This window comes from Schistocerca cancellata, unplaced genomic scaffold (genome assembly GCF_023864275.1).
Source record: "Schistocerca cancellata isolate TAMUIC-IGC-003103 unplaced genomic scaffold, iqSchCanc2.1 HiC_scaffold_426, whole genome shotgun sequence".
In the NCBI taxonomy this organism is placed as follows: domain Eukaryota; kingdom Metazoa; phylum Arthropoda; class Insecta; order Orthoptera; family Acrididae; genus Schistocerca; species Schistocerca cancellata.
In genome coordinates this window covers 2,143,379-2,287,557 of record NW_026046443.1, presented here as the reverse complement: position 1 = coordinate 2,287,557, position 144,179 = coordinate 2,143,379, and the positions used below count along the sequence as shown (strand labels likewise).

At 42.5% G+C, this 144,179-nt stretch overlaps 1 protein-coding gene across 1 annotated transcript; it reads left to right on the top strand.

The window, feature by feature from the left end:
* Positions 1–31,246: 31,246 nt before the first annotated feature.
* Positions 31,247–137,127, top strand: LOC126124761 (heparan-alpha-glucosaminide N-acetyltransferase-like). Its single transcript, XM_049915110.1, has 11 exons — positions 31,247–31,554; positions 54,471–54,583; positions 54,678–54,781; positions 54,942–55,069; positions 70,482–70,588; positions 95,903–96,010; positions 105,850–106,119; positions 112,457–112,743; positions 117,128–117,252; positions 119,491–119,674; positions 136,629–137,127. Exons 1-11 carry the CDS (start codon positions 31,417–31,419, stop codon positions 136,805–136,807), a joined length of 1,743 nt encoding a protein of 580 aa, XP_049771067.1. The 5' UTR covers positions 31,247–31,416; the 3' UTR covers positions 136,808–137,127.
* Positions 137,128–144,179: the final 7,052 nt, after the last annotated feature.

Below are 144,179 nucleotides of genomic sequence, written 5' to 3'. Positions count from 1 at the left end.
CCTAAAAAGGACAAGAAATGTTGTGACTTGGTTGGTGCCCGTGAGGGTACTTGTTTTGGTACAGCCGTGCTGCCTCTCAGCACAGCGACAACCAACCTGTGCTGTTTTCATTCCACATACTTAACAACGTACGCACCATCTGCCCTCTTGCTGATGACCGGAACTGGGAACTAGGACTGTGTTCGGTGTTTGGCTTCATTTCTCATAGCAATATGATAGTCCTGGGCGTTATTTACGGACTTGCAATATTTCACAGTGCTCGTTCTTTGTGACACTCAGAAAGGGCATCTGACACTGCAGAGTTAAACAGAATAAATTTGCCAAATTATGAGTCAGTCGATGCCACACTAGACAGGGTTAACGCAAAGAAGAAGAAGAAGAAGAAAAAGATTCTTTGCGTCAATGCAGCGCGCCATAATAGTGTATCGTGTGCCGAACACTCAGTCTAGATCGAGCTTTTAGCTAGCTTTTTTGTTCAAATAAAGCGAATGGAAGCACTGTCCCATCAGTAGCAACGAGGTTCTGCATACGCGCAGCCTTGTAGAAGGGAACCTAGGTCTTGGAATTTCACAAATCTGAGGAGAAACGACGCCAGTAACAGCTGAAATTGCACGAAGAACGACACTGTGCAATGACAAGACATTACGTTGATACAGCAACAGCTAACAGCATGTCCAGCGTCGACCTCAGCGGCAAGGGCAGTTCGGACATATGCTGCTGATTGCTATGCCACATCCTCTCAGCGTTTCAGCTTAGCGATCCAGAATTCGAAAGGCGGCGCTCTTTCCGTCCTTGTCCTCTCAAGATGTTTTATGATTACTTCGTAGTCTCCACACTTTAGGTGATTCACGTAGACTGTTGTTCGTAGAGTGTGTAAACTGTTAGATTACTGAATACACAGCCAGGGATAGAACGCATTGCCACCTTGGTGTCTCCAGAGGCCCAAAGCGATTTTAAGCATTGACGCGGTACAAGAAAACTTGTACTCCAGATTACCTTTTTACAACTTTGTTTCCTTCCATTTTAAGTACGTACCACAGTTGTACCATTGTTTATACAGCTGGGTCCCAGCAAGAGAATGTCCTTGATTGTTCGCTGTTTTCCATGATAGGGTTTTCAAAGTGTGTCTTCTCGAACTATCTACAAATTATGATGCGGAGTTATATGCCATTGTGATGACACTGGATAGGATTCCCAGACATCACCATACAAGGTTTCTTGTCTGTTCCGACTCGCTTAGTGCACTACAAGCACTTCACCAGATGTATCCAGTAGACTGATTGATTCAGCTCTTCCATGACTTCTTACAACGGCTCCAACATCATGGCAGGTAGATCATCTCTTGATCTGCAACTGACCACATTGAGATACAGGGAAACGACATGGCCGACAAAGCGGCCAAGGAAGCATTTCGGGATGGCGTTGTCCATCAGTGTTCCAACCTGTTACATTTCGTCATCTCATTTTCTGACAGGCGCATATGCGTCAGTGGGAGACTGAATGGTTGAAGGTCGATCAAATCGATCACACAGGTATGGCGGACTTCATGTCAGCCTCACCGCTGGAAGGAGGCTCTGCTTATACATATCCCTTTAATACATGGCTTCCTCTTCCGGTGGGAGGATCCACTACTCTGTAAGATTTGTGGTGTGCTACTTTCAATTCAGCATATTTTGGCAACATTGTGTTATATACTGATGTCCGGGCAGCCCTCAGTTTCGATAAAGATGTGACCTCCATCCTCGATAATACTGCTTCCAGTGTTACAAGAGTGGTTACAATTTGTAAACTGTCAGATCTCATCCCTAAATTGGTGGGGAAGGGAGGCAAACTTTACTCCATTATAAACTACTCAGCATGTGGGGACAGCCTTCGTCCCCACGCATGAGACTGGCATGCTGACATTTCCTCAGGGCGCTAATGACTATGATGTTGAGTACCTCTCACCCAAAACCATCTCACCGTCTGTTAGATTATTATACTCACAAGGTGCATACAGTGTATCCTAGGCTTGGTGTTTTTTTAGTGTTACAAATCGTCTTACATATCGTAGATAGAAAGTCAAGGTTTATGTCAGCATTTTACTTCATAAGTATGAATAAATCATGTAATTTATTTAGGCCGGCTTATTTATTTATTGCTTATTTAGTCTGATCAGATTAGGTTCTAGGGCCCTCTCTCACAATGAACATGGAGCAACACGTACACTATGTGATCAAAAGTATCCGGACACCTGGCTGAAAATGACTTACAAATTCGTGGCGCCCTCCATCGGTAATGCTGGAATTCAGTATGGTGTTGGCCCTGCTTAGCCTTGATGGCAGCTTCCACTCTCGCAGACATACGTTCAGTCAGGTGCTGGAAGCTTTCTTGAGGAATAGCAGCTCATTCTTCACGGAGTGCTGCGCTGAGGAGAGGTATCGACGTCGGTCGGCGAGGCCTGGCACGAAATCGGCATTCCAAAACATCCCAAAGGTGTTCTATAAGATTCAGATCAGGACTCCGTGCAGGCCAGTCCATTACAGGGATGTTACTGTCGTGTAACCACTCCGCCACGACCCTTGCATTATGAGCAGGTGCTCGATCGTGTTGGAAGATGCAATCGCCATCCCCGAATTGCTCTTCAACAGTGGGAAGCAGTAAAGTGCTTAAAACATCAACGTAAGCCTGTGCCGTGATAGTGTTACGCAAAAGAACAAGGGGAGCAAGCCCCCTCCATGAAAAACACGACCACACCATAACACGGCCGCCTCCGAATTTTACCGTGGGCACTACACACGCTGGCAGATGAAGTTCACCGGGCATTCGCCATACCCACACCCAGCCATCGGAACGCCACATTGTGTACCGTGATTCGTCACTCCACACAACGTTTTTTCCACTGTCCAATTGTCCAATGTTTACGCTCCTTATACCAAGCGAGTCGTAGTTTGGCATTTAACGGTGTGATGTGTGGCTTATGACCAGTCGCTCGACCAACTAATCCAAGTTTGGAATTCCTGTGTGATGGTATGAATAGATGTCTGCCTATTACACATTAAGATCCTCTTCAACTGTCGGCGGTCTCTGTCAGTCAACAGACGAGGTCGGCCTGTAAGCTTTTGCGCTGTACGTGTCCCTTCACGTTTCTACTTCACTATCACATCGGAAACAGTGGACCTAGTGATGATTAGGAGTGTGGCAACCTCGTCTACTGAGTATGACACAAGTGACATACAATCGCCTGACCACTTTCGAAGTCCGTGAGTTCCGCGTAGCTCCCCATTCTGCTCTGTCACAGTGTCGAATGACTACTGAGTCGCTGATACGGTGTACCTGGTAGTAGGTGGCAGCACAATTCACCCAATATGAAAAACGTTTGTTTTGGGGGGGTTTCCGGATACTTTTGATCACATAGTGTACCAAAGATATTACAATATATTCACAGGCTTAATAATAATAATAGTAATAGTAATAATAATAATTGACAATAATAATAATAATGAAAATAGTAGTTGGTATTAATAATGGCGGTAATAATTCTAAAGGGCATTGTGAACGATATAGATTAATGTTGCACATTTGAATACATGTTTAGTGTTATACATGTGGAAGGGATAAAGAAAGAGTAGAAGAGTGAAATGACAGAGACTGTGGCCGTTGGTAAAGGACAGAATTTAGATAAAGAACTCCTCCAGTATAGCGAAAACCCTTATTCCTTTACTGAGTCCTTGTCACTGAAGTTTGTTTTGGGTACTCGTCTGTAACTTTCTTTACCTTTCAGTCTGTGTCACTTTTATTACTACAATTTTCTGCAACTTAATAATTTATTATTGTTTATTCATATTTTGTTATACTCAGCACCTTACCACTTCCAGATCTATTCTCCCTCCTTGTTCACCCCATTTTGTATTGGCATTTTGTATTGCATGAAGGCTTTAATATACAACACGACCACTTCGAACAACAAGTGACGATACCTGTCCCGTCGAGTTCGTGATGTAGCCATTTAGTCTTTCTTAGGTACGATTAAAAATTATGGAAAAATTATAGTAAATGTAGTGCCCCTGCACAACCCCTCAGTGCCCTTAAAAAGATGTGTGCTGAGTTCGTTTAATCACCCACACGCTACATTACGTTCCGCACCCTCGAACAGGTCTTTCAAAAGTCTCCTTGTGTGGTGCCCCACTCTCACAAGAAACCCTCGATTTTCGTCATAGATGCTTCCCAGCATGATACCAGCGCCATCCTTTTACACTGAGAAGTAGACAGCTCAGAACACCCAGTAACTTTAAACCGTTAAATGAGGGCCAACAAAATTATGCCCAGACTGAGAAACAGGGGTTCACGAACATCTATACAGTGTGGAAAGTTCACATATGACTCAATTGTGCGAAATGCCACGTAGTTGCAGATGACACGCAATTCTTCGCTCGTCATTGCCCAACAAAACGGGAAAGTTCTTATGGCAATGTGCTCTCTATCTATCAGCGTATCAGTATTCCATTATATACAGACCAACAGCACCAACGCTCCTTCCTAGCTCCACCGATTTGACAACAGCAGGCTCCAAGCAAGAATTTGACCAACAGCAGGTAGTTTACTTTCACACTGACTCAGAGGCCATTTATGCTTAAAACAATTTTGCAGTCATAGCAACAGTAACAAGGAAGGCCCCATGTTGCTCCTAGTTTTTAGTAGATGAAGGCAGACTGGTCAATCCATCTCTTTCCGAGGTCAGACCCAACATTATGATGCTACTTTTCTTTGAGTCATTGGCTGTCAGCTCAAGATAGGGTCCATCTTCTTGCTGTGGAGAACAAGTCCTATTGAGCGGTGTCTGCACCCTCACTCCACTCTCACGTCCTCATCTTGCTTCATGTAGGTCATTCAGGCGTCATGCGGATAATGGCTTTGCCCCACTGTCATGCATACAGGGAATCCGTCAACAACTACATTGATGTGCGTGCCTGTTTATGTGCCCCCCAGCATGCCTGTTTATGTGCTCCCCAGCAGGCATCACCTCCAAAAGTGTTTTCATCCCTGTCGCCACATGCTGCTCCTTGGGACCTATTTCATGCAGTCTTTGTGAGTCCTTTTTCTCAGTGGTTTATAATCGTAGATTCTTTCTCAAAGTTTCCATATGTCACCAGGATATAATCCATCGACAATGACACAAGGTGTTCATGCTAGAAGGCCTATGGTGACTCCTAGTGGCCTCAGTTCGCCTCTGTCCCTTTTGGAGAATTTTCCTGCCAACATGGCATATAGCATCTCTTCACTCCTCCTTTTCATCCTCAGTCAAACGATGTGGAGTGGACAGTTTGCACTTTTAAGGTAAAGGTGAAGGTGACGGTTCAGTCTTCTAGAGAAGACGCTCTAACCATATTTCTGACTTTGTACAAGGGCACACCCGTCATGGGTAAGATGTCAGCGGGGACTGCGCATGGCATACAACCTTGAGCCGTTATCCACCCTCCTATGGTAGCAACAAAACCAGCAGCATCTACTACGCCACTGTAGGTTCCATAGGGAAGACTTTGTAGGTTCCATAGGGAAGACAGCATCCAGGGCAGGCGCCTGCTATTATCAGAGGCACTCAGGACCGCCACCTTTGCAGGATGGACACTAACGTACTTCACTAGCGACACCTCCTAAACTAGCTACTCAAAGACTCGCCTGGTCTGACCTCCCCTATGACTTGCGGCCGAGACCATCGATGTGGCAGTCGATGCCTCCTCCTCTTCCTCCTCCGTCGCCACCAGCGTAGCCGCAACGGCCACCACGGGACAACTGTAGTTACCGCAGCCACTCAGCACGGGCAATGAAGTGGCCCCCCACTTCTACCATACAGATGGTTCCCGCGCCTCTTGATAGCGCTCCTCATATCCTAGCTGTCTTGATGGATCACGATGTCACCCTCGATCTGTTCAGGATTTCAAGAGGGATACCCTGCTGGAGATGCCAGCCCAGTCGCCTGTTGAGGACAGCAAGATGAACACCCTGCCGGAGATGCCAGCCCTACCTCCTTGCCGGAGTCGGCATTTCTGTGTCGGCGTCGACTCTGTGTGCTGTCTCATAAAAAGATTTGGGTGGATGCTGTAGCAGACGACTCAGGTAGTGGGATTATTTACTCTGTTCCACAATTAACTGTGTAGCCATACGACGGGAGTGGGCTTTATTGACAGACTTACAGCATTTCACAATGCTCATTGTACACTCCAAAAAGAGGAGAGTACGTCGCAGGACGACGACCGCATCGCCGAGGAAGCCTGACGAAGAAGGCTTCATCGCGCCCTCCCGGCGCCACACAGCGAGAGCCAGGTCGTTTGGACCGGTGACGCCGGAACAGGTCAAGGCTGCAAACCGGTTTGAAGAACTGCCGGAAGTAGCCGAGACCGACGGGGACGGGACCACACCGACTACGGCGACGAAACCGCCCCGCCGTCCGCCGCTGATTACCATCCAGTGGAGTGAGGGCTATAGCGAGCTCAGAGAGAAGCTCTATTCCGTTGCAAAACCTCGGAAGTCGATCGCGGGGACCGACACTTACAAGGTCAGAGCAGAGTGCATAGAGGACCATGCGAAACTCGTGCAACTCTGTGAGACCGAGAAGTGGAACTGCTTCACGCAGATCACGGAGCAGCTGAAGCAGCTGAAGGTCGTCTTTCGTCACCTGCTGCTGAAGATGGAACCGGCGTTCCTTCTGCGGCAGCTGGAGGAACTCGGCTTCCAGACCCGCCACGTCGGCCTGATGAGGTCGCCCAGACCTGCAGGGACATGCCCTTGTTCCTTGTGGCTTTAGTCGACAATGTCGACAACCGGAAAAATTTTGAGGTTGAAAACATTGCCGACTTCGACGTGAAAGTCGAGCCACTCCGCGCGAAAGGCAGACGAGCTCAGTGCTTCAACTGCCAGCGCATGGACCACGTGGCAAAGTTTTGCAGGATGCCTGTGCGCTGCTGCAAGTGCGCCGAGGAGCACCCGTCGCGGGACTGCCCCAAGAAGAAGGAAGACCGACCGACGTGCCGCAACTGTAACGGGGACTGTGGTGTCACCGCCAGACACCACACTTGCTAGGTGGTAGCCTTTAAATCGGCCGCGGTCCGCTAGTATACGTCGGACCCGCGTGTCGCCACTGTCAGTGATTGCAGACCGAGCGCCGCCACACGTCAGGTCTAGAGAGACGTCCTAGCACTCGCCCCAGTTGTACAGCCGACTTTGCTAGAGATGGAACTGACAAATTACGCTCTCATTTGCCGAGACGATAGTTAGCATAGCCTTGAGCTACGTCAATTGCTACGACCTAGCAAGGCGCCATTTATCCTTTGCTATGTATCGTGTGAAGCATGTACCATCAGACCGATGTACACCAATTATGGATTAAAGTTAAGTATTCCAGCAGCAACGTACCTTATTGGCTATATTAATTACATTGTCCTGTTCCAGACCTCACGCCCACCTGCGTGACCTTAAACGCGTGCCTTTCGGCATCCTCGCATAGTGACTTGGCTGTCTTGCCAAGTCACAACAGGAACCACGTCGCCTGTTACCGGGGATGCGCCGCATTCGAGAGCGGGAAACGCGCCAGCCGCGTAAACGTGAGCCGCAGCTTCGCGGACGTCGCCAAGGGGAAGCCGAGAGGCCACGGCCGCTCGCAGGGGAGGCCGCACCGGCACCGCAGCCGTCGCAGCTGCCCTCTCCCGCGGCACCGCCTGCAGTCGGGGAGGTTGGCCTGCCGGCGCCCGCGGCTGTAGGGAGGGTTGCCGCCCGCGCAGGGCGTTCCCGGCACGCCGCTCCGCTGCCGACTGCGGGAAACGTCGCGAAGGAGTCAAACCTTCCCGAAACGGCGAAGGAAGACGCCACCGAGCTGGCCGCGCTTCTGCAGTCGCTCAACCAGCTGATGACTAGGCTACCGGTCCTCGTGGGAGCAGTGACGGCGGCCCTCCAGGCCACCGCCGGGAGAAGCCAGCCTTAAAATGGATAACGACCGTATTTATGGGTTAACCATTTGCACGTTCGACGCTCGGGGTCTCCACCCCCAGCAGGGCGAATTTCGCCAATTCCTACGGGACGAGGCGGTCGACATCTACCTTGTGCAGGAGACCTTCCTCAAAGCCGAGGTCGACGTGCGAGCAGCAAATTTTTGCTGCTACCGAGATGACAGAACCACCCACGGGGGCGGCACTGCCATCTACGTGAAGAAGTCACTGCGCCACCACCGGGTTCAACTGCCGGCGCTCAACGCGCTGGAAGCGACAGGAGTGGCCGTCAGCACCACCTCCGGGAAGATTCTTTTCGTGTCGGTGTATCGGTAGGCTAGCAGACCGCTAGACGAAGCCGACTTCCACGCCCTGCTGTCGCTGGAGGGGCGAGCTTTCATTGCCGGGGATTTCAATGCGAAACACACCGAATGGAACTCGCGAACTGTTAGCCGCAGCGGGCGCCGCCTCTCCCGCACCGAGCGAGGTTGCGCAGTGGTTAGACACTGGACTCGCATTCGGGAGGACTACGGTTCAATCCCGCGTCCGGGCATCCTGATTCAGGTTTTCCGTGATTTCCCTAAATCGCTCCAGGCAAATGCCAGGATGGTTCCTTTGAAAGGGCACGGCCGACTTCCTTCCCCGTCCTTCCCTAATCCGATGAGACCGATGACCTCGCTGTCTGGTCTCTGTCCCCAAAGAACCCGACCCCAACCCCTCTCCCGCGTTGTTCACCGCAACGGCGCGATCACCGTGGGGCCGTTTCACTCCACGAACTTCCCTGCACGGGGACAACCGGAAGTGCTCGATATTGCTCTTCTGAAGGGCATCGGGCATTTCGCGACCACCGAAACGCGTAACGTCCTCTCCTCCGACCACGTACCGGTCATTTTTGATCTCGATGCGGCCGGAGCTTCTCTTCCAGAGAGCCGTCCGAGCTATCGCAGACTCGACGCCGAGCGCTTTCAGACGAAAGCCCTCGAACTGCTCGAGGTCGCGCCAAACCCCGCCGTGGTAGGGGCAGACGCCGCCCTAGCATTCTTCACCCGAAGAATACTCCGAGCAGCGGAGGAAACCACGCCGAGACGTCGCCAAGGACCACGAGGCTTCTCGCGACAGCTACCGCGCCCTATTCTGGACGCGATCACCGAGAAGAACCGACTGTTTCGTGAATGGCAGCTCACTCGCCAACCAGACACGAAGAGCCGCTTAAACCGCATGAGACGGGAAATTAAGGCATCAGTCGAGCAACACCGGAACCAGGAATGGGAAGACCTTGTGTCTACCCTCAATCCTGAGGATGGCAGTGCACGGAGGGTGGTAAAGTCCTTCCTACGCCGGCGACAGCGAATACCGCCTTTACAGATCGGGAACGACTTCGCCAGCGACCCCGACGCGAAAGAAAGCGTCCTGGCTGACGCATTTGCAGCGAACTTCACACCAGTGGCCGACGTCATCGACGACGACCACATACGGCGGGTCCACGAGCAACTACCAACCTTCCACGCCGCAAGGGAGGAAGGCGACGTTATCGAGCCGATAACGGAGGAGGAAGTTGCTGTGCAGCTTCGCTCGCTGAACCCCGATGGCGTCACAAACCTCCTGCTGAAGAACCTTCCGCCGGGCTTACACCGGCAACTTGCCGATGTTTTCAACGAGATTCTCCGATCAGGTGTCTACCCCTCTGCGTGGAAACACGCGGAGGTCGTGGCCATTCTGAAATCCGGCAAGGACCCATGCCAGGCATCGAGCTACCGACCTATCAGCCTACTCCCGACGCTCTGTAAAGTTTTCGAGAGGCTGCACGCGAGAAGACTGATGCGACACGTCACCCAGGAGGGCATCATCCCGGACGAGCAGTTCGGGTTCCGAGAAGAACATGCCACTTCCCACCAGCTCTTGCGGGTGGTAGAACCGGCGATGAAGGCACTGGAGACAAGGGAATTCCTTGGAGCAGTGTTCCTCGACGTCTCCCGAGCGTTTGACTCGGTGTGGCACGACGGACTTTATGAACAAGGGATACCGACGTCCCACATAACGCTGCTGCGGTCGTACCTGTCTGAACGAACCTTCCACGTGAGGGCTGACGACGGTACGTCCACAGACCGGCAGATACGTGCAGGGGTGCCGCAGGGGTCGGTTCTCGGCCCCTCGCTGTACTCCCTGTGCACTGCTGACGCGCCGAAAGTGGCAGGAGTCGAACTGGCGCTGTATGCTGATGATACAGCCCTGTTCACTCGCAGCATGAACGCCCAAGTGCTGGGAGACCGCCTCCAATGCGGGTACGACGCCTTTGGCTCGTGGGCAACAAAGTGGCGGCTGAAATTCACGCCACAAAGAGCCAGGCAGTCGTCTTCACCCGAAGACTTCTGCCGCCAGGGCTTACGCCGGTCGAAATCCTGGGAGAACCTATCCCATGGAGTGGGACGGCGAAATACCTAGGGGTTACCCTAGACCGCAGGCTCACCTGGAAGCATCACATCCGTGATGTGAAAGGGAGAGCAATAGGACGCCTTCGCGCCCTGTATCCGCTGCTAAACCCGCAGTCATCATTGCCACCGCAACACGGCATCACGCTTTACCCAACATCGGTTCGCCCGCTGTTAGAGTATGCGGCCGTGGTCTGGGGGAAAGCTGCAGATGCTCACATTGTGACTCTGCAGCGGATACAGAACCGCGCCCTGAAGGCTGCTATGCATCTTCCGAGGCGCTTCTCGACGCTCCAACTCCACGAGGTCACCGGGATCCTGCCTCTCTGAGACAGGTTCCGCGCCATCGCCAGGAAGTTCTACGAGAAGACGGGACGCTCCCGCAACCGGCTCATCCGTGGACTGGGCCAACAACCTCATCACAGGCCAACCACGCGTTGTCCTGACCTGCTGAGGGATTAAGTTTTACTAATCCCTCAACAGAGTGTGTCTTTCTCTTTTTCAGGTTACACCAGCTAGGACCAATCAACAAGAGTGGTAATATATCTTTCTCTCTTTTACAGGAACCGCAGGAATGACAAATTTTGTCTAAACTGCACCACCTCGAGCCAAGGATGGGCTCGTCTTTTCAGCGTCAGCGTAAACTGCGGCGACACTCAGACATCTCGCAGGTCGTTTCGCCCTACATACAATAGGCGAAACTCGACCAACGTCAGTCGTTACGCCTATTGTACGAACCCCTCAGAGTTCAGGGAAGTGCAGCCGCCAGCCTGAAGTGCCGTGTACCGCGTTCTAAAATGCTTGTCTCCCACAGGCCACCCAGGGAAGTAACCCAACATGTTTAGCAATCAAGTGAAAAGTATTTTTTTGAGCTCTCAGTACAAATACTCTCATTACAATAAACTTATTTGGCCTTTTACTACCGTGCAATGGCATAGAAGATAAATAAAATTGATGGAAATGAGAGGAGACATGCAAAAGAGGGCAAGGAACCTCTCATGTTCACAAGTGTATAGAAAACAGAAAGCGGCCACCTTCTTGTAGCGCTCTTAGTTGAATATTTCCTCACCATTTGACCTATCGTGTCAACGCCACCTTTAGTACCACTGTGATATAAATTTGTAGTTTTTTTTTTTTCTTAGTGTCAGTAGGTGAACCAATTGCAGCGTTATAATGTTGAGATGATAAAAACAGCAGGTTTATTTTGGGTTTTTCACGGGGGATATAAGAAACAATTGTGATTGGATTATTTTCAGTACTTGTATTACTGAAAGTAAATTTACTAGAATATAATTCTCGTCTTAAGATATTTTTCAGTTCTTGACGTATATGTTTCCTATTAGTTTGTATGTTCCCACGAGACTTAGCTTGTGATTCCTCCATAGATTTGCGGCCAAATCAATTGAAGCGTAATATCTGTCGGTGGTGAGATTTCGCCCTGAATTATGTATAGGAACCACCAGGCGTTTGATCACAGCTGCAGCGGAATTTGATTGTTGTGTACCATCGTTTCTTTTCCCAGCATAAGGCTGATGACATATCTGGCTTTAGTGTCTGTGAGCTACCGTATTTACCAGGTTTTTGCTTCATGAAGACCTTGAAGGGGCACCTGCCTCGGAACAGTGACAACATTTCATCAATAACAGCATGCATCCCAATAGAATAATATTTTGGCAGTAATTCATTCATTTTAAAAAACTTATCGTATTGCAACAAACTTTCACGTTTACTGCGATCGCTTCACGACTCTCTGTCATCAAATCTTACTATTTTACTAAGTGTTTGGAATCTGGTTCGGCTCATGGGAGGCAGTATAAACAAACCTTCCTGAAGTATAGGACCATAAATCTGTAACAGATGGCTTACTGCCGTTTTGCTTCCCCATAATAATAAGTAGACCTGTATATGCCAAGAATTCAAATCTGTTGTCTTTGGTATTTTCTGCCTCAGTGCCTCTTCATTGGTATGCTTTAGTACTATGTTGACAATTTCTGGAGACAAAAACTTTTCAAATGATTCTCTTATTGTTCCTACTTTACCTTTGTCTCCTATGCCTTCTCTTTCTGTCACTATGTTTCGCGCTACTCGTCTTATAATTTGAGGAGGTTTGGAGCTATAAATTTTTTCCAGTGCTTGTAACATACAGGATATTTCAAAATGAACATACCGGTTTTAAGGCGTGGTAACATTTATTACGTTCAACTTACTGTAAATAATACACCAAATGAAACAGCAACTGAAACAGTTTTGTTTGTATACCTGTGCGCAATGGGAAGAGATTGGCATGACAGAGTGACTGAAAAACGTGTTGAATGAGTGCGAGTCTTTCACACTTAGCCCAGAGAAATATTCCCGCAGAAAGTTTATGGGCCTTTCTTTTTCGGTGAATCAACTGTAACTGGTGTTTCTTATCTTGATGAGCTACAGCTATGGCCCGTGCCTCAATGGGAAGAAGCTGAACAACACATATTTATTTGGGAGCAAGATAGTGCGGGCTCACTGGCATAAATCAGTACGCGACTGGTTAAACGACGTTGTATCCGACTGGTGGATTGGGTGCAAGGTGCGGGTTGACACAGCATTTTATGCACGACCTCCACGTTCACACACGATCTGACACGATCATGTGTATGTGTCTCCGATACCAGCTGATCTATCCGACTTTAGAAACAGTGTTATTTGCAGCAGTTACTCCTCATACATTGATCAAGGTTTCGGAACAACTCGCCTATCGACTTGATGTGTGATCGGTGTTCGCACTGAATAATTTGTAAGAAAACTTTTTGTTTCTCTTTCGTTTAGTGTATTATTTATAACTGTAAGGTGAGCTTAATATGTGCTACAAAGCCTTAAAACCCGCATACTCATTTTGAAACACCCTGTACTTGTCGCTAACCTCGCAAGCTGCGTCGTCATCAGTTTCAGGTGCCCATAGTTCATCTTTAGCGTCTGTAGGTACTCTATCACGGTCCACGTCCTCGTGCACAACACATTCCTTTTCACGTTCACTCACTACATCGTCAGTTTCATCAAATTCAATTTGAAAATCTGTAGATTCTTCCAAAATGTATGATATATCTCTGTCAATAAGTGACTGTCGACACATTTTCAATCACAGCTGTGTCTAACACTGGACTAAGTGCCACTGAACAGAAAACAATAAAGAAGCAAAGGGAAATGAATCATTGTTGAGGCCATTGTTGCTGTCAACTCAGAGAAATATAATGTCCATGTGTTCTAAAGTCACGTAATGCTATTATTTGTGGAGTAAGACGACCGTTGTGGGAAGTCGCATCTAATATCGGTGGAGGGGGGGGGGGGGGGGACGGACACACTTTATAACCATCTCCCTTAAACTTAAATTTTCCAATTAAGCTTAAAGGAAAAATGTAAAACAATCATAGAATCCACAAAAAGAGTTCGTTAAAGAAAATAAATATTTTTTACAACATTTAAAAAAATTAAAGTACCTGAGTAGATTTCAATATTTTCAGAAGGTGGGCATAAAGAACCCCCCCCCTGGTATTGCGAGAGTTCCTTGTTGTTGTGGTCTTCAGTCCTGAGACTGGTTTGATGCAGCTCTCCATGCTAATCTATCCTGTGCAAGCTTCTTCATCTCCCAATATGTACTGCAGCCTACATCCTTCTGAATCTGTTTAGTGTATTCATCTCTTGGTCTCCCTCTATGATTTTTACCCTCCACGTTGCCCTCCAATACTAAATTGGTGATCCCTTGATGCCTCAGAACATGTCCTACCAACCGATCCTTTCTTCTTGTCAAGTTGTGCCACAAACTCCTCTTCTCCCCAATCCTATTCAATACTTCCTCATTAGTTATGTGATCTACCCATCTAATCTTCAGCATTCTTCTGTAGCACCACATTTCGAAGGCCTCTATTCTCTTCTTGTCCAAACTATTTATCGTCCATGTTTCACTTCCATACATGGCTACACTCCATACAAATACTTTCAGAAACGACTTCCTGACATTTAAATCTATACTTGATGTTAACAAATTTCTCTTCTTCAGAAACGCTTTCCTTGCCATTGCTAGTCTCCATTTTATATCCTCTCTACTTCGACCATCATCAGTTATTTTTCTCCCCAAATAGCAAAACTCCTTTACTACTTTAAGTGTTTCATTTTCTAATCTAATTCCCTCAGCATCACCTGACTTAATTCGACTACATTCCATTATCCTTGTTTTGCTTTTGTTGATGTTCATCTTATATCCTCCCTTCAAGACCCTGTCCATTCCGTTCAACTGGTCTTCCAAGTCCTTTGCTGTCTCTGCCAGAATTACAATGTCATCGGCGAACCTCAAGGTTTTTATTTCTTCTCCATGGATTTTAATACCTACTCCGATTTTTTCTTTTGTTTCCTTTACTGCTTGCTCAATATACAGATTGAATAACAAGGGGGAGAGGCTACAACCCTGTCTCACTCCCTTTCCAACCACTGCTTCCCTTTCATGTCCCTCGACTCTTATAACTGCCATCTGGTTTCTGTACAAATTGTAAATGGGCATTCGCTCCCTATATTTTACCCCTGCCACCTTTAGAATTTGAAAGAGATTATTCCAGTCAACATTGTCAATAGCTTTCTCCAAGTCTACAAATGCTAGAAACGTAGGTTTGCCTTTTCTTAATCTAGCTTCTAAGATAAGTTGTAGGGTCAGTATTGCCTCACGTGTTCCCATATTTCTACGGAATCCAAACTGATCTTCCCCGAGGTCGGCTTCTACCAGTTTTTCCATTCTTCTGTACAGAATTCGCGTTAGTATTTTGCAGCCGTGACTTATTAAACTGATAGTTCGGTAATTTTCACATTTGTCAACACCTGCTTCCTTTGGGATTGGAATTATTATATTCTTCTTGAAGTCTGAGGGTATTTCGCCTGTCTCATACATCTTGCTCACCAGATGGTAGAGTTTTATCAGGACTGGCTCTCCCAAGGCTGTCAGTAGTTCTAATGGAATGTTGTCTACTCCTGGGGTCTTGTTTCGACTTAGGTCTTTCAGTGCTCTATCAAATTCTTCACGCAGTATCATATCTCCCATTTCATCTTCATCTACATCCTCCTCCATTTCTATAATATTGTCCTCAAGAACATCGCCCTTGTATAGTCCCTCTATATACTCCTTCCACCTTTCTGCTTTCCCTTCTTTGCTTAGAACTGGGTTTCCATCTGAGCCCTTGATATTCATACAAGTGGTTCTCTTTTCTCCAAAGGTCTCTTTAATTTTCCTGTAGGCAGTATCTATCTGACCCCTAGTGAGGTAAGCCTCTACATCCTTACATTTGCCCTCTAACCATGCCTGCTTAGCCATTTTGCACTTCCTGTCAATCTCATTTTTGAGACGTTTGTATTCCTTTTTGCCTGCTTCATTTACTGCATTTTTATATTTTCTCCTTTCATCAATTAAATTCAGTATTTCTCCTGTCACCCAAGGATTTCTACTAGCCCTCGTCTTTTTACCTACTTGATCCTTTGCTGCCTTCACCACTTCATCCCTCAAAGCTATCCATTCTTCTTCTACTGTATTTCTTTCCCCCATTCTTGTCAATTGTTCCTTTATGCTCTTCCTGAAACTCTCTACAACCTCTGGTTCTTTCAGTTTATCCAGGTCCCATCTCCTCAAAATCCCACCTTTTTGCAGTTTCTTCAGTTTTAATCTACAGTTCATAACCAATAGATTGTGGTCAGAGTCCACATCTGCCCCTGGAAATGTCTTACAATTTAAAACCTGGTTCCTAAATCTCTGTCTTACCATTATATAATCTATCTGATATCTTCTAGTATCTCCAGGGTTCTTCCATGTATACAACCTTCTTTCATGATTCTTGAAGCAAGTGTTAGCTATGATTAAGTTATGCTCTGCCAAAATTCTACCAGGCGGCTTCCTCTTTCATTTCTTAGCCCCAATCCATATTCACCTACTATGCTACCTTCTCTTCCATTTCCTACTCTCGAATTCCAATCACCCATGATTATTAAATTTTCGTCTCCCTTCACTACCTGAATAATTTCTTTTATCTCATCATACATTTCATCAATTTCTTCGTCATCTGCAGATCTAGTGGGCATATAAACTTGTACAATTGTTGTAGGCGTGGGCTTCGTGTCTATCTTGGCCACAATAATGCGTTCACTATGTTGTTTGTAGTAGCTTACCCGAACTCCTATTTTTTTATTCATTATTAAACCTACTCCTGCATTACCCCTATTTGATTTTGTATTTATAACCCTGTATTCACCTGACCAAAAGTCTTGTTCCTCCTGCCACCGAACTTCCCTAATTCCCACTATATCTAACTTTAACCTATCCATTTTCTTTTTTAAATTTTCTAATCTACCTGCCCGATTAAGGGATCTGACATTCCACGCTCCGATCCGTAGAACGCCAGTTTTCTTTCTCCTGATAACGACGTCCTCCTGAGTAGTCCCCGCCCGGACTAACCCTCCCTTAATCGCTCGAATATTCGTGACATAGTCACTCGCGCGGATGACTAGTGTCATCCACAAACAAGCGGTCTACTTGTACACTTTGAACTGTCTTTATGACTGGTTTTATTATTTTTATTAAATCTAAATGCAATACATTTAATATTTGTACACAGTATAGTATATTCTAACGTTTGAAATAATTTGACCATTCGAAGAACAATATATTCAGCTGAATTATTGGCATTACATGGTCCCTCTTGTTGCTTACCGACGTACGGTTCTAAATTCAAAGTGTAAGCTGTTTTTACATCATCCGAAGCAAACACTTTTAACCCATACTTTGCTAGGAATATATTGCCCGAACGGGCAGTTTTCTCTAAATGCCAAAAGCTATTCGTCATTAGTAAGATATTCACTAGGTGAAAAATATTTTTGGCAATTGTTCGTGAATAGTTCAAGTACCTCTGTGATAGCTATGGTAGCAGCCAACTTGTCAATCTCTCTGCAAACACCTTTATCACGGATATTATCAAACCACCGACATCTTAACAGAAATCTGACACGGTATTCACATATGCATAAATAACATGATTTCTATTACATTATTCACAGCTTTTTCAGGGTTTTCATATTAACTTTTGAAATGTGGGCTTTTTAAAACTGCCATTTTGTGAAAATCTGTAGCAGAATTGTTTCTGAAGATTCCTAGTGCTTTTTGTATTTGCAAAGTGGACGAGTGACTAAAGATCTTAGAACCACAAACACTTGCCTCCATTATCTGGACCAGAAAATAGCACGCAACGCAAACAATATGCACTGTTCTGTTGTTGGCTACAGACTAGCCTAGAGTATTCCTTTAGCCAATCAGAACGAAACTTTCTTTTTTGTCCATCTTCTGTCTGCTCCGGATATTCATAATTACGAGGCTGTTCTGAAGACTCCATCAGATGTTTATACTTTTCCTCATCATTGAGTACTTTTCCTACCACATAACTAATATCCAAAGATTTTTCAGCGCAAGCAGTTGATGTACAAGCCACTTCCACTGACACAGGTTCCGGTTCTGTAACAACAGCAAACAAAAACTACAACTTGTACGCGAGTCATATATATATATATATATATATATATATATATATACTATAATTAAACAGATTAACTTGTACTATGGACATATAATTAATTAAACTATTGGCATGTTTGATTTTTATAGATTTTTGCAGCGAATAAATTGTTTTTTCGCGTTTAATTCACAAATCCCGTAAACTGTGAGGCAGTGGCGTCGTGAACTTACGTCTGGTATCCTTGGTTAGATTCGTCTTCTTCCGCCATAAGTATTTATCTCTTGACCGTCTGTATGACACATTAGTTCTTTATCGGACTTCCTCTTCCGATGTACGCCGCTTGTTGACGTGACACTGAGATAATGCGCGGAAGAAAGGAAAACTTTCGTGGTTTTTCACAAAAACGAACTTTCAGACTTAGTATATTCATAGGATTATTATTCAGACAACACATTGATTCACAAGAAAAACGTCTTCTCGCCACGAGAACTACAGACAGAGCCCCTCTAATGAATGACAAAAAAAAAAAAAACTGAATGGAATTTTTAGCATTTGTTATTCGCCTTCCGGCGTAGCAAAATGTATGTTTATCGACGCTTACAACGGCCGCGCTAATGATTATTATCATTGGTTTTAAATTTTTGTCGTAGCTTGTTGGGGTTTTTCCTTATGTACGTATACATAGGCCAGTATCATTTAAGGGTTTAAAATAAAACTCATTAATACGAAGCTTTTCTTCTATTATGGGACAAACTTGAAATCAGCTAGTCCCTGTAACAGTTACATGCAAACTAATCTATTCGACCAAATGTATGAAACAGCTGATTTTTTGCTATTTTGAAGTTGGTCCCACAGTAAAAGTTGTTCTTATTGATGAGTGCATTAACCCATTAAAAGATTATTTACCGATTTCGGTGAATAACGCGGTATAAAAGTATGAAATTCACGGCAACACCGGCATGCGCACGAAGAAAGCTAGTTTGAAAATAACATGTTCTTGTTCTGAGTATAACTAAGATTTTCTCAATTCATTAATCTTATTTTCGAACTAATATCCTAGATATGTTTTGGGATCTAAGTGATTAATTTTCTTTGTATAGCATATGTAGGGGCAAACACTTTTTATTAATGATTCTGTTAGCACAACTTAGTTATTTAACAGCTTACGCGGATCCTCTGTTTTGGGTTCAAAATGTTATTAACCAGATGCAAATTTGAAAGAATCATCTTGGAAAATATTTAAATACGCCTAACTGGATTAATCAGAAAACACTGAATAAAGCATTTCTGCAGTGTAGCAGTTGTCTTTGATTCGCGTTATTTCAATGTGCGTTCCAAGCTCTAACCGCTGGTCTGTAGGTCTTGTTACCGCAGGTTCTACGGAGAGGCATCGCGTATCACATGAGCGTGGAATTTTAAGGGGTTCTGCTCCTTTGACAGCGCATTCTATTGTGTCTGATTCGACAAACCATACGACAATTCACTGTGTGTACGGCAATGCGGCGCGCGCAGTCGCAAACCGCACACTCTTATCGGGCGGGCGAGTGGCGTTTTGTTGGGGTTGTTTGGGGGAAGAGACCAGACTGTGAGGTCATCGGTCTCATTGTATTAGGGAAGGACGGGGAAGGAAATCGGCCGTGCCCTTTCAAAGGAACCATCCCGGCATTTGCCTGGAGCGATTTAGGGAAATCACGGAAAACCTAAATCAGGATGGCCGGACGCGGGATTGAACCGTCGTCCTCCAGAATGCGAGTCCAGTGTGCTAACCACTGAGGGCGGTGGCGGTGGCAGTGGTGTGCGTGTATGTATCTGCATACCGAATGGGTGGCGCGCGATTTGATTTAAAAACTAGCCACATAAGCACCTTCGTAGAGAAATGTAGAATTTGAAAACATACTACACCTACTTATAATGGATTACTTAACAAGAGGTGAAAATTGTCTGTAGATAGTATAGAACTAAGACAGTAGGATAATATCAAGTTTAATTTGACATTTATCACGGGTGCAACCAGATGATTCTGAGGGGGGGGGGGGGAGACTTGATCCTCTTACCACCCCCCAGTCCTGAATCCACTGCTGTGCACGTGTATGTGAGTGTAACTCTTAAACAGCTTCTGAATCGATTGGTCGATCGAAATGGGACTCACAGCATTTGAAAGGTATTCACTAAACTTAGGTTTCTTGAAAATTTCAAACAAATCGATGGAGTAAGTTTTGAAAAAATACAAAAATGAAAATTAAAAGAATAATTTTTTTAAATATCTTTCAAACGGCTCAGCTGATTGACTCCAAAATTAAATCAGCACTTAATGCCCCTAATCAGATCAAAATCGGTTGATTCGGTCAAACGTTATCGCCCTTCAAGAATTTTTAAAAAAGTGGTTTTTCGAAGTAAATTTAAGATATCCTGAACAACTGACGTTTTTTTTGGAAACGGACACTATTTATAGTACTAAATATACCGCGCCGAACGCCGTCAAAATCGGTTAATTCAGTTAGAAGATATTGCTACAAAGGTTTTCACAAAAGTGCCTCTTCAAAATAGCTTTCAAGTATATTTTTGAGGAGACATTACTTTTTTGTACGAAGAAAACATCGACTGCCACAATTCAGTTAATCGATCGGTAAATATTGTTTTTTAAAAAATTAAAAAGCGGTATTATTATTTTCCGACCTCAAAGAGCTCGAAAACGAACAAAAAATTTCCAATTTTTAAGCTCGAAAATAGCGGGAAGCTTCAGAGGTGGCCTCAGAGTCAACAGTTTTTCAATTTTTTCTGTTTCATTTCTCTCTATGAACTATTTTACATGCAGGTCGTAAACCAAGGAATAGTAGGTAGAGCGTCCGCACAGGCTAGGGCGCGGCTGGCAAACGCCATCTCGGCTACATGGGCAGTCCGATCCTGTATAAAGTTACTTGTTGCACTGGAGAGCCAAAGAAACTGGTACATCTGCCTAATAACGTGTAGGGCCCCAGCGAGCGAGCGAAAGTGCCGCAACATGACGTGCATGGACTCGACTAATGTCTGAAGCAGTGCTGGAGGGAACTGACACCACGAATCCTGCAGGGCCGTTCATAAATCCGTAAGAGTACGAGGGGGTGGAGATCTCTTCTGAGCAGCACGTTGCAAGGCATCCCAGATATGCTCAATAATGTTCATGTCTGGGGAGTCTGGTGGCTAGCGGAAGTGTTTAAACTCAGAAGAGTGTTCCTGGAGCCACTCTGTAGCAATTCTGGACGTGTGGGGTGTCGCATTGTCCTGCAGGAATTGTCCAAGTCCGCCGGAATGCACAATGGACATGAGTGGATCCAGGTGATTAGACAGGATGCTTATGTACGTGTCACCTGTCAGAGTCGTATCTGGACATATAAGGGGTCCAATATCACTCCAACTGACCATGCTCCACACCATTATAGAGCCACAACCAGCTTGAACATTCCGCTGCTGATGGTCCATGGATTCATGAGCTTGTCTCCACACCCATACACGTCCATCCGCCGGATGCAATTTGAAACGAGACTCCAGTCATCACACTCCAATGTCGGTGCTGACGAGCCCAGGCGAGGCGTAAAGCTTTGTGTCGTGCAGTCATCAAAGGTAAACGAGTAGGCCCTTGGCTCCGAAAGTCCGTATTGATGATGTTTCGTTAAATGGTTCACACGCTGAAACTTGTTGATGGCCCAGCATTGAAATCTGCAGCAATTTGCGGCAAGGTTGTACTTCTGTCACGTTGAATGATTCTCTTCAGTCTTCGTTGGTTCGTTCTTACAGGATCTTTTTCCGGTTGCAACGATGTCGGAGATTTTATGTTTTATCGGATTCCTGATATTCTCACTTGTGAAATTGTCGTACAGTTTTTTAGCGCTGTAAACTGAAATTTTTCTGTTTTGAGTTCGCTGTGAGAGGTTAGCTTCAACGCTTAATCGCAGTCGTGAGTACTTCTCACTTAAGTACAGTCGTCCGGTCCCGTGAACTGCGTTTGGGAGGCGGGAAAAACACGAAAAAACCATTATCTAGCTCTAGTTTCTGCATTTAGTACTACATATTTACTCTTCAGTTATACAGAAATGGTAATATATGTACAAAATATTGTTTTGGTGCTGTGGAAAAGGCCTATTCATATTGCACTCGAAATTCTGATCAAAATTTACAGTGGCACATATCGAAATACACTGAAGAGCCAAGGAAAATGGTACACCTACCTAACATCGTGTAGGTCCCCCGCGAGCATGGATTCATGAGCTTGTCTCCATACCCATACATGTCCATCAGCCGGATGCAATTTGAAACTAGACTCGTCCGACCAGGCATGTTTCCAGTCACAACAGTCTGATGGTTCAAATGGCTCTGAGCACTATGGGGCTTAACATCAGTCCCCCAGAACTTAGAACTACTTAACAACAGTCTGATGTGGGGGAATCTTTTGACACATCGAAATTAAACACATATCAAGTTTGTATTTGCCACACACTTCTTTATTTCAAACATATTGCTCTTATCAAATTAACTGTAGCAACTATTAGAGAAAGTTCCAAAATTTGCTTAACCAACTTTCATTAAATAAAACAATATTTATAAAATTATTATTAATAAAATATAACTGCCATAACTAAACCTCACATACTGTTTTTCGTGTAATTCACAACATTACTCTAAAACTACTTCCATAACAAATGGGGTGCATTAAGTCCAACAAATACAGAGCTTTCAAAATTTGCCTAGCCAACTTTCACATAATTAAAACAATACTCATAAAACCACAATTAATCAAATCACAAACATGCTTCACTTAACATAGAAACTGGTTTTCATGTAACTCAGGACCCAGCAAAGAACATTAATCCAATTAAGTCCAATAAGCTCAGATCTTTCCAAAATTGGTCTTAAAATTTCTGACAATTTAACAATATTATAATACATTCAATATAATAATAACATATGAAATCGTCTTAACATGGGACCATCCCAAGTTTATGATAAATTGGTTATGGAAGCGATCAAACCGAAAGGTTCTAACAGATGCAGGAGATGCACGGACCAGAAGGTGAAATAAAAATATAGTCAACTTTGATCAACAAGTAAGCTTGCGGAAAACCACAATGCTCCACCGGCAAGATGAAATTGCCGCACGTTAACAAAATAACTATAGACACCGACCCAGGTCCTTAATTTTCACTCTTCCACCGTGATACCCTGATCGGAGCTTGCGCGCGTCGACCACCGCCAATTATCTGAAACATAAACACGTCAGTGGCAGACAACATTCTGACACAACAGATGCACAAGGATATTAACCCAACAGTTATCAATAAACTTTAATTCTACGTGGCAGAAATGAACCTTAAGCAGACTTAACATATGTGACAGTGGCTCTTAAGATTTGATTAGGCAACCTCTAAAACAACAAATAAAATAATAAAATAGAAAAGGAATTAGGGAAAATATTTCGGCCCGCTTCTGAACGCCAGGCACAAACTTACGTACTACTTGGTATGCATTAAATACGGCTTCATGCCTATTGATTGTGCGCCACTAGCACTCCCTTTAACTACCGTCAACATATCAGGCAGCAAGATCAAGGGTAACTGAAACAGCCAAGTTAGTTTTCAGTGCACAGGGGTATCCAATTATCATAAACAGAGCCCACGGATGAACACTTCAACGGCTCCATTTCATTGACTTTGAATCACATGCAGGAGACAAGAAGGAAATGTGTCTTTCACATATCCAAGAAACCCCAATCACCGCCTGCACCTCTGTCACATTGAATGATTCTCTTCAGGCATCGTTGACCCTGTTCTTTCAGGATCTTTTACCAGTCACGGCGATGTCGGAGATTTGATGTTTTACGAGTTTCCCGATATTCACGGTACACTCGTGAAATTGTCGCACGCGAAAATCCCCACTTCATCGCTACCTCGGAGAAGCTGTGTCCCATCGCTCTTGCGCCGACTGTAACACCACGTTCATGTTCACTTAAAACTTGATAACCTGCCATTGACCGGCCGAGGTGGCCGAGCGATTCTAGGCGCTACATTCTGGAACCGTGCGACCGCTACGGTCGCAGGTTCGAATCCTGCCTCAGGCATGGATGTTTGTGATGTCCTTAGGTTAGCTAGTTTTCAGTAGTTCTAAGTTCTAGGGGACTGATGACCTCAGAAGTCCCATAGTGCTCAGAGCCATTTGAACCATAACCTGCCATTTTAGCAGCAGTAACCGATCTAACAACTGCGGCGCCAGGCACTTGTATGATACAGGTGTTGCCGACCACAGGGCCGTATTCTGCCCATTTACATATCTCTGTATTTGAATACGCATGCCTATACCAGTTTCTTTGGCGCTTCAGTGTATTTAAGTGTAGTTCCTTACTTGGTTGTTGAAGGTTACTGATGAACAGGTACTATCAGTGTTAAAATTAATGAGTATTCTCGACAGTGAATTACACAGAAAAAAATCTGCAAAACTGAAAGAGGCCACATTTTGCGTCACCTCTCACACTCTGCAGACACACCTTACTTGAACGTTCCAAACATATTGGGACCGTGCACTTGCGAAACAAACAGCTTGTCTTACTCTTACTTTTTGGTGGACAAATGCGACATATCTTCCTTCCATCCAAGCAAGTTTGTTGTTTCATTTCCTAGACTCAACCAACAGAAAATCTCAGCTCTAGTGGAAGGTGTTTGTTCTCTATTCTTTCGCGCAGTGAAGGTTTGATCAGTTCTTTCGCCAGAGCTGTATAAAGTTCATTCTAATAAGTACAGTTCTTTCCTTGCAAGACTATGAAAAATATATGCCTTGTTAGCACTCATAACAAGAACACGGAAAAACACAGTCATGCGCCAGCGTCGTGTACGGTAGCTTGAACAATATTTACCACTCTTTTCAATCTACAGTATCAACACTGCCCTTTGTGTTGTCATAGGGGGCTATAGTTACAGATTTTTCATTTTCCCCATCATCTTCTACGGAGTGATCCAGTGTTGATATTATAATTACTGATCTTCCTTTTCTTAGATGCGTGGGAAATCAGCGTGATGTGTTTGGTAAATGCGTACAGCATTGTTCCAACTTAACATCCACGGGAAGGCAACAAAGACGCCGAAATTCTCTTACGGTCCTTTCAGATTGTTCCAAGTATGGTTAAACCATTTTTTCGTAGCACGTCTGCAAGTTCTATTGACACATACCATGTATCTGCGTTAATTTTTCGATTGCTATGTGCTATTGGCTTGCACAGTCAGAGGACAGCCTGAGTGGGAACGGCGTATTTGTTCTCGTCTGGCGTTAAGTCCTGGTCCATCGGAACCTTTTCCTAAGTAGAGACAGGTGTCGAAGACATAATTACTCTTACAACCGGCGAGGCATTGAAGCTTCGGGTCGTACTTCGCCTGTTTAGATGGAATATAAATTCTGAACTTACAGCGTCCTCTAAAGCTGATTCGCATTTCATCAATTGTAGCATTAGCCCCAAGAATATAGAACTGCTGTGAATTTTTATTGAAAATATATAGAATGTTTGTTATACACTACTGGCCATTAAAAGGAGATGACGTGCTACAGACGCTAAATTTAACTGATAAGAAGAAGATGCTGTGATATGCAAATGATTAGCTTTTCAGAGCATTCACACAAGGTTGGCGCCTGTGGCGACACCTACAACGTGCTGACATGAGGAAAGTTTCCAACCGATTTCTCATACACAAACAGCAGTTGACCGGCGTTGCCTGGTGAAACGTTGCTGTGATGCCTCGTGTAAGGAGGAGAAATGCGTACCATCACGTTTCCGACTTTGATAAAGGTCGGATTGTAGCCTATCGCGATTGCGGTTTATCGTATCGCGACATTGCTGCTCGCGTTGGACGAGATCCAATGACTGTTAGCAGAATATGGAATCGGTGGGTTCAGAAGGGTAATACGGGACGCCGTGCTGGATCCCAACGGCCTCGTGTCACTTGCAGTCGAGATAACAGGCATCTTATCCGCATGGCTGTAACGGATCGTGCAGCCACGTCTCGATCCCTGAGTCAAAAGATGGGAACGTTTGCAAGACTACAACCATCTGCACGAACAGTTCGACGACGTTTGCAGCAGCATGGACTATCAGCTCGGAGACCATGACTGCGGTTACCCTTGACGCTGCCGGCCGGAGTAGCCGAGCGGTCCTAGGCGCTACAGTCTGGAACCGCACGACCGCTACGATCGCAGGTTCGAATCCTGCCTCTGGCATGGATGTGTGTGCTGTCCTTAGGTTAGTTAGGTTTAAGTAGTTCTAAGTTCTAGGGGACTGATGACCTCAGAAGTTAAGTCCCATAATGCTCAGAGCCATCTGAACCCTTGACGCTGCATCACAGACAGGAGCGCCTGCGATGGTGCACTGAACGACGAACCTGGGTGCACGAATGGCAAAACGTCACTTTTTCGGATGAATCCAGGTTATGTTTACAGCATCATGATGGTCGCATCCATGTTTGGCGACACCGCGATGAACGCACATTGGAAGCGTGTATTCGTTATCGCCATACTGGCGTATCACCCGGCGTGATGGTATGGGGTGCCATTGGTTACACGTCTCGGTCACCTCTTGTTCGCATTGACGGCACTTGGAACAGTGGACGCTACATTTCAGATGTGTTACGATCTGTGGCTCTTCCCTTCATTCGATACCTGCGAAACCCTGCATTTCAGCAGGATAATGCATGACCGCATGTTGCAGGTTCTGTATGGGCCTTTCTGGATACAGAAAATGTTCGACTGCTGCCCTGGCCAGCACATTCTCCAGATCTCTCACCAATTGAAAACGTCTGGTCAGTGGTGGCCGAGGAACTGGCTCGTCACAATGGGCCAGTCACTACTCTTGATGAACTGTGGTATCGTGTTGAAGCTGCATGGGCAGCTGTATGTGTACACGCCATCCAAGCTCTGTTTGACTCAATGCGCAGGCGTATCAAGGCCGTTGTTACGGCCGGAGGTGGTTGTTCTGGGTATTGATTTTTCAGGATCCATGCACCCAAATTGCGTGAAAATGTAATCACATGTCAGTTCTAGTATAATATATTTGTCCAATGAATACCCGTTTATCACCTGCACTTCTTCTTGGTGTAGAAATTTTAATGGCCAGTAGCGTAGCAACTGCAGGATCAGAAAGCTTACGTAACTCCTTTCAACATATTTCAACATATGCAGCAAACAATCAGTCAGTTAGGTACACCCAATGATAGGTTACGTCGCAAAATGTCATCTTTACAGCATGAAGTCACAGAAATGGAAAACGTTTCAGCCGCTAACATCTCACAGCATACGCCACATGCTGGCCATTTGTCACACTCCCATAGCCAACACAACTTAGGTAGATTGAAGAGAGTAAGTGACTTAGATTCCGAACAGATGCTGACAAACACAATCTTATACAACCTTGATCTTGCTCAAACATTTAGGGACGATAACTTTGACTACAAACACTTTTTATCCGTTAGGAAATTTAAGATATTTGAGAACGACAGAACACAAATTCAACCCTTGGACTGGATACAACAACTTTCTTTTCCATTTCCACCAACCCGCCCTGTAATGCACAAGCTAGAATTTGTTTGCAGCTTTTTAGAAGGCGAACCGGCAACTCGAATGAGATCGATCGCTAGAGAATGTTACTCACTCGAAGAATTTCAAAATGCTTTTCAGTAAGTGTAGTGGTCGAAAACGACGCAACGCAGTATTAAGGATCAGTTAATCAGCCTACCGAATTTTGAAAACTCAAATTTCCCCACTACCATGCAATTCTTTGAACATATGGTACAGCAAAGTCAATATTTATGCGAACCATACAGCGAGTCAGCACTAATCCAGCTATGTACACTCCTGGAAATTGAAATAAGAACACCGTGAATTCATTGTCCCAGGAAGGGGAAACTTTATTGACACATTCCTGGGGTCAGATACATCACATGATCACACTGACAGAACCACAGGCACATAGACACAGGCAACAGAGCATGCACAATGTCGGCACTAGTACAGTGTATATCCACCTTTCGCAGCAATGCAGGCTGCTATCCTCCCATGGAGACGATCGTAGAGATGCTGGATGTAGTCCTGTGGAACGGCTTGCCATGCCATTTCCACCTGGCGCCTCAGTTGGACCAGCGTTCGTGCTGGACGTGCAGACCGCGTGAGACGACGCTTCATCCAGTCCAAAACATTCTCAATGGGGGACAGATCCGGAGATCTTGCTGGCCAGGGTAGTTGACTTACACCTTCTAGAGCACGTTGGGTAGCACGGGATACATGCGGACGTGCATTGTCCTGTTGGAACAGCAAGTTCCCTTGCCGGTCTAGGAATGGTAGAACGATGGGTTCGATGACGGTTTGGATGTACCGTGCACTATTCAGTGTCCCCTCGACGATCACCAGTGGTGTACGGCCAGTGTAGGAGATCGCTCCCCACACCACGATGCCGGGTGTTGGCCCTGTGTGCCTCGGTCGTATGCAGTCCTGATTGTGGCGCTCACCTGCACGGCGCCAAACACGCATACGACCATCATTGGCACCAAGGCAGAAGCGACTCTCATCGCTGAAGACGACACGTCTCCATTCGTCCCTCCATTCACGCCTGTCGCGACACCACTGGAGGCGGGCTGCACGATGTTGGGGCGTGAGCGGAAGACGGCCTAACGGTGTGCGGGACCGTAGCCCAGCTTCATGGAGACGGTTGCGAATGGTCCTCGCCGATACCCCAGGAGCAACAGTGTCCCTAATTTGCTGGGAAGTGGCGGTGCGGTCCCCTACGGCACTGCGTAGGATCCTACGGTCTTGGTGTGCATCCGTGCGTCGCTGCGGTCCGGTCCCAGGTCGACGGGCACGTGCACCTTCCGCCGACCACTGGCGACAACATCGATGTACTGTGGAGACCTCACGCCCCACGTGTTGAGCAATTCGGCGGTACGTCCACCCGGCCTCCCGCATGCCCACTATACGCCCTCGCTCAAAGTCCGTCAACTGCACATACGGTTCACGTCCACGCTGTCGCGGCATGCTGCGATGGAGCTCCGTATGCCACGGCAAACTGACTGACACTGACGGCGGCGGTGCACAAATGCTGCGCAGCTAGCGCCATTCGACGGCCAACACCGCGGTTCCTGGTGTGTCCGCTGTGCCGTGCGTGTGATCATTGCTTGTACAGCCCTCTCGCAGTGTCCGGAGCAAGTATGGTGGGTCTGACACACCGGTGTCAATGTGTTCTTTTTTCCATTTCCAGGAGTGTAGTATCGAAGTGTTGGTATCATCAATATATTACGAGCTGCAATTCTGATGTTTCTGTTTCGTTCTACTACCGACCACCTGGACCTTGCTATAGAAGTATTTCTAGCACGTTCTTCATCTTCTCGCTTTCTGATTCTCCTTCAACCGTTTCCTCGACACTTTCACGCTCGCCAGACACGCTGGATTCCGTGTCATGTTCACTGTGAATAAAATCACCATCCACTACGGCAGAAAATTCAAAGCCGGGTATGTCACTCCCTACTTCATCGATAATTCTTGAAAGCCTTTCTTTAAATTACGGATCGTCTGCTCTCACATACGATGGACCAGGTTTACCTGACACACTTCCAGAGTTATTGTCACCCACAATGCGAAGAACTAAGCAAACAAACAAACTCAACGAACAAGAAAAATATTGTCCGTCATCGACTTACGCCAAGACAGTCGTGCGGTTCCCTGAACGTCGTTCGAGCGAAACGAGAGCAAAAATGGCACTTTCGATAATGGCTACCAGTGCAACAAGCAGCAGACTGCTAGTATGGAAGCTGCTGGGCTTCTCGGATACGTTGTGCATCACGAGACTGCACATCGTTCAGTCATTGGGCACTTAAAATCGCTGTAGGCAGAGAATCTCGCATTACAGTCATACCTCGCGGTGGCCGCTTCCAGGATTGCTCCGCATTACACATGGACAAACAGTACTTGTGAAGTGGCTCTCCGTGTTCATGTGTTATCTTCAACCGAGCTGTAGCTGGCGGCCGACGTAGCAACGCTCTTGCGGGGACAGAAGTCAACTATCAAGTAATTTTAATCGGACTATAGCGTTTTTGTTCGAATACGGAGAACGGAAGCACCGTTCCAGCTCACGTTATTTGTTACGACAATTCGAGGCACTTCCATTTCTTTATAAATTGGAATTTTGATTTGTTGGTTCAAAACTTGGATGTCGAGGAGAGAGACTTAATTGTGTGTAGTTTGTACGACCTTGTTTTAGATTAGATTAGATTAGATTTATTTTCATTCCAATTGATCCGTAGTGAGGAGGTCCTCCAGGATGTGGAACATGTCAGAAAAACAACAACACATGACAAATATTTACAACTAAAACAAATAAGCTAATGTGCCATTCCACAGGTCCCAAGTGGAATGATCGTCATTTTTTAATGAACACTAAGAGTCATTTTACAAATACTAATGCACTGAATTTAAAATAAAAAAGTTTTTTATTTATTTATAAGGTAATAAACATGTAATACAACTACTGTAATACTTATTTACAATGAACACATTACTGCACTGAAATGGTGCAGAAGTTAGATTATACTTACACACACACACACACGCACACACACACACACACACAAATTTTCAGTGAACACATTACTGCACTGAAATTGTGCAGAAGTTATGTTGTACTTATATACAAATCAGTTGGTTTTACTAAGAAATTCATCAATAGAGTAGAAGGAGTTGGCCACCAATAAATCCTTTAGGCTTCTTTTAAACTGAATTTCATTAGTTGTTAAGCTTTTCTCTTGTCTATTACAGCCATAAAGTGCTAGGTAAGGCTTCTCGATTCGATTGTAATTGTCTTTAATTGTATGTTTATTTGTACTTCAAGCGTTTTTCTTCATTTAGTGTCGCAATTCTCTATCCTACATGATTTTACAATGAAAAGTGCATACTTAAATGCATATCGCATTTTCTGTTTCTCCACTTTTCTTTCCAATTATCAGTTATTCCCTATTATTTCCCTTACTTTCTTTTGTGCGCAAAGGGACACCGGGACATTTCTCTAATCTGAATAGTTAGCCACTCGTGCAGTATAAGGTCGTAAAAACAGTTGGAGAACTCACATGTTATTGTATCCGTGCATTCTGAATCTAATGACCGAATCTTGATTAGAGAGATAACACTTCGAACATAGAAAAACCCGTATAGATAAATATTATTTTCTTCCGTGAAACTGAAGGTAGCGAGACTTTAAAAGAAATGCGTAGTTCATTGCAACTGACACTATAGAAAATCTCAAAAATTTCGAGCAGCTGACGCTAATGTTGGCCAGCCTGGTACACTCTGCTTGGTACAGTCACTGTGGCGTTGTGATGACAGTTGTGTCATGTGAAGTATTAATGATGGGTGACGCATAGATTTGTTTGTGTTGTTTGCACAGTAGCCTGTGATGTTCTTACATGTGATTTTGTGAGTGTTTACTATTACTTTATGACGTGCAGTTGAAATTCTCTGTTAAGAATGGCGCAATTAAATATTTTAAACAGCGTTATAAACTGCAATACTTCTGTGCTGAACATTGATGAAGCATGCCTCGTCGTGAATTCTGCAGCGGAGAACAATATTCAGCTTTGGGCTCAATCTGAAGAATGTATTTCGGTAAGATAAAAGTATTAAACAACATTACTTCACATATACAGCTCTTGAACGATAGAAAACCGTTCGAGTTAAATTACAAAATTGTTCGCTGCATGCTGTGGATGCCACATTGTGCCTTTATTAAACTGTTGCTGAGTCATCACCACCTCGTAAATAATGCTATGAAGAACAACAGTGGCAACTGCGCAGTGAAAGACAAACGGTCTTTTGTTTACTATTTGACAAAACAAACACAAACGAATATTTATCTTGTGCAGCACAAGAAAAACAAAAGTGTCAGGTTCTAACTATCACTGTTATAATTTCGAAGTACCTTACCCACTCAAGAAAAACGAAAGCTTAAAAGAATAATATTATTTCATTTCAAGTATAGCTAACTGTCAGCTATCCAGAAATACAATATTGTAAATATGCTATTATTTGATGCTTAAAAAAATGTGTCAATAGAACTTAAAATTATCGAAGAATCAAATAGCTCAAATGCCTCAATTAAAATGAAAACTTTTGGGATACTGGTATAGGAGAGAACTTATTAAACTTGCACAGAAGATTGTAATATAAATAATTGTAAAATAGAGAGAAACTAATTATGACATGGTTACAGATGTTTTTATCAACCCAAAGGTTGATCTCTACACCACTGTGCCTTACTGGACATGGCTCTATTGGGGGTAGTATATCTCACCTTCCTCTGACCTTTAAACTGACTTATTCACCCAGTTATAGAGATATTTCCAGTTTAATGTGGATTCCAGAACACTGTGCAATTCGCCAGTTTCCACATAACAACCACTGCTAGCAGTGATAAAAATAACAAGTGACTGATTAAAATTCTACAGGGATTGAATTCATGACCCTCAGATTTGTAGTTTGGCACAAAATCACTGTTACCCTGAGACTGACTGGAAGTACTTGTCCATCAATAAGAGAGATATTCTGTTTATGTTGGTAGTTGAGAAGACAATTGATATTAAAGGATTCCTATTCAATTATATATTCCTGTGGATTATAAACAAGTTCTCTGCCAGAGCATTGTCCACTTATGACAACATATTGTTGTACCTACATGAGATGTAGAAGAAGGCACAAGCATGTAAACTTTATTAGGTAATGAAAAATGCTGCTGCCCAGTTAGGTATTTGAATATTGATGGCTTCACTTTTATATCATTTGTTTACATTAGCCAGTAGGGTGATTGGTATTACAAGGCTGGGTGAGAACTGGTTGTTAAGTCAGCCATCCTACATGTTTTGTGTGTATCACCAATCAGAGTTTCAATACCTACATCATTAGATTTGATATTTGTTTCCTGTATGATGTGTCAGGGTTGCTAATACAAAATTTAATCTGTCATTTAACACTACTAAACTATAAGTCAGGTTGGGGCTGCAAAAAATGAATCTTCTAAGAACTAGCACACAAGCGTCAGTTTCACATTTGTGACAATCGAGGAGATCAACCAGGGAAGATTCCGTATCCAGTCCTGACATTTGCATCATGTTGTTGTTAATAGCCATAAGAAAAATATTTTGTCGAGTCACATAGAGGAGAAAAAAATATGGATAGCTGCTCTCTGAGCCAAATTGCATGCAGTATTCTGAGTCACTTTGCTTCCTTCTTGACTAAATGTATTATGGGTAAGCCAGAGATTGTTGTTGTTGTTGTTTTGGTGATGGTGTGGTGGTGGTGTGGTCTTCAGTACAAAGACTAGTTTGATACATCTCTCAATGGTAATCTGTCCAATTTTAAACCTCACTGCATAACTACCACCACCTACATTCATTTGAACTTGCTTACTGTATTCAAGTCTTGTTCCCCCTCTGCAGTTTGCACCACCACACACTTCGGTGCATTACCAAACTCTGTATATCTTGATGCCTTAGGATGTGCACCATTATTCAGTCACTTTTTTTAGTCATGTTGTGCCGTAAATTTCCCTTTTCCCCATTCTGGTTCAGTATCTCATCATTTGTTTTTCGATATACCCATTTAATCTTCATCATTTATTTGTAGCACCACATTTCAAAAGCTTCTATCTTCTACTTGCCTGAATTGTCCATTGTCTGCATTTCTCTTCCATATGAGGGTACACTCCAGACAAATGCCTTCAGGAAAGACTTCCTAATACTTAAATGTACATTAGATGTTAACAAATTCCTGATCTGCAGAAGTGCTTTTCGTGCTATTGTCAGTCTGCATTCTGTATCTGACTGCTTTAGCTATCATCAGTTACTTTGCTGTCAAAATAGCAAAACTCGTCTGTTACTTTTTGTGTCTCATTTCCTAATCCAATTCCCTCACCATCACCCAACTTACTTCTGCTACATGTCATTATTCTTGTTTTAATTTTATTGATCTTCATCTTATTCTCTCTTTTCAGGACACTGTCTGTTCCATTCAAGTGCCCTCCCAAGTTCGTCACCATCTCTTAACTCTACTGACTCTACGATTTGATGATAGGTTAGTGAAGTTGAAAGAGGAATAAAATGAAATTATGTGGGATATAGTAGGGTTATCAGAAGTGAGCCTAAGAATTAAGGCCAATAGAATTAAAGTTGGGGCTTTTTTTTATTGGAGAGGGACAGAGCATGGAGGAAATTTACTTGTTTATTAAAAAACAAGGAATTTAAAAATAGTACTACAGATATTGAAGAAAGTTCAGATCAACTAGCAAGTATTTTGTTAACAATAAACAACAGTTTCTGTGTAAATCATTCAGGTCTGCTCCAATATGTTTTGTGATAGGGAAGTAGAAGACCTCAATAAAGAGTTGAAGAAACATATAAATGGCAGAAAATCCTATTATGTAATGATGATGTAGAATTTTTTTTCTATAATAGGATTAATACTCATGACCAGCTCTTCAGTGAGAAAAATCAGTTGTGTTATCAAAACTGACAGGGGTCATTAGTAGAGTGTACAGCAACATGCAGGCTATGTTCTAAACATATTTTCCCAGATGAAACCACACTGAAAGTGGTCATGACCGGGACTAAAAATGGAACTGACTATATTTTATCAAAAAATAAAGCAATTATATGTGATGTGGCAGTCCTTCGCCACTGTAGAATTTCAATTGATTATAGCACAGAAATGTGCGTAGTGAAAACAGATACAAAGCTGGGAACAACCTAACTTTGCAGACAGGAAATTTCAAATTATTTTTATAGGAATTTATTTAGCAAGATTGAGATACGCAAGATACGTATGATAGCATATTCATGATCTCATACACACTCATATGAAAGGGGTTATTATTTATTGGAAGTAGCAAAATTTGTTACAGGAAAACAGAAGAACAAAAATGTCAGCTAAAAAAGGTAGGTATTGAAGAGGGCAAGAGTTTAAAGGGAAAAATAATAGGAAATTGGTAAAATGTACTGGATAACCAAATTGTCTTTGAGGGAATGTGAGAATATACAACAAAAATTTGGCAAAACAAACATATGAAAACTTGTGTTGCCTTGACAGAATATATTAACGGTTAACACTTATGTTTATGCCTGGAGGTGGGGATCTATAAAACTAATGCCTAATAAACCTTAAACGGAGTCCACAATTTAAATAAACCACAACTAACAGTACAATTAAATATGAAAACATATCTAGACTGAAATAACTACAACACACACACCATGATACCCATCTCGAAAATTGCTACATATGAACTTCAACTATCAACTACCGAACCAAACCACAAAATCATAAAAAGACCACTCCAACATAAATTTTGATACCCACATCTCAGAGAAAATTTTTACTTAAACAAACATACTACACTTCGTACACTGAAGAAAAACAAGACATAAAAACCTACTTACCATCCATATTGTGGTGACAAAGAAATCACACACACACACACACACACACACACACACACACACACACACACACACTAAAACGAAAAAGAAAATAACAATTACTGAACCAGAAACCTCCAAATATTGTCATGCTGATGCCACCACATGGACTCATCCATGGTGTGAGAAGCAGTGTCTTCGTTCATGAGGCCATATAACTAGAGAAATTTAATTGTAACAGCCATATTGTTGCCCATAGCAGCAACTAACGAACAAGTAGTAGATTTTGTGTCTGATCTGTACCCAGTATCAAACAAAAACCAAAAATTAAATCTCAGATCATTAACAGTACAACAATCTAACAATTCTAAAAGTAATAGCCAATAACTAATGACATCAAAGAAACTCGCTGACAGGCCAACAAAAACAAACTCCCAAAACACCAAATAGCACACAGAGTTAAGCTCGCTAGTGTACTAACATAGCTCACAAACAATTTAGCAACACAAACATCCCTGGATAGAGTGTGCAACCACTTGCTCCACCTCGCCATCTGCAAACACAATCCATTTCAAAGATGCCATGCCACAATAATGTCACACAACACAGTTATATCACAGGTTAATGCCCATGTTTGGTACCACAGTTTTTATTTGACTCGCAACAGATTGTCATGGAGTTTTTGTCCTTTTATGCAGGAAAATTTTAATAACACACAGCATTTGTCCATTGTTAACAAAGTGTGCAACTAAAAATTAATTTTATTTGCTAATTGAGTGTTATAAATAAAATATGGCACTGTATAGTCTGCAACAAATATATTGGCTATTGTACACCTGCTGCAGTGACTGGCTAATAGTACGGTATGACAAAAATCTTGATTGCTGCCATAATCTTCCAATACTGGCAATATTATCTTGACATAGTCTTTCCTCACTGTTTCACAGATCCCATTATGAATCAGAGCTCTCGAGGATGGCAAAATGAGTCAGGTTATACATTTAACAGCAGAGCAGTCACAGCAGGCAATTTTTTTTAAAGCATGCTAACGACAAATGGTGTCTAGTGCTAACCCAATCACAGTTATAGGCATAGGAATTACTTCTAGATTACTATATACTGGGAGAAAAGCATGTACCTGAAAAATACCAGTGTCACTTTTTATATCTAATACTGCATATTAAGTATTTGTGTAACTGTACTGATTTCAGACACCACTGAGGGCTATGTACAGTACATAATGGAAGAATTTAGTAAATGTTTAGCATGAAAATTAATGTTTGCCAGGATTTATGTCCTCAAGTCTAAATATCCAGAGAGATTTTAGATGTGGCTACAATACATTATTTGACCTTCTTGTAAGAGGTAAACAAATTTGATGACTGTCATTTTCCTAGCATCGACGATCAGGTCACTAATGTTACAGAAGTTATTCTTACAGCTGTGGAATGTTCAATACCTTGCACCTCCGATTTGCCCTGTCGCCTCCCAGCTACTTGGTGGAATGAGGCATGCCATGTCACAATATGCGAGCGGAGACATGCTCTTCGTGTTTTTCGCCACCATCCTACTTTGTCCAACTGTATCCGCTATAAGCAGTTACATGTGCGTTGCCGTCGCATCATCCGTGATAGCAAGAAGGCCAGCTGGGACTGCTGTACTAGCTCTTTTAACACCTTCACTCCCTCCTCAGAAGTTTGGAGTTGAATTACAGTGTTATCTGGCACACCTCATTTCTCCCCGATCTCTGGTCTCAGTGTTCCATTGGGTCAACACTTTGCTGAGATTTAGACCTCTTCAAATTACCCGCCAGCCTTTCTCCCAAAGAAACGTGCAGCGGAAGTGCGACCTTTTGTTTTCTCCTCTCAAAATAGCGGAAGCGGGAACTCCAACACACACTCTCTTCTTCTGGCTCTTCTGCCCTAGGACCGGATGGTGTCCACATCCAAATGCTGATGCATTTATCTACATCTACATCTACATTTATACTCCGCAAGCCACCCAACGGTGTGTGGCGGAGGGCACTTTACGTGCCACTGTCATTATCTCCCTTTCCTGTTCCAGTCGCGTATGGTTCGCGGGAAGAACGACTGTCTGAAAGCCTCTGTGCGCACTCTAATCTCTCTAATTTTACATTCGTGATCTCCTCGGGAGGTATAAGTAGGGGGAAGCAATATATTCGATACCTCATCCAGAAACGCACCCTCTCGAAACCTGGCGAGCAAGCTACACCGCGATGCAGAGCGCCTCTCTTGCAGAGTCTGCCACTTGAGTTTGTTAAACATCTCCGTAACGCTATCACGGTTACCAAATAACCCTGTGACGAAACGCGCCGCTCTTCTTTGGATCTTCTCTATCTCCTCCGTCAACCCGATCTGGTACGGATCCCACACTGATGAGCAATACTCAAGTATAGGTCGAACGAGTGTTTTGTAAGCCACCTCCTTTGTTGATGGACTACATTTTCTAAGGACTCTCCCAATGAATCTCAACCTGGTACCCGCCTTACCAACAATTAATTTTATATGATCATTCCACTTCAAATCGTTCCGCACGCATACTCCCAGATATTTTACAGAAGTAACTGCTACCAGTGTTTGTTCCGCTATCATATAATCATACAATAAAGGATCCTTCTTTCTATGTATTCGCAATACATTACATTTGTCTATGTTAAGGGTCAGTTGCCACTCCCTGCACCAAGTGCCTATCCGCTGCAGATCTTCCTGCATTTCGCTACAATTTTCTAATGCTGCAACTTCTCTGTATACTACAGCATCATCCGCGAAAAGCCGCATGGAACTTCCGACACTATCTACTAGGTCATTTATATATATTGTGAAAAGCAATGGTCCCATAACACTCCCCTGTGGCACGCCAGAGGTTACTTTAACGTCTGTAGATGTCTCTCCATTGAGAACAACATGCTGTGTTCTGTTTGCTAAAAACTCTTCAATCCAGCCACACAGCTGGTCTGATATTCCGTAGGCTCTTACTTTGTTTATCAGGCGACAGTGCGGAACTGTATCGAACGCCTTCCGGAAGTCAAGGAAAATGGCATCTACCTGGGAGCCTGTATCTAATATTTTCTGGGTCTCATGAACAAATAAAGCGAGTTGGGTTTCACACGATCGCTGTTTCCGGAATCCATGTTGATTCCTACATAGTAGATTCTGAGTTTCCAAAAACGACATGATACTCGAGCAAAAGACATGTTCTAAAATTCTACAACAGATCGACGTCAGAGAGATAGGTCTATAGTTTTGCGCATCTGCTCGACGACCCTTCTTGAAGACTGGGACTACCTGTGCTCTTTTCCAATCATTTGGAACCTTCCGTTCCTCTAGAGACTTGCGGTACACGGCTGTTAGAAGGGGGGCAAGTTCTTTCGCGTACTCTGTGTAGAATCGAATTGGTATCCCGTCAGGTCCAGTGGACTTTCCTCTGTTGAGTGATTCCAGTTGCTTTTCTATTCCTTGGACACTTATCTCAATGTCAGCCATTTTTTCGTTGGTGCGAGGATTTAGAGAAGGAACTGCAGTGCGGTCTTCCTCTGTAAAACAGCTTTGGAAAAAGGTGTTTAGTATTTCAGCTTTACGCTTGTCATCCTCTGTTTCAATGCCATCATCATCCCGGAGTGTCTGGACATGATGTTTCGAGCCACTTACTGATTTAACGTAAGACCAGAACTTCCTAGGATTTTCTGTCAAGTCGGTACCTAGTATTTTACTTTCGAATTTACTGAACGCTTCACGCATAGCCCTCCTTACGCTAACTTTGACATCGTTTAGCTTCTGTTTGTCTGAGAGGTTTTGGCTGCGTTTAAACTTGGAGTGAAGCTCTCTTTGCTTTCGCAGTAGTTTCCTAACTTTGTTGTTGTACCACGGAGGGTTTTTCCCGTCCCTCACAGTTTTGCTCGGCACGTACCTGTCTAAAACGCATTTTACGATTGCCTTGAACTTTTTCCATAAACACTCAACATTGTCAGTGTCTGAACAGAAATTTTCGTTTTGATCTGTTAGGTAGTCTGAAATCTGCCTTCTATTACTCTTGCTAAACAGATAAACCTTCCTCCCTTTTTTTATATTCCTATTAACTTCCATATTCAGGGATGCTGCAACGGCCTTATGATCACTGATTCCCTGTTCTGCTCTTACAGAGTCGAAAAGTTCGGGTCTGTTTGTTATCAGTAGGTCCAAGATGTTATCTCCACGAGTCGGTTCTCTGTTTAATTGCTCGAGGTAATTTTCGGATAGTGCACTCAGTATAATGTCACTCGATGCCCTGTCTCTACCACCCGTCCTAAACATCTGAGTGTCCCAGTCTATATCTGGTAAATTGAAATCTCCACCTAAGACCATAACATGCTGAGAAAATTTATGTGAAATGTATTCCAATTTTTCTCTCAGTTGTTCTGCCACTAATGCTGCTGAGTCGGGGGGTCGGTAAAAGGAGCCAATTATTAACCTAGCTCGGTTGTTGAGTGTAACCTCCACCCATAATAATTCACAGGAACTATCCACTTCTACTTCACTACAGGATAAACTACTACTAACAGCGACGAACACTCCACCACCGGTTGCATGCAATCTATCCTTTCTAAACACCGTCTGTGCCTTTGTAAAAATTTCGGCAGAATTTATCTCTGGCTTCAGCCAGCTTTCTGTACCTATAACGATTTCAGCTTCGGTGCTTTCTATCAGCGCTTGAAGTTCCGGTACTTTACCAACGCAGCTTCGACAGTTTACAATTACAATACCGATTGCTGCTTGGTCCCCGCATGTCCTGACTTTGCCCCGCACCCGTTGAGGCTGTTGCCCTTTCTGCACTTGCCCGAGGCCATCTAACCTAAAAAACCGCCCAGCCCACGCCACACAACCCCTGCTACCCGTGTAGCCGCTTGTTGCGTGTAGTGGACTCCTGACCTATCCAGCGGAACCCGAAACCCCACCACCCTATGGCGCAAGTCGAGGAATCTGCAGCCCACATTGTCGCAGAACCGTCTCAGCCTCTGATTCAGACCCTCCACTCGGCTCTGTACCAAAGGTCCGCAGTCAGTCCTGTCGACGATGCTGCAGATGGTGAGCTCTGCTTTCATCCCGCTAGCGAGACTGGCAGTCTTCACCAAATCAGATAGCTGCCGGAAGCCAGAGAGGATTTCCTCCGATCCATAGCGACACACATCATTGGTGCAGACATGAGCGACCACCTGCAGATGGGTGCACCCTGTACCCTTCATGGCATCCGGAAGGACCCTTTCCACATCTGGAATGACTCCCCCCGGTATGCACACGGAGTGCACTTTGGTTTTCTTCCCCTCCCTTGCTGCCATATCCCTAAGGGGCCCCATTACGCGCCTCACGTTGGAGCTCCCAACTACCAGTAAGCCCACCCTCTGCGACTGCCCGGATCTTGCAGACTGAGGGGCAACCTCTGGAACAGGACAAGCAGCCATGTCAGGCTGAAGATCAGTATCAGCCTGAGACAGAGCCTGAAACCGGTTCGTCAGACAAACTGGAGAGGCCTTCCGTTCAGCCCTCCGGAATGTCTTTCGCCCCCTGCCACACCTTGAGACGACCTCCCACTCTACCACAGGTGAGGGATCATAGTCTACGCTACCTCCTTCGCCTTTAGAATTGAATTTGGACCGACAGTACTTTTCCCAGAAGATGGCAGGAAGCAATCGTCGTTCCTGTTCCCAAACCTGGAAAGTACAAACATCCCTCTAGCTATCGCCCCATATCTGTCACAAGTAGTGTATGTAAGGTCTTGGAGCATATGGTGAATTGCCGTTTAGCCTGGTGGCTGGAGTCCTGAAGCCTTTTAACACCTGCCCAATGCAGTTTCCGAAAGCATCGTTCTACAGTTGACCATCTTGTTGCTCTCTTCACTTATATCATGAACAATTTTCTCCGGAAACGCCAAACAGTAGCAATATTTTTTGATTTGGAGAGAGCATACGATACCTGTTGGAGGACGGGCATCCTCCGCACACTGTTCTCTTGGGGCTTTCGAGTCGGCTACCCCTTTTTTTTTGTACATTTAAAGTGCAGATTAACACTACTCTCCTCTGTATTTTCTCCAAGAAAATGGGGTGCCCCAGGGCTCCGAGCTAAGTGTTGTCCTGTTAGCCATCACCATAAATCCAATTATGGATTGTCTCCTTCCCTATGTCTCGGGCTCCCTCTTTGTCGATGATTTTGCGATCTATTACAGCTCTCAATGGACCAGCCTTCTTGAATGACGTCTTCAAGGATGTCTCGATCTCCTCCGCTCTTGGAGCATCGAAACCGGCTTCCGATTTTCTCCCAGTAAGACCATCTCTTTAAATTTTTGGCGTTGTACAGAGTTTCCTCTGCCTTCCCTACACTAGGCCCTGTTAACCTTCCATTCGTGGACATCATTAAATTCGTGGGACTTATGTTTTACAGAAAACTGTGCTGGTCCTCCCACGTTTCCTGTCTTCCTGCTCGCTGTCTGCAATCCATCAACACCCTCTGTGTTCCTCCTGGGGAGCAGACCGAGTGATTCTTCTCTGCCTATATCATGCGTTAGTGCACTCAAAATTGGACTATGGAAGCATAGTTTACTCCTCTGCACGGCCGTCTATTCTTCGGCGTCTTGACTCTGTTCACCACTGTGGATTGCATTTAGTATCTGGAGCTTTTTACACCAGCCCCATGGAAAGCCTTTATGCTAAGACTGCTGACCAATTGGCGAGCTGTCCTTCTGAGCCGTTACACTAGCCATCTGCCTTCGATGCCTGCTAATCTGGCCCATGACCTTTTTTTTGATGCCTCCTTGGATTTAGGGTATGCAGGCCGCCCTTCCTCTCTACTACCACCGGGAGTCCACTTCCATCAACTGCTACGTCCTCTTTCCTTCCACTTTCCTAAAACTCTTGACAACTGAGGGTACAGCACCACCTTGGTTCCACCCCCGGACCTGCCTGCTGCGTGACCTTTGTCAGGTTCCCAAGGATGGTACCCCTTTCTCTTGTTTATCATCGGGCATTTGGTGTTGAGAGTGCCTGTATTGTTGGCAACACCCCTAATAGATTTCAGCTTTCCGACCAGTGTTTGGTTTTTACTGCGGAGCTTTACGCTGTTCTCCAGGGTGTCCAATACATCCGTCGCAATCAGCAGATATAGTATATTATATGCTCAGATTCACTTATCTCTCTCCTCAGCCTCCAAGCTCTTTACCATGTCCACCCTCTGGTCCACCAGATTCAGGACTGCCTCCACATGGCGGGCGTCTCTGTGGCATTCCTCTGGATCCCAGGGCACGTTGGTATCCGTGGAAACGAGGTGGCCGATATAGCGGCCAAGGCTGCAGTCTCTCTTCCTCAGCCTGCTGTTCATATGGTTCCCTTCACCGATCTACAGTGTGTTTTATGTCGTCGTGTTCCTTTTTTATGGCAGGCGCATTGGTCTACACTTCCCGATAATAAATTGTGGGACATGAAAGCTCTTCCCTGTGCTTAGACCTCTTCCTCCCGAACTCATCATCGGGAGGAGGTAATTTTAACTAGACTCCGGATAGGGCACTGTCTTTTTAGCCATCGACATCTTTTAAGTGGCGATCCGCCCCTGCTTTGTCCCCACTGTGGACGGTGAGACAACTTTTACTTCAGTGCCCCTATTTTACTCTGCTACACGCCTGTTTACAGCTGTCACCTGATATATCTTCCATTTTAGCAGATGACATGCACTCAGCCGATCACCTTCTCCAGTTTATCAGTGTCAGTGAGATGACGTCGGTCATACGAAGCTCTTTTTGGGGAAAGCAAACCCCCCCCCCCCTTCTATAGTGGTTTTCTAAGCTCTCCTTCTGTTTTTCAGTTTCCCACTTTTTGAGTTTCGCTCCCATTGGTAGCAGTTTTGTGCCCTAAAACCATAAGAGAAAGGTACTAAGTATTTAAACTGCTTGAATGGTTCCTTATCTCGGTACTAGACCCCTTCCATCTCCTCCCACTACTATATATTTTGTTGTACTTATATTTATTCTAAGCCCACTTTGTTCAAGTCCTCCCAGTAACTACTTTATCATAAATTTGACATACCCTCTACTTTGAGCTATAGTACTTGATCATTGCAAATTATGAGTAGACAGTTTCATGCTGGAGAGGAATACTCATATCTCCGATTGGCTGATTCCACTGTTCCAATATATAATGCATAGCCTACGTATTTTAAACAGAGTTAGCAACATGTTGTAGCCCTGCCGCTGTCCTGTCGGTGTTTGAATGGGTCTTTAAACTTTCCCCATGCACTTCTTCTGAAGTCACAAATATTGTATGTGCTTCATGACCCTCAGAATATATCCTCTCACTTATTTTTCTAAGGCTAAAAATATGATCCCTGCAAGATTGCCCAGCTGTGAAACCTGCTTGGTCCCTTAACATCTTTCCCCTTGATCTCATTTCCCAACCTGTTTTTTAGTACAGTGTTAAAACATCTGCTGATAGATGCCATAGTACTAATTCCCCACAATTGCTTGGGTGCTTCTTGTTTCCTTTTTTGTAGGTAGCACATATGTGTGATACACACCACTCTCTTGAAAATAATCAGTTTTTAAAAATATAAGTAATTGAGTAGAAAAGAATGTACTCACCAAGCAGCAGCAGGAGAACACATATATAAAAGGTATTACAGTTTGCAAACTTTCGAAGCCAGTGGCTCCTTCTGGCAGAAGAGTTGGAAGGGAAGGAAGAGGGGGAAGGAAAAGGCTGCCGAAGTCCAAGAAAAGAGGTAGAGCTAGGAAAAGTCACCCAGAAAACCCTGGTCATTGTGACTTTTGCGATGTTTACCCCGTTTCCTAAACCTCATCAGTTCTTTTCCTTCAACCCTCTTCCTTCCCCTTCAATCTTTCTCACAGAAAACTGGCTCTGAAAGTTTGCAAACTGTAATACCTTTTGTAAGTGTGTTCTCCTACTGCTGCTGCTTCGTGAGTAGATTCTTTACCTATCCAATTACTTATATTTACACCACTCTGTTGACATTTCCTCTCCTGTTTGAACAATTTACTTATAAGTCTCAGCATTTGAGGTGGTCTATATTTTCAGAATTCTGTCACAACTCCTGCCAGTGCATTTGCCTTTCCATTTCTTGCTTTTTTTCAATACCTCTTTTACTCCTTTAATATAGGCTCTGTATTACTTAGCTTACTGCTTTCGTTATAGACTTCTATCACCTGGTTCATTTTTCTTTCTACCAGAAGTTCTTCATAGTGGTTTTCCCACTGTCCAAGAAATATAGATCATTTGTAGGTGTGGGACTGCTAGCCATTTTGATCTTCCACACCTCTGCTGATGTCCTACATCCAAACAAATGCTCTATTACCCCACATACTCTTTCCCATGCCTCTTCCTTACACTTTATTGTTGGTTTTGTAGCTCTAAGCATTGTACCTATCCAAGTCCTCTTCATAAAATGTATTTGCAACTGTGAATCATGACAACCATCAGCTGTGGAATGGTATGATAACAATTAAAATTTGTGCTGGACCGAGACGAGAACCCGGATTTCCCGCTTATCGCAAGCGGACGCCTTATCATTTGGCTATCTATGCATGACTCATGGCGAGACGCAAACTTTCACGTGTCATCAACCATGTGTCTACAACCTGGACTTGTACATCCATTATGTATATTCCCGTACAGGTCATGCATGCATTTCCATAGGAACTGTGCATCATAATCAGAATAACACAGGCATTGCAATATCGTATTCAAAGTCCTCTTTATTCCCTGAAGTTCACCATTTGTGACATAGTTTCTTCTTTTTCTCAGTCACCTTCAACAACTCCATGGTCATCATTCCATTCTTACTCTTTTTCCCTTTCCCTTTCTGAAGCTGGCCCCCTGGCCTCCTTAACAGACGGTTTGAGGAAACATTATACACTGGTGTCCAAAACAAAAACTTTGTAAGTTTGCATTTATTTTGCCACTAAACAGTATAAACAGGTGATAGCAAAGTAGAAACAATGTAAAGAATACAAAATGTAAACAACTGCAATATACATAATGGTAGACAAAAATGCTCTTAATTTTTTTCAGCTTAATGGATTTGCACACACATTTCGACAACTGGTTAATATGCTCAGTATGGAGTGTGACCATCTCCTTGATGACAATGGGGCATGCTGTGAATGGTGTCATCGGTCTCTTGTTGATGCAGGAATGCCCATTCGTCATGTAGAGCTGCTCGCAGTCTTGAAGAGTGGCTGGTGGATGCTGATGTGATGCAAGCAGTCTCTGTAGTGCATCCCAGACATTCTCTATTGGATTCAAATTGGGAGAATGAGCAGGCCAAGCTATGCGTGCAGTATCTTCCATTTTCAAGAAAACATCAACCACCCGTACAGCATTATCGTCCATCAAAATGAAGTCTGGGCCCACGGCTTCTCTCAACATCTGCAAATGAGGTCCCAAGACCTCGTCACAATACATGACAGCAGTTGAACCTTGCTGTTCACCTGTACAATTTCTTGAAGGTCGGTTTGAGTGGTCAATGTAAACCCCGCCCATATAATTAGGGATCCTCCTCGATATCGGTCTCTTTTTCACAATGTTTGGGTTTTGAAATCTTGTTCCACATTCCCTCCATATGCGAGTCCATTGAGAATCACTATCCAGACTAAATTGGGATTCATCTGTGAACACAGCCTTGGTTCACTGTTTGACCACGCAGGTGTCATGTTGATGACTTCACACTATACGTTCCCTTCTGTGAAAATGCCTCAGAAGTAGACATACAGCAGGTCTCCAATAATAAAGGCTACTCTGCTGAAGCCTTCTGCACACCATTTGCATCGATACAACACGTCCAGTTGATGTTGCGAGCTCACATGACAGTTGCCGTTGCAGTACTAAGGCGTTACTGTTGTGGCCTTACAGCCAAATAATGGTCCTCTCTTCTGAAGTGACATGTGGTCGGCTCTGCTTTGGTCTTCGGAATACAGTTTCGGTTTGTATACACTGTCATCACATACAAGAAACAACAAAACGATTCGCACTAAGCCCTTGGGCCACATCAGTTTGTGAGTGTCCTGCTTCCTTTCTTTCTGTGGTCCTCCACTGCAGAGTGTCTGGTAGGCATCTTCTCAGTCCTATACTGCACCATGTGTGACTGTACACAGTGATTGTGGATGAGGGGCTACCCAGCAAACACTACTTTGTTTCATAGGTGCCCTGATGTCATCATTGGCATGGGTGTCTGTTGACTGGAATGTCATCATTCAGGCAGAAAACAATTGTACAGACATCTGGTTGACAGTTTGTATGATTATATCGTGAATTAGATGCAAGTCAGGGAAATTGTAGTTTGTTGCTTTAATTTTGGACACCAGTCTTGTTATTGATGCTTCAGTCCTCCACTACTGTATCCAGTTTGTGATTTAATCTTTGCTGATACAGACTTTTCACACTTTTTTCTTGTAATAGATGTATCATAATTGGCGTCCTCTGGGGTTGTACTTCCAACCTCATTAACCTTCTTTGCCTGTTTTGTCTTGATCTTAATTGAAAAAGCAGTTTTTAAAGTAATAATCAGAGACACGCTGTTCCTGTTTCTGGCCTTATATCTTGTACTTTAATCTCCCATGGTCTTTGCACTATTACACAGTCTATAACTGATTTGAGGTTCCTTGATGACTTAACCCAGATGTATTTATGAATTACTTTGCACTGAAATTGACCATTTCTGTACTTTACAGGAGTTAATAAACCTCCTACTGTTGTTATTCTCTATATCCTCCCCCCACAGACCATGAATGTCCTCAAGTAATCTTTTTCCAATTTGTCCATTTAAGTCTCCCATCATTACGAATTCACGTCTATCTGGACATTCATCGACCACTTCTTGTAAGTCATTGAAAAAGTCTTTTTTTCTTCTTCTCAGGGGCAACTTAATTAAGCCAATACACCCCCCATTAATTCCAGTTTTATTCCATGAATTTTTATTTTTACACTTATTATTCTTTCATTCACTTCCTTCTAGTTAATTATTCCTTGCTTGCATTTTCTTCTTGTAAGAACTATTGCCAATGATTTTGCTCTTTCAGTTTTTTCCACTCCTCTCCACTCCAATACAGAATATAGTCTCAAATCACTTCTTTTCCTTTTTACATAATATTTGATAAAGTGAACATCCACAAGTGAATAAAAGTCCGCTTTAGTTGCCAATAATTTCTTAATTTATTCTACGGTCAGTTTTGAGGCATAAAGCTTCAGCTTCAGGTGCCACCAAATAATTTTGGGAACATAACTGTGTATTGATTAAGTCAGTCTGTCATGGGGCTCACACAAATGTCAAACAAATGCGTGATAGTCGGGACAGTATGACATGGAAGTGAGTAGTGCCTGCACTAGTCACTTCTGCATTGTGCTGTCCACGTGGTCACTGTGGTTATTGGTCCTCTGCTCCCATGTGTCTTTTTGACTTAGGTGTGACACCTGTCTTTTTGACTTAGGTGTGACTCCCAATGACTAGCTGACTCAGTTGCCACACATTTATGTTCCCATAATTATTTAGTGGCTTTATGCTTTGAAATCAGCTGAATAAAATACCTTTCTTTTTTCAGTACTTCCATATAATTCTCAAGTATTCCTTCCAATACATGTTAATTCCACATTCCATAAATCAGAATCATTGTTCTTAATCAGAGTCGATGCCTTTTAATTCATCCAGTTTCCTTTCATTTTCTTTGGAAAACATAGCAGAACCTGTTTTAACCTAGAGGACCTGGATTTTTTTTTTTTTTTTGTTTTTTTTTTTTTTTGTTTTTTTCTTGCGGTGGACTCCCCAAGGGCTTCTACTTTTGGGTCACCTCCCCCACCCCACCACCCTATGTTGTTATGTGAAGAAAGGAGAGCTTGGGATTGGATAAGGAAAAGATGGAACAGTGTGACACACTCTGTGTCCGGCTCCTCTGATAGAGACCTGTCCAGCATAGGAAACCATGTCTGGTATGACACATTTGTAGGATTTGTCAACCTGAAAAAAACATTTGATAGTGTAAAATGGCGCAAGATGTTTGAGATTCTGAGAAAAGTAGGGATGAGGTATAGGGAAAGATGAGTAATATATAATATGTACAAGAACCAGGAGGGGACAGTAAGAGTGGGAGACCAAGAACGAAGGGCTCAGGTTAAAAATGTATAAGACTGGGATGCAGTCTTTCACCTGTACTGTTTAATCTACACATTGAAGAAGCAATGATAAAAATCAAAGATTGATTCAAGTGTGAGATTAAAATTCATGGTCAAAGGATATCAATGATAAGATTCACTGATGACATAGCTATCCTTAATAGAAGTGAAGAAGACTTACTGGATCAGTTGAGAGTAATGGTTACAGAATATTGATTGAGAATAAACTGAAGAAAGGCAAATGCAATGAGAAGTAGCAGAAACAAGTACAGCGAGAAACTTAGCATAAGAATTGGGGATCACAAAGTAGACGAAGTCAAGGAATTGTGCTATTTAAGAAGCAAAATAACTCATGATGGATGGTTCAAGGAGGACATAAAAAATAGACTAGCACTGGCAAAAATCACGTTCCTGACCAAGAGAAGTATACTAGTATCGTATGTAGACTTTAATGTGCGGAAAAAGTTTCTGAGAGTGTGTGTTTGGAGCAGAACATTGCATGGTAGTGGAAGATGGACTGTTTGCTGTTAAGACACCAGGAGATGACTTCCATTGTATTATAGGAATCTTTAGAACTTCTCCTACAAGAAGACAGAGATTGGATTGCATCCAGCAAATAATTGTGGATATAGATAGAAAGTGTTTCTCTGAGATGAAAAGGCTGGCATAGGAGGGGAACTCGGGGCAGGGGGCACATCAAATCTGTCAGAAGACAGTTGAAGGGGGGGGGGGGGCGGAGGGAACCATACTTGTATGATCAGCACAAACATAGTTTCTGAAAAGTCCTCCAAAGTTCCCAGTACATCAATTGTGTGGCCCAAAGAGAGGAGCATTCCAAATGCTGAATCTTGTGCCATTCCAGTGTTTAAAGTTTCCCTACTCTGAATTCTAATACATTATCATTTAGTTTCCCCAGCAGAATTTTATGATCTAACAGTCAAAGGTCATGGAAAGATCACAGAAGGGCTAACAGAGCAATTTGTGTTTGTTTCGTTCTATTGGAATTGAATTTGTGAGACTGCACATTATATTCTCAGTCGACAAGTCTTTACAGAACCCAAACTGTGCTATTGTTAAAAGGCTATACTCAGAAAGATTGTTCAGCATTCTGTTGGAAACTACTTTCTCAAAATTTTTGAGAACAGAGTAAAAATTGAGATTGGTCTCTAATTAGAAGTCGGTTGCTTATCTCCACTTTTGTATATTGGTGTTACTACTACTTACTTCAGTCTCCCTATAAATAGACCTTGACTCTTGGAAATTAGTTGTGTATGTAACTTCTTACTGTAAACATTGAGATTTAGATCATGTTGTGTAATGGACAATGCATTAGTCACACCTCTGTATGATTGCCCCAGTCTGTTGATCGACACCTGTATGCCTACATTTACACTTTCTATGGAACGTTTCATCCAGGGCATGTAATATCACTCAAAGAGTGGCATAATCCTCACATTTGTGTGAGGACCTTTCCATTGTGTGTCTGATGCCATCCTTAAATTGAAAGTCTTCAGATTTTTTACTTGTTCAACTTTCTCAAGTACCATTTCATTTAGGTTTCATAGAATGAACATTAGCTCTCTTCTTTTATAAATATGTGTTACGTGTTTTTTTTTTTTTTTTGATGTGGTCTGATCCTTGTGAATTTCCTCACTGAAGATGGGTGGAACAAAATTTATATCTGTCTGTTGCCCACAGATAAGGAAAGACAGTCACCCATGAAACAGTCCCAAGTGCCTTCTGTCATGTCCACAATGCTTGCAAAATATTTGTTTTGCGATGTTTCTTGGCAGACACACTGATGTCCATCTTAGGAAGCAAGTAATCTGATTTATAGGGAAATTCTCGTCATTAGCCAGCAGTGATTGAGTTTTGATTCTGCATAATAAATTAATTTTTTTCTATCAGTGCACTGTTGCTAACATTGGTGTGCTTTTAAAACTTCATACATACCGGTAGCACTTCCTGTTGAACTGTTTTTCTTTACACAGGAAGCCATTTCATTGTGGCTTGTTGACTGGACTACCACCATGATATTTTAAGTTCAACACAAAGCATGGTGGCATATTGGTTAAGACACTAGACTTACACTAAGGAGGGACAGAGTGAAATCCTTGTCCAGCCATCATGAGTTAGATTTTCCATTGTTTCCCTAAATTATGTGTTGCAAACACTGGGGTAATTCCTTAAAAGAACAATGGCCATTTTCTTTTCTTTCCTTGTTCAACTGAGACAAAACTGCATCTCTAATGACCTCAGCATCAGTGAGATGTTAAACTCTGATCTCTCCTTTTTACTTCAGGAATCTCATCTATGAGGGTCGCTACAAAAGAAATGCACACTATTTTTTTAAAGCCATCTTTTGTTCTGCATGTTTCAAAGTTTTACAGTGTGTAGATACATCCTTAGGAACAATATTTTCATTTCTCCACATAATTTCCATCCCTCTCAACTGCCTTACGCCATCTTGGACCAGCATCTGTATACACACACGGTAAAATTCTGGACCAACCTGTTGGAGCCACTGTTTGGCAGCGTGCACTAGGGAGTCATCATCTTCAAACCTTCTTCCGCGAAGAGAGTACCTCAGTTTCCCAAGGAGATGATAGTCACATGGAGCCAGGTCAGGACTGTAAGGCGGGTGTTTCAGTGTTGTCCATCCGAGTTTTGTGATCGCTTCCATGGTTTTTTGACTGACATGTGGCCGTGCATTGTCATGCAACATCAAAACATCCTGTTTTTGCTGATGTGGTCGAACATGATCAGACGAGCTTGAAGTTTCTTCAGTGTCATCACATATGCATCAGAATTTATGGTGGTTCCACTTGGCATGATGTCCACAAGCAATAGTCCTTTGGAAAGCGAAAAACACAGTAGCCATAACTTTTCCAGCAGAAGGTGTGGTTTTGAATTTTTTTTCCTTGGGTGAATTTGCATGATGCCACTCCATTGATTGCCTCTTCGTCTCTGGTGAAAAATGATGGAGCCATGTCTCATCACCTGTCACAGTTCTTCCAAGAAATTCATCTCCACCATTATCGTACTGCTCCAAAAGTTTGCTGCTTACCATTTTTCTTGTTTCTTTGTGAGCCTCTGTCAACATCCTGGGAACCTACCTAGCACAAACCTTTTTTAACGCCAACACTTTCGGTATTCTGCAAACACTTCCTTCCCCTATCTCAACGTAGTGTGACGATTCGTTCACTGTGATGCGTCTGTCAGCAGTCACCAATTCGTTAACTCTCTGCACATTGTCTGGAGTTGTGTGAAGTACGAGGCCTGCTGCTGCTAGGATAATCCTCAATATTGCCGTGCCTGCTTTCATCACGTAACCTGCTTGCCCACCGACTAACTATACTGCGATCGACAGCAGCATCTCCATACACCTTTTTCAACCTCTTCTGGATGTTTCCCACTGTCTCATTTTCACAGCACAGGAATTCTATGACAGTGCGTTGCCTCTGATGAACGTCAAGTGTAGCAGCCACCATGAAGACATGCTGTGATGGCCCCACTCATGGGAACAGGTTGAACTAAGTTTGAAAACAAGTGGGAAGGATGTATCTACACACTGTAAAACTTTCACACATGCAGAATGAAAACTGTATTTTTACAAAAATAGTGTGCATTTCCTTTGGAGTGACCATCGTAGGATGTAATGATTACAATGTGCTTCTAAAGGTGTATAATTCTCACTTGCATTTTTTGAAAGGAAGATGGACTCATTGTGAAAAAGTAGTTGTTTTGGTATTAAGGTCTTCAGAAAAAGATTATTGTTGATTTCTGTATGTTTTTTCTGTATGTGTTTTGATTTCCACCTTTCAATACTTCATGCATTCTAAATAATATTTTTTCATAGGACAGCAATTACGGAATAGTATGAAATTATTCTTACCGCCATGAAGACAGTGAAAAGTAAGTAGATTAGATGAGATTCAGTTTTCGTTCCATAGACCCAAAAAATGAGGAGATTCTCGTGGGTGTGGAACATGTCAGAAAGTATAACATGAAAAATATAAAACATTTGACTATAATACTCACTACTGTTATCATTTGTCAAGAGATTGTCAAAATAGGTGAATACAATACAGTAAACTGGAACAGCTTATATTTACAGAATTAATACGCTGTCAGAATGAAACATTATTATGCACTATTAATAAATTTATCAAACGTAAAATAGCTAATCTTGACTCTTGTGACCAAGTGCTGTCGAAACTGAAACCTGACAGACATTTTTACTTAAGCTGGCCTAACAGTCTCTGTTGCGATATTCATTCATAGAGTAGAAGTAGTTGCTTATTAAAAAGTCTTTCAAACTCAGTTTAAGCTGTTCTTTTTCTGAAACCAAGTGTTTCACTTATAGTGAAATAGACTTACTTCTTTGAGCAGCTGAGCTGTATAGCCAGTCTATGCCATCTTATTGTCTATCTGGATATTACATTCAGAGTGTGACCAAGTCCGTTGAAGTCTGTTTAACAACTTGCCATGCATTACACTAAAGTCTCACTAATATGGCCCTCAGTAGTCCGGCCTCTCAGTAAGCCGGCACACATCCAGCCTCACAAACTCAGAATTAGATATAAACTGAACTGAGATTCTTCGCAGGAAACCATTGTTGCTGGCAACGGTGTTGGATGAGCAACTATTTACGACCAAACTTCAGCATAAAAGAGGTAATCATAACCTCACAGGAAAGCTATGATCTAACTGATGGAGAAGAGGACATAGGGGGAGAGAACATGAGAATATCTCAAACTGCTGGTGCTGAAGTTAGAGACATCTTCCTGGAGTACATTGACCAACAATCAGAAACGTGGCAGTAGCTATGAAATGCTCTTAAAGCCCATTGTGTGATAAAGCACACTACCATCACGTATCATCATGGTGACAACTAAAACTTTGGGAAATATTTAATAGTGAATGACAGGTGATACTAATATGCATGTACACACTCAAGGACTAAGTTTTCTGTAAAAATGGATGTATCATTTGATTTGATAAAGTACAATCCCTATGTGTTTATACAAAATTTTAGACACACTCAACAATCTGGCACTTCCACTAATCCGGCACCCATATGTGCGAGGATTGGCCTATTTAGCAAGAGTCTAGTGTATTTTTAAAACTGAGCAAGAGGCATAGGTAAACTGTTAAATACTGAATAATTTGTCTTGTTTTCTAAAGCATCATTTGTGCACTATATTGTGGTTGCGCTAATCATGGTATGTATACCACCTACTACACACAGATCGACATTAACCTTCTCGTTTAGACAAGTGCAGAACATCCACATGCAAAAATGAAATCCTCTGGAATGTTGTTTATTTCACCCCTTCATAACCCAGTGTTAAACCACTACCTACTCTCTTGCTGAGACTCTGGTTCCTGCTGCTATGGTAAAGTCTTGCTAAACAAATAGCTTACCTGTCTTGTTATAGCATTATGCTTTTACGGAAAACATGCAAATGCAAAGGTTAACAACTAGGATAGATTGGTACTAACCACAAAGAGGTGGTGTTGAAAGGCAGACAGCTTCATTCAAATGTAGACTATTTGGTCAGTGTCAGCGTGCGCACAAGCACGCGCTTGTTGTCGTCTGTGAGTGCTGTTTCTTGATATGATGAAGGATTGGTCATGAAAGCTGAAAATATCCAACAATCTACTTTTGAATGTGGCTGTGTGATGCTGAACACCTTCTCTATTTAAGGAACAGCAATCTCTCTTAATTCATATTGTTATTGTTATTTATTCTGGATATTCTATTGTTTGATAAGCAAAGATTAATGTGTATTGCATAGTTCATTTATAATTTTATCATGCAACTGAATGTAGACTTTTCTATAGTCAAACAAATGGTGATGCTGAACTCGCAATGTCTTTAAAATTTAATTAATCCTTACTGCATTTAAGAATGTCTTAGAAATGTAAAATAAATCATACTTATGTTCTTTTCTTTTCAGTGTGACTATCAGCCTTGGTACACAGTTGGGGCATTAGAAAATGCTTCATTTACAGTGAAAACAACATTTCCTCTTTTATTGCGTTACTCTTTCAATGCCTCCAAATGGTGTTTGTAAGTACAAATATTTCTGCCATACTAGTAGTTTTCTCCATGTAGGAGATTGCTGACTGTCTTAATTTGAATGGTCTGGATGCAACTATTGCAGGAGGAATGTTACATTCAAAGAGTATGGTGTATATGGGTGGAATATATCTGATGATGCTTGCAGTGACTTATACATTATAAAGAAGCCTGACTCACAGTTTCTTCGTATGTATATATGATACAAATGATTCAGTAGTGTGAAATATTTTCATATTTGCATCATAACTGTTTGTCTAAATATGTTATGTAAAGTTATTAAATTATGTTTCTATTCTCTTTCATAATTTTTATTCAGTCATGGTTCAGTTATTTTTATTTCTTACAGCACTCATTGTGGCTGTCTGTTTGCTGCTGCTTCTTAGTATAATATCTTACGCATCTGCTACAGTTGTGGAATCAGGATGGTTTACAAACCTATGGAGGAGGAATCTCTCCTTCACAGAGCTAGAAAATGTTAGTATGAAAACTATTTATCAATTATTTGTGTACATTTTTACTTTACTGAGTAGCATTGTAATTGTAGAAAATGATCTTTTAGAAAAAAAAGTGAAAGGTATTAAACACATTGTTATCTTTTTGTTTGCTGCTGGCATTGGAGGTATATGCCCTACATCCTGAAAAGTTCAAATGCTGTGTGTAATGAAACAGTTTCCTTCATTGGAAGCTGTGTTTGCATTTAGAATCAAAGAACTATTTTTGTCTTGCTCATATATATGATAGCCTGAATGTGTTATGGGACCATTGCTTTTCACAATATATATAAATGACCTAGTAGATAGTGTCAGAAGTTCCATGCGGCTTTTCGCGGATGATGCTGTAGTATACAGAGAAGTTGCAGCATTAGAAAATTGTAGCGAAATGCAGGAAGATCTGCAGCGGATAGGCACTTGGTGCAGGGAGTGGCAACTGACCCTTAACATAGACAAATGTAATGTATTGCGAATACATAGAAAGAAGGATCCTTTATTGTATGATTATATGATAGCGGAACAAACACCGATAGCAGTTACTTCTGTAAAATATCTGGGAGTATGCGTGCGGAACGATTTGAAGTGGAATGATCATATAAAATTAATTGTTGGTAAGGCGGGTACCAGGTTGAGATTCATTGGGAGAGTCCTTAGAAAATGTAATCCATCAACAAAGGAGGTGGCTTACAAAACACTCGTTCGACCTATACTTGAGTATTGCTCATCAGTGTGGGATCCGTACCAGATCGGGTTGACGGAGGAGATAGAGAAGATCCAAAGAAGAGCGGCGCGTTTCGTCACAGGGTTATTTGGTAACCGTGATAGCGTTACGGAGACGTTTAACAAACTCAAGTGGCAGACTCTGCAAGAGAGGTGCTCTGCATCGCGGTGTAGCTTGCTCGCCAGGTTTCGAGTGGGTGCGTTTCTGGATGAGGTATCGAGTATATTGCTTCCCCCTACTTATACCTCCCGAGGAGATCACGAATGTAAAATTAGAGAGATTAGAGCGCGCACAGAGGCTTTCAGACAGTCGTTCTTCCCGCGAACCATACGCGACTGGAACAGGAAAGGGAGATAATGACAGTGGCACGTAAAGTGCCCTCCGCCACACACCGTTGGGTGGCTTGCGGAGTATAAATGTAGAAAAAAAAAATCAAGATATCAGTGTAAAAGGACCACATCTTTTCCTTTCATTTGTGCCTTTAATGACAGCTTCCTATATGTAAACTACAACACTGCTTCAAAAATTTCTGTGAACCTGTACAATGGAGGAATATTAAATGATAATGTCCTATGTGAAATTAATTTCATTCCCAAGTCCCTGTATCATCTCTCTTCTCATTCAACATTTCGTGAATTGTTCTTAATGTGTTATTTATTTCCTTCTCTTCAACTATCTGTCAGCACACTGTTTGTTGTGTGATTTTTGCCATTACATTCATTTAAATAACTATTCATTTTCACGATATTTTACCCCACTGAAGTAATTGACATTTCGTTAGAGCTGTATTATGCCCCTGTTGTAGTGTATTAAGCTATTGCACTCCTGTTGTGTATGTTGTAATGCACCCATGCATCCTGCCAGGCATTTCCCAGGAGGAAATGGAAAGACAAGATAGAATGTGAAGTTGTTGAAGTCATATTTGCTTGTTTACTGATAGCTAAAGTGTTGATTCACTGAATCTTGCTCTAGACATACTAAAAACCACTTACTAATGAGATGATTGACTGAAAGTTGATCTAGACATACTAAAAATCGTGTACTATACATGAAAATGCTGAGCCCATAGTAACTTCATTTAATTTACCGAAAGAGCAATCTGTTATTTTGACTGTTGTATAGGATGTTAGGCATAGATGGTGTCAGTTAGCACAGTTAGTTTCAGCTAGGTCGTATTGTAGACGTGCTGGATGTTGGCTAATCCTTCAGAGATAGTATTTTACTTGCAGCATTTCAAGCCAAACTGAGGTAATGTGTGGAGAGGGAAAGATTATAATGATGTAGGAAAGATTAGTAACTTCTGTGTGATCTTCTTTCACATGTCTAATGCTCTTTGAAACAAGTTTTCATTCCTTACATTAGTATACCCTACAAGTAAACAGCTGTCTATCTTGTTTGAAAATTAATGTTTAATCCCATTTACGGGCTCGTAAGCAGCCACTTACCATATTTACAATGTTGTTCAACAGTCTTCTGCTTGTTTTGGTTCCTTTCCTTGACTGTGTGTGTGTGTGTGTGTGTGTGTGTGTGTGTGTGTGTGTGTGTGTGTGTGTGTTTTTCAAGCCTCATTTGCTCCTGCTTAACTGTCACTTCCCCAGTTCCTTAAGTGTATCTTATAAGCACACTGTAGAAAAGAATTTACCAAGACCAGAAGACATCACGCTAGTACTATGTAACACCACCCCTGGCCTTCAAAATGTTTTCTAATTGGTAAGGAAGAGGGTTGTCAAGTTTCTTTAGATACGTCATTTTTCATTTGAAGTCGCTCATTTATAATTATGCCCTGTAGAGCTAGGAAAATGCTGAGATATTGATTGTTACATTTCACTTGCTGTTCCAAATAGAGCCAGATTTTTTATATTGGATTAAGGTTGGTTGATTTAGTGAGTCAGTCAAGGTGCAGTAGGATGCTTAAGTGTTCATTGAACCAGGAACATGTGCTTGCACACCTATGAACACACATTTTGTCATTTTGGAAGATGGGTGTGTCAACAAATACTCATTGTGAAGATGTTGAAGAAAGGGCAACTTTTTGTGGCTGAGAAAATACACATTCACAGTGACCTAAATGAGTGGGAGCGGGTCATAGAACAAAAACATTTCCAAAGCATCTCAGAATCACCTTCAGTCTTGAACTACCTCCACACATTGTGAGTTAATTGTCTCATTGGGCCATTAGTGCAATCAGTGTCTTACATAATTTAAAAACAGCACAAATTGATGGCTTTTCAGACAACACCCCATGCTTCCACTCACTCACTGCCCAGTTTTTGTGTTGTTAGGCCCATTGAAGACTTGTAACTGTATGTGTAGCTTTCAGCAATGGTCTGACTCCCTGTACATTGCATGGTATTGCCTTTGCTTTGTTTGCTCACAAACTACTTGAGATGGCCCTGCATTCACTGCAGTAGCAATTCTTGTTGAGTTTGAACTGTGACTAATACACCATTCTTATAGACATGTTGGACAATTCACATTGATAAGCCAACAAATCAGTTAATTTCATTCACATCGTGGCCATGGGAACATTCAAACACAGTAGCTCCTTTCTATCATTCTGTCACGTCTCCACAGTTATCAATCTTAATGTTTTGATTCCATGTAATTGATTGTGATGTACACACGCTTTTCACCGTCAAGATGTATGCTAGTGTTGTAGTGGTGAGAGCCACGTGACCAACTGAGTGAGGTGGCACAGTTGTTAGCGCACTGCCTAACAAGGGCATGACCGACTTCCTTCCCCATCGTTCCCTAATGCGATGGGACCAATGACTTCGCTATTCGGTCCCCTCCCTGAAAACCAACCACCCAACCAATCAACCAGCCAAGTTACATGACCACCTCCTACCAGTTCTGCACCATCTGCTGTGCTCCAGAGTATGCATTGTACTGTTTCAAGGTGGAGATTAATATTTAATCGCACAAACTTCATTTTAAACTGCCTCTTGTATATTCTCTGATATATATTTCACCATCAACAAAGCAACAGGTTTAAGTACAACCAGTTCATGCACTTTATTACCTGCTAGTGTTTTGTGCATTTTGTACACTCTCTATTTGAACAGTCATTTTCTCACTTAATCATTGAATGTTGGTGAGTTGGTATCTGCACATTCGTGACAACATCACTTCGCTATACAGTTGGCACTCACACTTCATGGGCTGACATTGGCTCAGTGATAGCCGGGGAAAAAGAACTCCATGGGAGGGAAATGAACTTGCCATGTGAATCGATCTGTAGGAAGCAGAGAGACTGAACCCTCATAGAGATGAGCATGGGAAGAATTCAGTGCACAGCTGGTACATATGACTAACAGCACTCTGCACAACACACAGCACGATACATTAGCTGTCCATGGTGGTTGAACTCTAAATAAGTGCTAGCCTGCCTGTCCTGCTGCCACCTGCAGCAGGTCTGCCCATACTACGTTGTCGTGTGCACCCTCCCACGGCAGGTTTCTGCACTGTTCGCACCAGCTTGGCTGCCTCCATCATGCGTCTGCTGGGAGAGATAGTAACTCCCTCCCCTCTGAAAAGGCCACATAGAGCCGGAAGTGACTAGCCTTGGGCCGAGACCATCAACACAGAACTGGAGAAGACCCTGGAAAAACTGGCAGTGGACCAGTCGTGCAGAGAGTTAACTCCGACGACACTGGCCCCACCCAAATGGGCATGGGTGCTGTGGCAGTGGTAGTCCACTGGTAGCAGTGGAAATTTGGGACCTCCATCGATGACGGGGTGGGGAGGCAGAGGAAGAGGAGGAGGAGGGTGGATCCAAATCCATGAGCTCCAGATTGGCAGGCACAAGTGTGGGCTCCATTGGCAGCTGCTGTTGTTGGTGACAGGAGACAGCAGAAAACATGGAGCGACAACATGAAAGCATGTCGCTGTGAGCAGGAGCGCTCACCTGGAACAATGTCATGACCCAACCTGCAGACCAGGAGACTACTGTAGTGATGTTCCAACAGGTTGTAGGTGGAGCTGATTGGCATGGCGAGTCAGTTGCTCCCTACCAACATCAACCACAAACCACCTCCAACCTTTGTTGCTCACCATGACACCCAGCAGCCAACCCTGCCACCTGTCAAAAAACTGGGCACAAATGGCAGCTCCGGGAGGAAAACAGAGCGGTCCACGGTTGGTATGCGACTCAGGGTACAGGAAATCCAGGAGAGCCTGCAGCTGGCATCTGTGCAAATGTGCTGCTAGACTGCCCTCTCAAGTGGCATTGCACAGTATGTAGCCAGAAAGCTCAACAGTGCATAATCACGTCAAGCGACGGACACGGATGTCTTCATTTGGGCTTTAAATGTAAGCACAAAGTACTCCACCTCCAAGTTAGAAATGGGTGAAATTGAGTGGTGATCAGATGTTGTATACCACCGCAAACGGAACAGTCCTCAAACTGCTGTGACACAAACTGCCAACTGTTGTTGATACCAGGGTCTGTGGAAATCCCTCAATGGCAAGAGTAACCAGCAGTGAGTGAACTGTGGCAGTCAATGCTGTGCACATAGCAGCTGGAGTATGTGAGGATGCAATGCCAGGGGGATGACAACATGGCAGCATCGTTCGTCTGTGACGGTATGAACCCCCAGGGCAATGTTGAGCCAATCATGGAAAAGGGAAAATGGACACTACACTGGGCCTACACCTGAAGAAATGTACTCCAGCCAAACCAACTCGACTGCTGAAATGATACTCTGGAAAAGCAGGTCGGGGTCCATGGGGGTCACGACTTCACGTGTCATCAACAGAAAGTCTGACAGATTTTGCTGCAAGGTCTCATCCAATGCGAACACAAGAGTTCTCGGCTGATTGAACTCTGGATTGGGCTCCATCGGCAACTGTGATGGCACTTCGGCATTGACCCCTTGGGAAGTGGCGTGGTAATGAATGTTGTCACAGTAGATGCTGAGAAAGAGGGCCTAGTGCTGCAACCGATGGATAGTCATATCCAGCTGCTTATAATGAGGGGTCAAATAATAAACCAATGATTAGTGAGCAGTGATGAGCAGGATCTTCACCCCATACTCTAGATGTGGAAATCCTTAAGCCAGAAAATAATAGCTAGCGCCTCCTCTTCCACCTGTGAATAATTATACTGTGCGGCAGAAAGTGTCTTTGATGCTTTGAAGAAACTTTTAATAGCTAAGATTGCACTCAGTAGTAGTTATTCCTGATGACCAGTTTCATTTGTTAAGACTGTCAACTTCTGATCTTTCAAAAACTTGGTGTTATAAGTGCTGCTCCATTATGACTGTATCACACATGCCATTTCAACATTATAGTTGATAGTATATGTGAGGTTATCAAAAAGTAATGAAAATTTTAGTTTTTCTGTATTTATTCATCATCAACTTTGTCATCTTCAAAGTAATCCCCCTCAGATATAATACCCTTGTGCAGTGCTTTTTCCAGTCTTGGAAGTGCTTCTGGAATTCATTTTTCATTGTAGTGTTCAGCTCCATCAATGATTTTGTTTTTATGTCATTAATGGTGGCAAAATGTCATCTTTCCATGGTTCCTATCAGTCTTGGAAATAGAAAGAAGTCGCAGGGGGCCATGTTCGACAAATATGCAGGCTGAGGCAGATTAACAGTCTTGTTTTTTGCCAAAAAATCATGAACCATTGAGGTGTGAGGGGAGCATTACAGTGCTGCAATTTCCATTACTGGTTTTGCCACAGTTCTGGGTCATTCCATGTCAGTTCAACCATGGGCTCCAGCTCATAGTCTCAGGTTTAACTGAAATTAAGTACACTAATTCTACCATGTGTGGACCACTCATGTACAAAGTATTAGTTTCTCCTGGCAATTAGTTCCAGAATTATGACTTGTGAAAGAAGGTGGTGTGGCCCGGAAATTGCAACCCGCATCTAGCAATCTATCTTGAGACCCAACTTCAGGTCTTAATAACTTTGGAATTATTCCACACAGTCCAGTGAAATTTTTACAACCCAGTAACATCCATTTAGAGAACACACTCCATGAATCAAAACGCCAACAACATATTTCTGAGGGAAAATAAAAAATTCCAAAATGTGATTTAAAAAAATGTAATACATTAAAAGGTATATATTGTAGGTGCCCTCTATGCCAAATATAATTCACTCAAAAAGGGTATAAATTTTTTTGTGGTAAGCTTAATGTGCCCTAAACGCACACAGAACTCATGCCCATATCAGTCACAAAAACTGAGTTACATGCACACGAAAATACAAAAATTTGAAAAATTACCTGAAAAACATGGATTTTCTAAGTTTGGTAGCACAAAAGGGACAAGTGGTATCCAAGCCAAATTTTACACACTGTGTAAGTATACCATAATGATATATATCTCAGAATTTCAGCATGTTATTGCAAGACATTTGTGTACAATGGAAGTTGACAGATGTATTTGGTTTGGGGTTTAAGGGCGCTCAACTACTGAGGTCATTATTTGGTGATGTGGCCATTGTTCCACAACACAATTTTGTAAAAACATATCGTAAACTGTTCTGCCTCTTCTTATTCTCTCCCACAACTATTTAATCACTAAGCAACAACATATAGACAGATTAACACAACCTATCATTAATGTTTACTGCACCTTAACTGCTAAAAACCAGTCGATTCTGCTTTGAAAAGTAGTTCTCCCACACTTTAGCTAGTATACTCTGTACATTGAGTGGCAAATTGTACTGTCTTCCTGACACTGTGGTAGGAACTGGAACTGTCATAAGAATATGTTCAAAAGGAATTCAACACCTGTCTGCCAAACATGGCCAATGAAATGATCTCGCTGGTCCTGCTGGTGCCATGAAGTTCACAAATACATCACCTTCTGGTTCACAGCACTCTGCAACATATCCTAAATACCATTTGTCATCATAAACAGCAATAACATAGCAACCTGGTTGTATGTTGCTGTTTTTGCTTCTGAATCCTGAGTCAGACACACTGTGAAGACACATGTTGTGCATGAACCTATAGTTATAACCGGACAATCTACTCATCTGCACATTGTCAGAGTCCACTGTAGAGAAGTGATGATGGCTCCTTGTGCCTGCAACAGGATGTTCTAGTCTGCGTTTTAGCAACTCTTCGACTGATTTCACCTCATCTTGCGAAACATAGAATGATTATATGCCAGAGATATTTTTCTGTACCCAGGTAAATAATTGAAGAGGTGTTAGAATGTGACCTTCTGTAGGGTGCTGCAGACTAGCTTGTGATGCCATGCACTTAATGGTAGCACCAATACCATCACATACATTTTTACCATGACTTGTTGCGAAAAAATTCCATTCTGCGTGAATCTGAAAATCATGGTAATGCATGCATAAATTTTTGAGATTTTCACAGTTTCTTTACTGACTAGCTGCCCCATCACTGAAGTATTTCGCAAAATGTTGCAATGGCATCATGAATTAAACAGTCTCTAAAAACGCACAGGTTCATGACAGACACATCACCTGATTCACCTCTATAATAAATAGCAAATGGCTGGAGAGTTGCTTTACTGTTGTCCCAATGATATCCTTGGATGGAATCTTGAACTATAAATGTATAATTTTCAGAAAAGTCTAGTATTACTATAATTTCATCTTGTTTCAAATTATCCTTACAAAACTGGAAATAAGGCGATTGTGTTGTTGCTGTGAAGTTGTGTGTAGTCAGTTTGTCTGTTTTTTTGACAACACATTTCAACAAAATCTTCCACTGTATTTTGCTTTGTTTCAAGACTTGCGCATCCACGTGTGTCCATTGTTTATAAGAAACAAGTTCATCATCATCATCCATAAGGAGTTCACCATACAGTTTGTTATTCATGTGTTCTGCAAGATTTGCCTTACCAGGACACTTTTCACACCTGTGTATCAGGCACTGGTAGGAACTGATGTCACACACTAGCAGCTTTATTGCACCTTTATAACCCAAACCAGAATCCTTTATAGCAGCAAACATCAGTTTAGTATTTTTATGGGTCTCACATACACAAACATTGTGTGCCCCCCTTGCACTTACAGGCACAACCCATTTTGACCGAAGATTGGTAATGGGATACTTTCCTTTGAATTCTACATATAGTTCTGATATGTTGCATAGCAACAGTCTTTTTTGCATCTGTACACATACATTTCCCATTTTCACCATTACATAGTCTTTTTTTTTTTTCCAGGCATTATTCGGCTGTAGCCATTATTTTCATAAAACTCCGACACTAGCACCTTTATTTCTGAACTCAGTTGCTTACCTTGAGCCTGCTGAAATTGTGGAAGCTCTCCTTGGGTTGCTTTTATTTTCCTAGCTTGCTTTACCATATATGTAGAAACATTGAATTTCTTTGCAGTGTAAACACCTGGAAGGTGCAAGGCTAAGAATAGCTACTTTTTTTCTGGCGTGTGAATATGGCACATTTTTCTTTCAAATCGTGCACAATTTTGTCCAAATCAGAGCATTTCTGGCATGATTTCTGTTCCTTTGAAGCAGATAGTTCTTCCTCTGCCACCATTAGTGTGTCAGCTATTTTGTGTTTTAATTCCATTTGAGCTTCTTGTAGTTTTCTTCTACCCTAGCTAGTCCTGTCTCTTTTCCAACTTTGTATGTCTTCATGGGAGACAAACCAAGAGCAGTCACTGAAGTATTTAATTGCTCATCCGCTGTGGTTGTAGGTGGCTGATACTCTTCGTCACTGTCACGTAAATTATCAGAATATTCTTCATTTTTTAGCAGTGTAACACACCTGGAACATAACTTTTGTCCTGGCTTCATGTTAAGTCCCATGCACTGATACACTTTCAATACTGATTTTATATCAATTTCTCTGAGGCTACACTTCACTGTCTTCTTATGAATCCAAAATGGATCAAAACAACTTCTTTGTAGGAAAGAATACTTATCCAGAAACACTTTCATATGATGATAACAAACACTAAAGTTTCCTGGAACTGTACTTCTTGTGCCCACAGGTTGTATCCCGCATCTCCATAGCAACAAATTGTGGTCCGATTCATCCAGATCATGCAGTACAAAGCGAATGCCACATTTTGTTCAATATGTTGTTTTATGACATTCAGATGCTTTTGCTCTACCAATACTGCAACTTGTTTGAACAAAAGCACCACTAGTACACTCTTCTGCCTCCATACTGACTTTCCACAACAGTACTGACCAGTCTGAACTAGAATCTTAAAAACATGAATAACCTGTAATTGTTGCTTGTTTCCTTTGTTGTTCCTGCCTAACAATGACTCATTCTGTCCCTGAAAACTACCATTGTTTAACTTTCTGTTGCCTAATGGTTCCCAACAATTTTTGCAGCTTGAACTGAAACAAGCTGTCTGCATCATCACTATTACTTGCTAAATTGTGTTAAAAGAAACATAACCAAATACATCTCTGTCAACTTTTATTGTACACAAATACCTTGCAATAACAAGTTGAAATTTTGCCACGTATTATATTATGATCTACTTATACAGTGTTTGAAATTTGGCTTGTATATCACTTGTCCCTTTTGTGCTACCACACTTAGAAAATCCGTGTTTTTCAGGTAATTTTTCAAATTTTTGTATTTTCGTGTGCATGTAACTCTGTTTGTATGACTGATTACATTTTTTTAAATCACATTTTGGAATTTTTTATTTTCCCTCAGAAATATGTTGTTGGTGTTTTGATTCATGGAGTGTGCTCTCTAAGTGGATGTTACTGAGTTTTAAAAATTTCACTGGACTGTGCAGAATAGTTCCAAAGTTGTTAAGACCTGAAGTTGGGTCGCAAGATAGATTGCCAGATGCGGGTTGCAATTTCCGGGTCACGCCACCTTCTTTCACAACCCATAATTCTGGAACTAATTGGCTGGAGAACTTAAAATTTTGTACGTGGTAGCATTGGTGTGCTAAATTTCAGCCAAATCTGAGACTATCAGCTGGAACATTTTCTCAAATTGGTTAATTGACATGGAATGACCCTTCTGGTTGTTTTATTTGGGGTGCTAGTACACCCCTAAGGCAGGAACTCGTGATGCTTAAGCCCACTGTAATCAATGAAAACAATGAGGAGAACCTACAAATGTGATTGAACTTGTCAAATGGTTTTTGGTTGTGGCTCTTCAAGCAGTTTCCATTGGGTCTATTGAACCTTGGTTTCGATGTCGTACCCATATAACCATACAGCCATGTTTTGTCACCTGTTATAACCTTCTTTAGAAGTTCTGGATCACTGTCGACTTCATTCAGCAATTCCTGATTGATGTCTACACAATGTCATTTCTGGTGGAAAGTGACCAGTTTCAAAATAAACTTTTCTCCTACAAGTTTCATGTCCGAAACATCTGAAAAAATTGCTTGACATGAGCCAAAGGATATGCCAGCATCATCAACAATGTCTCTGATCATAATTTGGCACTTTTCCAGAACCATTTTCTTTACTACTTCCACAGTGTCATCAGTAATTGGTGTGGTAGTACATTCAGGGTAGTCATCACCTTCAATGAATTCTCGACACTTTTTGAAACATTTATACCCCATTTTTCAAGCAAAATTTGATACAAATTTTTTGAGCTATCTTTTCCAAAATAACTCATAAACACGCTCATAAACGAACACAACCTTTTTGAACAGCTGAAAATGCAAACACACATTAGGAACAGGTGTACCAACCACATAAAAAAAAGAAAAACACCCTTTAAAAATCAGAGGTATAAAGCCTGTAAAATTAAAAATTCCCATTACTTTTTGATCAAACCTCATAGCACATTCCACATAGGTTTGTTAAAAACAAAAACAGATTTGTCACCAACAAAAACTGTACTGTTAAAAAAACACCTTACCTAACAAGTGATGTCCACGCACATGCATTCCACTGATGCTTGTTCAGATGTTGAATTGTGCAGCAGTGCAGATTTGTGCACACTTTTACATTTACAAAACAAGTTAAATGTAGCAGGGATTCACATTCTTTGAAGTACAGAGTTCAACTGTTTTTATTGTTAACAAACCCATGTGGAATGTGTTATATACTATCCACTAGAATGTCAATATGGCATGTGTGATACAGCCATAATGGAATAGGATGTATAACAAGTTTTTTGAAGTTCAGAAAATGACAGTCTTAACTGTTGAAACTGGTCATCAGGAATAAATAGTATTTAAAGTGATCTTGATTGTTAAAGGTTTCTTTGAAGCCAATACAGATCACCTTCCAGTCTGTAATTAATCAGAAATTTCAATCATCTTTGATGCATAAGTAATGGGCTGTTCGGTGCTATCTGGGTTCTGATGGGACAGGATGGCACCAAGGCCATACTCTGACACATCACAGGCCACAGTTGAAGGTTTACCAAGTGTAATGGAAGCCAGACAGGGAGCGGAGCACAAACACTGCTTGAGAGATTGAAAAGCTCATTTACAGTCTGCAGACCGGACAAATGTACAGCCCTTCTGGTGAAGCCAGTTAAGAGGACGGCAGACATGCATGGCCTTGGGAATGAACTGAGCATAATACAAAATCTTTCCCAAAGAAGACTTTAGTTCCTTAAGGTTCATGGATGCTGGTAGGTTGACAATGGCTGAGATATGCTTGTCTGTGGGGACTAGACCATTTTTACTAGGCACATGACCCAAAAAATACAGGTTCAGGGTGAAAATCTGCACATCTCCGGCTTGCCATGAAGACCATTCTGCAGGTCTTGGAAAAAAAAACTGACTAAAAAGTTTTGTAAATGCTCCTCCTGAGCAGAGCCTGTTACCCAGAAATCATCCAGATAATTGACGCAACAAGGAATGTCCTGGACTGCAGATACCATCGGTAAATTCCCGGCACAGAAAATAATCGAAATGGCAAGTGATGAAACTGGTAAAACCCAAAAGAGATATTGAGGCCCGGGAAAGTCCAAGAAACTGTGTCTAGTGGCAACTGCAAGATGATGCAGGAAAAATAATGCGCCCCCTCACCACACCCCTTCGCATTAATAACTTTAACAACCTTGCCTGCTGTGGAATGGGTTACAAATCTTTGATACACTTGGCATTGACCATTTGTTTAAAATTATCACAGTGGAGCATGACACTGTTGGGCTTCTGAATCGCCATCAAAGGAGTGGCCCATTGGTGTGATGGAGTAGGAGAAATGACTCACTGGTCCAGCCAACACTGCAACTCAGCCTTACCTTGTCACACGTGATGATGGAAATGGGGTGGGGCACAAAAACTGGGTACCACAAATGACGTAAGAGAAACATGTGCCTCAAAATTTTCTGCTCGGTTCAAAGTGCTCTGTTGTAGGTTATAGGACTGCTGTAAGGAGTCCAAATCGTGAAAAGATGTGGGTTGAGTCACTAAATGCACTTTGTCAATGATCTGGAAGCAAAAAACAGAAGATGTGTTGAGCCCAAAAATGTTTTGTGGCAATGGTGAATTGACTACTGCCAAGGGAAGTTGTCATTCCACATTCTTATAATGCACAGAAATGGACATTTGCCTCCGCAAAGCAATACGCTGTTCACTATAAGCAACCTTATGGTGCGGCTGTTGTAACTTGGAACATCCCAATAGCCTGTACATATCTGAGTTAGATGGCTGACTGTTGCTTCTGTGTGTACCTGAAATTTTATCACTACCAATGTTAGCATAATACCCCAAGGGAATGTGTGCGGGGTGTCAGAGGCAACCCTAGAGTCCACATTAAATGTTTGGACATCTGAAGACTGACTACAGCCCTTGGAGTGTCACAAACATTTGCCCAATGACCGATCCACTCGCACACCTCACATGGTGCCTGCAGGTGTGGGCAATCTCTGCGAATGTGCAACAAATGACAATCGGAGCAGGACCGGTTGCTCACCCAACAGGAGGAAGAAGAACCATGCCAAGGACCCAAAACACGCTGCTGGTGGGAATTACGACACTGCGAGTGGCACAAACTCGATAAGCTCAGTACAGGTGAGGACAGGCAGCACCGAAATGGCATTGCACCAGGACACATGGCGACTCAGAAGTTTGTGAGGCTATTTGTGATATTATTCATGGCTCCAGGGTTTTGTTAACATGCACACCCAATTGTGCCACTTCCAATTATCAGGAAGGAAGCCCTTGCCACCACCGTAAGTTCATGTGTATCACAATTTGGGCAACGTCGGCTAAAGAAGGGTCAGTCAAGGTCAACACCTTAGTTTGCACCTCGTGGTCGGGAGTAAACCTGACAGTCAAGTCCTGAATTAGTGGGCCTGCTTAAGAAGTACCACATTTGGGATACTCAAAACGACACTTGTGTGAGAGGCCATGTAAATCTGTTATCCAGGCTGTATACAGCTGCCCGGGTCGCTTGTGGTGCTGGTTAAACTGCAACTGCATCGCCGCCACCACCACCACCACCACCACCACCACCACCACCACCACATCACATGGGTTTGACGACCAAAATATTGCGTAAGCAACTGACAAAGCTCACCAAAGGAAAGTTTTTCAGGCTCATTGGATGGCTTAAAATTGTGGAGAACTTTGTATAAGCCTGCATTGCTGGGCAACAATAAGGCAGCCATATATATTGGATGGTCAATACAGTTTACCTGGATGTACAGTAGGTAATTCTCCCATCTTCCCATCGAGTCATTGAAACCAGCAAACGGAGTCAGGGGTGGCACATGGTACAATAGACACATGCGTCTTCCCCCCCCCCCCACCCCCCCCACCCCATACTCAACCAGCCTGCATTGTGGTTTACCTGCATCTGCATCTGCTCCTGTTGCTGCTGCTGGTTCTTCTGTAGTTGCAACTATGCCTGCCAGCACTGCAGAAATGTCAGCCCCATGGTGGCCCTAGTAAAGGGAAAAGAAAATATAGGGGGATGGGGGGTCACATGCATAAGAATGTCCTTTATCACCACGTTAAAATCTTCACAGGCATGACAATGCCACTTCACTACATAGTTGGCATAGATACTTTATGGACCGAAGGTGGCTCGATGATAGCCAGGGAACAGAACCCTGTGAGAGGGAAATGAACTCACATAGTGAGTCGATCTACGAGGAAGCAGGCAGTTTGAACCTGTGTAGAGATAAGGATAGGAAAAAGTCGGCATGTGGCTGGTGTGGACAATTAACAGCTATGCACTTGGCACAACACGTGACATATGATAGACTAGGTGATGTCTGTGGTGGTCAAACTCTTAAGTAAGCTCTGGCCCACCCGGCATACTGCAGTATGCAGGCAAACACCTCTGCCAGCAGATCTGTTCATACCGTGTGTCACAAGCACCCTCCGTGGCAAGATTCCACACTACTATGCTGTGCTGTCCACGCCAGCTCGCCTGCCTCCATCATGATGTCTGCTTGCGTGGATATTAAAGGTGAGGTAGTGCTACAGCTCTCGGGCATCATATTGAAATTTGTTCTGTTTCACTACATTACCATGAAAAACAAAACAAAACAAAAAAAGTGTGCAAATACATTTGATGCCATAACCATTTCCATTCTGAACTGTTCACTGTCTCATTTCAAAAAGAAAATGTTACTTTTTCTTAACAGTATCTCACTGTATGTGTTTATGTTGTTCTAATAGAAATTTTGCAAATATCATTTTGAATCACCATGAAATAGTAAGTCTCTTGGATTAAAAATGGGTTATAAATTATATCTGCAACTTGGATGTATGTGTGGGATGGTCTAAGAGGTTTTTTTAAATTTTGTTTAGGACCTTGGTAGCCCAAACCCTGGTGATGCACCTCCAATCATAAGAAATGAGGTACTGCAAATAATCCGTCGACAGAATAGGGTTGCATCTGTAGACATCTTCCGAGGGTAAGTGAATATTCTTCACATCACTAACTAAAGAAATAAACTTTCATGCTACTATACACGCACTGCAAAGTAATTATTTGTTTAAAAAGATGAAAAATTACAGTCATTGGTAAAAGTGTTATAACCTTAAATCACCAATAATTGCGTGGATATTCAAACACACTCACTTAGAAACAATAGCTGGTTACATGATAACAACTCGGTATCTCTTATTCGACTGCCGTGCTGTGACATGCAGCTGGCGCCGTTCGTAGCTAGGTGGCGCTCCCGCACTCAGCCGAGTTGCGGAGCGCCTCTATCGCCATTTGCGCGTACTGTCATGGTGGCACTGTTAAATGTCGTGGCACCGTCACAACACTTTTCCCCCCCTTGAAAAAAAAAAAAAAAAAAATAGACCACTCACTTCCTTGGAGACATGGACAGTGCGGAGACATCCATGGCCTCTTGTGAGGCCCCGAGAAGATCCCGTGGAGAGACATGAGAGTATGGTCGAAAATGTCCAGGACAGAAGCTCGTGTATGGAACGTGCCTCTGGACGAGATGATGGGTGAAAACTCCGGAGCAGCATCCATAGGTGTCGTGGACCTGGGGGTGTGCTCCAGTGAGATGGGTCCCGGAGAAGGTGGCGTCGAGACTCGGGCCGGTTCCGGTGTACTCGGAAATGGTAGTGACGGCGGCTGCATCAACACGTACGGTAGATCGGCAGCAGCAACAGGACTGGCATCTCGGGCTGGTGGAGGCGAAGGAAGGGGCGGTGGCACCGGCGTGGCCACCACTCATGGGCGCATCTGGTCATAATGGCGAACAACCATGCCGTCGTCCGTACGTATTTCACAAAGCCGGCGGCCGCGAAGAGCCTTGACCACTCCTGGAATCCATTTAGGGCAAGATCCATACCCTCGTACCCACACATCGGTGCCCACCGAGTATTTTCCCGCACTAGGGGACACAGCACAAGGCCTGACAGGGTGAAGCGGGTGCTGTAGAGCATGCGGTTGGCGGCCATGCAAGAATTCAGCAGGGCTGCGATCACCCAGAGGCGTGAAGCGATAAGAACTCAGAAATTGCAGCAGAGCGTCATCTGTGGAAAAATCACTAAGGATTTTTTTCATCTGGCTTTTGAAAGTGCGGACAAGGTGCTCGACTTCCCCATTCGATTGCGGATGGAAGGGCGGTGCTGTAACATGATGAATCCCTTGTCCAGTACAAAAATCATGGAAAGCCTGCGAAGAGAACTGAGGGCCATTGTCCGTGACGATCGTAGATGGAATACCGTCTAGCACAAAGATTTTGGACAAAGCCAGCGTCGTTGCCACAGTGGTGGGCGACGGACATCGAACAACAAACAAAACTTCGAGAAGGCATCAATCAACAGTAGCCAATAAGTACAGAGGAAGGGGCCGGCAAAGTCAGCGTGCACCCGTTCCCATGGCTGCGCCGGATCAGGCCACGGAGAGGGCATTGTACGAGGTGCAGCCAGTTGTTGAGCACACTGACCACACGCAGCAACCATGTGGGCGATGCCCGAATCAATACCGGGCCAATAAACGTGCCTGCAGGTCAGGGACTTAGTCCGAGAAATCCCCCAATGGCCTTCATGCAACAGTTTGAGAACAACTTTGCGAAGAGAGGCTGGCACCACGACCCGTGGAGATGCGCCATCCGTGGCCAGAAGAACACCACCATCATGAACAGACAGACGAAGGCGCAAGGCATGGTAGTTGCAAAGGGGATCCGATGCCCGGCCCTTGGTCCTGTCCGGCCAACCCCGTTGAACAAAACCGATCACCTGACGCAGGACCGGGTCGCACACAGTAGCCGACGTGACCTGTGAACCTGTAAGTGGAAACCCTCAACCGCATGACATTCTTCCTCATCTATGTGGAAACAGAGTAGTTCATCGTGATTGAAAACCGGGTCGGGGCCCATCGGCAATCGCGACAATGTGTCAGCGTTGGCGTGCTGGGCCGTGGGGCGATAGTGAATCTCATAGTGATAACGAGACAAGTATACGGCCCAACGTTGCAGGCGGTGTGCTGCCTTATCTGGAAGCGACGCCGATGGGCTGAACAGAGAGACCAGCGGCTTGTGGTCGGTGATGAGGTGAAACTTAGAACCATACAAAAAAACGCTGAACTTTTTTAGAGCATAAATGACAGCAAGCGCCTCCTTTTCGATTTGAGAGTAACGCCGTTGCGCATCGTTGAGGGTCTTGGAAGCATAGGCGATGGGTCGTTCCGACCCATCCTCATATCGATGGGCGAGAACAGCCCCTAGGCCATACTGTGACGCATCAGTCGCCAGAACCAAGTGCTGACCCAGACGGAATGTGGCAAGACAAGGTACCGACTGCAAATGAGCCTTCAGGCGGACAAAAGCCTGCTCACACTCGTCGGACCAACAGAAAGGGACATTCTTGCGTAACAGCTGATGCAGAGGATGAGCTACCGCTGCCGCGGATGGAATGAATTTGTGATAACAAGCAATCTTGCCTAGAATCGTCTGAAGTTCTTTGACCATAGACCGCCGGGGAGAGCATTAATGGCCGCAACGTGCTGACGTAGAGGACGTATACCCTCACAGGAGAAGTGGAAACCAAGATACACAGTGTAGGGTTGGAAGAACTGTGACTTGTCCAGATTGCATTTCAACCCCGCCGAATGCGAAACCCGAAACAGTGAATGCAAATTGCGAAGGTGCTCCTCAGTGGAGGCCCCCGTGACAACAATGTCATCCAGATAGTTTATGCAGCCGGGAACGGAAGCCATGAGCTGTTCCAAAAACTGCTGAAAAATGGCCGGCGCGCTAGCGATGCCAAATGGTAACTGCTGGTACTGATACAACCCACAAGGAGTGTTGATGACGAGAAATTCCTTGGAAGAAGCATCCAACGGCAACTGATGGTACGCCTCCGATAAGTCAAGTTTGGAAAAGAACTGGCCCCCAGCGAGCTTGGTAAATAACTCCTCAGGACAGGGAAGAGGATAAGTGTCAATGAGGCTCTGAGCATTGATGGTGGCTTTAAAATCACCACACAATCGCAGACTCCCGTTTGGTTTAGAAACCACCACGATTGGCGATGCCCATTCGCTGGAGGTAACAGGAAGGAGAATCCCTGAAGCTGTTAACCTGTCTATCTCAGCCTTGACAGGTGCACGCAACGCCACCGGAATAGGGTGTGCCCGGAAAAACTTAGGGCGATCTGTAGGTTTAAGAGTAATGTGGGCTTCAAAATCCTTGACACGACCCAGATCAGCAGAGAACACGGACGAAAATTCAGAACGCAATCCATCCAGCTGTTGATACGGAATATCCTCAGATATGAGGTGCACATCATCATCAATGGAGAACCCGAACAACTGGAAAGCATCATAACCGAACAGGTTTTCAGTGCCCGTATGATCCACCACATAAAACGTGAGAGGCCTAACAACAGACTTGTAGGCAGTGGAAGCATCAAACTGGCCAATGATAGGAATTTTCTGTTTATTATAAGTTCTCAGATTTCGTGTAACTGGAGACAAGGGAGGGGAGCCCAACTCCAAATACGTGCAAGAATTAATGAGAGTTACTGCAGAGCCAGTGTCCACTTGCATGCGAATGTCTTTATCCAGAACACGAACAGTAACAAACAACTTATTTGTTTGACAAAGCACACAGTTAACATCCATGTCAGATGCCTCGTCCTCGTTGACAGGAACTTTAGGGGACTGACACACAGAAGCAATGTGGCCTTTTTTCCTACATGAATTACACGTGGCCCAACATTTTGGACACGCGGCCCTGTCATGCTGTACAAAACAACGTGGACGAGAAGGAAGTGCGGAACGAACCTGCTTCTGTGTTTGCTGTTTTCGCTGCGAGCGTTGTGGCCCAACGCGACGTTGTTTACACGAGTGAACCACCGCCACATCTTCGTTCTCCTTTGAAACAGGCAAATTGTCTGTGTCGAAAGTTGACTGTACACAGGGTGTATACGACCTGGGACAACCGGGAAATCCGGGAAAAACCCGGGAATTTTTTCATCTGGGAGAAAACCGGGAAAAACCCTGGGAATTTTTCGGAATTCCAGGAATTTTTCATTGTTTTAGCTTTCTGTTAAATTTTTGTAATTTTGGTTGCAGAATTGATTCTCTAGCTAAGAATGGTATTGTATCCTGGCTACTGGAGAACTGCAGCAATAAAATATAAACGAGAGGGAAAAAAATAAAACTTTAGTGGCAAAGGAAATGTGCAATTTAGGACAATAAACACCGTGCACGCACAAGTGTTTGCAGATAGCAAGAATATGTCAAAGGCCGTAGTGCGCAGGCTGTAATTCTAAGTAACAATAAACTACTTGCTATGAGCATGACGTAATAACTGTTCACATTAGGTTCGTTTGACCAGTTGCCAGCGGTCTGTTGCGCATGCGCATTTGGCTCGCGTATAAGCAGTACCTTCTCCCGCTTCCCGCTACTTGAAGTTTGGCTGTTAGCTGTATCGGTAGTAGCAGCAAGCAGCCAGATGCAAATGAGAAAAATTTTTCTCGCGCGCCCTAGCTGCCAGATTCGCGCGTGCACAGAGTTGTCAGAGTTGTAGTGGGGAAGAGGTTAGTCCTACGTAACCCGTGTTTACGTTAAGTGATTTCGATGCTTCTCTTCGTATACAGCTCCCACGTCAAATGAAAACAAAACAGATTTCTGTGGCCGGGAGCTATCAAGTGAATTAAAATACATTCACATAATTACGGAGGGCAAAAATATATTATTAATTTCAGTTTCTGATTTTATTTTCTTTCCAAGTTAGTAGCAGTCAAGCATTAATCGCCTTGCAGAAGAATGAAGTTATTTTTGCAAGTTTGCTAAAGAAATTCCGCTGAGGCAATCATTTTATTTGAAACGAAGTGTTTCATTCTACAGTATTGGCTAGTTCCCACTGTTCGCTGAATTTCAAGTGCACGTTATCATCTTCTGCCATGTATGGCATTACGCCATAATAAAGAACCAAAGATGAGATTGTAGAGTACTGGTACTCCAAGTAAATTTACATCCCATAAACTATAACACGTGTCCTATGCTATGAATAGCTGCTGTCATCGGCTGGCGAGATCCTTGTGGCTCACTTACAAAAGGACATCGCAACCTCGGTTGCAACGTTCCGGAAACTTAACGCGCTGTGTTTGGTGAAATTCGAATTTATACTTTCGTAATACGAATTTTATTAAAAGTCTCTCCAAAACTTCTCTGCTCCCCCCCCCCCCCCTTCCCCCCCCTGCCCCCCACAGCTGCACTTTCTGACTCCTCACAAAATACCTCCCAGGATGATAGATTTGCTAGCTTAATATCAAGATTGTCTTTGGCAAGGGCTCTGATATTTTGCTCATTGTCGTTTCCTTCTGGCAAAGTTGAATAGTCTTCTTACCTTCTTCTTTAGCAATTCCAGATTATTGATCAACCAATCTACATTCCTGTTTGTGCACTTCTTGGTGACTGGATAGTTTTTTAAGTATGAGTTTACAGTGGCAGACATCACTTCATCTGCCATTTTCTCAAGGTGCATGGGATTTCTTACCAAAGTTTTAACTTCAGATAAGTGTGAGTATAAGTCTTCGCTATATGAGTCCAAGTCTATTTTTCTAAGATTCCTATAGACCATGGTCAGTTTAACACCCATTTCTAATGCAAACTTTATATATAAGGGGCATTCAAAAAGAAACGAGCTGGAGACATAATTGTAGAAACCAGTTCCTGTATGTTAAAAATATTGACTCTTGATGTTGAGACACTTGTCCCACTGTGTCACAAGGCGGTGAATGACTGTCTCATGAAATTCCTGGGGCTACATGTTAACCAGTTCCCCACATACAGCTGGACATCTTCGTCCGAGGTGAATCGTTTGCCCCCTCAGAGCCTTTTTAAGGGAACCAAAAATAACGTAATCACAGGGAGAGTGGTCCGGACTGTTTGGAGGGTGGCCGAGAACATCCCATTTGAATTTCTGATGGAATGTCACGACTGTGTTGGCCATATGAGGCTTTGCAGTGTCGTGGAGCAGAATGACGTCATGGGTGAAATTGCCTGGTTGTTTTGATTTGATCACTTGGCGAAGGGTGGTCAAGGCTAGCGAGTAAAGCTAGGCATTCACTGTTGTCTCATGCTACAGGAAGTGAATCATTTTTGGTCCCCTTAAAAAAGTTCCGAGGGGCAAACGATTCACCTTGGACGACGATGTCCAGCTGTATGAATGAAACTGGTTAACATCACAGCCCCGGGAATTTTATGGGACAGCCATTCATCGCCTTGCGTCACAGTGGGATAAGTGTCTCAACAACCAGGGTCAATACATCTAACGTACAGGTACGGCTTTCTGTAATTATGCCTCCGGCTCGTTTATTTTTGAACTCCCCTTATAGATGTCATCAGATTAGGATGGCTCCATTACCATTTACCATTGTTAGTCATAACTATCAATTAAGGTGGACCCAAAAGTTATATCAGTCTTCCCTTCTTTCATAAAGGACGATCAAAAAGTTTCCATTTTAGGCTGTTGCTACAGCATAAATGCCATGTAACACAACTCTGTTGGTGGCATAGAAGCACCATCAAGTAGGCAAGGGTTTAGTGTGGCATTCATGTTTTTCTGCGGGCATGTGGTAAAAGTGGAAGTGTGAACTATGGTGACATTATTACCAAATGTGTTCCAACAGGATCTTCTACTGTTACTCATTTTGTGGCTGCTGAAGGACAAACAGTGGTCGACATCCATCAGAGAATGAAGAAAGTGTATGGGGCGGCACGTCTGTCGAAAAGCACTGTTTTGGAATGGTGTGCCAAGTTCCATGCTGGTCACTGTTCAGCAAAAGGCACCAGTTGATCTGGGAGACCAACCTCATTCATTATGCACAGTTGGAAGACAGCCAAGTGCTGTCCTGTAATCCTAATCTGTTCATGTAATTATCACACCATTAGTCCCTCAAAGAGGACATGAAGGGTTGACGATTCATGTTGGATGATGGAGTGCAGCAGGCATTTACAGACTTCTTTAAGCAGCAAGACATTGTGTTTTACCAAATGATATCTTCAACCTGGTGTGTTGGTGAGATGATTGCTTCAATGCTCATGACAATTTTCCCTTATTGGCATCTGCCAGTGGCTGCCTACAAGTCTCCTCAATTCCTGGAAAGGAGGAGAACTGATCTCGTAAGAAAGGAAGGTACGTTGAAAGTAGTACAAATACCCTTGTGCTTCCTTCCCCACGCTGTTTGATACTGATGGTCATTAAGTCCCCAGAACAAAAATTTGGCGTTGGCATGAATAAAATTCTATTTTTGACATAGAAGTATGTTCTAGGTTTTTTTTAGATTTCTAGCCCAACTTACTTCCAGTTCCTCAGAGGCCTGATAACACCCCCTGTACATAAATAGGGTTCCTGGATCAAGACTGCATCCACCTTGTGCCTTCGCAGAAGGTGACTCAAGGTAGCAATTGCTCACTTACTGTGTTTCAGTTTCATCTGCAATACTTCCTGCTGCCAACATACCACCACGATCACTTCCGATGTACTTGATTACCCTGACAGTAACCTACAAGAATCGTAAATACAATTTTAGGTCCTGCTCATACATTGCCTTTGGGTTTTCCTCACTGACTTCCACCACCAGGGTCTGGCTGTCTGATACAATCTTACTAACTTTATCCTAACCCACAACTACTTCTGATTTGATGATAAAGTATATAAACAAATCCATGTTACAGCCATGGGCACCTTCATGGCACCCATCTGTGCCAGCCTTTTTATGGGCCATCTACGGGAGACCTTCCTAGCCTTCCAAAACACCAAACTCCTAGTGTGTTTCAGGTTTGTTGATGATTTGGACTCAGGGCCAAGACACCCTATCTTCACTCCTTCACAATCTCAACATTTTCTGTCCCATTCGCTTAATGTGGTCCTCCTCAACCCAGCATGCCACCTTCCTAGATTTTGACCTCGTCCTCTCTGATAGCTCCATCCACACCAGTGTCCACATTAAATCCACCAACCACCAAAAGTACCTGCATTTTGACAGCTGTCACCCATTTCACACCAAAAAATCCCTCCCATGTAGGCTGGCAACCTGGGGACGGCATATCTGCTGTGACTAAACCACTCTTGCTGAGTATCCTAAGGGTCTCACGAAGGCCTCCACAGACAGACACTATCCCCCATACCTAGTCTGCAAGCAGATCTCTTGTGCCATTTCCCCTTGTGTCCCCAATTCTCCCAGCACGCCAAGAACCAATCCACAAAGGAATGTCTCCTTCATCACCAATCCCACACCAGACTGTAACAACTGAACCACAGCCTTCATCAGGGCTTTTATTACCTATCATCATGCCATGACCTTGCAGGGGGGTCCACAACTCTTTTGTGGATACGTGCATAGCGAGCACGGGACCCCGAGCTAATGTGGCCCTCCTTCCTTTCCGAGCTGCATACCCTCCTTTTCCGCATCCTTCCCTATCCCCCATCTTCGCCCCCCCCCCCCTCCCCTCACCTCTGGCTCTTTCCTTCCCCTTCTCCCACTCTGAGAGTATGGTTTGTACCTACGTCCGGAGACGGACGCTTGTAAATGTAACGCATTCTTCGCCTTCTCTGCTTGTATGTCTTTATCCTTCCTTTGTCCTTCTCTTTTCCTTACCTCTTCTCTTTACCCTTTTCTCCACTGCGGCATTTGAGACCTCTCTTCTTTCCTTTCCCTATCTTTGTTTTTCCCTTTCTCTTTCTTCCTCCCTGTGCGTGTCTGAAGGCCGACCCATGCATTTTCGTGCATAGCCGGTGACGGGGTAACACATAATTCCCCGCCCCAGGTAGACAGGTAGGACACGTACGTACCCCCTGGTAACGGCCAGGCCCAGGGAGGGGTGATTACCCGAGCTGATACCTTCCGAAAGTGCCGATTGGTCCCTCCGTCCGTTTGTCGGGAGGTGTGACCTGAGGTGTGAACAATCACCTAAGGCGGGAGTGCCCTCAGTGAGAGCCCCCACAAGGGAGGAGCGCGCCATCGGAGACGCCGGTAATCATGGGGGATTCTTCCGCAATGTTTTCCTCACATTCTGCTATGTCTGCTCACAAGCGTAAGTTCACTGAGTCTCAGCCACAGACAGTTCTTCCATCGTTGCCACAGTTCCTTGTTGTTTCTCGGTCTGACGAAGGTCACGACTTCTCCATGGTCAGCCCTTTCATTATTCACAAAGGTGTCGACGCAATTGCAGGTCCTGTAAAGTCTTGTTCCAGATTACGGAATGACACTTTGTTGTTAGAAACAGTCAGTGCCCTCCAGGCACAAAAATTGCTGCGTACTTAACTGCTCCACACCTTCCCTGTCCGGGTTGAAGCGCACCGCACTTTAAATTCCTCACGTGGAGTCGTTTATACACGCTCCCTCGATGGATTGTCTGACGAGGAAATTCAGCACTACCTGTTCAGACAGGTAGTGCTGTTCATAGAGTTATGAGTACATAAAGTTGACACGAACATTGTTCCAACCCGTACTGTCTTTGACATTTGACAGAGTTCAACTCCCATCGAAAATAAAAGCGGGCTATGAAATAATTTCCATTCGTCCCTAAGTCCCAAATCCTACGCGTTGCTATCGGTGCCAGCGGTTCAATCACACCAGCGAGTCCTGTTCCAACCCGGCCAAATGTGTTACGTGTGGCAAGGATGCCCACGAGGGTGCTTGTCCACCTCCATCCCCTCGTTGCATCAACTGTATGGGTGACCACGTTGCTTCCTCTCGAGATTGCCCCATTTTTAAAGACGAAAAGCTCATTCAGGAAATCAGAGTGAAGGAAAAGGTGTCGACCTTTGCTGCTCGAAAATTATTCGCAAGTCGAAAGCCCACTGTGCCTCAGACAGGAAAATGCAGCACTGTCCTTGCCTCTCCTCGGCCAACAAATGAGGCGGCCACGCAGACTTGTGATCTCACCTTTAGTGACACGGTCGTCAGATCGGCCAGCGCAAAGATTGCCCGTTCAACCTCCCTACTTTCGCCTGCTCAATCTATGGCTCACCCGTCATCGGGTTCTGCTAAATCTCGATCCCAAAAGCCAGACACCCGGACTTCCAAAAAAGAGCATACTCGTGAAGATTTTTTATGTACCCTAACTTCACAACCATTGGTTCCTCCTTCATCTAAACATCATGTTTCCAAGAAAGCTAATAAGAAACCCAGTTCCTCTCCTTCTCCGCCATGGCATGTCTCATCTACAGCACCACCTGGTGGTAACTGCCCTCGGCCGTCTTCTGTGTCGCCGAGGCGCACTGCTGGCGGCTGATCAACTGGCCGATCGCTGGTGGCAGGAGCTGCTCCTGAACAACCTATGGATCAGGATCTTTTGCCTTCGGCTGAGTGCCGTTCCACGCTGTCGGTCGCAAGCTCTGAGCAGTCGTTCAGTTGACGGCAACCTTGGTCACATTCTTCCATTTTCTGTCCAACCTATGTCCATTATCCATTGGAATATCCGCGGCATTCGAGCCAATCGGGATGAATTGACGATCCTACTCGCCGGTCATCTTCTGTCTTCAGGAAACAAAGCTGCGTCACCATGACTGCTTTGTTTTCCCCCATTTTCAGTCAGTCCGATTTGATCTCACCTCTGTTGAAGGCACTCCAGCACATGAAGGACTCATGATTCTTCTCCATGATACTCTCCATTATCACCCAATCCCCTTAAAAACTTCCTTCCAAGCAGTCGCTGTTCATCTTTCCCTTTCTGGATACACCTTCTCTCTTTGTACAGTATACGTTCCATCGTCCACGTCAATGGCACGAGCTGATCTCCTTCATCTTCTTGGTCAGCTTCCACCCCCCTATTTGCTGGTTGGGGACTTCAATGCCCACCACCTGCTTTGGGGATCTCCACATCCATGTCCGCGTGGCTCACTATTGCTAGACGTCTTCCACCAAGCGGATCTTGTTTGCGTCAACACTGGGGACCCTACATTTTTGTCTGCCTTCACGACAAATTTCTCTCATTTGGACCTTTCGGTCGGTACTGTTCCGCTAGCTCGGCGCTTCGAATGGTTCGCCCTTGCTGATACACATTCGAGTGATCACTTTCCATGTGTCCTTCGTTTGCAGCCACAACTGCCATATATGCGCCCGAGATGCTGGAAGTTTGCACTTTTTTCGTCTCTAGTGACATTCGATGACCGTCACTTTCCTAGCGTTGACGATGAGGTCACTCATATTACAGACGTTATTCTTACAGCTGCAGAACGTTCAATACCACGCACCTCCGAATTGCTCCGGTGCCCCCCAGTTCCTTGGTGGAACGAGGCATGTCGTGACTCAATACATGAGCGGCGATGTGCTCTTCGCGTTTTCCGCCACCATCCTACTTTGGCCAACTGTATCCGCTATAAGCAGTCCCGTGCGCGATGCCGTCGCGTCATCCGCGATAGCAAGAAGGCAAGCTGGAAATTCTTTACTAGCTCATTTAACACCTTCTGACAGTTATCTGGTGCGCCTAGTTTCTCCCTGGTCTCTGGGCTCACTGTCGCGCATGATATGTTAGTGGACCCCGTCACAATTTCTAACTCATTGGGTCAACACTTTGCTGAGATTTCGAGCTCTTCAAATTACCCGCCAGCGTTTCTCCCGAAGAAACGTCCAGCGGAAGTGCAACCTCTTGCTTTCTCCTCTCAAAATCGCGAAAGCTATAATACTGTTTTCTCCATGCGGGAACTCCAACATGCACTCTCTTCTTCTTGCTCCTCCGCCCCAGGACCGGAAGGTATCCACATCCAAATGTTGCTGCATTTATCAACTCATAGTCTGCGTTACCTCCTTCGCCTTTATAATCGAATTTGGACCGACAGTACTTTTCCCAGACGATGGTGGGAAGCTATCATCGTTCCTGTTCCGAAACCTGGAAAGGACAAACATCTCCCCTCTAGCTATCGCCCCATTTCTCTCACGAGTAGTGTCTGTAAGGTTTTGGAGCGTATGGTGAATTGCCCTTTAGCCTGGTGACTGGAGTTCCGCAGTCTTTTAACATCTGCCCAATGCGGTTTCCGAAAGCATCGTTCTGCAGTTGACCATCTTGTTGCTCTCTTCACTTATATCATGAACAATTTTCTCCGGAAACGCCAAACAGTAGCAATATTTTTTGATCTGGAGAGAGCAGACGATACCTGTTGGAGGACAGGCATCCTCCACACACTGTTCTCTTGGGGCTTTCGAGGTCGGCTGCCACTATTTCTTCGCGAATTTATGGCAGAGCGCACATTTCGAGTGCGGGTGAACACTACTCTCTCCCGTACTTTTTCCCAAGAAAACGGGGTACCCCAGGGCTCAGTGCTAAGTGCTGTACTGTTTGCCATTGCAATAAATCCAATTATGGACTGACTCCTTCCCGATGTCTCAGGCTCCCTCTTTGTGGACGATTTTGCGATCTACTACAGTGCTCAACGGACCAGCCTTCTTGAACGACGTCTTCAAGGCTGTCTTGATCGCCTCCACTCTTGGAGCATCGAAACAGGCTTCCGCTTTTCTCTCAGTAAGACCGTTTGTGTTAATTTTTGGCGTCGTACGGAGTTTCTTCCACCCTCCTTACATCTAGGACCTGTCAACCTTCCGTTTTCGGACATCGCTAAATTCTTGGGTCTTATGTTTGACAGAAAACTGTGCTGGTCCTCCCATGTTTCCTATCTTTCGGCTCGCTGTCTGCGATCCCTCAACACCCTCCATGTCCTGAATGGTACCTCCTGGGGAGCAGATCGAGTGGTCCTTCTCCGCCTCTATCGCGCCTTAGTGCGCTCGAAATTGGACTATGGAAGCATAGTTTACTCCTCTGCTCGGCCGTCTATTCTTTGTCGTCTCGACTCTATCCACCACCTTGGATTATGTTTAGTGTCTGGAGCTTTTTACACCAGCCCTGGGGAAAGCCTTTATGATGAGACTGCTGAACCTTCGCTGTCCAATCGGTGAGCAGTCCTTCTGAGTCGTTATGCTAGCCATCTGTCTTCCATGCCTGCTAATCCGTCCCATGACTTTTTTTCGACGCCTCCTTGGATGTAGGGTATGCAGGCCGCCCTTCCTCCCTACTACCACCGGGAGTCCGCTTCCGTCAACTGCTCCATTCTCTTTCCTTCCGCTTTCCTAAAACCTTCTTGACAATTGGGGTACAGCACCGCCTTGGCTCCGTCCCCGGACCTGCCTGCTCCGTGATCTTTGTCAATTTCCATAGGATGGTACCCCTTCACTTGTTTATCGTCGGGCATTTTCTGCTCTATGTGCACAAATGAAGGAAGCCACATTTATTTACACTGATGGCTCGAAAACATTGTTAGATGTAGGGAGTGCCTATATTGTTGGTGACACCCCAAACCGATTTCGGCTTCCCGACCAGTGTTCGGTTTATACTGCGGAGCTTTACGCTGTTCTCCAGGCTGTCCAATACATCCACCGCCATCAGTGGATACAGTATGTTATCTGTTCAGATTCTCTCAGCTCTCTCCTCAGCCTCCAAGCTCTCTACCCTGTCCACCCTCTGGTCCACCGGATTCAGGACCTTTTGTGCTTGTGCCACTTGGGGGGCGTCTCGGTGGCGTTCCTCTGGCTCCCAGGACACGTTGGTATCTGTGGAAATGAGGCGGCCGATATAGCGGCCAAGGCTGCAGTCTCTCTTCTTCGGCCAGCTATTCGGTCGATTCCCTTTGCCGATCTATGGAGTGTTTTATGTTGTCGTGTTGTTCTTTTATGGCACGTACATTGGTCGACACTTCCCCATAATAAATTGCGGGATGTAAAAGCTCTTCCCTGTGCTTGGACCTCTTCATCCCGAACGCGTCGTTGGGAGGAGGTAATTTTAACTAGACTCCGGATAGGGCACCGTCTTTTTAGCCATCAACATCTTTTAAGCGGCAATCCTCCTTCACTCTGTCCCCACTGCTCTCAGCTGTGGACGGTAAGACACCTTTTAATTGAGTGCCTCTATTTTACTCCGTTAAGTGTCCGTCTACAGCTGTCGCCTGATATATCGTCCATTTTAGCAGATGACACGTGCTCGGCCAATCGCGTTCTCGAGTTTATTAGTGCCAGTGAGATGACGTCAGTCATTTGAAGCTCTTTTTGGGGACAGCCAACCCCTTTCTGTAGTGGTTTTTTAAGCTTTCCTTCTGCTTTTAGTTTCTCCAATTTTTGAGTTTCGTTCCCATTGCTGCTGGTTTCCATTTTCGTTTTTTACTGTTTCCTAAGTCACAGACTGGGCGCTAATGACCATAGCAGTTTTGTGCCCCCGCCCCCCCCCCCCCCCCCCCCAAAAAAAAAAAAAAAAAAAAAAAAAAAAAAAAATCATGCCATGAAATTAGGAACATCCTAGCTGAGATACTTCCCATCTCTCCTAAAGTGATGTTCTGTTACCCAACCAACCTCAACAACATGCTAGTCCATCCCTATGCTACTCCCAATCCCACCCCCTTACCACAAGAATCATATCCCTGTGGAACACCCACAAGCAAAATCTGCCCAATCCACCCACCCAGTATTTCCTATTCTTGTCAATTATTCAAAATGACAGTCACAATCACATTATTTATTTTGCCGCCAACTGGTTTCAACCCGCGATGGGGTCATCTTCAGGGCAATTTATACTGTAAAGTTATAATATTAGTAAGTAATCATGTACATAATCTACAAGCAATTAGTCGAAGTTACAGATTTTTATACCCATTTGGTCACTGGCTAGAGTCGTCGCACTGCCTGTACTTGGTCAGTAGCTATGCGTGATTGGCTCTCTGCATGAGCTTAAATAATGGCCAACAACATGTGGGCAGACGGTAACGCCCTCTACGGTGACCAACGGTAGTTACATGCGTAAGCAAGAAATCGTAAATTTTAGAATTTGTTCCAGTTGTAATATAAAACATAATAAATATAACTAATTAAACCTCAAGAAATTTACAATTATTTAAAATTCAGGTAACCGTTGTCCCATTCATTTTTCACATCATTTGTGGATAGAGCAGAGCCCTCTATCTTTTGTGGTAGGGACGCTGTTGCCACGGACGATAGTATATATCAAGCACCCCCTAACCTGTGTGGTTGGGATGCTGTCATCATGGTAGCCACTTCGTATAAGTCTGCTGCTGTAATACCATCTTTGCGCGGCATTCGTTGTTATGGTAACAGCATACCATAACCATTATTCTGCCATGTTGTTGTTAATCCATGTGGTCTTCTGCGGCGGCATTATCTTCGCACAGCATGTGTTATCGTGGTGTGTTCTGGCTGCTATCCATAAGAGTTGTTCCTAGTAATTAGTAAAAAACTTCAAAACCAGTGTATTCTCTGTTATAAAATTAACATATTAGAGAAAAAGTATATCAAGTGCTCCTTAGCCTATTTGGCTAGGATACTGTCGTCATAGTAGCCTCCTTGTACGTGTCGTCTGCTGTAGCATTCGATACCGTAGCATTGGTGTACCACAATCCTCCCTTCATCATGCTGCCGTCAATCCACATAAGTCGTCGTATTATGGGTGCTCATCGACAAAGTTGTTTCTCAATTATATATTAATATTTTAGGACTTATATAAGGAAATATTTAAATTTTGTTGGTCTTCATTATAAAATTAATTTTTTTTTAAATGTTGGTTGGCTATCTCTCAGACTTCTAATGCTATGTGGCAAATGACAAAAGATTTTTTTGGCAGCATAATTCACCCCTTTCTGTGCCCAGGACAGATTTAACCCAGAATAGTGAAGATCATCCTTTCTTCTAGTGCTGTAGCCATGCACATCACTGTTAGTTTTGAACTGGGATGGGTTATTAGTAATAATAAATTTCATAAGTGAGTATATATATTGTGAAGGTGCTGTGAATATCCAGAGTTCCTTAAATAAATGTCTCCAAGGTGATCTACACCTACATCTACATCCATACTCCGCAAGCCACCTGACGGTGTGTGGCGGAGTGTACCCTGAGTACCTGTATCGGTTCTCCCTTCTATTCCAGTCTTGTATTGTTAGTGGAAAGAAGGATTGTCGGTATGCTTCTGTGTGGGCTCTAATCTCTCTGATTTTATCCTCATGGTCTCTTCGCGAGATACACGTAGGAGGGAGCAATATACTGCTTGACTCTTCGGTGAAGGTATGTTCTCGAAACTTTAACAAAAGCCCGTACTGAGCTACTGAGCGTCTCTCCTGCAGAGTCTTCCACTGGAGTTTATCTGTCATCTCCGTAACGCTTTCGCGATTACTAAATGATCCTGTAACAAAGCACGCTGCTCTCCGTTGGCTCTTTTCTATCAACCCTATCTGGTATGGATCCCACACTGCTGAGCAGTATTCAAGCAGTGGGCGATCTTGGGAGGGCTCCAGATATTATTCTGATTACAAGCTTTTGTGCAATGAATACCTTTTCTCTTAATGATAAATTAGTACAAAATATGATGCCATATGAAAGCAGTGAATGAAAATAGGCATAGTAGGCTAATTTACCGATAAGTTGATCACCAAAATATGCAATAACACTACTAGCATAAGTAGCTGAACCTAACCTTTTCAGCAGATCATCAATGTGTTTCTTCCATTTCAGTTTCTCATCAATGCACACACCCAGAAATTTTGAATTTTCCACCTTAGCAACAGACTTCTGTTCATAGTGTATGTTTATCAATGGTGTTATGCCATTTACTGTACAGAATTGTGTATACAGTGTTTTCTCAAAATGTAGTGAGAGTCCATTTGCGGAGAACCATTTAGCGCTATCATAGGGGAAGCAATGGAAGATGGTGTTGCGGGAGAATATATGCTCAGTAGTAGAAAAGAGAGAGGAGATATATTATTTGAGTTCTGCAGTAAGTTTCAGCTAGTAATAGTGTGCCACTGTTTAAAAATCACTTAAGGAAAGAGTGTACTTGGTAAGGCCTGGTGACGTGGGAAGATACCAGCTGGATTACATCATGGTGAGACCGAGATTCTGAAATCAGATATTGAATTGTGAGGTGCAGATTTAGAATCAGACTCAACTAAGAAATGAGTAACAGTAGGTTGAAGTTCGAGAGAATCACCGGGAAAAATCAATGTGGAAAGTTGTGGGAGCCAAAGTACTGAAGAATGATGAGATGTGTTTTAAGTTCTCTAAGGTTGTAGATACTGTGTTGATGAGTACCACAGTGGGCATTTCAGATGAAGAGGAGAGGATGTCTCTGAAAAGGCAATCACAGAAGTTGGACTTGTGATGATCTACCCCATAGGAAAAATAATTCTCAAAATCTGAACTGTGAAGTCACACTAAATTCTAGTTGTAAAACCAAACTATTTGTCACACTACTCCATTTCACAATCCCACTTTATTTATGAACTGAAAAACCGAATATTTACGAGAAACTGCTCTGAAAATAACCTGAGTCAACAAAATTGTGTATGTACCCTCCAAAACTTCAAAAATGTCAAAGACAATATCTGATAGAATTTAGAAAAGGTGACAAAATTATATGAATCACATACAACACAGTTAATAATTACATGAACACTGTGGGGATTCACCGTACATTTATTTACTTTTGAGTATAACCAGCATCTCTAAATATTATGACTCGAAGCAATACAATGTCAAAGCTTTTAATACTGCTTAAACATTTCCCATGTGTTTTGACAACTGAAGTATATGATTCGCACTCATGGCAGGAAGTGCATCAATGGTAGCAGCTTTTATGTTATTGGTCTGATCTCAGACAATTGTGGCGGTCACCGTAATTTACGCACACAGCTGTATTTCATGACAAAATACTCTTATTAGTCACTATCACATTGCTGTACTCACAACATTACATAAAATCACCTAAAATAATGTGACTGCAATAATTTTGACATGCAAGGAGAAATAGTTCTAATGAGAGGAAGTAGTTTATATTTACTGGTGTTTCAACAATGACTACTGTGCAACTGTTACTTCACTAATGGTACTTTTATTGTCCATAGCAGAAAACAAACATAAACAAGCAAAGAATTGATTCGAATAGAGTCTATAATTCTACTACTTTTAATAGAGAAAGGAAGTGTTTAGATCAGGGGATAGTGTTCGGTGAAATATCTTAACCTTTCATTGTGTACAAAGCGTTGCGCTGGGCAGCACGTCGTCGCTGGGTTATTATGTTGTGAGCAGGATACAGGCAGTTGGCCACTTATTAAACTTCTCTGGTGAAATGCGAACAAAGTTTCTGCACAGCTGTATCAGTAACGCAGTAGTGATCAACAGACCACAAGATGCTGGTATGCGACCGTTGTTGACATGTCCCCCCTTGCAAAGCACATTATGTAGACAGCATTCATTTCTATGCTTTGTGCACTGTCCATGATGCTTTCGTCTGTAACTACACAGTTTGTCACATTCATGTACCTGTAGCCACAAATACATAGTTCATAGAATTGTTCTTTTACATGAAGCACCCCCTTAAATAATGTCCACTCCGTTCTCGCAGTTCATACTTCTGCACATTCATGTACCTGTAGCCACAAATACATAGTTCATAGAATTGTTCTTTTACGTGAAGCACCCCCTTAAATAATGTCCACTCCGTTCTCGCAGTTCAAACTTCTGCAATGTCATTGAAAGTCAGACATACTGCACATTTCATTAAAGTTTCCACTTTCATGGTTTGATAGAATGCAAAAGACAACAGTTCCACCACCCGAATATCAATGCCAGCAAAATGCATTCGCATAAAAGCGCTGTTAGTGTCAGTCACAACGAAGTCTTGTTAGCGGCACTTTCACTATCTGGTTTATTTGCTCCTAAAGTTCGCTGGCGATGGCATTCCGTACTGCAGTGCTGAAGCAAATTTAAATTCTCGTAGTTCGGTATCACTGTCCATACAATTCCGGGTGCTTTTCATAAAATTGCAGTATCATTTTCCTGCACATGCTTCATAGATGCATCGTCCACCATACTTTCTACTACACATCCTCTGTTCAACTGTCGATATCACTATCACTGTCCCCTTTCTACAGATGCTATATCATTATCATAAATTTCATAAATCTTTATAAATGTTCTTGACTGCATTTTTTACAATTAGTAATATACCAAAAAGAAATTTACAAACATTTCCACAGTTACAAAGGAAGAAACATATTTATCCATTGGCAAATGAAATAATTAAAATTACATCTTTACATTTAAAAACCACAATAGTACATTACATCATCATAATTACATATGCTGGCAGGAACAAAAGAAAAAAGTAGAAAATGAAAGAAAATCATGGCAAAAAATTTTATTTGCGTAATTAGCAATGCCTTCACAAACTGACAAATATAGCTACAAGAAAGGTGGCGGTGAAGGAAGGTTGCAAGAGGAATTTCATTATTAAACATAGAGTAGAGAGTGAATGAGTGATATAATACACTGAAGCTCTATCTGCAAGGGAGAGAAACTGTCTGCTGACATAATGGGAGAAGAAATGAAAGTTGATTTGGAAGACACAGGGGATCCAGTATTACAATCAGTTTGACAAAGCTGTGGAAGACTTGCAATCAAATATTGCAGAAGGCATAGATATCATTTCTTTGGAAATTCTGAAATCATTAGGGCAAAATGCAACCAATTGAAAATTGAAGTTCTTGTGTGTATCTACAAGACTGGAAACACACCATCAAACATTCAGAAAAATATCATCCACACAGTTCCAAAGATAGCAAATACACATAAGCACAATAGTTATCAGACTAACAGCTCCTGCGTCCAAGTTATTGTCAAGAATAATGTACAGGAGACTGGAAAAGGAAACTGTGGGTCTGTTGAAGATTAGGTTGCCTTTTGGAAAGGTAAAGGCACCAGAGGGGCTGGTTTGATGTGATTGATAATGGAAGCAAGACTGAATACAAAAATAAATAAATAAATAAACATTCATAGGATTTGTTGACCTGGAGAAACCATTCAGTATGTAAAGTGCTCAAGATGTTCCAAATTCTGAGAAAATTAGGAGCAAGCTCTACAGGAAAGAGAGACAACACATAATACGTATAAGAGCCAAGAAGAAACAATAAAAATGGAAAATGAAGAATGAAGTACTTGGGTTAAAAAGGGCATAAGACAGAGATGCAGCCTTTCTCTCTTATTATTCAACCTGTAATGTGAAGAAGCAACATCAGGAATAAAAGATAAGTTCAGGAGTGGCATTAAAATTCAAGGTTGTAGAATACCAATGATATGATTCACTGATAATGTTACTATCCTCAGTGGAAGTGAGAAAGAATTACAAGGCACACTGAATAGAATGAACAGTCTACTGCGCACAGAATATGGATTCAGAGTAAACTGAAGAAAGACAAAAGTAATGACAAGCAACAGAAAGGAGATTTGTGATAAAGTTAGCATCAAAACTGGGGACCACAAAATAAACAAACTGAAGAAATTGTTCTACCTTGGCAATAAAATGATGAATGAAGCAAGGGGAATATGAAAACTAGACTGGCATAAAGAAATAGAGAATTCTTGGCCAAAAGAAGTCTATTAGAATCAAAAATTGGCTTTAATTCGAGGAAGAAACCTCTGAGAATGTATGTCTGGAGCACAGCATTGTTTGGGAGTGAATCATGGACTGTGGGAAAACTGGGGAAGAAGAGAATTGGAACATTTGGCACGAGGTGCTATAGAAGGATACTGAAAATTAGGTGGACTGGTAAACATCAGAAACATTCAAGATTGTGATAGGTGTCAAACAGGGGGATGCTTTCTCATGTGTTCTGTTTAGTGTAATCTTACAGAAAGCAATAAGGGAATTTAGGCAATGGGAGTGGGCTGGAGTACAGGTGGATGGCAGTTTAAGTTGTATTGTATAGGCGCATGATATAGTCCTACAACTACGCACAGAAGGTTGGGCTAAAGGTGAATCAAGACAAAATGGTGTTAATGCAGTTAGGAAGATGACAATAGCAGGAAGAATTTCTTGAGGTAGATGGCATGAGGTTCAAGAGAGTTCACCAATTTAGATATTTGAAATCTTGGTTTACCAGTGACAGCAGTATAAAAATGGACATCAAGGAATGTGGATATGAAATGCATGTATTCCCTGAGGGAGACACTCAGTTCAGAATGAGTATCATTGAACAGTAAGGTAAGAATACATAACAAAGTGTTATGACTAGGAGTCATGTATGGGTCATAAACATGGAGCATGACTAAATGAGATAAAGAAAAACTATTAAGAAGAGATATGAGGAAGATATGGGGACTGATCTCTGATAAAGGAGAATGGAAGAAGAGAAGGAAGCCGGAGGAAATTTATCTCTGAATAAACAGCCAACAATCCTACAGAAGCTGAAGAGCAAAAGAATCCAGTGGGTGGGCCATGTAGCCTGTATGCTATAAGAAACACAGGTTAAGAAGGTACTTGAGGGGAAACCAAACACTGTATGCTCCATATGATGACAGAGTCAGTGCTGGATGGATTATCTGGTGAAGGAACTGGTGACCCTAGGGACTGAAGGCACCTGGAGGAAATTGAGCACAACACAGAAAGGAGTTAAGGCAGTTTGTGGAAGCAGGATGTGGTCTGCAGGGCCTATCATCACTGAACATGTATGTATGATAAGATAAAAAATGGGGGAATTTGCCCTTGGATGGACGAGAATAGAAAAATGTGGAACAGAAAGGGATAAGATGATAGGACATGTGCTAAGACAACATGGAATAAGTTCTATTTTACTGGAGGAAGATGTAGAGTATCAAAACTGCATGGAAAGACAGAGATTGGAATGTATACACCAAATAATTGAGGATGTTGGGTAAAAGAGCTAGTCCGAGATGAAGAGGTTGGCACAGGAGAGTGCACCGGAACCAGACTGATGATAGAAAGAGCAACCTATTAAATGGGATTTGCTCTGTAGATGCACTGCACTTTTATAGAACTCTTCCAACACATATGTCTTCCATTTGTCTTCCGTAATATTCATGTTACGTGACCCGCTCATTAGATATTGGTTATTACTATTACCCCTCCATACTTAGACAGTGTGACATACTCCAGATGTTCATCACTAAATTTGTAATTGGATACTGTTGTGTTCTTTCTCTTTGTTACTGTCATTATCTTGCAATTAACCTCACTTACAGGAACCAACATTTGCTACATGTAGTGGAAATTTTCTCTAAGTCTTTCTGTATTTCCTTATGCTCATCCAACAATAATACTCTCCCTGTCTGAGAAGTGGCATAGCGTGTACCATTTCAGTGTCACTTGTGGTGGAGAAACCTTTCCCATAAGTTTTCATCTGAAGAATATAGCGAGATGCCAGCTGTTCAAGTTGTATTGTGGAGGTGCTCTTATAACAATCAGCCTGAATACTCAGAAATTTCACCAGCCCTGGTCCACTGTCTATTGCACAAAACAATCATCTGCCTCTCTAATAATAATTAGGATTGGAAAGGTAGAGTTCATAAATAACTGTCAGACCCAAGTCAGGGGTAAAGGAGCAGTGGGATGAGCATTACCTCGGAAGGATTTACAGATGACGCATAACATTTATTGATAGGAAACTGCATTTGAGTGGGGTGGTGGTGGTGGTGGTGGGGCCAATGGGGGGAAGTGGAGAAGAGGAAGAGATAACACTGGAATTGACACAAATTATAACAAATGTATGTATGCATGTGTGTTCCACATCTCTACCTAAACCATTGGACCAATTTCAGCCTAATTTGGTACACATTTCATTTACTGTCTGGAAAGAATCACTGGGCGTTAGAACCATCTGTCTGTCAAAGGTGCAGGAGTGGGTGTGAAAAAGCAGTGTAACCCACGATGCGAGAATATTCATGCTTTAGCTACCCGGTATTTGAGAATGAGAGCACTTAGAGATGTGTAAAAGACTATACAAATAATTCCAAATCTTTACAAAACTTTTTCTGACTGACAACCCCACAAAGTGATAAAAGCAAGAAAAAGTTGTCACTTACTACAGTTTTGCTGTTCGTGCAGTAAAACTGCCACATCAAGCAAGGCATTTTAATTTATTACTTCTTTACTGCTAAATGTATTCATGACACATTTTTCAGACAGTATTCACATATGCCACTAAATGTACCAAAAAAATTAAATCAGTCCCTTAGTTCAGGAGGTAAGACGTCATAAACATTGAATGCATGAGAAACTACCACATCATGCAAGACATTTAAATTTATTATTTCATCACTACTGACTATGAGCAACATTTTTCACATACAGTATCCAAATTTTCCACTGAATATATCTACAAAAATTGTATCATTGTATGACGCACAGATCAGAAGATATGATACAAATACTGAGATATGTGAAAAACTGCAGGACTTTTTAATTTACTATGTTTTTGCTACTAACTCTGTTCACAACACTCTTCACAGCCAGTGTTCACATATGCCGCTGAATGTATGTAGAAAGATACATCATTTTACAACACACATTTCAGAAGGTATGTCATTATAAACGTTGAGCTGTGTGAAAATGAAACTGCAGGGGGAATTCACTATAGATACAGGTGAAATATGTGTTCAAATATGCATGAAATATGTTAAATATGAGTGAAATATATTTCACGTGTGCATATGCATACAGTGCCTTAGGTAAAAAGCTCTCCCGAAATCCATGGAAAGATTTCAGTCAAGTTTGGTACTCTGTAGGTGTAAGAACCTTTAGCCTCCTATTGGGGTGAGTGTAATAACATGGAGAGAGAAGGGAGGACAAGGAGATGGACAGGCAGCAAGAGGGAAGGACGGGATAGGCACAGATAGGAGGAGGAGGGGGAGGAGGAGTAGAAGAAGATGGACAGACAGAGAGGAGAGGAGGAGATGGACCTAGGCAGGTGGAGGAAGAGACAGATAGAGAGATGGGGAGGAGAAGATGAATAAACATAGGGAGAGGAGGAAATGGACAGAGAAAGGGAAGGGGTGGAGATGGATAGAGAGAGGGGAAAAGGTGGACATGGACACAGGAAGGAAAGGTGAGGAGATGAACAGAAGCAGGGGGAGGAGGAGGTGATGGGCAGAGAGAAGGGGCGGAGGAGTGGACAGAATGCTAAGAGGGGGGGGAGGAAGGGGGGAGATGAGCAACATGTCTGTTACGGTGTAAAGCCAAGTGCTGGCATGCCAGTCTGGAATGAAAGAGAAGAGACGGCTGTGAGAAGAAGTCAGCCAATAGCACGCTGACTGACCGCTCTCCAGGTTGACAATGTGACAGTAGTGGCCTCTATGTGAAGAGGTCATAAGTACTGCGTCCAACTGGTCGTAGCTCAATTGAAGAGGAGTTTCAAGATTAGCAAGTTCTATAGCATCATCGGCACTAGTTACCGTGCTGTACGTTCTATGTAGCTCAAACATGGAATTATTGCTTATTTTGTATGTTGCCCTTTGCTTGTGACACATCTGTGTAACACAAAGTTAAGTATTGAATTTTTTTATTTTGTAGTAAAACTTGAAACTAATTAATATGATTTGTTGAACTGTTGCTTATCGGCCTGAGAAATCAGGTTTCCTAGACACCCCATATTTGACGACTGGACTAGATTTAACAATGTCGCTGCACTCAGAAATCGTATACTCTGCCATTCTGTAGTGCACTGCCTTTCTTGATCAATCCATGATACCAGATGTACATGCACTTCAATTCATTGGTTGTTCTCTGATAACATGTGACATTGACTTCACACATCACCTGACAAGCCTCCCCTGTCAATGTGTATTGCCTACCTTCGTTTAAAGTTGTTTATCTTCCAAATGGGGCATTTCTGGACATAGGTTTATTACCAAATATTGCTGTCCTGAGTCCCCTTCACTACACGTACAACTGTGTAATAGGAATTGTGAATACCCTATAGTATACCAGGACAGGTGAAACAAAGTGAGTAATCATAACGCTTGTTACTGAACTTGTAGAGGTATTACCAGAAAACAGTTTTTCATGCCAAGATGGTTATTGGCATTGAATGGAAGACAGATTCATTGTAAATGTTACCTATTCATACATTTCAAAATAGAACACATAACTCAAAAGTTCTTGTGATTTTTTTGGTCTGTTATGTGTGTATGTGTCACATATCATAGTCTACAAGAGAGGATTCCTTTCGTAATTTTGCTTGATAATATAGCGTGATGGGCCTGTTATGGTAACACAAACATTGATGGTTCAGTTGTAATGATATGTTCTTATCTATATTAGTTCATGGGGGGGGGGGGGGGGGGGGGGGGAAGGTAGAGAGAGGTGGGGGCAGGAGAGAGTATGATCAATATTAGAATAATAATAATAATAATAATAATAATAATATGTTGATTTCAGTATTTTACAAATTTATTCTTTTTTTTATTTTCAGCTTATGCCTAGCACTGATGATATTTGTCAACTATGGAGGAGGCCACTACTGGTTTTTCAAGCATTCCGTATGGAACGGTCTCACAGTAGCAGACCTTGTATTCCCATGGTATGTTTATCTGTTTTTTATAGTTACATAAAACCATTTTTATTAATTCTGCAGTATAGTGTTTTGGTATTACTATCAAAGTCATAAGCTTCGGCAGACAAATTGTGGTCTTCCATTGTTCCTGTGAATGATCTAAGGGAACATTCAAATGGTATATGATGTACTGTTTGCTGCTCTTCACTGCAGTCACATTCAGGAGGCCATTTCCATCCCCGTTGGTGCAGCAGTACCCCATATCTGCCCCAGTCAGTTCTGATTTGATTCAGTGTACACCAGCGTCGTCAGGGTAGATGAAAACCTGCTGGTCGCTCTCAAGAAATGTGAATTTATTGCTTCAAGGAAGTGTGTTCCAGCCATTGAATGTTCCAGGCATCTTGCATGTTGAAAGGACTGTCCTATAGGTAGATTGCTGTGCACCATGATGATTTTTGAGACCTCTGTCACAGGAGTTCTGATAATGAAATTTCTGAATGAAATGGTAATTCTGGGTTGTTTTTTATTCTTGGCCACACATTCAGAAATGATTGTGGTCTTCTTAGAGATGGCAGTGGAATATTATTAAGAACCAGTAGCCAGTGTGCATTTGTAGAATGAGTACATCCTGTAATGAGATCCATGCATTGCTTGATTGAGCTGTGTGTCAATTACTTTAGTGTGAGCACTGTTTAGCCATTTGGAACAGCAGTATTCTGCAACTGAGTATGAAAGAGCTGAAGTTGATGACAGGGTCACCCCAACTTCTGAAAATCATGGACTGTCAGTGAATTTCAAACTTGTCAGGGAAATGTTTTGGAAATCTGGGGTGAGGGGGGGATGGAAAAATCTTGTTTTAGACTTAATAGATGAAATGGTTTGTTATGGAGTCACCACACATGTTGCTGACTGGACACAGCCTATTAGCTGCTGGGTGTTGTGCACCTCCTCCCTACTCCATCCTTCCTACTGCTTCTCCCCTCCCCAACAGTAGCCCTCAGCTTGCAGTCAGTGCAGCCACCATTGCTTGCTACTAGCGGAGCTGCTGCCGGTGATAACAGGAGGGAGGTGTGAGTAGTGGGTTGTTTGAATCTCTCAGTATTCACACAAGTGAGCCATTTCCCGTATTAATCACCATGGTCTCAGTCCAAAAGCACACTGTCAGTGACTCATGATTATGGAAGTGAATAACTGGCCACACGAGCAGATTTCTGCGATGGGTCAAAACTGCAGGCCATTTCTCTGGGTATCTCTGATGAATCGCACCCACCGAGCTTAGCTCCATCGTTTACCACTAATGTGCAGGCGCCATCTGTCAAATGTAGTCTCTCCGATCTGCCCACGGGCTGGGTCTGTTCATGTGTGGTGTAAATTGACAGATTTTCATGATGTATCAACAAACCCAGGACTGCAGTGCTTGCTTTACTGGCATGAGGCCATGAGCAGTGAATTTCAGGAGTTGCGGCTGTGTCTCACCGCATGTACTTTGTACTGTGCAACATTTGATAGGCATTTTATTTATTGCAGTGCGTTTTTGCACTTTGAAAGTAATTTATACACTCTAAAAATAAGACACAAAAAACAACACAGCAAAAAGGAAATTGGTAGACATGATGTACATGTGCAAACAAACATTTGATTACAATTTCAGAAATATTGGAAAAGAGCTTCACAAACTGAGCAAGTCAGTAATGCATTGGTCCATCTCTGGCCCATATGCAAGCAGTTATTCGGCTTGGCAGTGATTGACAGAGTTGTTAGATGTCCTCCTGAGGAATAATGTACCAAATGTTCTCCAATTGGTGTGTTAGACTTCAAAATCACAATATAGTTGGAGGGTCCTGGCCATAATGCCCTGAAATTTCTCAATTGGGAAGAGATCTGGTGACCTTGCTGGCCAAAGTAGGGTTTGGCAAGCACAAAAACAAGCAACAGGAAATCTCTCCGTGCATGGGTGGGCATTGTCTTGCTGAAATGTAAAAGAATGCATAGAAGAGCATCGACGTAGCTCTGTGCTTTAAGGATGCTGCAGATGACAATCACAGGGGTCCTGCTATGAGAAGTAATGGGACCTCAGGCCATCACTCCTGGTTATCAGGTCATTTGGTGGGTGACTGTCAGTTTGGTATCCCACTGCTGTCTGGTGTGTCACCAGACAAAGGGTAGTAGACATACTTGCATCTGTGAAAAGATCTGTGCGCAAAGCGTATAACTACCGGTGCCGTACCTTAGCAAAAGATCTGGCAAAGAACCTGAGGAAATTCTCGTCCTCTGTAAAGTTGCTAAGTGGGTGTAAGACTTCCATGTAGTCACTAATTGACCCATCTGGTGTAGCAATTGAAGATAGCAAAAGGAAAGTTGAAGTTTTAAGTTTTGTGCTTACGAAATTGTTCATGCAAGAGAATCATACAGACATACTGTCATTTAACCGTCGAACAGGCTCTCATATGGACAACATAGTACTAAGTATCTCTGTTGTAGAGCGGTCACGGGGTTGCAGAGGACGAAAGCACAGCGGGACCGAACAGGAGCTGCCCGTGCACAAACAAAACAACCAGGAAAGGATGTACAAGAATGACGATGGATGACCAAGCAAGACCTTACGAACAACAACATGCAAGAAGCAATGGGGTCACAAGCGAAAACCTCACAATTCCACCCGTACACGGAAACAAAGTAAAGTAAACATGCTGTCTGTAGGCGCTCAGTACTGGAGTAGGGAAACAACTGAAAGAGTTGAAGACAAGTAAGTTGCCTGGTCTGGATGGAATCCCAATTTGGTTTTACAAGCAGTACTTTATGGCTCTGGCCCCTTTCTTAGCTTGCAAATATTGTGAATTACTCACCCTGTGCAAAGTCCCAAGTGATTTGAGCAAAGCACAGGTGACTCCTGTATGTGAGAACAGTGAAAGAGCGGACCTGCAGCTGCAGAATTGCAGACTGGTATCCATAGCATTGCTTTGCTGCAGAATCCTTGAACATATACTCAATTTGAATATGATGGATTTTCTTGAGACTGAGAAGCTTATGTCCATGAGTCACCACGGATTTGGAGGGCATCGCTCTTGTGAGGCTCAGCTTGCCCTTTTCTCATGTGGTATGCTACAGGCTATGGATTGGGAGCAGCAGGCAGATTCTGTATTTCTAGGTTTTTGGGGGGGGCAATTGACATAGTTCCCACTGTGGACTGTTTGGGATTTGGGGGGGGGGGGGGGGGGTAGGGGGCAGATATTGAATGGATTCATGATTCATGGATGTGCCAGTGTCTCTGGGGGTTTCTTAGGTAATGGAATCCGGTATGTTGTCCTCGACGGCAGGTGTTTTTCAGAGACTACGGTATGATAAGGGGTGCCTCAAAGAGGTGTGATGGGGCCACTATTATTTTCTGTGTACATTGGTGATTTGGCAGACAGGTGAGCATGGTGGTCTGCAGTTTTTTGGTGATGATGCGCTATGATGTGCAGGAAGGTGTCAAAAGTTGAGTGACTGTAGAAAGGTGTGGAATGATTTGGACAAGGTTTTTGGTTGGTGTGATGAATGGCAGCTGGTTTTAAATGTGGAATGGTGGATGAGTAGGAGAGCAAACCCATAATGTTCAGATGCAACCTTGGTAGTGTCCTGTTGGTACAGGCATGCCGTCTGGATGTCTGGGTGTAGTGTTTCAGGGCAACATGGAGTGGGGTGAGCATGTGAGGATTGCGATAGAGATGGTGGAATGGTCAAGTTCAGTTTATTGGGAGAGTTTTGGGAGTGTGTGGTTCATGTGTAAAGAAGACCACATGTGGGACACTACTGTGAGCAGACTACTAGATTTGTTACCGGTAGGTCCGAACAGCACATAATTGCTACAGAGATCCTTCGGGAACTCAAATGACTGTCCCTGGAGTGACGGTAACATCCTTTTTGAGAAACACTGTTGGAGAATATGGAGAACTGTGACTTGAAGCTGACTGGAGAATGATTTTGTTGCTGCCAACATTTCACAGAAACACTTTGAAGTTATGAGAAAGTAGGGCTCATACAGTAGCATATAAACAGTTGTTTTTCCATCACTCAATTTCTGAGTGGAACAGGAAAGGAAACGACTAGCAATGGTATGTGTCCAGTAATGGTATGTGATACCTTCTGCCACACACCATGCTTGTGGCTTGCGGAGTATACATGTAGATGTACACACATCTTCAGCCTGGAATTTCATTGACTGGAGTAGAACTGTCTCTAGTGATGAGCCCTGCTTCAAATTGAGCCCTGATGACCATTGAAAAAGTGTCTGGAGGTGCCCCAGACAGTGGTAGGATACCAGCTTGGCTGTCGATCACCATTCGGCAACAATTAGCAGTAATGGTTTGCGGTGCCATTTCATAGCAAGACATCTTTGATTGTCCTCTGCTTTGCCCCTACAGCACAGTGGTATGTCGACGATATTTTACATACCATTTTGTTGTCCTCCATGCCAAGCCATCCTGCACTTACATTTCAGCAAGATAATGCCCACCTCATATGGTGAGAGCTTAGACTCCTTTTGTTTGTGCTTGCCAAACCCTACCTTGGCCAGCAAGGTCACCAGTTCTCTCCCCAATTGAGAACTTTTGGGGCATTTGTGCAGGGCCCTGCAACCAGCTCAGGATTTTGATGATTTAACACACCAATTGGACAGAATTTGGCATGATATTCCTCAGGTGGACATCCAACAACTCTGTCAATCAATTCAGAGCCAAATAACTGATTGCATAGTGGGCAGAGATGGACAAACTTGTTCTTGAGGTGCTTAATTTGTGAAGCTTTTGTTTTGTCTCTAAAAGTACATCAGATCTACCAATTTCTGTTCCATACAGATAATTCCTTCGTAATGCTTCGTGTCTTTTCTCTTAGAGTGTATATTCAAGAGAGAGTGATGCTAGGAAGAAAACTTTGACAGTCCTGGTGGTTTGTGTGCTATGTACTCATAATTTTCTTGAGAGAAAAATTGCGCAATATATGTAAAACAAAGAACATAACACAGTGGGTAATAGCCTACTATAATGAACATAAAAGAAGCAACATTTTATTGGTGCTCACTATATTATTGGTTTATACAACTCTTTTACGCTTTTTTGAATAGGCCTACATATTTCTAATCTTTCTCCTTAAGTTATTGAAAGTATTTTAAATCCATCTTTGTAACTACAAGAAAATGCGTATATTTGTCACCAAATAAAATACCATAGTGGTCTGTAGTGAAACATATTTACAATCTGGCTTACTTTCTGAATCTAAAAACAGTTCGTGACGAGTGGTTTATGTTACTTGCGATATGTTATGTCCGATTTTCAGTCGGATCAGGAAACACCATCTATTTGCATGTTTTAAAGTATTCTCTCATTTGGCAATGTTGCTTCTAGTACGATAGTTGCAAAGATGAGTTTAAAATATCTTCACTTATTATAAAGCAGTTATGGACAATGTGGTCAGACACATGACACATTATCTTGCGTGTAAAGTTCATACATCCTGTATAGGAGAAGGAGCAAAAACTTCAAAGTTCAAGTCAACTTGTTAATAAACACCGAAATGCTTTAAAAAAAATTCTTTTATTTACAAAATTTACCTGTTTACTTACCCATCAGATCATAAATCCTGTAAGGAGAGAATAACGTGCTGTTCATTCTAATTTAGAGTTAGTAATATGTTCAGAAATATAGAAGTCCTCACATTTTTTGTCAACTTAACCTGTTAACTTACCCCACAGGTCTCAGAATTTGACAGGGAAAAAAGCTAAAACTTTATTTGGAAATTGAGGAATTGTCAGGAGGGAATATCACTTCAGGAAACTTGTGGCAACCCTGGATGATCTGGGGACAGTTGTGGTGGCACCTCATACAGTTCCTGTTAAGTTTTCGCTACCGTGGTGGTGGTGGTAGTGGTGGTGGTAGTAGTAGTAGTACTGCTGGCAATAAAAATTGTTGTTTTCAGTGTTGTTAGTATTAATTAGGGGGAGAATCTCATACTCACAACTGTTGGTCGGTCCCCTGTCATACTGGGGCTGAGTGACATCCTCATCATTTTTAACCTTTCCCAGTGCATCCCTTTGTTCTCCACTAGAAAGTAACTGGTTCCAAAAGCTACAATAGTGTGTATACTTTTATATGTGTCTATCAGCAGTACTGATATTTCTTCTGAAGGTAGGTACTGGCCAGCAATTCTGTCTCATAATTATATACTTTTATTGAGAGAATTTTCTTTTTTATACTATATACACCTTAGGTCACTTCGTGCCTGTTATCAGACTGCTGTAACACACCTTGAAGGTGATATGTTATCAGTGTGATCGGCAATGCCATGAAATAGTGAAATGTAATTGGATAGACAAAAAAAATCTACTCACCAAGAGGTCACTCGTGAGAGTTAACGAAATGTCCAAGCTTTCTCAATCAGCGACCCATTCTTCTAGCAACAGGGTTGAGGGAGAAGAAAGAGGGATCAAGGAAAATGACTGACAAGGTTTAAGAAATGGGGAGAATTACAGAAAAGTCACCCAAAACCTGTCCTTCTCATCCCATCCAGTAAGTCTCCCCTGACCCACAATTATGATTGACTTTTCCATAATTCTTACAATTTCTTAAACCTTGTCAGTCATTTTCCTTGATCCCCCTTTCTTTCCCTTCAACCCTGCTGCTGAAGGAGGAACCACTGGTTCTAAAAACTTGCAAATTTAATTAACTTTTATGTGTTTTCTCCTGCTTTACAGTAATGTCATTTAAATATCTGGGCATAATGTTGTAAAGCAATGTCAGATGGAATGAACGTGTGAGGGTTGGAGTAGGAAAGGCAAATGGTAGACTTCAGTTTATTAGGAGAATTCTAAAAAAAAAGTGGTTCATTTATAAAGGAGGCCACATATAGAATGCTAGTGCGGCCTATTCTTCAGTACTCCTCAAGTGTTTGGGATGCTTACCAGGTTGCATTAAAGGAAAACATTGAAGCAATTCAAAGGTGGGCAGCTAGATTTGTTACTGGTAGGTTCGAGCAACACACAGGTGTTTTGGAGATGCTTTGGGAACTCAAATGGGAATCCATGGAAGGACGTCAACACTCTTTCCAAGGAACACTATTGAGAAAATTGAGAGAACTGCCATTTGAAGCTGACTGCAGAATAATTCTGTTGCCTCCAGCATACATTGCTTGTAAGGACCATGAATATAAGATACAAGAAATTAGGGCTTGTATGGAGGCATATAGACAGTCATTTTTCCCTGATTGTACAGGGTGGCCCAAAAAGGATGGTCACATTTTAAATAACTATAACTCCATCAGTTTTACAAATTAATTTTATTCAATTACGTAACTAAATGCTCCCAGGCACCCAATTACAAGAACTAACCACAAAAAATCATGTACGGAAAATGACTTCCGGAAGATGGTGTCCTTCCTCGGTGATGCATTCCACAAGTCTTTCCTCGAAATTTTCCATCACTTTCACTACTGTTTCTTCTTGAATTGCCATAATTTCCGCACTGATTGCCTCCTTCAGATCAATTAAGTTTCGGGGCTTCTGTACGTAGACTTTTGACTTTAGGTATCCCCAAAGAAAAAAATCACAGGCTGAGAATCAGGTGATCTCACGGGCCAGTGGACATCTCCAAAACGCGAGATGATGTGGTGGGGGAACATCCGCCTTAAAACACACTTGGAGTCATTGGCTGTGTGAGCCGTGGCCCCGTCCTGTTGAAACCAAATTCGATCTCGATTTACATGTAACTCTCGCAGTTTCGGCACCAAAAAGCTACGTAGCATGTTAACGTAACGTTTCGAGTTCACTGTGACTGTAGCGTTGTTCTCCTCAAAAAAATAAGGACCAACAATCCCCAATCTTGAAATTCCACACCAGTCTGTTACCTTAGCACTATGAAGAGGCTTTTGGTGCAATTCTCTGGGATTATCTGCTGCCCAATACCTGCAGTTTTGTTTATTGACATAGCCGTCTAAATGGAAATGGGCTTCATCTGACATAAGAAGCACAACATCATTATTAGAGTACAAAATGTCAAGCATTGATTCACAAAATCGTCTTCGCTGCTCAAAATCACGATCATACAGCTTTTGCGTGATCATAATTTTGTATGGGTGAAACTGTAACTCACGGCTTAAAATACGCTGCAACGAACTACGGCTGAGGCCTAAAGTTTGAGCACGACGCCTAGTGGAACGACGCGGGCTTTGCAGCACTGACGCTCTATCATCATCAATGTTCTGTGGAGTAACTGCTGTACGTGTACGCCCTGTAGATTTACCACTTTTGACAGACCCTGTTGTCCGGAATGCAGTCACCCAACGTGATATGGATCTGCGATCTGGAATGGGTCCATCACGCGCTACACCAAAACGTTGTCGAAACAATCGTTGCACAGTAATAAACGATTCATCATTTCTGAAAAACTGTTCCACAGCAAAAACACGATGCTCGACTGTCCACTGCGCCATCTCGTGGCAAACTGGGTGTAATGGCCGACTTGCAGACGGCCGGCAGTGGTCCCCCCTCCTCACCTTTCAATGGTACTACGCAGTTCAAATCCGACCATCCTTTTTGGGCCACCCAGTATTTGTGAGTGGAACAGGAAAGGAAATAACTTGTATTAGTATGTGGTATCCTCCGCAACACGTCGTTAGGTGGACTGCAGTGTATCAGTGTAGATGCAGATTTTCGGAAATCCATAATTTTTATTGAGGTATAAAATAATGAATGGCACAGTAATAGGCTCTCCAGTTGCACAAACCATAGTAAACTACTACTCAAAAGACTGAAAGTCCCTCTGCATGGATGGATTAAGTTTTGTATGGTTTGTGTGTTTCCTATAAAGCAGTTAAGATTAATGCTAGGGAGTGGTTCCTTCAAAAAGGACAAGGCTGATTTCTTTCCATGTCCTAGTCAGATCTATAATTCTCATGTATAATGACTGTGCATCAATGGAATTTCAAACCCTGATCTTTCTTCCTTCATTCTGTCTTTTCACATTAATTCACAGTGCCAACATTATTTAGTGTTAAATACAAATACCATGAGAGCACATTTAGGAATAACAGTGACTACTTAAGAAAATACAAAAATCTATATTTGGTAGGCACCTGACATGCAAGCACAAAGAAAAATATGTGGCTTTTCTGCCCATTCCTCATGTGAATTCAGTTAAAGATTTATGCTTATAACACAGCAGACTACAAAGACCCTAACAGTTATTACTCTCTTTACAGCTCTTAATCAAAAACACTTATCGTTATCCAAGAAATGATTCACAATCATCTTGGAAGTATGTGTGCAACAGTATAGACATATAATTTCCTTTGTTTGATTTTCCATTGTTTGAGTATAGCTACTCAGAAATTTAACATATGTGGGATGCTATATTAAACAGCACTTCCTAAGATGCAAAAGTGGATATGCAGATGAACGGAAGTCATATTGTGTATATGTGCGCTGATACAGAGATTGTAAGAACAACAGGCACCACTGCCTGAAAGTAGATTAAGAGTTTCAAGTTTATGTAGAAATTCAATTATTTGCAGCTTGTAAGTGTGATTTGGTATACAATGAATTATAATTTGTCTGAAATGAAAAGATTCAAGTGAGAAACAAATGTTTCTTTAATCTGTGAAATACAGTGCTCTCTCTCTCTCTCTATCTCTCTCTCTCTCTCTCTCTCTCTCTCTCTGTGTGTGTGTGTGTGTGTGTGTGTGTGTGTGTGTGTGTGCATGCATGCACGTGAGAGAGAGAGAGAGAGAGAGAGAGAGAGAGAGAGAGAGAGAGAGAGAGAGTGGTAATGAAAACATACATCCTTTCTACAGTTCAGTGCAATAAAATAAGAGTATTTGAAACCGTTTTCTGTCGACAGGTTTATGTGGATAATGGGTTTGAGCTTGGCGATATCTCTGCGCACACAATTGCGCTCCAGTAAACCGAGGCTCCATGTCCTCGGACACGTGTTACGTAGATCACTTTTCCTTATTGCCTTAGGAGTGATTCTGAATTCATGTGGCAACCATGGTACAAAACCTGATGTAAAGACCCTGCGGCTGCCTGGAGTGTTGCAGAGGCTTGGTGTCTGCTACATGGTGATTGGCACAATAGAGAGTTTGCTAATGTCACGAGAGGGGGCATTCAGGTAACTCACCACATATATTTACAAGTTTCTAGAATACTTTTCCAGGCTAGAATTTTGATCTACATTTTGTGATGTTTATTACGTAATATACCAATGAATTAATGAACTACAGAGACTTTATTTCTTGTGTACATAAGAAATACTCATCACTGTTAGTGTTGTATATATGACATAAAAGTTTCTTTTGTTGTCAATGATATTTTGCAGTTTTATGATTTTTCTGTTGAAATGGTAATCAAAGATGATCTTTACTAATGATTACATCTATGTCTGAGAGGAACATAAGTTTTCAAATAGTGTACAAATAAGAAAAACTAATTTTCCACGGGGACTTTAAACCTGCTGATGGATAAGAACGAACATGATATCTTGGAGAAGCAAGGGGTCCACTTTACATGTCGTGTACATTGAGGCTTGCCAGACAACAACAACCAGAGCATTCATCCTCACTTTTGAGGGGGGATTTGCTTCCAGAGAAAGTCAAAATCATAGTAATCCGTTGTGATGTAAAACCATATTTTCCATCTCCAATGTGGTGCTTTCAGTGACAATGCTTCAGGCATATGTGTTCCCATTGCATGAACAACCCAATTTGTGTGGACTGTTTTTGGCCATTTCATGAAAACTCAACATGTGGGGAACCATCGTGGAGAACCATCTTTCTGTCTATTGCTGAGACTGTCATCTTCCTCATTCTCTGAAGTATCCTACACTAATTAAGGAATGTAAAACTAAGGGATATTAGGTCTTCGGTTGCCTCTCATGTTTTGAAACTCAGAAAAGGTATGTTCAGTTGGATCCTGTCCCAGTTGTATAAACTTTTGCCATTACTGTCACCAGGTCATCGGCGGCATCTTGAGTATGTACTCCATTCATTGCCTCAATGTTTACCTATCATAGCTAAAATCTCCCTTCTTGTGGTTCCTGCAGCACCGTCTTTGGGGACCTCAACTGTCTGCTTCTGACTGGAGAAGGTGCATCTTTCCCTGGCATCTGCTAGTGACAGGGGTCCATTTAGGGAATCCTCTCTCTGTAAATCTATGCACCAGCAGGCCGGTACCATCCAGTAGTTGAAGGGAGCACGAACTGTGGGTCCTAGAGCTGCACGCTCACCTTCAGTTCCTACCCTCTCAGTGGATAAGCCCTTGTGAGAGTCCTAACCCTTTAAAGTAGCTAAGGAGAAAAATAAGTCTTGGAAGAAGGCTACTCCTGTGACCCCACACCTTTGGACACAGAAGCAGTGTTTTTCAATGTTATTTCCCTCTCACCAGTGGCAGACAGTGATCATGGAGTGGTCCCTTCACACTTACCCAGGATGCACTTAATGTGTTAATTCAGTGGAACAGCATTGAATGTTACTGTCACCCACTAGAAATATAACAGTTATTGTCCTTCTGGTCTCTGCTGCTCTCCAGTAAATCCATTTCACTGATGACCATTCTCCATCCATTTCATATTACTGTGCCTTCTGTAAGAACCATACTGGAGGCATCTGTACATTGTTCACACGCATGTCGTCAGTGGATGGATTCCCTCCCATACACCATTGAAATCAATGGCAGTGCTATCATAAATGATCTCCAGGCATCACAATTTGCAATGTGTGTTTACCCCTGGGTGGGGCACGTAACATACCTTGAGATGGCCACAGTAATCTGAGAACCCCTCCCTCCTCCATCTCCTGCTTTATTATTTCAGTCACCCCCTCTGGGGGAATTCAACATTGTTCTTTAGAAGTCTTCTGATTGACCAACTGTTTTTCAATCCTGATCTGCATTTCCTCACCGATGGTACACCTACTCAGTTCAGTGCCACACCTTTTTTAGGCATCGATCTTGTTGTATACAACTTCGTACACAACGGTAAGGAGAGGTGGGCTACAGATTGGTGCAATACTATTGTCACAGGAAAACTGGCCAGGAGCAGAAATGATTGGTGAACAAGTTAACACAGTAAACAGATTTACTTAACTTGTATTTTTCCAAGCATTCAAAAACTCATTACAAATAATGCAGCAAGAAATAAGAGTCCAACTATCACATTGTCGACAAGGAAGACACTCACTGTACTAAGCGTGAACGAAGGTGTTGTAATGAAGAGGCTCCAAGTGCAAGTGGATTGAGCGGCTGCCACCGGCCGTCCTATATTGCTGTGGCAGAGGGCACTTGTGGTCTAGGCTGCTAGAGGTGTGGGGCAGCAGGTGCACACCATTGGGTGTGCCAGATCCCGCACAGCTGCTGTCAGTGTCAGACAGAAAGTTGCAGTTCCATTGCCAACTGTGACACCCATGGGGTGGTATCGATGCCTAACACCACAGACCTTACGATCTCTTCCCCCAATTTCGTGGCTTTACTACTTTGCTCACTGTATGAAAATCTTTGTGGCAGTCATTACTTCCCAGTAGTTCTGTCATTTCCTTTCCACCACCCAGTGATCCAGTTACCAAACAATGTGTTCTCTGAAGAGCCATTTGGCAGCTGTATGTCTCTGTCATCACCTTCGCCCCATCTTCATCGAATCGTATCAACAAGGTTGTTAGAGTCTTGTAGCACAATTACAGCCCCAGGCCTTGTTTCAACGCACAATCAGATGAGCCAACAACTGAATGTGGCTCATAGATTCAATCTACTCAGGGTCTTCAACTGAATTGTGCCATGAATTGTTTTGCAGAGGGTCAGTAGTGCCATCATCCCAATGCTTAAAGCAGGGAAACCTCAATGTCCATTGACAGGTATTTACCAATTAGTGTCACCACTGCATTCTGCAAACTGCTTGAAATGATGCTAGTGTGATGGTGAAGCTGGGTTCTCAAATCATGGGGCCTTTTGTCCCCCTATCAGGGTGTTTACTGGGAAGTACCTCAGTACGATCCAGAACTGACTATCTGGTTAGATGAAACAGCAATCTGACAGACTTTTTCTAAATACTAACATCTCACTGCAGTCTTTCCTGTCCCAAATATCACATTTTTCTTACCCTCCATGACTGGGGGCTTTCAAGGCTCTGTACCGATTTTTATTTCCCAGTTTTACGTCACCAATCATTTTGGGTAGCAGTTGGCATGTCGCTCAGCTACCCACAGGTCCAAGAGAATGGCATCCCTCAGGGCTCTGTACTGGCTGTTACACCTTTCCTTATCACCATAAATTGGTTAGTGATGTCCGTTGGATCAGTAGAAAATACTGGGTTGTAATTTTACTAGTTTTTGCGTTTGCTGTAGCTCTCGATCAGTATCAAAGGCCAAATGCCAGCTCCAAGGCGCTGTCCAAAGGGCCCTGCCCTAGACCCTTTCCCATGCTTAGCTACCCAGAATGAAAAGCTTACCCAATATTCATCAGCTTAAGAATAGCTGCATGTAGAAGCTAAACACTCTCTGATTCTTTGCTTATTGCTCTTGGGTTGTTGTCACGCTATTCTACTTTGTATTTACTGGGTTCTGCTTTCATCTGAACTGGATTGGTTGCCAAGCTAAGACCCAGTGGCACTTTTCGCTTTGAAATTATTGGCCCCATCACATCATCATGGAGTAAGATTGGGCACTGAAACCATCTGAACTCGTCCCATAGACAGTCTCATCTGTGTATTGTAAAACTTTCACCTTTTCCCAGTATATCCTATGTAGTTCATAGGTGTAGATATCAAATAGAATAGGTGCCAAAACAGACCATTGCTGTGCAACCCTCAACTCATAGTTTGTGGTCCTGTTGTATGTCATTCATGTATAACTAGCAGCATCCATTCAGACAAAAAAGGTGCCAAGTGTTCTGCAAATGTGCGGGGTATATGTTGTTCAGTTTTGTGGTTAGTACTGGAAATACTACATCATTGTAGGGGTTGCTTGGGTCCAGCAACAGAACTAGTAGATAGTTGTTTTGGCTAAAACAGAACTGTTTATCACTAACTAGATGTATGAGGACATCTTCAGTACGTTTCCTTTTGTGAAAACCCACCTAACTACTAGGGAATAGTTCATGGCATTCAAATGACTGCTCTTGCTGGAATTTGACCAGTTTTTCCAGCACTTTGTAGGGGCGTTATAGTAACGCTATTTGTCTGTATGACGCCACCGTTACAGACAAGATTGGCAATAGACCTAAGGCACCGAGTCTGGATTCTTCCTAGTTTGAGCACAAGTATCATTAAGGGGGCTTACTCTTGTGATGCTCAAACCAAATTTTATTATAAGTAGCTGGTAGGTATTATTGTCCTTCATATGGCAGAAATGATAGCATATTGTAATGTAAGTTATCTGAGGTAATCTGTTCCATAACACAATTTGTAGACATTGAGTTCTAATGATGCAATATCGAGCGTTTTTAAAGCTCTTCACAGTACACTTGACATTCTAGTACCTTAGTTGTAGAGTTGCACAGGTTTTTGCAATTGTTGTCGTTTATTTATTATTATTTTTTTTTTAATCTTGGTTTTCTCTTGTATTTTTTGCAGGTTAATGTAGTTTTGTTGGGTATTATGCCTCATATATTTCCCCAGTTTTTGCACGGTTCAGATATTTGATACGCCACCACACAAGAATAGCAGGCACACCAAGGTTGTACTTTTCTTTTGCAATTGGATAGTTGTGTCACATGAGGTGATGCAAAGCTTAGGTCTATTGCCAATCTTGTCTGTAATGGTGGAGTTATTCTTGTGGGAGTCTGTCATTCAGCAGCACTCAGTTTTTGTCTTCTAGAATAGTCATTAATAGCTCACCATTGCAATTCTCACAGTCATATCCCCATGATGTGTGATAAGCTGTACAGTCCCTCACAAGCAGTGGATAGCCAAATTGTACTAGTGGTATAATATCAGTGCCTGATCTGTATATAGTATATTCTGGTTGGATTCTGAAGTTTGTGCAGCTTGTATGTCTTTGTTGCTGCAGTTAAGTTTAAGAATATTGTAAAGAATATTTTCAAACAATGGAAAATGTAACAAAATTATGAGAAGGAAAATTGCCACTCACCATACAGTGGAGATGCTGAGTCGCAGTTAAGCACAGCAAAAAGACTCACAGTTAAAGCTTTTGGCTATTAAGGCCTTTGTCAATAATACACACACACACACACACACACACACACACACACACACACACATGAATGACTGCAGTCTCAGGCAACTGAAACCACACTGCAAGCAGCAGCACCAGTGCATGATGGGAGTGGCGACTGGAAAAGGGGGGTAGGGGTGGGGATAGTGTGGTGGGAGTGGCAGACAGTGAAGTGTTGCAGGTTAGACGAATTGTGTTGTTTATGTCTAAATTTGCAGATCGCCATTCTTGGATAACTTATAGCCCACTGCATTTTATAATTTTAACTCCCCACGAGGCTTTATATTTACTCCTGGAGTAAAATTTTATCTTCCAATTATACAGTTTCTTGGCTTTTGGCTTTACAGACAACCATGTTTGTCTTTTATGTTGTTTAAAATGATGATGAAGAACTTATCATCCTTAGTTTGTATACAAACAGCTGTTTTTTTTCCAAAGTGTGTATACCTTATTATTAGCTTTTTTTCAATACTATGTGGATGTAAACTTGATTGGAAATTCTACATAACAGTATTGCAGAATATGAATAAAAAATATAAGTTTTAAAATCATCACATAGCAAGATATGAGGGTACTTCAAAGTGTAGAGTCTCTAAACGAATATTATGCAGAGGTCTGCTTTCTTATTTTGCGTTCCTTATCTGGACAGGGTTGAGTTGTTTGGGGGAAGAGACCAAACTGTGAGGTCATCGCTCTCATTGGATTAGAGAAGGATGGCGAAGGAAGTCGGCCATGCCTTTTCGAAGGAACCATTCCGGCAATTGCCTGGAGTGATTTAGGGAAATCACCGAAAACCTAAATCAGGATGGCCGGATGCGGGATTGAACCATCGTCCTCTCGAATGCGAGTCCAGTGTGCTAATCACTGCACCACCGCGCTCATTACTGAACATGGAAAAAGAGTATTTTCATCCAGGAAAATTTTGTTTATTTTTGACCAGGAAATCTGGGGATTTTTTTAATATATTCTGTTTGGCAATGCTGTGTTAAACTATTTTCTTTTCAGCCATTGATCAAAGTAACACTTGTATGTCAGTATAGATTTAATAAAAAATGATACGTAAATCCTACTTGATTCCTTATGATGATCTTCAGAAGAAGTTATTTTCCCAGATGCAGATAACTGATGAAGATATTTGTAATTTCCCTTTCGCCCTGTAACAACAGTTTTATTGGTCCTACATTTGCCAGTCTTTTTATTAGGTTTCATTTTAGTCTTGCAAACTGGTTTCAACAAACAAATTTGGATAATAAACAAATGCATTATAATAATGGTGTCTTTCCCTTGTAGGTATGGACGCTACATAGTACTGTCAGATATTATAGAATCCTGGTGTCAGTGGCTGGTGGTGATAGCTTTGGCTACGGGCCATGTTGCTATCTCACTAGCTTTACCTGTTCCTGGCTGCCCGCGGGGCTACTTGGGACCTGGTGGATGGCACATGCATGGACAATATGCCAACTGCACTGGTGGAGCTGCCGGTTACATTGATCGCCTCATCCTCACTCCACAGCACATGTACAAGAACCCTACATGCAAGTCCATTTACCACAATGATCAAGTGTATGACCCGGAAGGTTAGTACAGCTTGCAGCAATCATGTCAACAGAAAAGTGTGATACTTAATGTTTTATGTTCAGCTTCACATTCAGAAGAATATACACACCTGTATCATGCACATTGTGAGTTCTGCAAGTTCATCTGTCAGACTTAGCTTTGTTGATCTGTTTATTAGACTGAGCTGTTTTGAATATCGTTGTGTAGTAGTTGACAATGAACCCCGTTGGTCAATCAGTTTCTGCCTGCGGTGTAGCCGCGCGGTCTAAGGCGTCTTGCCATGGTTCACGTGGCTCCCTCTGTCAAAGGTTCGAGTCCTCCCTCAGGCTCGAATGTGTGTGTTGTCCTTAGTTTAAGTTCGAGTAAGTAGCGTGTAAGGCTAGGGACTGATGACCTCAGCAGTTTGGTCCCATGGAACGTACCCCAAATTTCCAAATTTTAATCAGTTTCTTGTGCTAAAGAAGTCATTCATCAAGTCACACAAAATGTGTGCAGATAGAATTTTATTTTACTTTCAGAATATCTGCCAGTAGTGAAAATTCTGTAACTACTCATAATAATTTTTTCCTCACCAATGAACCACCAATAATGGAAAAAGAGTAAATATATAAAACAGTTTATTTCTTTGTTTGACTTAGCAGGCACATAAGCTATCCACTTCTTCTTCTCCTCCTCCTCCTCCTCCTCCTCCTCCTCCGCCTTCTTCTTCTTCCTTTGCTTGGCCCATTTCTTGAGAGGATTGGTGGTGTAGTATGGGCAATGTAAGTGTCAGGTGGTTGACGGATGCCATTACTGATGCCACCATTTCCCCTGGGATGGAATTTGTGTACCCCATCTGTTTGCGTCAAGAATAAATCTCATGTTCAAGTGGGAGGACATTTCCTAGATATCTGCATAGTGTGTGTCTGGCACTGGACATTGGTACCAGCTTAGTGTTTACCTAGTTGTATGTGGAAACTGCGTAAAAACCACATCCAGGCTGGCTGGCTCCCCAGCCTTTGCCATTAATCTACAAGGCAGATTTGATTCAGGCAGGCTCACTTTTCTGTATCGTGGAAGCTCCGTGTTAATGCTTCAGGTTGTCCAGGCTGTTTCATAAGCTACCCACTATCCTTATATTAACTGGAAAATATAAATAAAGAAATGAGTAAAAGGGTTGAACTTCTGTGCAAGTAAACATTTTTCTTTGCTTTTCTAGTTATTATTTTTATTTTCTTATGCTGTTCTGATGATTATTTCTCTTACATAACGATATGGTGAAAAGAATAGTTTCTACTCACCATGTAGCAGAGACGAGGCACAACGAAAAGACTGTCAGAAAGTAAGCTTTCAGTCAACAAGGCCTTCAATGCAAATAGATAGCATACACACACACTCACATAAACACATCTGAAACACACATGACCACAGTCTCTGTCCACTGAGATTGTCTTATTCCCAAGCTCTTGTTTTTCATCCAGAAAATGTGTCTTTACAATGTACACACTTCCTTTAATATCAGTTAATTTTATAGTAATTCAGCAGAACTTTACTGTAACTGTGTTGTCCATAGCATTTGCATCCACTTCCGCTTCCAAGTTCTCGCACTATCTCACACTCTACCATCACTCCTGTTTGTTTTTCTCCTCGTCCTCCTCCTCCTCCTCTTCCTCTCCCTCCATTCCCATCACCGTCACCACCACCACCACCACCACCACCACCACCACCACTAAGACAAGATCCCTACATAATGCATAATAATCCTTGCTCAGTTTGACAGTACAGAATGTGCTTTCTTGATAATTTTGTGTTCTTTGATTGTGTCAATAGCTTTTCATATTTGACAATATTACTCTCTTTAGTAATGCAAAATAGTAAATGTTATATGAAATTGCTGACTTTGATGTCCACTACAACTTCAACCACCTAAATTTGTGTATTTGAGACTTACCACAGTAGTGCCATGCTAAGAATACTGGACTCGCATGAGAGAGGACGGCTGTTTGGATCCCCTTTTGGCCAACAAGGTTTTCCTAAATCACTTATGGTACACACTATGATGGTTCCTTTGAACAAGACATACCGTATTTACTCGAATCTAAGCCCCACTTTTTTTCCGGTTTTTGTAATCCAAAAAACCGCCTGCGGCTTAGAATCGAGTGCAAAGCAAGCGGAAGTTCTGAAAAATGTTGGTAGGTGCCGCCACAACTAACTTCTGCCGTCGAATATATGTAGCGCTACACAAACATGCTTTGTGGGCACAAAGATAAATACTGGCGCCAAAACCTTTTTTTTTTTTTTTTTTTTTTTTTTTTTTTTTCTCGCTGCATTTTCATACATTGTCCAACGAAGTAAATACAAATTCCGTATTGTTCATCTTCGAATGTAGCAGAATTTCAATGTACTACGAAAATCCGACTGGCAAGACTGTTAGGGATGTTTGTCAATATGGCCAACTCTACGTTCCGAGTTTTTCCTACCCGTGAGAAGAGATGGTTGGTAATAGGAACCTGATGAAATGTGAATCACATGTAGTATTCTCTTCACCATAAGAATAATACGAAAATAAACATTTTGCCATGTATTCTTTCGTGTTTGCTGCTATCTCATTTAAATCCTGTCTGCCTAATAAACTACGAAACTAGAGTGAGACAACAGCAAACACGGAAGGAATATACGTATCGTGTCATGTTTATATTCGTATTATTCTTATGCCTAATAGTGATATAGTCAGAAATGAAGCACGGCAACTGACTAGATTTTAAATGTAAGATGACTAATTTCTGTGCAGAATTTGATGTACTAAAGAAGCGGCCACAAAGATTTTCAAACGAAGAAAAATTTGCGCCTAACTCTCGTTCAGGACATGTTCTATCATACGCAGTCTATTATTTGGTTCTTGTTGATCATTATCAAAGAAAGCAGCAGTGTAAGTAACAACAAACTGCAGTCTCTTGCCATTGTTTGGCTAATGAGACGATTCCTCTCTTTTTTTTAAAAAAAAAAAAAAAGAAAAGCGGCGGTAGCGCGCACAAAAGCAAGTCATGCCGCGAGCAGCGACAGGCCGTAAACACGCTCTATCAGAATGCGACAAACAATGCATGACACAGTACAGTAATGCATTTTCAGCTTAGAGTGACGTAAACACCTATAACAAAGAAAACGGCACTTATCAGATCAAAGCAAAATAAGCAATCGATTCAAACCAGACGAAGCACGTGAAAAAGGAAGGGTACCCGTATAAATACGGACGGAGCGCCTGACGCATAGCAATGGCTACCTGGTAAAGCTTAACTGCTAAGCTTACGACTCAAACCAAACTACTGTAGCTGTATCGTCTTTCATTCGACCTAAATTGTGTCTCATTACAATGGACCAACTTTGTTTCGATTTGGAGGTGCGGCCTAAAACTTTTCTCTCCCCTTGAATTTCGAGTCTCAAATTTCAGGTGCGGCTTAGATTCGGGAAATATTTTTTTCCTTAATTTCGAGTCTCATTTTTCAAGTGCAGCTTAGATTCGAGTGCGGCTTAGATTCGAGTGTGGCTTAGATTCGAGTAAATACAGTAGCAGATTACCATTCTTATCCTTTCCCAATCTGAGTTAGTGTTCCACCGTAAATGATACGATTGTCAATAAGACATTAAGCCATTATCTTCCTTCCTAACTGTTTTTTTTAAATTGTGAAACATAAGTGCTATGTCTGATATGTAATTTCTTCGTAGAGGCTGCTGTGATGGGATCATGTAGAGTGTAATGTCGTGTCAATGTGGTTTTGATGGCAATGAGAGAGAGAGAGAGAGAGAGAGAGAGAGAGAGAGAGAGAGAGAGAGAGAGAGAGCAGTTGAAGGATGAAACCCAATCATAGTAAAGAGTCTGCTCCTCTCAAATAGCACTGAGGTGGCTTCCAAATTCAAGAATACAAAATTATCAAGATAGCACATTCTGATTTCCAGAAATTTATTAAATGATCATTCCATTTTCCACCTTGGCTGTATTATGTTACAGTTGTTTATCTCACATGATCAGCTGATTTCAGTGATGTGCCATTTTCACGTGTTGTAGAGGGCTTTGATAATGAATTCAGTGATGCATAGGATGCTGATTGGAAACATCACATTGCTATCCATCCTCCTGAAGTTGAGATCGTTCTTGTAATAAAGTTGCTGTGTCCATAAGAATTCAAATGGCCTACCACTGAGTGAAGCACCATTGCTGCAGTGTGTTTGTCTTGACTGCAGTCAGTTGTGTTCAGTAATACTGAAATTAATTATTTACATTTCTGCAAAGTAACATTCCACCTACAGATGAAGCATACTGATGTTCACAATCCATGGTGATGTGGAGTGAAGATAGACTGTTACTAATTACTAATAATTATGTGTGCAGGTTGCTGTCATTCCACAATTTTATTTTTGTCTTTGCAGGTATACTTGGAACCTTGACATCAATTCTGATGGTGTACCTAGGAGTTCATGCTGGTAGAATCCTGCAATGTTATAACTACACCTTTATGAGAATCTCCCGCTGGTTGTCATGGGGAGTGGTTACTGTGAGTCCACAAAGTCTATTGTAAAAATAATATTCTGTCCATCCATCTAACTGTCTATCAGGTTATCATTTATATATCTGTCTGTTCAAAGTTAGTTTAGTAGCACAGTGTAGGCCAGTGCCCATTAATCTGTGAGTTGGCAACAGTGAACTCAGATGCATCTGACACAGCAACAGTTGCGGAAGAAACAGTGGTTATTATCTGTTTCTAGGTATGCAGACTGACTATCTTTGCAAGGGAAAAGAAAAGAATGTAAGGAAGAATTCTGACAATATTATGAAAAGAATAGATTGCTACATGCCATAGAGTGGAGACAATGAGTCACAGACAAGCACAACAGAAAGACTGCTAAACAAGTAAGCTTTTGGCCAAAAGGGGTGCTTCTGAAGTAAATCACACACACACACACACACACACACACACACACACATTCATGCAAGGACAACTCGCACAAACATGACCATTGTCTCTGGCTGCCAAGGCTGGACTGTGAGCAACTGTGTGTAACAGGAGAAGCAGTCTGGTTGGTGTGGGTAAGGAGGAGGCTGGGGTTGGGAATGGGAGACATGGTGGTGATAGTGTAGGGCAGTTAGACAGATATCAGGGAGGGGGAGGGGTAAGAGGAGTGAAAAAGGAGAGAAGTAAAAAGACTGTGGATGTGTTGTTGGAATAGGCTGTGTTGGAGTGGGAGCAAGGAAGGGGTTAGTTCAGTAAACGACAGTCACTAGTGGTCAGCTACTGGGTGGTCCAGCTGTCTCTTGGCCACAGTTTGTCAGTGACCACTTGTGCAGACAAACAGCTTGTGGGTTGTCATGCCCATGTAGATAAGCGCAGTGGCTGCAGCTTAGCTTGTAGATCACATGACTATTTTCACAGATAGCCCTGCCTTTGATGGAATAGGTGATGCTTGTGCCTGGACTGGAGAAAGTGGTGATGGGAGGATCTATGGGACAGGTCTTGCCTGCAGCACTGTTACAGGGATATGGGCCATGAGCCAAGGGATTGAGAGCAGGGTTGGAGGAGGGATGGACAGGAACATTGTGTAGGTTCGGTGGGCAGGGGAATACCACTGTGAGAGAGGTGCAAAGGATAGTGGGCAGGATATTCATCATTTCAGGGCACAGTGAGATGTAATACCCTACCCACTAACCTACCCACCCCTTCCACTGCCCACTGAACCTACATAATTTTGCTGTCAATCCCTACTCTACCCCTGCTTCCATCCCCTTGCATCATGGCTCATGTCCGTGTAGTGGAGCTAGATGCAAGTTCTGACCCATACACCCTCCCACCACCACTTACTCCAGTCCAATCACAAGCATCACCTATCCCTTCAAAGGTAGGGCTACCTGTGAAACAATCTACAAGCTAAGGAACAACCACTCTACTGCATTTTATGGGACATGACAACCAGCAAGCTGTCTGCCTGCATGAATGGTCACTTGCACACTGTGGCCAGGATACAGCTAGACAATCCAGTTGCTGAGCATGCTACCCAACATGGAGTTCTTCACTTCAGTGACTGTTCACAGCCTGTGCCATATGGATCCTTTCAACCAATAAGAGCTTTTCTGAATTGGACAGATGGGAACTCTCCCTGCAATATATCCTATGTTCCCATAACCCTCCTGGACTCAACCTTCATTAGTCACTAGCCTTCGCCCACCTATCCCCTTCTGCACTCCTACTCTAGCATTACACAGCCTTCTATCCCACCAATACTCCACAGTCTTGTTACTTCTCTCATTCTCTGCTCCACTCGCCTGTCTGCAGTTCCTTGCAGTCCAGCACTGGTGGCCAGTGACAGTGGTCATGTATATTTGAATTGTCCTTTAATATGTGTGTGTGTGTGTGTGTGTGTGTGTGTTGTGTGTGCGTGTGTGTGTGTGTGTGTGTGTGTGTGTGTGTGTGTGTGTTTAGAACAAGATTCTTTGGACCAAAAGCTTACTTTTTTAGCAGCCTTCTTTTGTACCTGTCTGCAGCTCAACAACTCCACTATGTGGTGAGTAGCAATCTGTCCTTTTCATAATATTGTCATTATTCCATCCTGGATTTTCTAAGGAAGAATTATGTATTAATTAAATCACAGCAATGTTAATTATACACTTCATTTTGAGATTAAATTTGCATAGTGAATTATAGGCTAAGAGTCAACTAATAACACCTGTTAGATTCATTTATCTTGTGTATTTTATCAATTATTCATGAAAATAATGTTCCATTGAAAAAATTACACAGGGCATATTAGCTGGAATCCTCTGTCATTTCTCGAAAGAAGATGGAATCATCCCAGTCAATAAGAATCTCTGGTCCCTGTCATATGTGCTGGCAACTGCAAGCATGGCTTTCCTTCTGCTTAGCATATTGTACTTTGTGGCAGACTGTCATCGCTGGTGGAGTGGAGCTCCATTCATATATGCAGGTAAATTAATACTCATTTAAAGATATATACTTGCTGAAAATATTTTTAGTACCATACGCATATACTGGATACATTCAAATAATCTGTGCACAATAATTTGAGGTGAGAGTGAGACGAGGGTGGGGGCAGGAAGTGTGTCAGTCACCACATATACCATACATTCAAATAATCTGTGCACCGTAATTTGAAAGGGGGGGGTGGGGAGAGGACAAATTGTCTTTGTGCGTGTGTGAGTGGGGGGGGGGGGGGGGGGTGCATGCTTGTGTCATCCATTGCCCAAATTGCTGCCGGCCGCGGTGGTCTAGCGGTTCTGGCGCTGCAGTCCGGAACTGCGGGACTGCTACGGTCGTAGGTTCGAATCCTGCCTCGGGCATGGGTGTGTGTGATGTCCTTAGGTTAGTTAGGTTTAAGTAGTTCTAAGTCCTAGGGGACTTATGACCTAAGATGTTGAGTCCCATAGTGCTCAGAGCCATTTGAACCATTTTTGAACCCAAATTGCTGTTTAAGTGCAGGTTTGAATGGCTGATACACAAACACACACACACCTAGTGGTTGTAGGATGGTTGTTAGACCTCCAGGGATAATACCCAAGGCAGCTTGCCCTTGTTATAGCTTGTCTCGCACTTCCTCAGTTGTACGTCCATGGAAGCAGTCGAGCACTGACATGTTACATAAATTCGGTAACGCACCAATGTGACATTGCCAAACGTGTCACCCAGTCAACAAGATCATTCCATCCATCCTTTCGGATTTGCTCTCACCAATATGACTTTCAGTGATGTTTTCGGAATAGTATTCCTTTTAAATACCACATAAAGTGGTAGCTTTTGTGCATTGCCAGTTACACACATCACTGTACACCTTTGCTTCTTATTGCTGGCAGCTCATATCAGGAGGCTGGATTCTCCTTTTGATCCGTGTTACCAGCATCCATATTGTCGCATCTCATCTTTATAACCGCAGAGCCATTTTTCGAGGTCCATATGCTTGGCCACAAAATGCATGTTGATTACCGTTTGTTTCTCTTGGAGCTGTGGGCCTCCACTCCCGTCACCTCCCCCCTCCCTCCCTGCCCCCTCCCCCCTTCCTAGTAAATACAACTCTCGCTCACATTTTACTTTCTTCTCACTGCATGGGTTCCAAGGTTCTGTGCTTCTTCAATAATTTTAAGTTTTTCTTTAGCTGTGAATGAGTGTTAATGAGGACTTATAGTCATTATTAAGAAGGTAACTTCTAACAAATTTATTTCTAATTTGCTACTGATGCATCACAGTCCAAACAATGCTGTAATATAAAGAGATATATTGTTGGAGGTGGAGCGGTTCCAACATTATTGCAGTTAATCCGCACACCACCACATCTGTCCACCTGCCGTAGCCCTGTTAAAACATCCATTTCATGTTGTGGACTATTGAAAAGCTGGCAATTTTCCCTACCCAGTGGAAACTATACTGTGTGAAAAGGACTGCTGACTCCACCTGAGTTGTACATGAACTGCACGCAGCAAAAGAAATCATGGCAAGTGACAAAATGTATTTGGTATGCCACATCAGTAACAGCTTGCTCCACTGAAAATTATAATTTTGGGGAATACAAAATCCACAGAGTTGCCACAAATGTGCAGGAAAGATGACAGGTGGGTAAAGAAATATTCCTTACTCCACGTTTTCTGAGCATAATGAAGTGGAAAAAGAGACAGACTGAGTTGAGCATGAACTACATGTGGTGAAACCTCTTAGTGGAGTACCGTATTTACTCGAATCTAAGCCGCACTCGAATCTAAGCCGCACCTGAAAAATGAGACTCGAAATAAAGGAAAAAAAATTTCCCGAATCTAAGCCGCACCTGAAATTTGAGACTCGAAATTCAAGGGGAGAGAAAAGTTTTAGGCCGCACCTCCAAATCGAAACGAAGTTGGTCCATTGTAATATGAGACACAATTTAGGTCGAATGAATGACGATACAGCTACAGTAGTTTGGTTCACGTCGTAAGCTTAGCAGTTATTACCACGTAGCCATTGCTATGCGTCAGGCGCTCCGTCCGTATTTATACGGGTACCCTTCCTTTTTCACGTGCTTCGTCTGGTTTGAATCGATTGCTTATTTTGCTTTGATCTGATAAATGCCGTTTTCTTTGTTATAGGTGTTTGTGTCACTCTTAAGCTGAAAATGCATTACTGCACTGTGTCATGCATTGTTTGTCGCATTCTGATAGTGCGTGTTTACGGCCTGTCGCGGCACGCGGCATGGCTTGCTTTTGTACGCGCTACCGCCACGTACAATTTAAAAAAAAAAAAGAGAGGAATCGTCTCATTAGCGAAACAATGGCAAGAGACTGCTATTTGTTGTTACTTACACTGCTGCTTTCTTTGATAATGATCAACAAGAATCAAATAATAGACTGCGTATGATAGAACATGTTCTGAACGAGAGTTAGGCGAAAATTTTTCTCCGTTTGAAAATCTTTGTGGCCGCTTCTTTATTACATCAAATTCTGCACAGAAATTAGAGTCATCTTAGATTTAAAAATCTAGTCACTTGCCGTGCTTCATTTCTGACTGTAAGAATAATACGAATATAAACATGGCACGATACGTATATTCTTCCGCGTTTGCTGTTGTCTCACTCTAGTTTCGTAGTTTATTAGGCAGACAGGATTTAAATGAGATAGCAGCAAACACGAAAGAATACATGGCAAAATGTTTATTTTCGTATTATTCTTATGGTGAAGAGAATACTGTATGTGATTCATATTTCATCAGGTTCCTATTAGCAACCATCTCTTCTCACAGATAGGAAAAAATTCAGAACGTAGAGTTGGCCATATTGACAAACATCCCAAACAGTCTTGCCAGTCAGATTTTCGTAATACACTGAAATTGTGCTACATTCGAAAATGAACAATACGGAATTTGTATTTACTTCGTTGGATAATGTATGAAAATGCAGTGGTTGAAACTCGCGGCGGAGAAAATAAGCTCGTCTTCCACTTGTTTTTTTTTTTTTTTTTTTTTTTTTTTTTTAATTTATTTACTGACGCAGAGGTTTTGGCGCCAGTATTTATCTTTGTGCCTACAACGCATGCCTGCGTAGCGCTACATATATTCGACGGCAGAAGTTAGTTGTGGCGGCACGTACCAACATTTTTCATAACTTCCGCTTGCTTTGCACTCGATTCTAAGCCGCAGGTGGTTTTTTGGATTACGAAAACTGAAAAAAAAGTGCGGCTTAGATTCGAGTAAATACGGTAGGTTTTATAACTCCCAGGTAGTACAGACACACTATTGGATAGGAATTATTTGAGGAATTGAAAGCTATGCTGGAAAGCTAGGGGCACAAATGTTGATTCAGATACAGCCCCATTTATCTCAACACAACCAATAGAATAGTGCCTACTAGTTGCCCATTAATGAGAGTTTTGCCTCATCTGCTGTCCACTTCACCAGAACATAGCACACATTTAGGATGAAGGTTTTTTAAATAAACCATTCTTATGGTATGGGCAGTTTAGCCACAATTCTCATTTGCTATGACACACAACATTCTAGTGTTCACCATGCAATGATCGCTGAAGCATGCAGAAAAATGTTTACAGAAGGCTGGTGCCCCAGCTCAGCTTCATTGCTATCCTTTGGCAATGTAGAAATGTTCCAGTTCATTATGGAGCGATCAACTTCAAAAGTACATGATGAATTACTGGACAACTGCACTCCTCACAAATAGGATTTTACTTTAATTTGCAGAAAGTTTTTTGCATATCATCACCTAAAGCTAAAATGATATGAGCATAATGGAAAGAGATTAGTTCAGTTGAGCTGGAGTACTAACGAATGAGAGTACATAAATTCACATTTATTTTTATGGTTGGAGGAATACTCCCAGTGTCCAAATGCATAGAGATGAGGAAATGTGTTTATTAGAGAAACATTCATATAATGCCTGTCCATACTGAAGTGATTGGTGGATAAGATGAAGAGCCCAGTTATGACTCAGGATCTGAATCCTACAGATGTGTGAGACAGATGAACTGAGTTCATGAGCTGCCACCTATGACTGTTACAGACTTCCTGACAGCTTTTTGTCAGAAAATGTGATTAACAAGCAATAGCATTCTTGTCTTGACCAACACAGAAAGCATGCTATGCACATAATAAGAATATGTGTCATCTAAGAGCAAGTGTATCATTTTGCTGCTATGGAAGGGAATTTACAGCTCAGTAACTTTTCCTGACATGTCTATCTTCACTTTCATAACTTTTCTAATTACATGTTTTGGAACTGCTTTACGCCAAATGGCTTCTGATTGAGCTATAGGTGAGAAACACTCGTTCGCTCTTCTTTGGATCTTCTCTATCTCCTCCGTCAACCCGATCTGGTGCGGATCCCACACTGATGAGCAATACTCAAGTATAGGTCGAACAAGTGTTTCGTAAGCCACCTCCTTTGTTGATGGACTATATTTTCTAAGGACTCTCCCAATGAATCTCAACCTGGTACCCGCCTTACCTACAATTAATTTTATATGATCATTCCACTTCAAATCGTTCCGTCCGCATACTCCCAGATATTTTACAGAAGTAACTGCTACCAGTGTTTGTTCCGCTATCATATAATCATACAATAAAGGATCCTTCTTTGTATGTATTCGCAATACATTATATTTGTCTATGTTAAGGGGCAGTTGCCACTCCCTGCACCAAGTGCCTATCCGCTGCAGATCTTCCTGCATTTCGCTTCAATTTTCTAATGCTGCAACTTCTCTGTATACTACAGCATCATCTGCGAAAAGCTGCATGGTACTTCCGACACTATCTACTAGGTCATTTACATATATTGTGAAAAGCAAAGGTCCCATAACACTCCCCTGTGGCACACCAGAGTCTACTTTAACGTCTGTAGACGTCTCTCCATTGATAACAACATGCTGTATTCTGTTTGCTAAAAACTCTTCAATCCAGCCACACAGCTGGTCTGATATTCCGTAGGCTCTTACTTTGTTTATCAGGCGACAGTGCGGAACTGTATCGAACGCCTTCCGGAAGTCAAGGAAAATAGCATCTACCTGGGAGCCTGTATCTAATATTTTCTGGGTCTCATGAACAAATAAAGCGAGTTGGGTCTCACATGATTGCTGTTTCCGGAATCCATGTTGATTCCTACAGAGTAGATTCTGGGTTTCCAAAAACGACATGATACACGAGCAAAAAACATGTTCTAAAATTCTACAACAGATCGACGTCAGAGATACAGGTCTATAGTTTTGCGCATCTGCTCGACGACCCTTCTTGAAGACTGGGACTACCTGTGCTCTTTTCGAATCATTTGGAACCTTCCGTTCCTCTAGAGACTTGCGGTACATGGCTGTTAAAAGGGGGGCAAGTTCTTTTGCGTACTCTGTGTAGAATCGAATTGGTATCCCGTCATGTCCAGTGGACTTTCCTCTGTTGAGTGATTCCAGTTGCTTTTCTATAACTTGGACACTTATCTCAATGTCAGCCATTTTTGCGTTTGTACGAGGATTTAGAGAAGGAACTGCAGTGCGGTCTTCCTCTGTGAAACAGCTTTGGAAAAAGGTGTTTAGTATTTTGACTTTACATGTGTCATCCTCTGTTTCAATGCCATCATCATCCCGGAGTGCCTGGATATCTTCCAAGGATTTTCCTTCAAGTCGGTACATAGAATTTTACTTTCGAATTCACTGAACACTTCACGCATAGCCCTCCTTACACTAACTTTGACATCGTTCAGCTTCTGTTTGTCTTAGAGGTTTTGGCTGTGTTTAAACTTGGAGTGAAGCTCTCTTTGCTTTCGCAGTAGTTTCCTAACTTTGTTGTTGAACCACGGTGGGTTTTTCCTGTCCCTCACAGTTTTATTCGGCACGTACCTGTCTAAAATGCATTTTACGATTTCCTTGAACTTTTTCCATAAACACTCAACATTGTCAGTGTTGGAACAGAAATTTTCGTTTTGATCTGTCAGGTAGTCTGAAATCTGCCTTCTATTTCTCTTGCTAAACAGATAAACCTTCCTCCCTTCTTTTATATTCCTATTAACTTCCATATTCAGGGATGCTGCAACGGCCTTATGATCACGGATTCCCTGTTCTGCACTTACAGAGTCGAAAAGTTCGGATCTGTTTGTTATCAGTAGGTCCAAGATGTTATCTCCATGAGTCGGTTCTCTGTTTAATTGCTCGAGGTAATTTTCGGATAGTGCACTCAGTATAATATCATTCGATGCTCTGTCCCTACCACCCATCCTAAACATCTGAGTGTCCCAGTCTATATCTGGTAAATTGAAATCTCCACCTAAGACTATAACATGCTGAGAAAATTTTTGTGAAATGTATTCCAAATTTTCTCTCAGTTGTTCTGCTACTGCTGCTGAGTTGGGAGGTCGGTAAAAGGAGCCAATTATTAACCTAGCTCGGTTGTTGAGTGTAACCTCCACCCATAATAATTCATAGGAACTATCCACTTCTACTTCACTACAGGATAATAAAGCTTAATAAGGGGTGATATTTAGTAACAAGAGTAATGACTAAGAAATACTTTGTAACAGGCTCGTAGGTTTTGACAGTACTGAATAACCCAGTACAATATTTATTTGTTGTTTGTAAAGCTGTAAACACAACACAGTTTCATAAAATGTCTTTTTGATTATTAAAAGAATAGAGGAATCATTTGAAAAAGTGTTTTTCTTCTTTTTATATGAAAAAATCCTGAAATCAGTGAAGCATCGGTGTATTGGGATACTTACTAGCAGATGCAGATATCAACAGTCATGCCTGCAAATACTGCATTCAAAAGTACGAAGACAGACATGGATCATCAATGAACTCTCAACTTTAGCTATGATGTATTGTGCACAGCCCTGAAGCACACGGCATCAAAGAATTACAGAATGAAAATGGGGAGCTCATAATATGACAACATATAAATCACCATCTCAGTCTAAACCCATAATGGCTTATACCATGCGCTTGATGTGTGGCCCTATGTTTCCCATCCCATGCAGTCTTCAGAGTGTTAGCACTATGAACATATGGCCAAAGTGTAGAAGAGAGAAACTATATGTGGCAAGTACGACAAGCCACACAAGGCAAGAATGTTGCTTGCTGCGCCAAACAAATATGTAAATTGTTTTAACAACATGTAAATTGTTTTAACTATCAGCTTGTTTTAATCAGATACTGTAAGGGATTCATCAAAGCTAAAAAAAATGTAATGGTTTCAAAATAAATACCTACTTCTGAAGCCTATAAAATTTATCAGGCTCAAAAATCACCAGTTTGCTGCAACTAGTGACATGTCACCATATCATGACCAAAGCATCACATGATGTTGCAGTACATTGCCAGAAATGCTGAAGAAGTTATCTTCGACCTTTCTTCATATGTGAAGCAGGACAGTTTTTTTATCTCAGGGAAGAGAGCCATTTTAATTTCCATTCTAAATGTTATAACTTCAAGTTGAACAAATATATTTCAAGGAAGACGCAATACATGAAAGTCACAGATCAAGTAAACAGAGTAAGACGTGTGTACACTTTAACAGTCAAATCATAACTGAGTCCAAGTCTAGAGGCCACTGGCTGACTGGCCACTTAGGTGGCGCTGCTGCTGCATGGCTGGCAGACAGCGCCGCATGTAGAGGATGCGCGTAACTGTGCAGTGGCACTTTGAAAGACCGGCAAGTCACAACACTTTTCCCCCCTTTTGAAGTTTTTGCACAGGTCTTGATGCAGGTGGCCTGTAGATTTCTAACGTCCATAGGTGTAGTTTGACTGGCCGTAAAGTCTCGAGGAGGAGGCTTCACGTACGAACAGAAGTGTCTCCGATGATAACGGGTCGAGATGACAGGAGACGTGGGGGTCGAATCTGCTGGGGCCCCATGCACCAATCTGCCCGTTGCAGCAAGTCCGGTTGTTATAACAGGAGACATGGGCGATGTGTCCGCACCCGTAGGAGAAGGAGGCGAGTAGAGTTTCTCGGACATATGATGGTCATCTGGTTCCTGCATGGGCACGTCTCCTGGTGGCGACAGTTCTTGCGCTGGCACTGATATGATGGTGAGAGGACTGCGTTGTGAGTAATGAGAGATTCCAGTATACTGAGCGTCAGGTAGAGCCGAAGGTGGTGTAGCGGCATCTGTAACAGGCATTGCTGGCACACGAGGCCGAAGCTGGTCCGAATAATGCACTGCAACACCCGTGTCCGTCTGGATTTCATACAGGCATTGGCCATGGTAACATAAGATGCGGCCAGGACTCCATTTTGGCCGCCTGTCATATCCCCGTACCCATACAAGGTCATCAGTGGTGAACCAGCCAAGCGAAGGCCCGCGGCAGTGAGGTGGAAGGCCACAGAAGATGAAGTAGCGTGCGGGGCTGTCGGCCATGTAAGAGCTCAGCCGTGCTGTGGTCGCCCACGGGGGTGAAACGGTAAGAAGCCAGAAATTGGATAAGCGCATCATCAGCAGATGAAGTCAGGAGTTTCCTCATCTGAGCCTTAAATGTGCGGACCAGTCATTCAGCCTCATTTGAGCCTTAAATGTGCGGACCAGTCGTTCAGCCTCACCGTTTGACTGTGGATGGAACGGAGGGGCCGTGACATGCATGACGCCGTGACAGGCACAAAAATCCACAAAATCGGAAGAGGCAAATTGCGGACCATTATCAGTAACAAGAGTAGAGGGAAGGCCTTCCAAAGAGAAAATGCGAGCTAGAGCATTGGTGGTTGCCGCGATGGTAGGCAACGTGCAATGGACAATGAAAGGAAAGTTAGAGTAGGCGTCAATAACGAGAAGCCAATAAGTACCTAAAAAAGGTCCCGCAAAGTCAGCATGAATATGCTCCCAGGGCTTCTCAGGCGAAGGCCACGGTGACAAAAATGACTTCGGGGCGGCGGCCTGTCACGCACAAGTGCCGCAGGCAGCGACTATGTGTGCGATTTCAGAGTCGATGCCGGGCCAGTACACATGACGGCACGCCAGAGATTTTGTGCAAGACACACCCCAGTGCCCTTGGTGAAGGAGGCACAAGACTGAAGCATGCAAAGACGCAGGTACCACAACACACAGCGAAGCATTTTCGGTGGAAAGGAAGATAACACCATCCCTAGCTGTGAGGCGGTAACACAAAACGTAGTAGTTCGCAATGGGTTAGAAGTCTTAGCAGACGGACGATCTGGCCAACCCTTCTGAATGCAGCGTAAAACCCGGGAGAGGGTAGGGTCAGAACCAGTAGCAGCCGCCAGCTGGTCCCCGGTGATGGGGAACCTGTCCACAACCTGCTGCTCGGCAACATCCAGGTGGAAATACAAAAGTTCTTCCCTATCGAATGCCAGATCAAGACCCATGGGAAGGCGAGACAGTTCATCAGCATTCGTATGTTGAGCCGTCGGCCGGAAATGAATCTCATAATTGAAACGAGACAAGTAAACAGCCCAACTTTGGAGGCGGTATGCAGCCTTGTTGGGAAGTGACGTTGATGGATGAAACAAGGAAACAAGTGGTTTGTGATCCATCACAAGATGAAATTTGGATCCATAGAGAAAAACACCAAACTTATGAAGAGCATAAATAATGGCCAAAGCTTCTTTTTTCAATTTGAGAATACTTTTGTTGGGCATCCGTGAGCGTTTTGGAGGCATAAGCAATGGGTTGTTCAGAACCGTCAGAAAAACGGTGCGCAAGGACTGCACCGACCCCGTATTGAGAGGCGTCCGTGGCAAGAACAAGATGTTGGCCAGGTTGATAAATAGCCAGGCACGGGGCCTGTTTCAGCATGGTCTTCAATTTCTGGAAAGCCGCATTGCATGACATGGACCAGTGAAAAGGCATGTTTTTATGCAACAGGCGATGCAACGGCTGAGCCACTGAAGCAACAGACGGTAAAAACTTGTGATAGTATGCTATTTTCCCCAAGAAGGCCTGCAGTTCCTTAACAGATGTAGGGCGAGGAAGGGCATCGATCGCAGCAACAGTGTGTTGAAGCGGACAAATACCATCCCGAGAGAGTTGAAACCCCAAGTATGTGATAGATGCCTCAAAAAATTTTGATTTCTGAAGATTACACTGAAGACCGGCAGTCTGTAAGACATGAAAAAGTGTGTGGAGATTTTGAAGATGTTCGATAGTGGTGGAGCCAGTGACAACAATGTTGTCCTGGTAATTTATACACCCAGGGACAGTGAGCAATAATTGTTCCAAGAATCACTGAAAGAGAACAGGGGTGCTGGCAACCCCGAATGGCAATTGTTGGTATTGATAGAGGCCGAAAGGCGTGTTAAGGACCAGAAACTGCCAGGAAGCAGCGTTGAGAGGAGGTTGATGATAAGCTTCTGACAGGTTAAGTTTAGAAAAGTACTGGCCTCCAGCAAGTTTAGTGAACAATTCTGCAGGTCGAGGCATAGGGTAAGTGTTGATAAGGCATTGAGCATTTACAGTGGCTTTGAAATCTCCGCAGAAATGAATATCACCATTTGGCTTAGCAACGACGACGACAGGAGAGGACCACTCACTGGAAGTGACAGGAAGCAAGACCCCTGAAGCAGTGAGACAATCCAGCTCCCGTTTGACCTGATCATGAAGGGCCACAGGAATGGGCCGAGCCTGAAAAAACGTAGGCCGAGCAGTGGGTTTGAATGTGATATGAGCTTCAAAGTTGTTTGCACGGCCTAACCCATGAGAAAAAAGGGACGAAAATGTCGTCAACAAGGAATCCAATTGAGCATAAGGAATAGCATCAGAGACGATATTGACAGAGTCATCTATGGAGAACCCAAAAACGCAAAAGGCATCGAAACCAAAAAGATTCTCCGTGTTACTATGGTCGACCATAAATATGGGAACAGTGCGAACGACAGATTTGTAAGATACCTCAGCATCAAATTGTCCCAAGAGAGAAATCTTCTGTTTATTGTAAGACAGTAATTGCCTAGTGACAGGTGACAGGATTGGAGAACCCAACTGAAGATACATCTGAGAATTGATGATAGTGGCAGCAGAACCAGTATCCACCTGCATGTGAACATCTTGACCAAGTATTTGGACAGTGAGGAATAACTTCCTTGAAAGGGAAGAAGTACAATTGACAGACAATACAGAATCAGGATCAGCGTCATCTTCATTAACATCATGTATGCGGTCGGATTTGCAAACAGATGACATATGACCCTTTTTTTTTTTTTTTTTTTTTGCATTTGTGACACACGGCCCAATGTTGTGGACAATCTTTTCATGAATGTTTCGTAAATCACCGCGGACATGAAGGAAGTTGCCGTGGGTTTTGCTGCAGTTTCTTAGAGGTTTGTTTATGGTTTGGCCGAGGCTGCGCTTGGGAGCATACTGCGGCCACGTCGGCCGGCGGGGACACGCCACACGCTTCGTCAACATCGCACAGAGGTTGTATTTCCTCGACATCGCCCCATGCCTCTATTTGCACTCCAGCGGCGTGAGAAATTTCAAAAGACTGAGTGAGTGATGGATAGGACTTCATCTAGAGTCGGATTTGCCAACTGAAGGGCACGTCGCCTAACTTCTTTGTTGGGCGCTGACCGTATAATAGCATCCCGTACCATGGAATCAGCGTAGGATTCTTTAGGAACGTCAGTAACAAATTGAGACTTTCGACTAGGGCCATGAAGTTCAGCCACCCAAGCATGATAGGATTGGTTTGATTGTTTTTGACAACGATAAAAGACAACACGAGAGGCTACCACATGTGTTTGCTTATGAAAATAGATGGACAAAAGTGAGCACATTTCAGCAAAAGACAAAGACGCAGAATCTTTCAAAGGAGACAATTGCGACAACAACCGATACATTTGAGGTGAAATCCATGAAAGGAACAGAGACTTACATGTTTGTTCATCCGCGACATGAAATGCCAAGAAGTGCTGTCGAAGACGTTTTTTGTAATCAGACCATTCTTCCACCACCTCGTCGTAAGGAGGAAAAGGAGGTAGAGACAACGATGAGAGACGACCTGCATTGGATGCCGTGACGAAATCACGAATTGCAGATGTGAGAAGCATTTGCTGTTCAATGAGACCTTGCAGTAGTTGCTCTAAAGTAGCCATGGAAACCTGTGGGTCAATGATGAAAAAGAAAAATTCACTACCTCGTCGCCAATTGTTATGTCAAGTTGAACAAATATATTTCTAGGATGACACAACATGTGTAAGTCACAGATCAAGTAAACAAAGTAAGACGAGTGTACACTGTAACAGTCAAATCAGCACTGAGTCCAAGTCTAGCGGCCGCTGCATGGCTGGCAGACAGCACTACATGCAGAGGATGCACGTAACTGCGCGGTGGCACTTTGAAAGATCAGCGAGTCACAACACTAAAACTTGGAAAGTATCAAATGTGCCAAGTAATTGTAGTAGTTTGATTTTTAATACCTTCATTTGTCTTCAATACCACTATATAAAGACAAGTTGTTGTTTAAAGTTTTTACCAAAACTCTCTAAATTACAAAGTTTAGCACAGTATTCTGATAAACATTTGGACGGATAGGGGCTGTATATTTTTTCTAATATGTATAAATTATAAATATATCTCATATAACAGGGAAAAGTTGTTAGCAAAAATCTGAGAAAGTTTGTGACTGATTTACTTAAAATTTTTATTCAATGCTTTGATAAATGTCAAACGGAAATAGGCTATATATTTTCTAATATATATTTTAACTAAAATTGTGCACACAACTTTGTGCTATTTTACTGCAATCAGTATTAAAAGAAAACAGAAATATTGTATTAATGGCTTGCTGACTTCTGATTAGAATACTACTATAGAATCTAAACCTTCCAAAACTTTGTAATCCTACCCATCTTCAGATTAAATCTAGGCGAAATTCTGTCATAGAAGCTACTATCCTCACAGATCTAGCAGCACATATGTCCACTCCTTTAATTTCCCTCCTTCAGCAACTACCACCTCCCTTCCTCATCCTTGGGAATTTTAATGCCCATCATTCCTTGTGGGACAGTGCTGCTTTGCCTAGTCGGGGTCTCGTACACAGTTTCTGGCGGACCATCACCTGTGCTACCTTAATGATGGTACCACTACACATTTCAGTCCTGATTATGCCACTTCCTCTACCATAGATCTTTCAGTCACTTCCTCTCCCCTTCTCCCTTCATTACATTAGTCACTGCGTGATGACCTCTGCGATAGTGATTACTTTCCATCGAGTCTCTCATTCCCTTCCCACACCCCACTGGGCTATCAATCAGTATATATCTCATATCTCCCAGGTCTTGTGTAAACCCCCCCCCTCCCCCCCTTTGTCAGTTGTATTGATGAAGTTGTTTGTCATATGTCCGATAGAGTTATTTGTGCTGCCGGCATTGCCGTCCCACACAACAGGCCCCTTTTGCTGCTGGTGGCCAGTCCTGTGGTGGAGCACGGCCATTGCTATCACCATCTGTGTTTGGTATCGGGCCTTGCAGTGTATTAAGTGAGATCCTTTCTCCACCAGGCATATTACCTTCAAACATCTTCATGCCAAAGTCCATTACTTAATCAAATAGAGCAAGTTGGGTGTAGAGAACAATTTGTCTCTTACCTAGGGTCTTCTGTTCCTTTGTCACAGCTATGGGCTGTGCTCCACACCTTGCAAGGTTGCCAGAGGCAGTCTTCCATCCCGGATCTTTCTGTTTCTGGTGGCCTTTGTTTCGGGTGGCATTTGTACAGAACCATCAGTTCTCACAGAACACATTGCCAACAATGCGTTTTGTAATGGCATCAGCCTCAGCCTCCTATCCAGGTGCTGTCCTCCTCCAGAAACGGGCTGAAGCTTCCCACTTATGTTTTACCCCTTGTCAGACGAATCGTACAATAAACATTCTAATGAATGGGAACTTCCATACAAAAGCAGCTGCTTCAACACCTCAGTCCTCCACATTGGTAATATCTCCTCCAGATATTTAACCATATTTGATTCCAAGATGTTTCTCCCCCTAAGTGGAGGAACAGTATTGTGGCTCCTGTCCTAAAGCCCGGTAAGAAGCTATCACCCCTTGATAGTTACAGGCCGGTCAGTCTGACCAATGTCCTCCACAAGTTAGTTGAACAGATGGTAGCTCATCAGCTCTGTTTGGTCCTCAAATTTAGGGACCTCTTGTCTCTTTGCCAGTCTAACTTTTGGGAGGGACGGTCTCCAGTCGATCATCTGCATCAATTGGAAACTGCAATATGACAGGCCTTTTCCCCAGATTGGCATCTTATCACAGTTTTCTTCAATCTTTGTAAGGCCTGCAACATGACTGTGCTATCAAATCTTTCTAACTCTCCATGAGTGGGGCCTTTAGGGTACCTTTCTGATTTTTATTTTCCAGTTCCTGACCCAGTGGTCATTCCAGGTTCAGGTTGGCAATGTTCTCAGATCTCCACAGTCCCAGGAGAATGGCGTTCCACAGGGATCCATATTAAGTGCTTTTCTTCTCATCGCTGTTAATGGACTTTGTGGTCTGTGTTGGACTGTTGATCACTCCTGCTCTGTATGTGGATGATGCTGTATCTGCGCTAGTTCATATTAAATGGCTTCTGCAAACCAACAGCTGCAGGGTGCGGTCTGGCGCACTTCCACATGGACACTTTTGCATGGCTTTTAATTGCCCCCCCCCCCCCCCCTTTAATCGTGTGTGGTGCATTTCTGTCTCCATACTATGATCCATCCTGAACCAGAACTGTACTTTCTCTGTTTCTTGGGCCTTAGTTTTGTCCCATCTGGACTATTGCTATCAAGCTTATGGCTCAGCTGCGCCTTCCACACTGCTCCTCTTGGACATAGTTCGCAATCGTGGTATCTGTTTGGCCAAAGATGCCCTTTACAAAAGCACTGTTGATAGTCTTCTAGTTGACACTGGGACCTCACCCCCACCCTCTTCTGGTTCAGTGGTCTCAGCTCTTGGTTTCCTGTGTCATCGCTGGCTGCTCTTTCCCTGCTCACACATCCTATTCTATTCTTTTTGTGGCTTCGAGATGTTGCCTACCTGCTGCCCGCCCTTGGGTGGGTTTATCAGTTGGACTCTGCCACACTTCTCTCCGCTGTGATTTCCACCTTCCCTCCTCTTTCCCTTTTCCTCATATTCTCTCCCACCTGGATATCCTAGGTAATGAGCTTATCAAGTGACTTATTGGGGGGAGGGGGGCAGCCTCCTCCCAGTCTTTTGCTCTATATTTGTTACAGAGTGATGCATTCTAATGATGAAAAAGGTTGGATATCTGTGCCATAATACAGGGTGTATCAAAAAGAATCATCTGATTTAGCATGTCTATATTTCTGAAACTAATAAACATCTACAATGAATTTTGTTTTTTGATGAATGGGAAACTCCCTTGAGATACACAGCATATGCCAATGCAGTATTCAAGTTGTCCCCACACTGCAGTGAGCTTGTCTTGAGTTACAGCTTCCATAGTTGCTGTTATGCAATGTCTCAGTTCATTCATTTTTGTTGGTAACAAAGGCATATAAACAAATTCTTTTATAAACTCCCCCCCCCCCCCCCCCCCAAGGAAATAATCGCATACAGTCAGGTCCGGTGAACTTGGGAGCCAGTAATGAAGATATGTGCTTCCTGTAAGAGTATTCTTGGCTAAGAAAAATGGACCATATGCTTTTACCCGTGAAACTGCACAAAACACATTAATTTTAGAGAACCCCTCTCATGTTGTAAAAATTCATGTGGTTGTTATGCACCCCATACTCTCGCATCATGACGGTTCACCTTCCTATTTAAATGGAATGTTGCGTCATCACTAAACACAAAGTGTGGAAGAAAACTGTTATCCTGCATCTTTCCAAGAATGAAATTATAGAACTCCAAACATTGTTGCTTGTCACCTTCATGAAGAGCTTGCAGTAGTTGAATTTTGAATGGTTTCATGCATAAACGTTGACAAAACGTGAGCAGGGGCATGTTGAGCCATAGAGCTGCATGGCGAATGGATTTCTGCAGATTCCTTGTGAAACTGTGGCGGATGCACTCGACATCCATGTCAAGAATAGCCCGGTGATTTGCCTTTACGCAAACAACCTGTTTCTCGGAATTGTTCGTGCCGTCACCTAATGCTCTGTGCTGTAGGAACACCATACCTAGTACGAAAGTCTTGCTGAACAGTTATTACTGTCCTGCACTGCACAAAATGTGGAACACACAACATTTTCTGTTGTCCTGACACCATTTGTGCTAGAACTGAAGTAGGCGCACACTTCTACCTACTGGGAACCATGTAAAACTCAAGAGTTTTCTGTTTCCATCAGTACATTGTTCACACCCATATCTCAAATAACATAATAGTTATGATTTTTTAAAATTGAGTGATTCTTTTTTACACACCCTGTATTATTTAAAAACATAAGTAATTAGTTTAAAGTATTTGCATAATCACTTCTTGTATGAGGGAGACTGAAAGAATTTATAACATAAAGATTGAGCATGTTGTGATAGTTGTACATGTTGAATTGCTATTTTTGTGGACCCTTTCAGCTTTATTTTACTGTGAAGTAAAAATAAATTATGTGGTAATGTAACTTCTCATAAAATTCGATACAATTCCTTGCACTGGAGAAGAACAAAAGGTGAATACTGATGTCATATTAAGTTAAGCAGGAGTTTTCTCTCAGATTTACCACAGTATGATCACTCCAACCTAAAAAGTACTGCTGCAGTGTGTGCATATTAAACAGTTTCAGTAAGAAGAAACATTGATTTGGAGGTGTTGAATTACTTATTTCATATACATGTGATAACTTTTATTTTCACTGTTTTAATTTTTTGACTTCGTAGCATGCCTCATCATGGAAAGGAGCGGTTTGATGTTCTTACCACTTGTTGCTTTATTTGTTTTAGAACTTTATTTTCTTTTTTGCTTGTACCTGTATGACCCATTTGTTTGTATAGTAATTGTAAAATTGACTGGTTGTTTATTTTATTCAGGCATGAATTCATTGGTGCTGTATGTTGGCCATGAGTTGACAAGGCATATGTTTCCATGGAGTTGGAAACCTCTCTACAATAATCATTCTGAGCTATTGGCAATGAACATATGGGGTACTGCTCTGTGGTTAATAATAGCATATTTTATGTATCGCAAAGACTGCTTTGTGACTGTTTGAGAAGAGTTACTAAGAGACTGATTTTATCTGCTATACATGACACACACACGTGATATGAGATGAATACTCAAGGATATATCTTGTACACTATTTATTGTCACTGAGTACTACTAGGTATACAGGAATTGATTATATAGCTGTCTTCATATAGCAGAAGTTGATTTTGATTTATTTTTATTCTTTGTTGAATGAATGGTAATTCATAAATTCTGTTTTGTCAACATAGCATTTGGCAGCTTTTTGTTAGTTATTGTTTTCCAAATAATGTGTAAAAAAACTATCTTAGTTTATATTAATTTTCAGACTGCTGTCACTTGATACTAGTTGTTTTAAGATATTGTAACACAAAGATTTTATGTTTTACAATTTTAAAGAATCAGTGAGGATTTCATATATATTCCCTGCAAACTATTATGTTACATTTTACATTGAATTATTTCATTATTCAGTTGCTTGGAATTCATGTACTTTGTCCTCATCCAACTCTGCAACTTTTGAAAATACTCTGGTGAGCTTACAATTTATTTTACAAACATGTCTGTGATTATCTTAAAATTTCCTTGTCTTGTCCTTATCCTTTTAACTTCATAATAATTTTGTGTTGTGTAAAACATAGTCGTCATTGTCATCCCTGAAAAAGTCCTCTCATATGCAAGAACATTGTGTCCAGCATTTATGTAGTGAAATGAATTTTCCCTGAAAAGCTGTATTTATGATGTTGTGATCCTCTAATACGTATTTTACTCAGTTGTGTCAGTCAATTCAGTACTTCATATAGGAGCAGACAGTCCTGTTACTCTTCATATTGCTGAAAGATTGGGAATTTAACCACTCTGTGTTTTACAGCCACAGTTCATATTCCCATCAGTAATCCTCATATAGTATTCAGTCCACATATGTAACATTTATCACTGAGGTCAGTGGCAATGCTTAGGTCACATAAGAGACAAAGGGTTACTGTCTAAAATAGAAAAAGATAAGTATGTAAATGACAAAAAAGGACCATGTGGACCTGACCTGGATTAATAAAAGAGATCCAGGTGATCACTGCTGCATCTTCTACGTCATTGTCTTTCCTTAACAGTCACTTCATTTGTCTTATTTTGCATTCCCGAAGCAGCACTGCTGGTCCTTAGGATTAAGGATTTATTGTCCTTTCCTTTGTATTTGACAACTATGAACTATCTGTTTCAGTTTATGTTTCACATTTCATAAAGCATTATTGTCCCTCACGTTTCATGAAGGATTTCCATTAGTAAGTATAATCTGTAGAGCAGGAAGCAAAATGTGAATCCCAATGTCCCATTACCATTTATTATCAACTACATTAAATCTTAAATTTGACTTTAATCTCCCAATTCTAGGGCTTGTTTTTAGTATACATTATTTATTTAACAAACTTTGAGTATTTTTGCAAAATAGATTGCATTTTACTTGTTATTAATAAGACTGCTCCAGCATTGTTGTTAATTTCAGAAACAGCTAATCGTGCATCTTTAGGATTTATTTGCTATCATTAAAAGTACCAGTAAGAAAAAGAATAAAATTTGTGCCTTAAGAGTGTACAAAATTCATAGTGACAGACAATATGCAAGCACTGATTACTTCAACTGATCAGTGAGCTTGCCTCCCAATTTTGTCAGTGTGACATTAGCTGAACATTTGCACTTTGCATGTAATAAAAATCCAACGTGACGTAAGTGAACTTGAATATGCTTCAATTTTAATTCAAGCAAATACTGGCTTAAAATGATCTGAGCTCATGAATTTAAAATTTTATTGTATTTATTGAATAGTTTTCTTTTAAAACATCGGTGTAAAATCAGTTTATCCATAGTAATGTGATTCATGTGTAAAAATATGGCCTTAAGACCTACTATTAATAGTCTTTGATGTGTTTTAATTGGTATCAGCACTGAAAAAAAGATAAAGAACGAAACCACACAGAGAAATAAGTATTTTTTAACTACTTTTATGCTAGATACACCTATTTTTAGATCTCCTTACATTGTAATATTATGTGCATAAATAAAAATAACAGAAATGTTTAAATGTACAGTTATTTTACAAGTGCTCCTAAATTTTAATTTTTTATTGAAACAACCATCAGCTTAATAAAGAATTTTAAATGAAATGGAAATTCACACTGGAGAAAATGCCCAGTTACAGACAGTTTGTGCTGAATATTTGTGACTCTGAAATATTTTTATAAACAATGTATTTATTCATCCCTTTTTAATGATGGGGCATAAAGCTTCCAAAAAAGTGTCAGTGAAACAGACATAAAGAATTATTTGCTTGAGAATAAAAATAGAAGCAAAATGTAAAGGAAAAAACTAAGAAGAAAATAAAATGTAAGTAAACGGAAATGATTCAAACATGGAATTTTACAGTCAAGAAAATAAAAATCAGTGGTACTACAAGAAATGAATAGTATTAACAGATTGTTGGCATTAAAATAACTGCTGGGTTAGTGTTCTTCTAAAGTAAATATAAAAAAAAGTAAAATTATTTGTGAACAAAACATAAGCATTGTAGAGCTGCAAACAAATGGTGACAAAATGTGTTACTTTTAATGTCTTAATATAGCCAGCCACCTGTAGTTACAAATAAAATTATTAGTGCTGGACTTCTTCCTTTAAGTTATGGGGCCAGTTGTGAAATAACAAGATAGTGTTGAGTGGATATGTCCCAAATACCAACAAATTTGCATCCAAGAGTGGGCCTACGCCATGTGACTGAGCATCATTCAGTATGCTGTTTCATCATCTGTAACTTAATTCCCAATCTGCATTCAATGTGTTCATATAAAAATCTCAGCTTTATGAAAAGACAGCTTTTGGGGTCCTACAAGCAGACTTAATAGTTAGGTATAGGTAGGTAGGTAGAAATAAATACATGTCTCCATAACTGCCTGAAAATTATTGTTCAGAGTGCTGTAGTGTGAGCTGTATACATCACAAAATGTTGAAACATCGTAGGTATCTTCATTAATTGCTGCACTTGTGGAGTATGCTGAAAAAAATAATAGTTCCAAATATTCTGTTTAACATCAAATCAAGGGGACCTTGCTATATTTTGACTTAAAGATCACATTAAATGGTGGTAAGATAGAGTTTGATATTTTTAGAAAAGAGTCTACCAATGATTTAGTCCCAAATGAAACATCAAGTGGAGTGGCCACGCGGTTTGAGGTGCCAAGTCACGGTCGCGTGGCCCCTCCCACCGGAGGTTCGAGTCCTCCCTGGGGAATGGGTGTGTGTGTTGTTCTTGGCATACATTAGTGTAAGTTACTTAAGTAGTGTGTAGGGACTGATGACTTCAGCAGTTTGGTCACTTAGGAATTAACACACATTTGAACATTTAACATCAAACCACCAGTTTAAACATTAAATTGCTGCCTTCAGGTCTTTCCTGAATGGATAAATAATTTTCCTCTGACACCAGAGGTATATGAAAGGGAGTTCAGTATAATCAAGTATATTGCCACACGTAATGTATATCCATAGTCTGTGGTTGAGAAACTGAATAAAAAAATACTAGTGGGGAAGGGGAGCACTGAAGGGAATCGCTATGAATCCAGTGGAGAAAAGGAACAAGTATTATAAGATTCTGCATCATGGAGGTCTGTAAAGAAACTGTTGTCAGCTAACATAATTCTGGCAGTTTTCATACCAAAAAATTTGGCATTTGGTTAAGGAACTGTGAGTTTTTCAAAAAGCATTCTTCTCCTGTTCTTAAGTGTCGTATTGAGTGTGATACAAGGTGGATGTGTAAGAGCAGATGTATTGGCCTGACAGATGGGAATTTTCATATGAGATTTAAAGAACACAAAGATCTGACCAATTCCAGGTGATCTTTGATAATGATTTTGACTGACAGCCAGAATCAGCTGTAGCAGGTGAGCAATAATTTATATGTCTTACACACTGCAGAGAAAGGTCAAATACTCCATGTCCTGGAAGAAATTGAAATCTTAAGAAGTCTTGTTTCCTGTCCTCTTGATAATATTAATTAATGCTGTGACCTGTATCACAAAAATATTTTAGTTAACTACAACATTATTCAGGCAAGTTAAGGTGTGTGTGTAATGTATTAGATGTACAGATTCTCTCCCCTCTTCTGTCCTAATGTCATGATGATTCTGACTTATTTTTGCTGTTACTTCCTACTTTTCCAGTTTAAACTGTTTACCAATCATGTACCTGATAAAGACAGCACCTGTGTTACAGGTTGTGTGCACCCCCAATACTCACGCCTAGTAGATATTTACTGTTGCATAATTTTCCTCTTAGTGTTCCTGGTTAGGTGGAACAGGGAAATGGTTTTTACAGAATTGATGTAATTCCATGTTTTCTCTTCACATATTTATTGCATCTTACATGTTTTATGATTGTGGTAACTTTTGGTGTCCAGTTGTAATGTTGGTATTTAGAATTTTTCCAGCGCCGCCCCCCCTCCTCACCATTTATTCTTCTGACATGGAACTTTTGTTCCATGACAACCTGGGGAGCAAAGGTGACCTCAGTGGGGTTAACTGGTTAACTTGTTTTATTTGTAAGTAACTTCCTTTCTCTCTTTTATTTTATTGAGAAATTTTTAACTGTATATTTCCTTATCCAACAAAAGATTTGAGGATCCCCTCCCATTATCTTGTAACATAATATTTTCATTATTACAGTTTATAACAGATGATGGAACTTTCAGTGTTCCAAAACCGGTCGTATATGCAACAAAAGATTGTTCATTCCGCAACTGTTATGCGGTTTCTTCATTAATACAGAAAGGTAATGCAGTTTTGAAACATGCTGGTGTGCAAATGGAAAGGACTGTCACTTACGCTGGAATCAAGATGGGGTGGGGAGCAAAATAATAAATGCTAAACTTTGTTGCAAATTTACTATATAGAATCCTGAGAGAGATGAGTAAAGGGAAGAAGGAAAATATAGATGAACTTGGGCAGTGGAAAGAGAAGCTGGCTAGCAACTGGGAGAGTATAACATGGTGAGAACACTAGTGGGTGGTAAGAGCATGTTGAGGACATGGGCTAACAGGTCATTGGGATTCAACCACCAACACTGCTGATCGAACTGATCACATTGGAACTGACCCTCCTACTATTCTTTATTTATACACTCTTCCTCGCCTTAATCTCCAGCAGTCTCACTGAGCAAGATGACGCATTGGTTAGTCCATAGGACTCATATTTGGGAGGACGTCTGTTCAAATCCCTGATGGCCATCCAGATTGAGGTTTTCTGTGATTTCCCTAAATCGCTCCAGTCAAGTGCCAGGATTGTTCATTTGAAAAGGGTGTGGCTTATTTCCTTTCCCATCCTTTCATAATCTGAGCTGGTGCTCCATTTCCAATGACTGCAGTGTTGATGGGATGTTAAAACACTAGTCTCACTTTCTTTCTTTCACCAGTCACTGTCCGTTCGTCTCTTGCTCTGTTTCTGTTCCCACTCCATTCCACCCTCCTGTCTTTGGGTCAGTTCCACACTCCCCTCTAAAACTTTTTATGCCTCTCTCTCATTCCAAATAATCCACATCCACACTGTACTATCCTTTCAGTATTTATGTTAACAATCCCCCCACCCTCATTTTACCACACTTCATAGCTAGCTGCTTCTTGTATTTGCACATACATCTGCATTGTCTTTTTTACTGTATACCTTACCTTCCCCATCCCATGTCTTTTTTACATACTCACCACCCACCATATTCAGGCTATAATGAGATATAAGCAAGAATGGGGCTATATAGAGCAATTACATTGATTTTACTCTATGTGTTTCCATTCTTGTTGCCTCTTGCAATAATGAAGCCATTTCTAATATTTTTGAAGTGCAAAGATTTATAGATTGCAATATTGAGAGGACACATTGTTGTGTGCATTAACTGTCAGGAAAATTCAGAAATTTGTTTCTCAGAGAACAGGCACACATCAGGACCTGCCCAGAGAGTGTCCATGTGCCTCATAGGGAAAAATTAGTAGTGGATTATGATGAAAGGAAGAATGGTTTGTTTGCAAGAGGTGATAAGCAACAAGGAATCACAACTTAGTAGGGCAGTATTCATAGTTATAAGCCATATATAAATTTAATTGTTGGGAAGCATTTTCTGAAAGTATTTGTTTAGAGTTTAGTAGCCTATAATGGAGGTGAAATGTGGACAGTACGAGTAAATAATGTGGACAAGGAGTGAATAGAAGGTTTCAAAATGTGGTGGTACAAAATAATGGTTGAAGTTCGGTGGTAAGATCAGATAACTAATGATGTGATACTGAATTGAATTGCGGAGCATTTCGAGCCTGCCCACATCCCATTCTCATCTCGACAAAACATCACCACTTCATCTCGTCATCTATCACAGTATATTCTTGCAAGATGTGCATTGTCTTGCTTCCAGAACTGCCAGTTAAAATTTTTCATCATTTCGGTCACAGTCTCTCACCAGTCAAACAAGCCTGCAGCTATGCATACTGCCCTACTCCTGCTGATAGACCAGACATCCATTCCTCAGTCAGTGTATTATTTTTAGCTTGGAAACAGAACACTCTGCTTTTGCAGCTGTTGTAGGTTCTGTTTGATACATAAGGACATTTGTGCATACTTCAGGGTAAGTCAATATCAGCTGTGCTTAAGTGTTGCACATAACACATTTTCAGCACTTATACTTTAAATGATGTTTTTATGAACATCAACTGCATTGGAAACAAAAGAGGAATGTCATGAAGAAATGCCATAGAAAAAAAGAGTTTCATTATAAAGATCTTCATCACAGACAGTAGGCATGAACAAAGGTTAGTTTGCTCTGTCTGGGTCTATAACTTACTTCATTCTGTAATACAAAATATTTTGTTCTGAATAAATGTTGCCAGTCATTGGGTAAATAAAGCATCACTCTATGTACAGGCTCTGTCAGCCTCTCATACTCGAATAGCTTGACAATGTGCTGCTTTACTGTTTGTATGTATTTCCTAGGAAATTTGCACTTAATGTCCCATCTTTCACAGATGTTGAATGTTTGCCAAATGATCCTATCTAAAAGCACCATGCCTAAGATGCCATGTAGCTCCAACCACCAATCTCATTGATTTTGAGGCATTATAGTGATTCATTTTAGTACTTTACATTGTACAACAAACCTGTATGATTCAATTATGCTTTTAGGAACTATTTCTAAACTCTGCTCATTATTTTTCTTACTCCTAATAATTAGGTTTGTCATATCCTGAAGAACATCAGTCGATCTCTAAGTGCATAAATGGTGTCATATCTGGCAGCCCAATAAATGGTGTTGTATCTGGCAGCCAGGTGCATTGAATTTAGTGTCCTTTGTATAATATTGCGCATAGTTGTGGAAAAGTT

Coding starts and splice junctions, on each gene's coding strand:
- LOC126124761 (XM_049915110.1), top strand. CDS start 31,417: ATGGCGCAATTAAATATTTTAAACAGCGTTATAAACTGCAATACTTCT. Junction 70,589..95,902: donor TCTGTAGACATCTTCCGAGG/GTAAGTGAATAT, acceptor TTTTATTTTCAG/CTTATGCCTAGCACTGATGA. Junction 117,253..119,490: donor TGTCATGGGGAGTGGTTACT/GTGAGTCCACAA, acceptor AAAATTACACAG/GGCATATTAGCTGGAATCCT.